The sequence below is a fragment of the Loxodonta africana genome, chromosome 15, assembly GCF_030014295.1.
Source record: "Loxodonta africana isolate mLoxAfr1 chromosome 15, mLoxAfr1.hap2, whole genome shotgun sequence".
Classification (NCBI taxonomy): Eukaryota; Metazoa; Chordata; class Mammalia; order Proboscidea; family Elephantidae; genus Loxodonta; species Loxodonta africana.
In genome coordinates this window covers 86,743,796-86,887,974 of record NC_087356.1, presented here as the reverse complement: position 1 = coordinate 86,887,974, position 144,179 = coordinate 86,743,796, and positions in this window count along the sequence as shown.

Here is a 144,179-nt window from a genome sequence, read left to right as displayed (position 1 = left end):
GGCAGTTCTCCGGGGGAAAACGGCCCTTCGCGAAGGGCAGATCTGCCGAGCTCACTGCGGGAAAGCGAAAGCAAAGGACGCTTTTCTCCCTCTAACCGCTTTCGTCAGAGGAACGAGGGAAGTCACAGTGTTCTTTCTCTCACTGAGATACACACAATCTGACGTTGCCTGTGAGCTCCGTTGCTGGCAAAGAACTGAAACTGACATACATTCCTGTGGGGAAACACAGGGCTTTGCTAGGATTTCTCTAGGCAGTCTGTTTTCCCTGGGCCTCGCTGTAGCAACACTATCTCGCCAGGGCAACACTGCATGGGATTTCCTCTGCCAGGAGAGAGCTGCTGCTTTGTAGTTTGTGCTGGGAAACCTTGCTTTGGCAAGGGCCAATTGACCGCATTCAGGCAGAAAGAAAAGAGAATCGCAAGAGGCCTTTTCTCCCCGGCTGCTCTGCCAAGCCCTTCCAGCTAAAACTATGCCGTTGCTCCTCTGGAAGGATCCCTGCACCGCGACGTAGTTTTTCAGAAGAAGCCTTGCGTTTGCAAGAGCAAAGGAGGAATTCGTTGCAGGAAAGAGGAAGGAAAGAAAGTTTCTCTCCCTCTGCCTGCTTTGCTCAGAGGACTGGATGAAGTCAGGGAGTTCTCCCTTTCACTGAGAAACGTGCGGGCTGCTGTTGCCTGTGCGCTCTCTTCTTTGCAAAAGAGTCTGCTGTTCCACGCTTTGAACCGTGGAAAGGCGCCGGGCTCTGCTAAGATTTCCCCCGGCGCTTCGTTTGCCCTGGGCCAAAGCGAGCCTTCACAATAGCTGAACGCTAACACTGCATACTCGTTCCACTTCCAGAACAGGGCTACCGCGAGGCAGTTCTACGGGGGAAAACGGCCCTTCGCGAAGGGCAGATCTGCCGAGCTCACTGCGGGAAAGCGAAAGCAAAGGACGCTTTTCTCCCTCTAACCGCTTTCGTCAGAGGAACGAGGGAAGTCACAGTGTTCTTTCTCTCACTGAGATACACACAATCTGACGTTGCCTGTGAGCTCCGTTGCTGGCAAAGAACTGAAACTGACATACATTCCTGTGGGGAAACACAGGGCTTTGCTAGGATTTCTCTAGGCAGTCTGTTTTCCCTGGGCCTCGCTGTAGCAACACTATCTCGCCAGGGCAACACTGCATGGGATTTCCTCTGCCAGGAGAGAGCTGCTGCTTTGTAGTTTGTGCTGGGAAACCTTGCTTTGGCAAGGGCCAATTGACCGCATTCAGGCAGAAAGAAAAGAGAATCGCAAGAGGCCTTTTCTACCCGGCTGCTCTGCCAAGCCCTTCCAGCTAAAACTATGCCGTTGCTCCTCTGGAAGGATCCCTGCACCGCGACGTAGTTTTTCAGAAGAAGCCTTGCGTTTGCAAGAGCAAAGGAGGAATTCGTTGCAGGAAAGAGGAAGGAAAGAAAGTTTCTCTCCCTCTGCCTGCTTTGCTCAGAGGACTGGATGAAGTCAGGGAGTTCTCGCTTTCACTGAGAAACGTGCGGGCTGCTGTTGCCTGTGCGCTCTCTTCTTTGCAAAAGAGTCTGCTGTTCCACGCTTTGAACCGTGGAAAGGCGCCGGGCTCTGCTAAGATTTCCCCCGGCGCTTCGTTTGCCCTGGGCCAAAGCGAGCCTTCACAATAGCTGAACGCTAACACTGCATACTCGTTCCACTTCCAGAACAGGGCTACCGCGAGGCAGTTCTCCGGGGGAAAACGGCCCTTCGCGAAGGGCAGATCTGCCGAGCTCACTGCGGGAAAGAGAAAGCAAAGGACGCTTTTCTCCCTCTAACCGCTTTCGTCAGAGGAACGGGGGAAGTCACAGTGTTCTTTCTCTCACTGAGATACACACAATCTGATGTTGCCTCTGAGCTCCGTTGCTGGCAAAGAACTGAAACTGACATACATTCCTGTGGGGAAACACAGGGCTTTGCTAGGATTTCTCTAGGCAGTCTGTTTTCCCTGGGCCTCGCTGTAGCAACACTATCTCGCCAGGGCAACACTGCATGGGATTTCCTCTGCCAGGAGAGAGCTGCTGCTTTGTAGTTTGTGCTGGGAAACCTTGCTTTGGCAAGGGCCAATTGACCGCAGTGAGGCAGAAAGAAAAGAGAATAGCAAGAGGGCTTTTCTCCCCGGCTCCTCAGCCAAGCCCTTCCAGCTAAAACTATGTCGTTGCTCCTCTGGAAGGATCCCTGCACCGTGACGTAGTTTTTCAGAAGAAGCCTTGCGTTTGCAAGAGCAAATGAGGAATTCGTTGCAGGAAAGAGGAAGGAAAGAAAGTTTCTCTCCCTCTGCCTGCTTTGCTCAGAGGACTGGATGAAGTCAGGGAGTTCTCCCTTTCACTGAGAAACCTGCGGACTGCTGTTGCCTGTGCGCTCTCTTCTTTGCAAAAGAGTCTGCAGTTCCACGCTTTGAACCGTGGAAAGGCGCCGGGCTCTGCTAAGACTTCCCCCGGCGCTACGTTTGCCCTTGGCCAAAGCGAGCCTTCACAATAGCTGAACGCCAACACTGCATACTCGTTCCACTTCCAGAACAGGGCTACCGCGAGGCAGTTCTCCGGGGGAAAACGGCCCTTCGCGAAGGGCAGATCTGCCGAGCTCGTTGCGGGAAAGCGAAAGCAAAGGACGCTTTTCTCCCTCTAACCGCTTTCGTCAGAGGAACGGGGGAAGTCACAGTGTTCTTTCTCTCACTGAGATACACACAATCTGACGTTGACTCTTTGCTCCGTTGCTGGCAAAGAACTGAAACGGACATACATTCCTGTGGGGAAACACAGGGCTTTGCTAGGATTTCTCTAGGCAGTGTGTTTTCCCTGGGTCTCACTGTAGCAACACTATCTCGCAAGGGCAGCACTGCGTGGGATTTCCTCTGCCAGGAGAGAGCTGCTGCTTTGTAGTTTGTGCTGGGAAACCTTGCCTTGGCAAGTGCCAATTGACCGCATTCGGGCAGAAAGAAAAGAGAATAGCAAGAGGCCTTTTCTCCCCGGCTGCTCAGCCAAGCCCTTCCAGCTAAAACTATGTCGTTGCTCCTCTGGAAGGATCCCTGCACCGTGACGTAGTTTTGCAGAAGAAGCCTTGCGTTTGCAAGAGCAAATGAGGAATTCGTTGCAGGAAAGAGGAAGGAAAGAAAGTTTCTCTCCCTCTGCCTGCTTTGCTCAGAGGACTGGATGAAGTCAGGGAGTTCTCCCTTTCACTGAGAAAGGTGCGGGCTGCTGTTGCCTGTGCGCTCTCTTCTTTGCAAAAGAGTCTGCAGTTCCACGCTTTGAACCCTGGAAAGGCGCCGGGCTCTGCTAAGACTTCCCCCGGCGATACGTTTGCCTTTGGCCAAAGCGAGCCTTCACAATAGCTGAACGCTAACACTGCATACTCGTTCCACTTGCAGAACAGGGCTACCGCGAGGCAGTTCTCCGGGGGAAAACGGCCCTTCGCGAAGGGCAGATCTGTGGAGCTCATTGCGAGAAAGCGAAAGCAAAGGACGCTTTTCTCCCTCCAACTGCATTCGTCAGAGGAACGGGGGAAGTCACAGTGTTCTTTCTCTCCCTGAGATACACACAATCTGACGTTGCCTCTTTGCTCCGTTGCTGGCGAAGAACTGAAACGGACATACATTCCTGTGGGGAAACACAGGGCTTTGCTAGGATTTCTCTAGGCAGTGTGTTTTCCCTGGGTCTCACTGTAGCAACACTATCTCGCAAGGGCAGCACTGCATGGGATTTCCTCTGCCAGGAGAGAGCTGCTGCTTTGTAGTTTGTGCTGGGAAACCTTGCTTTGGCAAGTGCGAATTGACCGCATTCAGGCAGAAAGAAAAGAGAATAGCAAGAGGCCTTTTCTCCCCGGCTGCTTTCCCAAGCCCTTCCGGCTAAAACTATGTCGTTGCTCCTCTGGAAGGATCCCTGCACCGCGAAGTAGGTTTTCACAAGAAGCCCTGCGTTTGCAAGAGCAAATGAGGAATTCGTTGCAGGAAAGAGGAAGGAAAGAAAGTTTCTCTCCCTCTGCCTGCTTTGCTCAGAGGACTGGATGAAGTCAGGGAGTTCTCCCTTTCACTGAGAAAGGTGTGGGCTGCTGTTGACTGTGCGCTCTCTTCTTTGCAAAAGAGTCTGCAGTTCCACGCTTTGAACCGTGGAAAGGCGCCGGGCTCTGCTAAGATTTCCCCCAGCGCTTCGTTTGCCCTGGGCCAAAGCGAGCCTTCACATTAGCTGAACGCTAACACTGCATACTCGTTCCACTTCCAGAACAGGGCTACCGCGAGGCAGTTCTCCGGGGGAAAACGGCCCTTCGCGAAGGGCAGATCTGTGGAGCTCATTGCGGGAAAGCTTAAGCAAAGGACGCTTTTCTCCCTCTAACTGCTTTCATCAGAGGAACGGGGGAAGTCACAGTGTTCTTTCTCTCACTGAGATACACACAATCTGACGTTGCCTCTGAGCTCCGTTGTAGGCAAAGAACTGAAACGGACATACATTTCTGTGGGGAAACACAGGGCTTTGCTAGGATTTCTCTAGGCAGTCTGTTTTCCCTGGGCCTCTCTGTAGCAACACTATCTCGCCAGGGCAACACTGCATGGGATTTAGTCTGCGAGGAGAGAGCTGCTGCTTTGTAGTTTGTGCTGGGAAACCTTGCTTTGGCAAGTGCGAATTGACCGCATTCGGGCAGAAAGAAAAGAGAATAGCAAGAGGCCTTTTCTCCCCGGCTGCTCAGCCAAGCCCTTCCAGCTAAAACTATGTCGTTGCTCCTCTGGAAGGATCCCTGCACCGTGACGTAGTTTTTCAGAAGAAGCCTTGCGTTTGCAAGAGCAAATGAGAAATTCGTTGCAGGAAAGAGGAAGGAAAGAAAGTTTCTCTCCCTCTGCCTGCTTTGCTCAGAGGACTGGATGAAGTCAGGGAGTTCTCCCTTTCACTGAGAAAGGTGCGGGCTGCTGTTGCCTGTGCGCTCTCTTCTTTGCAAAAGAGTCTGCAGTTCCACGCTTTGAACCCTGGAAAGGCGCCGGGCTCTGCTAAGACTTCCCCCGGCGCTACGTTTGCCGTTGGCCAAAGCGAGCCTTCACAATAGCTGAACGCTAACACTGCATACTCGTTCCACTTGCAGAACAGGGCTACCGCGAGGCAGTTCTCCGGGGGAAAACGGCCCTTCGCGAAGGGCAGATCTGTGGAGCTCATTGCGAGAAAGCGAAAGCAAAGGACGCTTTTCTCCCTCCAACTGCATTCGTCAGAGGAACGGGGGAAGTCACAGTGTTCTTTCTCTCCCTGAGATACACACAATCTGACGTTGCCTCTTTGCTCCGTTGCTGGCGAAGAACTGAAACGGACATACATTCCTGTGGGGAAACACAGGGCTTTGCTAGGATTTCTCTAGGCAGTGTGTTTTCCCTGGGTCTCACTGTAGCAACACTATCTCGCAAGGGCAGCACTGCATGGGATTTCCTCTGCCAGGAGAGAGCTGCTGCTTTGTAGTTTGTGCTGGGAAACCTTGCTTTGGCAAGTGCCAATTGACCGCATTCGGGGAGAAAGAAAAGAGAACAGCAAGAGGCCTTTTCTCCCCGGCTGCTCTGCCAAGCCCTTCCACCTAAAACTATGTCGTTGCTCCTCTGGATGGATCCCTGCACCGTGACGTAGTTTTTTAGAAGAAGCCTTGCGATTGCAAGAGCAAAGGAGGAATTCGTTGCAGGAAAGAGGAAGGAAAGAACGTTTCTCTCCTTCTGCCTGCTTTGCTCAGAGGACTGGATGAAGTCAGGGAGTTCTCCCTTTCACTGAGAAAGGTGCGGGCTGCTGTTGCCTGTGCGCTCTCTTCTTTGCAAAAGAGTCTGCAGTTCCACGCTTTGAACCGTGGAAAGGCGCCGGACTCTGCTAAGATTTCCCCCGGCGTTTCGTTTGCCCTGGGCCAAAGCGAGCCTTCACATTAGCTGAACGCTAACACTGCATACTCGTTCCACTTCCAGAACAGGGCTACCTCGAGGCAGTTCTCCGGGGGAAAACGGCCCTTCGCGAAGGGCAGATCTGTGGAGCTCATTGCGGGAAAGCGAAAGCAAAGGACGCTTTTCTCCCTCTAACTGCTTTCGTCAGAGGAACGGGGGAAGTCACAGTGTTCTTTCTCTCCCTGAGATACACACAATCTGACGTTGCCTCTGAGCTCCGTTGCTGGCAAAGAACTGAAACGGACATACATTCCTGTGGGGAAACACAGGGCTTTGCTAGGATTTCTCTAGGCAGTGTGTTTTCCCTGGGCCTCACTGTAGCAACACTATCTCGCAAGGGCAACACTGCATGGGATTTCCTCTGCCAGGAGAGAGCTGCTGCTTTGTAGTTTGTGCTGGGAAACCTTGCTTTGGCAAGTGCCAATTGACCGCATTCGGGCAGAAAGAAAAGAGAACAGCAAGAGGCCTTTTCTCCCCGGCTGCTCTGCCAAGCCCTTCCAGCTAAAACTATGTCGTTGCTCCTCTGGAAGGATCCCTGCACCGTGACGTAGTTTTTTATAAGAAGCCTTGCGATTGCAAGAGCAAATGAGGAATTCGTTGCAGGAAAGAGGAAGGAAAGAAAGTTTCTCTCCCTCTGCCTGCTTTGCTCAGAGGACTGGATGAAGTCAGGGAGTTCTCCCTTTCACTGAGAAAGGTGCGGGCTGCTGTTGCCTGTGCGCTCTCTTCTTTGCAAAAGAGTCTGCAGTTCCACGCTTTGAACCGTGGAAAGGCGCCGGGCTCTGCTAAGATTTCCCCCGGCGCTTCGTTTGCCCTGGGCCAAAGCGAGCCTTCACAATAGCTGAACGCTAACACTGCATACTCGTTCCACTTCCAGAACAGGGCTACCGCGAGGCAGTTCTCCGGGGGAAAACGGCCCTTCGCGAAGGGCAGATCTGTGGAGCTCATTGCGGGAAAGCGAAAGCAAAGGACGCTTTTCTCCCTCTAACCGCTTTCGTCAGAGGAACGGGGGAAGTCACAGTGTTCTTTCTCTCACTGAGATACACACAATCTGACGTTGCCTCTTTGCTCCGTTGCTGGCAAAGAACTGAAACTGACATACACTCCTGTGGGGAAACACAAGGCTTTGCTAGGATTTCTCTAGGCAGTCTGTTTTCCCTGGGTCTCACTGTAGCAACACTATCTCGCAAGGGCAGCACTGCATGGGATTTCCTCTGCCAGGAGAGAGCTGCTGCTTTGTAGTTTGTGCTGGGAAACCTTGCCTTGGCAAGTGCCAATTGACCGCATTCGGGCAGAAAGAAAAGAAAATAGCAAGAGGCCTTTTCTCCCCGGCTGCTCTGCCAATCACTTCCAGCTAAAACTATTTCGTTGCTCCTCTGGAAGAATCCCTGCACCGTGACGTAGTTTTTTAGAAGAAGCCTTGCGATTACAAGAGCAAATGAGGAATTCGTTGCAGGAAAGAGGAAGGAAAGAAAGTTTCTCTCCTTCTGCCTGCTTTGCTCAGAGGACTGGATGAAGTCAGGGAGTTCTCCGTTTCACTGAGAATGGTGCGGGCTGCTGTTGAATGTGCGCTCTCTTCTTTGCAAAAGAGTCTGCTGTTCCACGCTTTGAACCGTGGAAAGGCGCCAGGCTCTGCTAAGATTTCCCCCGGCGTTTCGTTTGCCCTGGGCCAAAGCGAGCCTTCGCAATAGCTGAACGCCTACACTGCATACTCGTTCCACTTCCAGAACAGGGCTACCGCGAGGCAGTTCTCCGGGGGAAAACGGCCCTTCGCGAAGGGCAGATCTGTCGAGCTCATTGCAGGAAAGCGAAAGCAAAGGACGCTTTTCTCCCTCTAACTGCTTTCGTCAGAGGAACGGGGGAAGTCACAGTGTTCTTTCTCTCACTGAGATACACACAATCTGACGTTGCCTCTGAGCTCCGTTGCTGGCAAAGAACTGAAACGGACATACATTCCTGTGGGGAAACACAGGGCTTTGCTAGGATTTCTCTAGGCAGTGTGTTTTCCCTGGGCCTCACTGTAGCAACACTATCTCGCCAGGGTAGCACTGCATGGGATTTCCTCTGCCAGGAGAGAGCTGCTGCTTTGTAGTTTGTGCTGGGAAACCTTGCTTTGGCAAGTGCCAATTGACCGCATTCGGGCAGAAAGAAAAGAGAACAGCAAGAGGCCTTTTCTCCCCGGCTGCTCTGCCAAGCCCTTCCAGCTAAAACTATGTCTTTGCTCCTCTGGATGGATCCCTGCACCGTGACGTAGTTTTTCAGAAGAAGCCTTGCGATTGCAAGAGCAAATGAGGAATTCGTTGCAGGAAAGAGGAAGGAAAGAACGTTTCTCTCCTTCTGCCTGCTTTGCTCAGAGGACTGGATGAAGTCAGGGAGTTCTCCCTTTCACTGAGAAAGGTGCGGGCTGCTGTTGCCTGTGCGCTCTCTTCTTTGCAAAAGAGTCTGCAGTTCCACGCTTTGAACCGTGGAAAGGCGCCGGACTCTGCTAAGATTTCCCCCGGCGTTTCGTTTGCCCTGGGCCAAAGCGAGCCTTCACATTAGCTGAACGCTAACACTGCATACTCGTTCCACTTCCAGAGTAGGGCTACCTCGAGGCAGTTCTCCGGGGGAAAACGGCCCTTCGCGAAGGGCAGATCTGTGGAGCTCATTGCGGGAAAGCGAAAGCAAAGGACGCTTTTCTCCCTCTAACTGCTTTCGTCAGAGGAACGGGGGAAGTCACAGTGTTCTTTCTCTCACTGAGATACACACAATCTGACGTTGCCTCTGAGCTCCGTTGCTGGCAAAGAACTGAAACGGACATACATTCCTGTGGGGAAACACAGGGCTTTGCTAGGATTTCTCTAGGCAGTGTGTTTTCCCTGGGCCTCACTGTAGCAACACTATCTCGCAAGGGCAACACTGAATGGGATTTCCTCTTCATGAGAGAGCTGCTGCTTTGTAGTTTGTGCTGGGAAACCTTGCCTTGGCAGGTGCCAATTGACCGCATTCGGGCAGAAAAAAAAGAAAATAGCAAGAGGCCTTTTCTCCCCGGCTGCTCTGCCAATCACTTGCAGCTAAAACTATTTCGTTGCTCCTCTGGATGGATCCCTGCACCGTGACGTAGTTTTTTAGAAGAAGCCTTGCGATTGCAAGAGCAAATGAGGAATTCGTTGCAGGAAAGAGGAAGGAAAGAAAGTTTCTCTCCTTCTACCTGCTTAGCTCAGAGGACTGGATGAAGTCAGGGAGTTCTCCCTTTCACTGAGAAAGGTGCGGGCTGCTGTTGCCTGTGCGCTCTCTTCTTTGCAAAAGAGTCTGCAGTTCCACGCTTTGAACCGTGGAAAGGCGCCGGGCTCTGCTAAGATTTCCCCCGGCGTTTCGTTTGCCCTGGGCCAAAGCGAGCCTTCACAATAGCTGAACGCCTACACTGCATACTCGTTCCACTTCCAGAACAGGGCTACCGCGAGGCAGTTCTCCGGGGGAAAACGGCCCTTCGCGAAGGGCAGATCTGTCGAGCTCTTTGCAGGAAAGCGAAAGCAAAGGACGCTTTTCTCCCTCTAACTGCTTTCGTCAGAGGAACGGGGGAAGTCACAGTGTTCTTTCTGTCCCTGAGATACACACAATCTGACGTTGCCTCTGAGCTCCGTTGCTGGCAAAGAACTGAAACGGACATACATTCCTGTGGGGAAACACAGGGCTTTGCTAGGATTTCTCTAGGCAGTGTGTTTTCCCTGGGCCTCACTGTAGCAACACTATCTCGCCAGGGCAGCACTGCATGGGATTTCCTCTGCCAGGAGAGAGCTGCTGCTTTGTAGTTTGTGCTGGGAAACCTTGCTTTGGCAAGTGCCAATTGACCGCATTCGGGCAGAAAGAAAAGAGAACAGCAAGAGGCCTTTTCTCCCCGGCTGCTCTGCCAAGCCCTTCCAGCTAAAACTATGTATTTGCTCCTCTGGATGGATCCCTGCACCGTGACGTAGTTTTTTAGAAGAAGCCTTGCGATTGCAAGAGCAAATGAGGAATTCGTTGCAGGAAAGAGGAAGGAAAGAACGTTTCTCTCCTTCTGCCTGCTTTGCTCAGAGGACTGGATGAAGTCAGGGAGTTCTCCCTTTCACTGAGAAAGGTGCGGGCTGCTGTTGCCTGTGCGCTCTCTTCTTTGCAAAAGAGTCTGCAGTTCCACGCTTTGAACCGTGGAAAGGCGCCGGGCTCTGCTAAGTTTTCCCCCGGCGCTTCGTTTGCCCTGGGCCAAAGCGAGCCTTCACATTAGCTGAACGCTAACACTGCATACTCGTTCCACTTCCAGAACAGGGCTACCTCGAGGCAGTTATCCGGGGGAAAACGGCCCTTCGCGAAGGGCAGATCTGTGGAGCTCATTGCGGGAAAGCGAAAGCAAAGGACGCTTTTCTCCCTCTAACTGCTTTCGTCAGAGGAACGGGGGAAGTCACAGTGTTCTTTCTCTCACTGAGATACACACAATCTGACGTTGCCTCTGAGCTCCGTTGCTGGCAAAGAACTGAAACGGACATACATTCCTGTGGGGAAACACAGGGCTTTGCTAGGATTTCTCTAGGCAGTGTGTTTTCCCTGGGCCTCACTGTAGCAACACTATCTCGCCAGGGCAGCACTGCATGGGATTTCCTCTGCCAGGAGAGAGCTGCTGCTTTGTAGTTTGTGCTGGGAAACCTTGCTTTGGCAAGTGCCAATTGACCGCATTCGGGCAGAAAGAAAAGAGAACAGCAAGAGGCCTTTTCTCCCCGGCTGCTCTGCCAAGCCCTTCCAGCTAAAACTATGTCTTTGCTCCTCTGGATGGATCCCTGCACCGTGACGTAGTTTTTTAGAAGAAGCCTTGCGATTGCAAGAGCAAATGAGGAATTCGTTGCAGGAAAGAGGAAGGAAAGAACGTTTCTCTCCTTCTGCCTGCTTTGCTCAGAGGACTGGATGAAGTCAGGGAGTTCTCCCTTTCACTGAGAAAGGTGCGGGCTGCTGTTGCCTGTGCGCTCTCTTCTTTGCAAAAGAGTCTGCAGTTCCACGCTTTGAACCGTGGAAAGGCGCCGGGCTCTGCTAAGATTTCCCCCGGCGCTTCGTTTGCCCTGGGCCAAAGCGAGCCTTCACATTAGCTGAACGCTAACACTGCATACTCGTTCCACTTCCAGAACAGGGCTACCTCGAGGCAGTTATCCGGGGGAAAACGGCCCTTCGCGAAGGGCAGATCTGTGGAGCTCATTGCGGGAAAGCGAAAGCAAAGGACGCTTTTCTCCCTCTAACTGCTTTCGTCAGAGGAACGGGGGAAGTCACAGTGTTCTTTCTCTCACTGAGATACACACAATCTGACGTTGCCTCTGAGCTCCGTTGCTGGCAAAGAACTGAAACGGACATACATTCCTGTGGGGAAACACAGGGCTTTGCTAGGATTTCTCTAGGCAGTGTGTTTTCCCTGGGCCTCACTGTAGCAACACTATCTCGCCAGGGCAGCACTGCATGGGATTTCCTCTGCCAGGAGAGAGCTGCTGCTTTGTAGTTTGTGCTGGGAAACCTTGCTTTGGCAAGTGCCAATTGACCGCATTCGGGCAGAAAGAAAAGAGAACAGCAAGAGGCCTTTTCTCCCCGTCTGCTCTGCCAAGCCCTTCCAGCTAAAACTATGTCTTTGCTCCTCTGGATGGATCCCTGCACCGTGACGTAGTTTTTTAGAAGAAGACTTGCGATTGCAAGAGCAAATGAGGAATTCGTTGCAGGAAAGAGGAAGGAAAGAACGTTTCTCTCCTTCTGCCTGCTTTGCTCAGAGGACTGGATGAAGTCAGGGAGTTCTCCCTTTCACTGAGAAAGGTGCGGGCTGCTGTTGCCTGTGCGCTCTCTTCTTTGCAAAAGAGTCTGCAGTTCCACGCTTTGAACCGTGGAAAGGCGCCGGGCTCTGCTAAGATTTCCCCCGGCGCTTCGTTTGCCCTGGGCCAAAGCGAGCCTTCACATTAGCTGAACGCTAACACTGCATACTCGTTCCACTTCCAGAACAGGGCTACCTCGAGGCAGTTATCCGGGGGAAAACGGCCCTTCGCGAAGGGCAGATCTGTGGAGCTCATTGCGGGAAAGCGAAAGCAAAGGACGCTTTTCTCCCTCTAACTGCTTTCGTCAGAGGAACGGGGGAAGTCACAGTGTTCTTTCTCTCACTGAGATACACACAATCTGACGTTGCCTCTGAGCTCCGTTGCTGGCAAAGAACTGAAACGGACATACATTCCTGTGGGGAAACACAGGGCTTTTCTAGGATTTCTCTAGGCAGTGTGTTTTCCCTGGGTCTCACTGTAGCAACACTATCTCGCAAGGGCAGCACTGCATGGGATTTCCTCTGCCAGGAGAGAGCTGCTGCTTTGTAGTTTGTGCTGGGAAACCTTGCTTTGGCAAGTGCCAATTGACCGCATTCGGGCAGAAAGAAAAGAGAACAGCAAGAGGCCTTTTCTCCCCGGCTGCTCTGCCAAGCCCTTCCAGCTAAAACTATGTCGTTGCTCCTCTGGAAGAATCCCTGCATCGTGACGTAGTTTTTCAGAAGAAGCCTTGCGTTTGCAAGGGCAAATGAGGAATTCGTTGCAGAAAAGAGGAAGGAAAGAACGTTTCTCTCCTTCTGCCTGCTTTGCTCAGAGGACTGGATGAAGTCAGGGAGTTCTCCCTTTCACTGAGAAAGGTGCGGGCTGCTGTTGCCTGTGCGCTCTCTTCTTTGCAAAAGAGTCTGCAGTTCCACGCTTTGAACCGTGGAAAGGCGCCGGGCTCTGCTAAGATTTCCCCCGGCGCTTCGTTTGCCCTGGGCCAAAGCGAGCCTTCACATTAGCTGAACGCTAACACTGCATACTCGTTCCACTTCCAGAACAGGGCTACCGCGAGGCAGTTCTCCGGGGGAAAACGGCCCTTCGCGAAGGGCAGATCTGTGGAGCTCATTGCGGGAAAGCGAAAGCAAAGGACGCTTTTCTCCCTCTAACTGCTTTCGTCAGAGGAACGGGGGAAGTCACAGTGTTCTTTCTCTCCCTGAGATACACACAATCTGACATTGCCTCTGAGCTCCGTTGCTGGCAAAGAACTGAAACGGACATACATTCCTGTGGGGAAACACAGGGCTTTGCTAGGATTTCTCTAGGCAGTGTGTTTTCCCTGGGCCTCACTGTAGCAACACTATCTCGCAAGGGCAACACTGAATGGGATTTCCTCTTCATGAGAGAGCTGCTGCTTTGTAGTTTGTGCTGGGAAACCTTGCCTTGGCAGGTGCCAATTGACAGCATTAGGGCAGAAAGAAAAGAAAATAGCAAGAGGCCTTTTCTCCCCGGCTGCTCTGCCAATCACTTGCAGCTAAAACTATTTCGTTGCTCCTCTGGATGGATCCCTGCACCGTGACGTAGTTTTTTAGAAGAAGCCTTGCGATTGCAAGAGCAAATGAGGAATTCGTTGCAGGAAAGAGGAAGGAAAGAAAGTTTCTCTCCTTCTGCCTGCTTTGCTCAGAGGACTGGATGAAGTCAGGGAGTTCTCCCTTTCACTGAGAAAGGTGCGGGCTGCTGTTGCCTGTGCGCTCTCTTCTTTGCAAAAGAGTCTGCAGTTCCACGCTTTGAACCGTGGAAAGGCGCCGGGCTCTGCTAAGATTTCCCCCGGCGCTTCGATTGCCCTGGGCCAAAGCGAGCCTTCACAATAGCTGAACGCTAACACTGCATACTCGTTCCACTTCCAGAACAGGGCTACCGCGAGGCAGTTCTCCGGGGGAAAACGGCCCTTCGCGAAGGGAAGATCTGTGGAGCTCATTGCGGGAAAGCGAAAGCAAAGGACGCTTTTCTCCCTCTAACTGCTTTCGTCAGAGGAACGGGGGAAGTCACAGTGTTCTTTCTCTCCCTGAGATACACACAATCTGACGTTGCCTCTGAGCTCCGTTGCTGGCAAAGAACTGAAACGGACATACATTCCTGTGGGGAAACACAGGGCTTTGCTAGGATTTCTCTAGGCAGTGTGTTTTCCCTGGGCCTCACTGTAGCAACACTATCTCGCCAGGGCAGCACTGCATGGGATTTCCTCTGCCAGGAGAGAGCTGCTGCTTTGTAGTTTGTGCTGGGAAACCTTGCCTTGGCAAGTGCCAATTGACCGCATTCGGGCAGAAAGAAAAGAAAATAGCAAGAGGCCTTTTCTCCCCGGCTGCTCTGCCAATCACTTCCAGCTAAAACTATTTCGTTGCTCCTCTGGATGGATCCCTGCACCGTGACGTAGTTTTTTAGAAGAAGCCTTGCGATTGCAAGAGCAAATGAGGAATTCGTTGCAGGAAAGAGGAAGGAAAGAAAGTTTCTCTCCTTCTGCCTGCTTTGCTCAGAGGACTGGATGAAGTCAGGGAGTTCTCCGTTTCACTGAGAAAGGTGCGGGCTGCTGTTGAATGTGCGCTCTCTTCTTTGCAAAAGAGTCTGCAGTTCCACGCTTTGAACCGTGGAAAGGCGCCGGGCTCTGCTAAGATTTCCCCCGGCGTTTCGTTTGCCCTGGGCCAAAGCGAGCCTTCACAATAGCTGAACGCCTACACTGCATACTCGTTCCACTTCCAGAACAGGGCTACCGCGAGGCAGTTCTCCGGGGGAAAACGGCCCTTCGCGAAGGGCAGATCTGTCGAGCTCATTGCAGGAAAGCGAAAGCAAAGGACGCTTTTCTCCCTCTAACTGCTTTCGTCAGAGGAACGGGGGAAGTCACAGTGTTCTTTCTGTCCCTGAGATACACACAATCTGACGTTGCCTCTGAGCTCCGTTGCTGGCAAAGAACTGAAACGGACATACATTCCTGTGGGGAAACACAGGGCTTTGCTAGGATTTCTCTAGGCAGTGTGTTTTCCCTGGGCCTCACTGTAGCAACACTATCTCGCCAGGGCAGCACTGCATGGGATTTCCTCTGCCAGGAGAGAGCTGCTGCTTTGTAGTTTGTGCTGGGAAACCTTGCTTTGGCAAGTGCCAATTGACCGCATTCGGGCAGAAAGAAAAGAGAACAGCAAGAGGCCTTTTCTCCCCGGCTGCTCTGCCAAGCCCTTCCAGCTAAAACTATGTCTTTGCTCCTCTGGATGGATCCCTGCACCGTCACGTAGTTTTTTAGAAGAAGACTTGCGATTGCAAGAGCAAATGAGGAATTCGTTGCAGGAAAGAGGAAGGAAAGAACGTTTCTCTCCTTCTGCCTGCTTTGCTCAGAGGACTGGATGAAGTCAGGGAGTTCTCCCTTTCACTGAGAAAGGTGCGGGCTGCTGTTGCCTGTGCGCTCTCTTCTTTGCAAAAGAGTCTGCAGTTCCACGCTTTGAACCGTGGAAAGGCGCCGGGCTCTGCTAAGATTTCCCCCGGCGCTTCGTTTGCCCTGGGCCAAAGCGAGCCTTCACATTAGCTGAACGCTAACACTGCATACTCGTTCCACTTCCAGAACAGGGCTACCTCGAGGCAGTTATCCGGGGGAAAACGGCCCTTCGCGAAGGGCAGATCTGTGGAGCTCATTGCGGGAAAGCGAAAGCAAAGGACGCTTTTCTCCCTCTAACTGCTTTCGTCAGAGGAACGGGGGAAGTCACAGTGTTCTTTCTCTCACTGAGATACACACAATCTGACGTTGCCTCTGAGCTCCGTTGCTGGCAAAGAACTGAAACGGACATACATTCCTGTGGGGAAACACAGGGCTTTTCTAGGATTTCTCTAGGCAGTGTGTTTTCCCTGGGTCTCACTGTAGCAACACTATCTCGCAAGGGCAGCACTGCATGGGATTTCCTCTGCCAGGAGAGAGCTGCTGCTTTGTAGTTTGTGCTGGGAAACCTTGCTTTGGCAAGTGCCAATTGACCGCATTCGGGCAGAAAGAAAAGAGAACAGCAAGAGGCCTTTTCTCCCCGGCTGCTCTGCCAAGCCCTTCCAGCTAAAACTATGTCGTTGCTCCTCTGGAAGAATCCCTGCATCGTGACGTAGTTTTTCAGAAGAAGCCTTGCGTTTGCAAGGGCAAATGAGGAATTCGTTGCAGAAAAGAGGAAGGAAAGAACGTTTCTCTCCTTCTGCCTGCTTTGCTCAGAGGACTGGATGAAGTCAGGGAGTTCTCCCTTTCACTGAGAAAGGTGCGGGCTGCTGTTGCCTGTGCGCTCTCTTCTTTGCAAAAGAGTCTGCAGTTCCACGCTTTGAACCGTGGAAAGGCGCCGGGCTCTGCTAAGATTTCCCCCGGCGCTTCGTTTGCCCTGGGCCAAAGCGAGCCTTCACATTAGCTGAACGCTAACACTGCATACTCGTTCCACTTCCAGAACAGGGCTACCGCGAGGCAGTTCTCCGGGGGAAAACGGCCCTTCGCGAAGGGCAGATCTGTGGAGCTCATTGCGGGAAAGCGAAAGCAAAGGACGCTTTTCTCCCTCTAACTGCTTTCGTCAGAGGAACGGGGGAAGTCACAGTGTTCTTTCTCTCCCTGAGATACACACAATCTGACATTGCCTCTGAGCTCCGTTGCTGGCAAAGAACTGAAACGGACATACATTCCTGTGGGGAAACACAGGGCTTTGCTAGGATTTCTCTAGGCAGTGTGTTTTCCCTGGGCCTCACTGTAGCAACACTATCTCGCAAGGGCAACACTGAATGGGATTTCCTCTTCATGAGAGAGCTGCTGCTTTGTAGTTTGTGCTGGGAAACCTTGCCTTGGCAGGTGCCAATTGACAGCATTAGGGCAGAAAGAAAAGAAAATAGCAAGAGGCCTTTTCTCCCCGGCTGCTCTGCCAATCACTTGCAGCTAAAACTATTTCGTTGCTCCTCTGGATGGATCCCTGCACCGTGACGTAGTTTTTTAGAAGAAGCCTTGCGATTGCAAGAGCAAATGAGGAATTCGTTGCAGGAAAGAGGAAGGAAAGAAAGTTTCTCTCCTTCTGCCTGCTTTGCTCAGAGGACTGGATGAAGTCAGGGAGTTCTCCCTTTCACTGAGAAAGGTGCGGGCTGCTGTTGCCTGTGCGCTCTCTTCTTTGCAAAAGAGTCTGCAGTTCCACGCTTTGAACCGTGGAAAGGCGCCGGGCTCTGCTAAGATTTCCCCCGGCGCTTCGATTGCCCTGGGCCAAAGCGAGCCTTCACAATAGCTGAACGCTAACACTGCATACTCGTTCCACTTCCAGAACAGGGCTACCGCGAGGCAGTTCTCCGGGGGAAAACGGCCCTTCGCGAAGGGAAGATCTGTGGAGCTCATTGCGGGAAAGCGAAAGCAAAGGACGCTTTTCTCCCTCTAACTGCTTTCGTCAGAGGAACGGGGGAAGTCACAGTGTTCTTTCTCTCCCTGAGATACACACAATCTGACGTTGCCTCTGAGCTCCGTTGCTGGCAAAGAACTGAAACGGACATACATTCCTGTGGGGAAACACAGGGCTTTGCTAGGATTTCTCTAGGCAGTGTGTTTTCCCTGGGCCTCACTGTAGCAACACTATCTCGCCAGGGCAGCACTGCATGGGATTTCCTCTGCCAGGAGAGAGCTGCTGCTTTGTAGTTTGTGCTGGGAAACCTTGCTTTGGCAAGTGCCAATTGACCGCATTCGGGCAGAAAGAAAAGAGAACAGCAAGAGGCCTTTTCTCCCCGGCTGCTCAGCCAAGCCCTTCCAGCTAAAACTATGTCGTTGCTCCTCTGGAAGAATCCCTGCACAGTGACGTAGTTTTTCAGAAGAAGCCCTGCGTTTGCAAGAGCAAATGAGGAATTCGTTGCAGGAAAGAGGAAGGAAAGAAAGTTTCTCTCCTTCTGCCTGCTTTGCTCAGAGGATTGGATGAATTCAGGTAGTTCTCCCTTTCACTGAGAAACGTGCGGGCTGCTGTTGCCTGTGCGCTCTCTTCTTTGCAAAAGAGTCTGCAGTTCCACGCTTTGAACCGTGGAAAGGCGCCGGGCTCTGCTAAGATTTCCCCCGGCGCTTCGTTTGCCCTGGGCCAAAGCGAGCCTTCACATTAGCTGAACGCTAACACTGCATACTCGTTCCACTTCCAGAACAGGGCTACCGCGAGACAGTTCTCCGGGGGAAATCGGCCCTTCGCGAAGGGCAGATCTGTGGAGCTCATTGCGGGAAAGCGAAAGCAAAGGACGCTTTTCTCCCTCTAACCGCTTTCGTCAGAGGAACGGGGGAAGTGACAGTGTTCTTTCTCTCACTGAGATACACACAATCTGACGTTGCCTCTGAGCTCCGTTGCTGGCAAAGAACTGAAACGGACATACATTCCTGTGGGGAAACTCAGGGCTTTGCTACGATTTCTCTAGGCAGTGTGTTTTCCCTGGGTCTCACTGTATCAACACTATCTCGCAAGGGCAGCACTGCATGGGATTTCCTCTGCCAGGAGAGAGCTGCTGCTTTCCAGTTTGTGCTGGGAAACCTTGCTTTGGCAAGTGCGAATTGACTGCATTCAGGCAGAAAGAAAAGAGAATAGCAAGAGGCCTTTTCTCCCCGGCTGCTTTCCCAAGCCCTTCCAGCTAAAACTATGTCGTTGCTCCTCTGGAAGGATCCCTGCACCGCGATGTAGGTTTTCAGAAGAAGCCTTGCGTTTGCAAGAGCAAATGAGGAATTCGTTGCAGGAAAGAGGAAGGAAAGAAAGTTTCTCTCCCTCTGCCTGCTTTGCTCAGAGGACTGGATGAAGTCAGGGAGTTCTCCCTTTTACTGAGAAACGTGCGGGCTGCTGTTGCCTGTGCGCTCTCCTCTTTGCACAAGAGTGTGCAGTTCCACGCTTTGAACCGTGGAAAGGCACCGGGCTCTCCTAAGACTTCCACCGGCGCTTCGTTTGCCCTGGGCCAAAGCGAGCCTTCACATTAGCTGAACGCTAACACTGCATACTCGTTCCACTTCCAGAACAGGGCTACCGCGAGGCAGTTCTCCGGGGGAAAACGGCCCTTCGCGAAGGGCAGATGTGCCGAGCTCATTTCGGGAAAGCGAAAGCAAAGGACGCTTTTCTCCCTCTAACCGCTTTCGTCAGAGGAACGGGGGAAGTCACAGTGTTCTTTCTCTCACTGAGATACACACAATCTGACGTTGCCTGTGAGCTCCGTTGCTGGCAAAGAACTGAAACGGACATACATTCCTGTGGGGAAACACAGGGCTTTGCTAGGATTTCTCTAGGCAGTGTGTTTTCACTGGGCCTCACTGTAGCAACACTATCTCGCCAGGGCAACACTGCGTGGGATTTCCTCTGCCAGGAGAGAGCTGCTGCTTTGTAGTTTGTGCTGGGAAACCTTGCTTTGGCAAGTGCCATTTGACCGCATTCAGGCAGAAAGAAAAGAGAATAGCAAGAAGCCTTTCCTTCCCGGCTGCTTTCCCAAGCCCTTCCAGCTAAAACTATGTCGTTGCTCCTCTGGAAGGATCCCTGCACCGCGACGTAGGTTTTCAGAAGAAGCCCTGCGTTTGCAAGAGCAAATGAGGAATTCGTTGCAGGAAAGAGGAAGGAAAGAAAGTTTCTCTCCTTCTGCCTGCTTTGCTCAGAGGACTGGATGAAGTGAGGGAGTTCTCCCTTTCACTGAGAAATTGCCGGCTGCTGTTGCCTGTGGGCTCTCTTCTTTGAAAAAGAGTCTGCAGTTCCACGCTTTGAACCGTGGAAAGGCGCCGGGATCTGCTAAGATTTCCCCCGGCGCTTCGTTTGCCCTGGGCCAAAGCGAGCCTTCACATTAGCTGAACACTAACACTGCATACTGGTTGCACTTCCAGAACAGGGCTACCGCGAGGCAGTTCTCCGGGGGATAACGGCCCTTCGCGAAGGGCAGATCTGTGGAGCTCATTGCGGGAAAGCGAAAGCAAAGGACGCTTTTCTCCCTCTAACTGCTTTCGTCAGAGGAACGGGGGAAGGCACAGTGTTCTTTCTCTCACTGAGATACACACAATCTGACGTTGCCTCTTTGCTCCGTTGCTGGCGAAAAACTGAAACGGACATACATTCCTGTGGGGAAACACAGGGCTTTGCTAGGATTTCTCTAGGCAGTGTGTTTTCCCTGGGCCTCACTGTACCAACACTATGTCGCCAGGGCAACACTGAATGGGATTTCCTCTGCCAGGAGAGAGCTGCTGCTTTGTAGTTTGTGCTGGGAAACCTTGCTTTGGCAAGTGCCAATTGACCGCATTCAGGCAGAAAGAAAAGAGAATAGCAAGAGGCCTTTTCTCCCCGGCTGCTTTCCCAAGCCCCTCCAGCTAAAACTATGTCGTTGCTCCTCTGGAGGGATCCCTGCACCGCGACGTAGTTTCTCAGAAGAAGCCCTGCGTTTGCAAGAGCAAATGAGGAATTCGTTGCAGGAAAGAGGAAGGAAAGAAAGTTTCTCTCCCTCTGCCTGCTTTGCTCAGAGGACTGGATGAAGTCAGGGAGTTCTCCCTTTCACTGAGAAACGTGCGGGCTGCTGTTGCCTGTGCGCTCTCTTCTTTGCAAAAGAGTCTGCAGTTCCACGCTTTGAACCGTGGAAAGGCGCCGGGCTCTGCTAAGATTTCCCCCGGCGCTTCGTTTGCCCTGGGCCAAAGCGAGCCTTCACATTAGCTGAACGCTAACACTGCATACTCGTTCCACTTCCAGAACAGGGCTACCGCGAGACAGTTCTCCGGGGGAAATCGGCCCTTCGTGAAGGGCAGATCTGTGGAGCTCATTGCGGGAAAGCGAAAGCAAAGGACGCTTTTCTCCCTCTAACCGCTTTCGTCAGAGGAACGGGGGAAGTGACAGTGTTCTTTCTCTCACTGAGATACACACAATCTGACGTTGCCTCTGAGCTCCGTTGCTGGCAAAGAACTGAAACGGACATACATTCCTGTGGGGAAACTCAGGGCTTTGCTACGATTTCTCTAGGCAGTGTGTTTTCCCTGGGTCTCACTGTATCAACACTATCTCGCAAGGGCAGCACTGCATGGGATTTCCTCTGCCAGGAGAGAGCTGCTGCTTTCCAGTTTGTGCTGGGAAACCTTGCTTTGGCAAGTGCGAATTGACTGCATTCAGGCAGAAAGAAAAGAGAATAGCAAGAGGCCTTTTCTCCCCGGCTGCTTTCCCAAGCCCTTCCAGCTAAAACTATGTCGTTGCTCCTCTGGAAGGATCCCTGCACCGCGACGTAGGTTTTCAGAAGAAGCCTTGCGTTTGCAAGAGCAAATGAGGAATTCGTTGCAGGAAAGAGGAAGGAAAGAAAGTTTCTCTCCTTCTGCCTGCTTTGCTCAGAGGACTGGATGAAGTCAGGGAGTTCTCCCTTTCACTGAGAAACGTGCGGGCTGCTGTTGCCTGTGCGCTCTCCTCTTTGCACAAGAGTCTGCAGGTCCACGCTTTGAACCGTGGAAAGGCACCGGGCTCTCCTAAGACTTCCACCGGCGCTTCGTTTGCCCTGGGCCAAAGCGAGCCTTCACATTAGCTGAACGCTAACACTGCATACTCGTTCCACTTCCAGAACAGGGCTACCGCGAGGCAGTTCTCCGGGGGAAAACGGCCCTTCGCGAAGGGCAGATGTGCCGAGCTCATTTCGGGAAAGCGAAAGCAAAGGACGCTTTTCTCCCTCTAACCGCTTTCGTCAGAGGAACGGGGGAAGTCACAGTGTTCTTTCTCTCACTGAGATACACACAATCTGACGTTGCCTCTGAGCTCCGTTGCTGGCAAAGAACTGAAACGGACATACATTCCTGTGGGGAAACACAGGGCTTTGCTAGGATTTCTCTAGGCAGTGTGTTTTCACTGGGCCTCACTGTAGCAACACTATCTCGCCAGGGCAACACTGCGTGGGATTTCCTCTGCCAGGAGAGAGCTGCTGCTTTGTAGTTTGTGCTGGGAAACCTTGCTTTGGCAAGTGCCATTTGACCGCATTCAGGCAGAAAGAAAAGAGAATAGCAAGAAGCCTTTCCTTCCCGGCTGCTTTCCCAAGCCCTTCCAGCTAAAACTATGTCGTTGCTCCTCTGGAAGGATCCCTGCACCGCGACGTAGGTTTTCAGAAGAAGCCCTGCGTTTGCAAGAGCAAATGAGGAATTCGTTGCAGGAAAGAGGAAGGAAAGAAAGTTTCTCTCCTTCTGCCTGCTTTGCTCAGAGGACTGGATGAAGTGAGGGAGTTCTCCCTTTCACTGAGAAATTGCCGGCTGCTGTTGCCTGTGGGCTCTCTTCTTTGAAAAAGAGTCTGCAGTTCCACGCTTTGAACCGTGGAAAGGCGCCGGGATCTGCTAAGATTTCCCCCGGCGCTTCGTTTGCCCTGGGCCAAAGCGAGCCTTCACATTAGCTGAACACTAACACTGCATACTGGTTGCACTTCCAGAACAGGGCTACCGCGAGGCAGTTCTCCGGGGGATAACGGCCCTTCGCGAAGGGCAGATCTGTGGAGCTCATTGCGGGAAAGCGAAAGCAAAGGACGCTTTTCTCCCTCTAACCGCTTTCGTCAGAGGAACGGGGGAAGGCACAGTGTTCTTTCTCTCACTGAGATACACACAATCTGACGTTGCCTCTTTGCTCCGTTGCTGGCGAAAAACTGAAACGGACATACATTCCTGTGGGGAAACACAGGGCTTTGCTAGGATTTCTCTAGGCAGTGTGTTTTCCCTGGGCCTCACTGTACCAACACTATGTCGCCAGGGCAACACTGAATGGGATTTCCTCTGCCAGGAGAGAGCTGCTGCTTTGTAGTTTCTGCTGGGAAACCTTGCTTTGGCAAGTGCCAATTGACCGCATTCAGGCAGAAAGAAAAGAGAATAGCAAGAGGCCTTTTCTCCCCGGCTGCTTTCCCAAGCCCCTCCAGCTAAAACTATGTCGTTGCTCCTCTGGAGGGATCCCTGCACCGCGACGTAGTTTCTCAGAAGAAGCCCTGCGTTTGCAAGAGCAAATGAGGAATTCGTTGCAGGAAAGAGGAAGGAAAGAAAGTTTCTCTCCCTCTGCCTGCTTTGCTCAGAGGACTGGATGAAGTCAGGGAGTTCTCCCTTTCACTGAGAAACGTGCGGGCTGCTGTTGCCTGTGCGCTCTCTTCTTTGCAAAAGAGTCTGCAGTTCCACGCTTTGAACCGTGGAAAGGCGCCGGGCTCAGCTAAGATTTCCCCCGGCGCTTCGTTTGCCCTGGGCCAAAGCGAGCCTTCACATTAGCTGAACGCTAACACTGCATACTCGTTCCACTTCCAGAACAGGGCTACCGCGAGGCAGTTCTCCGGGGGAAAATGGCCCTTCGCGAAGGGCAGATGTTCCGAGCTCATTTCGGGAAAGCGAAAGCAAAGGACGCTTTTCTCCCTCTAACCGCTTTCGTCAGAGGAACGGGGGAAGTCACAGTGTTCTTTCTCTCACTGAGATACACACAATCTGACGTTGCCTCTGAGCTCCGTTGCTGGCAAAGAACTGAAACGGACATACATTCCTGTGGGGAAACTCAGGGCTTTGCTACGATTTCTCTAGGCAGTGTGTTTTCCCTCGGTCTCACTGTATCAACACTATCTCGCAAGGGCAACACTGCATGGGATTTCCTCTGCCAGGAGAGAGCTGCTGCTTTCCAGTTTGTGCTGGGAAACCTTGCTTTGGCAAGTGCGAATTGACTGCATTCAGGCAGAAAGAAAAGAGAATAGCAAGAGGCCTTTTCTCCCCGGCTGCTTTCCCAAGCCCTTCCAGCTAAAACTATGTCGTTGCTCCTCTGGAAGGATCCCTGCACCGCGACGTAGTTTTTCAGAAGAAGCCTTGCGTTTGCAAGAGCAAATGAGGAATTCGTTGCAGGAAAGAGGAAGGAAAGAAAGTTTCTCTCCCTCTGCCTGCTTTGCTCAGAGGACTGGATGAAGTCAGGGAGTTCTCCCTTTCACTGAGAAACGTGCGGGCTGCTGTTGCCTGTGCGCTCTCTTCTTTGCACAAGAGTCTGCAGTTCCACGCTTTGAACCGTGGAAAGGCGCCGGGCTCTGCTAAGATTTCACCGGGCGCTTCGTTTGCCCTGGGCCAAAGCGAGCCTTCACATTAGCTGAACACTAACACTGCATACTGGTTCCACTTCCAGAACAGGGCTACCGCGAGGCAGTTCTCCGGGGGAAAACGGCCCTTCGCGAAGGGCAGATCTGTGGAGCTCATTGCGGGAAAGCGAAAGCAAAGGACGCTTTTCTCCCTCTAACCGCTTTCGTCAGAGGAACGGGGGAAGTCACAGTGTTCTTTCTCTCACTGAGATACACACAATCTGACGTTGCCTCTGAGTTCCCTTGCTGGCAAAGAACTGAAACTGACATACATTCCCGGGGAGAATCAAAGGGCTTTGCTAGGATTTCTCTAGGCAGTGTGTTTTCACTGGGCCTCACTGTAGCAACACTATCTCGCCAGGGCAACACTGCGTGGGATTTCCTCTGCCAGGAGAGAGCTGCTGCTTTGTAGTTTGTGCTGGGAAACCTTGCTTTGGCAAGTGCCATTTGACCGCATTCAGGCAGAAAGAAAAGAGAATAGCAAGAGGCCTTTTCTCCCCGGCTGCTTTCCCAAGCCCTTCCAGCTAAAACTATGTCGTTGCTCCTCTGGAGGGATCCCTGCACCGCGACGTAGTTTCTCAGAAGAAGCCCTGCGTTTGCAAGAGCAAATGAGGAATTCGTTGCAGGAAAGAGGAAGGAAAGAAAGTTTCTCTCCTTCTGCCTGCTTTGCTCAGAGGACTGGATGAAGTGAGGGAGTTCTCCCTTTCACTGAGAAACGTGCAGGCTGCTGTTGCCTGTGCGCTCTCTTCTTTGCAAAAGAGTCTGCAGTTCCACGCTTTGAACCGTGGAAAGGCGCCGGGCTGTGCTAAGATTTCCCCCGGCGCTTCGTTTGCCCTGGGCCAAAGCGAGCCTTCACATTAGCTGAACGCTAACACTGCATACTCGTTCCACTTCCAGAACAGGGCTACCGCGAGGCAGTTCTCCGGGGGAAAACGGCCCTTCGCGAAGGGCAGATTTGTGGAGCTCACTGCGGGAAAGCGAAAGCAAAGGACGCTTTTCTCCCTCTAACCGCTTTTGTCAGAGGAACGGGGGAAGTCACAGTGTTCTTTCTCTCACTGAGATACACACAATCTGACGTTGCCTCTGAGCTCCGTTGCTGGCAAAGAACTGAAACGGACATACATTCCTGTGGGGAAACTCAGGGCTTTGCTACGATTTCTCTAGGCAGTGTGTTTTCCCTGGGTCTCACTGTATCAACACTATCTCGCAAGGGCAGCACTGCATGGGATTTCCTCTGCCAGGAGAGAGCTGCTGCTTTCCAGTTTGTGCTGGGAAACCTTGCTTTGGCAAGTGCGAATTGACTGCATTCAGGCAGAAAGAAAAGAGAATAGCAAGAGGCCTTTTCTCCCCGGCTGCTTTCCCAAGCCCTTCCAGCTAAAACTATGTCGTTGCTCCTCTGGAAGGATCCCTGCACCGCGACGTAGTTTTTCAGAAGAAGCCTTGCGTTTGCAAGAGCAAATGAGGAATTCGTTGCAGGAAAGAGGAAGGAAAGAAAGTTTCTCTCCCTCTGCCTGCTTTGCTCAGAGGACTGGATGAAGTCAGGGAGTTCTCCCTTTCACTGAGAAACGTGCGGGCTGCTGTTGCCTGTGCGCTCTCCTCTTTGCACTAGAGTCTGCAGTTCCACACTTTGAACCGTGGAAAGGCACCGGGCTCTGCTAAGACTTCCCCCGGCGCTTCGTTTGCCCTGGGCCAAAGCGAGCCTTCACATTAGCTGAACGCTAACACTGCATACTCGTTCCACTTCCAGAACAGGGCTACCGCGAGGCAGTTCTCCGGGGGAAAACGGCCCTTCGCGAAGGGCAGATCTGTGGAGCTCACTGCGGGAAAGCGAAAGCAAAGGACGCTTTTCTCCCTCTAACCGCTTTCGTCAGAGGAACGGGGGAAGTGACAGTGTTCTTTCTCTCACTGAGATACACACAATCTGACGTTGCCTCTGAGCTCCGTTGCTGGCAAAGAACTGAAACGGACATACATTCCTGTGGGGAAACTCAGGGCTTTGCTACGATTTCTCTAGGCAGTGTGTTTTCCCTGGGTCTCACTGTATCAACACTATCTCGCAAGGGCAGCACTGCATGGGATTTCCTCTGCCAGGAGAGAGCTGCTGCTTTCCAGTTTGTGCTGGGAAACCTTGCTTTGGCAAGTGCGAATTGACTGCATTCAGGCAGAAAGAAAAGAGAATAGCAAGAGGCCTTTTCTCCCCGGCTGCTTTCCCAAGCCCTTCCAGCTAAAACTATGTCGTTGCTCCTCTGGAAGGATCCCTGCACCGCGACGTAGGTTTTCAGAAGAAGCCTTGCGTTTGCAAGAGCAAATGAGGAATTCGTTGCAGGAAAGAGGAAGGAAAGAAAGTTTCTCTCCCTCTGCCTGCTTTGCTCAGAGGACTGGATGAAGTCAGGGAGTTCTCCCTTTCACTGAGAAACGTGCGGGCTGCTGTTGCCTGTGCGCTCTCCTCTTTGCACAAGAGTCTGCAGTTCCACGCTTTGAACCGTGGAAAGGCACCGGGCTCTGCTAAGACTTCCCCCGGCGCTTCGTTTGCCCTGGGCCAAAGCGAGCCTTCACATTAGCTGAACGCGAACACTGCATACTCGTTCCACTTCCAGAACAGGGCTACCGCGAGGCAGTTCTCCGGGGGAAAACGGCCCTTCGCGAAGGGCAGATCTGCCGAGCTCATTGCGGGAAAGCGAAAGCAAAGGACGCTTTTCTCCCTCTAACCGCTTTCGTCAGAGGAACGGGGGAAGTGACAGTGTTCTTTCTCTCACTGAGATACACACAATCTGACGTTGCCTCTGAGCTCCGTTGCTGGCAAAGAACTGAAACGGACATACATTCCTGTGGGGAAACACAGGGCTTTGCTAGGATTTCTCTAGGCAGTGTGTTTTCACTGGGCCTCACTGTAGCAACACTATCTCGCCAGGGCAACACTGCGTGGGATTTCCTCTGCCAGGAGAGAGCTGCTGCTTTGTAGTTTGTGCTGGGAAACCTTGCTTTGGCAAGTGCCATTTGACCGCATTCAGGCAGAAAGAAAAGAGAATAGCAAGAAGCCTTTCCTTCCCGGCTGCTTTCCCAAGCCCTTCCAGCTAAAACTATGTCGTTGCTCCTCTGGAAGGATCCCTGCACCGCGACGTAGGTTTTCAGAAGAAGCCCTGCGTTTGCAAGAGCAAATGAGGAATTCGTTGCAGGAAAGAGGAAGGAAAGAAAGTTTCTCTCCTTCTGCCTGCTTTGCTCAGAGGACTGGATGAAGTGAGGGAGTTCTCCCTTTCACTGAGAAATTGCCGGCTGCTGTTGCCTGTGGGCTCTCTTCTTTGAAAAAGAGTCTGCAGTTCCACGCTTTGAACCGTGGAAAGGCGCCGGGATCTGCTAAGATTTCCCCCGGCGCTTCGTTTGCCCTGGGCCAAAGCGAGCCTTCACATTAGCTGAACACTAACACTGCATACTGGTTGCACTTCCAGAACAGGGCTACCGCGAGGCAGTTCTCCGGGGGATAACGGCCCTTCGCGAAGGGCAGATCTGTGGAGCTCATTGCGGGAAAGCGAAAGCAAAGGACGCTTTTCTCCCTCTAACCGCTTTCGTCAGAGGAACGGGGGAAGGCACAGTGTTCTTTCTCTCACTGAGATACACACAATCTGACGTTGCCTCTTTGCTCCGTTGCTGGCGAAAAACTGAAACGGACATACATTCCTGTGGGGAAACACAGGGCTTTGCTAGGATTTCTCTAGGCAGTGTGTTTTCCCTGGGCCTCACTGTACCAACACTATGTCGCCAGGGCAACACTGAATGGGATTTCCTCTGCCAGGAGAGAGCTGCTGCTTTGTAGTTTCTGCTGGGAAACCTTGCTTTGGCAAGTGCCAATTGACCGCATTCAGGCAGAAAGAAAAGAGAATAGCAAGAGGCCTTTTCTCCCCGGCTGCTTTCCCAAGCCCCTCCAGCTAAAACTATGTCGTTGCTCCTCTGGAGGGATCCCTGCACCGCGACGTAGTTTCTCAGAAGAAGCCCTGCGTTTGCAAGAGCAAATGAGGAATTCGTTGCAGGAAAGAGGAAGGAAAGAAAGTTTCTCTCCCTCTGCCTGCTTTGCTCAGAGGACTGGATGAAGTCAGGGAGTTCTCCCTTTCACTGAGAAACGTGCGGGCTGCTGTTGCCTGTGCGCTCTCTTCTTTGCAAAAGAGTCTGCTGTTCCACGCTTTGAACCGTGGAAAGGCGCCGGGCTCAGCTAAGATTTCCCCCGGCGCTTCGTTTGCCCTGGGCCAAAGCGAGCCTTCACATTAGCTGAACGCTAACACTGCATACTCGTTCCACTTCCAGAACAGGGCTACCGCGAGGCAGTTCTCCGGGGGAAAACGGCCCTTCGCGAAGGGCAGATCTGTGGAGCTCATTGCGGGAAAGCGAAAGCAAAGGACGCTTTTCTCCCTCTAACCGCTTTCGTCAGAGGAACGGGGGAAGTCACAGTGTTCTTTCTCTCACTGAGATACACACAATCTGACGTTGCCTCTGAGCTCCGTTGCTGGCAAAGAACTGAAACTGACATACATTCCTGTGGGGAAACTCAGGGCTTTGCTAGGATTTCTCTAGGCAGTGTGTTTTCCCTGGGTCTCACTGTATCAACACTATCTCGCAAGGGCAGCACTGCATGGGATTTCCTCTGCCAGGAGAGAGCTGCTGCTTTCCAGTTTGTGCTGGGAAACCTTGCTTTGGCAAGTGCAAATTGACTGCATTCAGGCAGAAAGAAAAGAGAATAGCAAGAGGCCTTTTCTCCCCGGCTGCTTTCCCAAGCCCTTCCAGCTAAAACTATGTCGTTGCTCCTCTGGAGGGATCCCTGCACCGCGACGTAGTTTCTCAGAAGAAGCCCTGCGTTTGCAAGAGCAAATGAGGAATTCGTTGCAGGAAAGAGGAAGGAAAGAAAGTTTCTCTCCTTCTGCCTGCTTTTCTCAGAGGACTGGATGAAGTCAGGGAGTTCTCCCTTTCACTGAGAAACGTGCGGGCTGCTGTTGCCTGTGCGCTCTCTTCTTTGCAAAAGAGTCTGCAGTTCCACGCTTTGAACCGTGGAAAGGCGCCGGGCTCTGCTAAGATTTCCCCCGGCGCTTCGTTTGCCCTGGGCCAAAGCGAGCCTTCACATTAGCTGAACGCTAACACTGCATACTCGTTCCACTTCCAGAACAGGGCTACCGCGAGGCAGTTCTCCGGGGGAAAACGGCCCTTCGCGAAGGGCAGATCTGTGGAGCTCACTGCGGGAAAGCGAAAGCAAAGGACGCGTTTCTCCCTCTAACCGCTTTCGTCAGAGGAACGGGGGAAGTCACAGTGTTCTTTCTCTCACTGAGATACACACAATCTGACGTTGCCTCTGAGCTCCGTTGCTGGCAAAGAACTGAAACGGACATACATTCCTGTGGGGAAACTCAGGGCTTTGCTAGGATTTCTCTAGGCAGTGTGTTTTCCCTGGGTCTCACTGTATCAACACTATCTCGCAAGGGCAACACTGCATGGGATTTCCTCTGCCAGGAGAGAGCTGCTGCTTTCCAGTTTGTGCTGGGAAACCTTGCTTTGGCAAGTGCGAATTGACTGCATTCAGGCAGAAAGAAAAGAGAATAGCAAGAGGCCTTTTCTCCCCGGCTGCTTTCCCAAGCCCTTCCAGCTAAAACTATGTCGTTGCTCCTCTGGAAGGATCCCTGCACCGCGACTTAGGTTTTCAGAAGAAGCCTTGCGTTTGCAAGAGCAAATGAGGAATTCGTTGCAGGAAAGAGGAAGGAAAGAAACTTTCTCTCCCTCTGCCTGCTTTGCTCAGAGGACTGGATGAAGTCAGGGAGTTCTCCCTTTCACTGAGAAACGTGCGGGCTGCTGTTGCCTGTGCGCTCTCTTCTTTGCACAAGAGTCTGCAGTTCCACGCTTTGAACCGTGGAAAGGCGCCGGGCTCTGCTAAGATTTCACCGGGCGCTTCGTTTGCCCTGGGCCAAAGCGAGCCTTCACATTAGCTGAACACTAACACTGCATACTGGTTCCACTTCCAGAACAGGGCTACCGCGAGGCAGTTCTCCGGGGGAAAACGGCCCTTCGCGAAGGGCAGATCTGTGGAGCTCATTGCGGGAAAGCGAAAGCAAAGGACGCTTTTCTCCCTCTAACCGCTTTCGTCAGAGGAACGGGGGAAGGCACAGTGTTCTTTCTCTCACTGAGATACACACAATCTGACGTTGCCTCTTTGCTCCATTGCTGGCGAAAAACTGAAACGGACATACATTCCTGTGGGGAAACTCAGGGCTTTGCTAGGATTTCTCTAGGCAGTGTGTTTTCCCTGGGCCTCACTGTACCAACACTATCTCGCCGGGGCAACACTGAATGGGATTTCCTCTGCCAGGAGAGAGCTGCTGCTTTCCAGTTTGTGCTGGGAAACCTTGCTTTGGCAAGTGCAAATTGACTGCATTCAGGCAGAAAAAAAAAAGAATAGCAAGAGGCCTTTTCTCCCCGGCTGCTTTCCCAAGCCCCTCCAGCTAAAACTATGTCGTTGCTCCTCTGGAAGGATCCCTGCACCGCGACATAGGTTTTCAGAAGAAGCCTTGCGTTTGCAAGAGCAAATGAGGAATTCGTTGCAGGAAAGAGTAAGGAAAGAAAGTTTCTCTCCCTCTGCCTGCTTTGCTCAGAGGACTGGATGAAGTCAGGGAGTTCTCCCTTTCACTGAGAAACGTGCGGGCTGCTGTTGCCTGTGCGCTCTCCTCTTTGCACAAGAGTCTGCAGTTCCACGCTTTGAACCGTGGAAAGGCGCCGGGCTCTGCTAAGACTTCCCCCGGCGCTTCGTTTGCCCTGGGCCAAAGCGAGCCTTCACATTAGCTGAACGCTAACACTGCATACTCGTTCCACTTCCAGAACAGGGCTACCGCGAGGCAGTTCTCCGGGGGAAAACGGTCCTTCGCGAAGGTAAGATCTGCAGAGCTCATTGCGGGAAAGCGAAAGCAAAGGACGCTTTTCTCCCTCTAACCGCTTTCGTCAGAGGAACGGGGGAAGTCACAGTGTTCTTTCTCTCACTGAGATACACACAATCTGACGTTGCCTCTGAGTTCCCTTGCTGGCAAAGAACTGAAACTGACATACATTCCCGGGGAGAATCAAAGGGCTTTGCTAGGATTTCTCTAGGCAGTGTGTTTTCACTGGGCCTCACTGTAGCAACACTATCTCGCCAGGGCAACACTGCGTGGGATTTCCTCTGCCAGGAGAGAGCTGCTGCTTTGTAGTTTGTGCTGGGAAACCTTGCTTTGGCAAGTGCCATTTGACCGCATTCAGGCAGAAAGAAAAGAGAATAGCAAGAGGCCTTTTCTCCCCGGCTGCTTTCCCAAGCCCTTCCAGCTAAAACTATGTCGTTGCTCCTGTGGAGGGATCCCTGCACCGCGACGTAGTTTCTCAGAAGAAGCCCTGCGTTTGCAAGAGCAAATGAGGAATTCGTTGCAGGAAAGAGGAAGGAAAGAAAGTTTCTCTCCTTCTGCCTGCTTTGCTCAGAGGACTGGATGAAGTGAGGGAGTTCTCCCTTTCACTGAGAAACGTGCGGGCTGCTGTTGCCTGTGCGCTCTCTTCTTTGCAAAAGAGTCTGCAGTTCCACGCTTTGAACCGTGGAAAGGCGCCGGGCTCTGCTAAGATTTCCCCCGGCGCTTCGTTTGCCCTGGGCCAAAGCGAGCCTTCACATTAGCTGAACGCTAACACTGCATACTCGTTCCACTTCCAGAACAGGGCTACCGCGAGGCAGTTCTCCGGGGGAAAACGGCCCTTCGCGAAGGGCAGATTTGTGGAGCTCACTGCGGGAAAGCGAAAGCAAAGGACGCTTTTCTCCCTCTAACCGCTTTTGTCAGAGGAACGGGGGAAGTCACAGTGTTCTTTCTCTCACTGAGATACACACAATCTGACGTTGCCTCTGAGCTCCGTTGCTGGCAAAGAACTGAAACGGACATACATTCCTGTGGGGAAACTCAGGGCTTTGCTAGGATTTCTCTAGGCAGTGTGTTTTCCCTGGGTCTCACTGTATCAACACTATCTCGCAAGGGCAGCACTGCATGGGATTTCCTCTGCCATGAGAGAGCTGCTGCTTTCCAGTTTGTGCTGGGAAACCTTGCTTTGGCAAGTGCGAATTGACTGCATTCAGGCAGAAAGAAAAGAGAATAGCAAGAGGCCTTTTCTCCCCGGCTGCTTTCCCAAGCCCTTCCAGCTAAAACTATGTCGTTGCTCCTCTGGAAGGATCCCTGCACCGCGACGTAGTTTTTCAGAAGAAGCCTTGCGTTTGCAAGAGCAAATGAGGAATTCGTTGCAGGAAAGAGGAAGGAAAGAAAGTTTCTCTCCCTCTGCCTGCTTTGCTCAGAGGACTGGATGAAGTCAGGGAGTTCTCCCTTTCACTGAGAAACGTGCGGGCTGCTGTTGCCTGTGCGCTCTCCTCTTTGCAAAAGAGTCTGCAGTTCCACGCTTTGAACCGTGGAAAGGCACCGGGCTCTGCTAAGACTTCCCCCGGCGCTTCGTTTGCCCTGGGCCAAAGCGAGCCTTCACATTAGCTGAACGCTAACACTGCATACTCGTTCCACTTCCAGAACAGGGCTACCGCGAGGCAGTTCTCCGGGGGAAAACGGCCCTTCGCGAAGGGCAGATCTGTGGAGCTCACTGCGGGAAAGCGAAAGCAAAGGACGCTTTTCTCCCTCTAACCGCTTTCGTCAGAGGAACGGGGGAAGTGACAGTGTTCTTTCTCTCACTGAGATACACACAATCTGACGTTGCCTCTGAGCTCCGTTGCTGGCAAAGAACTGAAACGGACATACATTCCTGTGTGGAAACTCAGGGCTTTGCTACGATTTCTCTAGGCAGTGTGTTTTCCCTGGGTCTCACTGTATCAACACTATCTCGCAAGGGCAGCACTGCATGGGATTTCCTCTGCCAGGAGAGAGCTGCTGCTTTCCAGTTTGTGCTGGGAAACCTTGCTTTGGCAAGTGCGAATTGACTGCATTCAGGCAGAAAGAAAAGAGAATAGCAAGAGGCCTTTTCTCCCCGGCTGCTTTCCCAAGCCCTTCCAGCTAAAACTATGTCGTTGCTCCTCTGGAAGGATCCCTGCACCGCGACGTAGGTTTTCAGAAGAAGCCTTGCGTTTGCAAGAGCAAATGAGGAATTCGTTGCAGGAAAGAGGAAGGAAAGAAAGTTTCTCTCCCTCTGCCTGCTTTGCTCAGAGGACTGGATGAAGTGAGGGAGTTCTCCCTTTCACTGAGAAACGTGCGGGCTGCTGTTGCCTGTGCGCTCTCCTCTTTGCACAAGAGTCTGCAGTTCCACGCTTTGAACCGTGGAAAGGCACCGGGCTCTGCTAAGACTTCCCCCGGCGCTTCGTTTGCCCTGGGCCAAAGCGAGCCTTCACATTAGCTGAACGCGAACACTGCATACTCGTTCCACTTCCAGAACAGGGCTACCGCGAGGCAGTTCTCCGGGGGAAAACGGCCCTTCGCGAAGGGCAGATCTGTGGAGCTCATTGCGGGAAAGCGAAAGCAAAGGACGCTTTTCTCCCTCTAACCGCTTTCGTCAGAGGAACGGGGGAAGGCACAGTGTTCTTTCTCTCACTGAGATACACACAATCTGACGTTGCCTCTTTGCTCCATTGCTGGCGAAAAACTGAAACGGACATACATTCCTGTGGGGAAACTCAGGGCTTTGCTAGGATTTCTGTAGGCAGTGTGTTTTCCCTGGGCCTCACTGTACCAACACTATCTCGCCAGGGCAACACTGCGTGGGATTTCCTCTGCCAGGAGAGAGCTGCTGCTTTGTAGTTTGTGCTGGGAAACCTTGCTTTGGCAAGTGCCATTTGACCGCATTCAGGCAGAAAGAAAAGAGAATAGCAAGAGGCCTTTTCTCCCCGGCTGCTTTCCCAAGCCCTTCCAGCTAAAACTATGTCGTTGCTCCTCTGGAGGGATCCCTGCACCGCGACGTAGTTTCTCAGAAGAAGCCCTGCGTTTGCAAGAGCAAATGAGGAATTCGTTGCAGGAAAGAGGAAGGAAAGAAAGTTTCTCTCCTTCTGCCTGCTTTGCTCAGAGGACTGGATGAAGTGAGGGAGTTCTCCCTTTCACTGAGAAACGTGCGGGCTGCTGTTGCCTGTGCGCTCTCTTCTTTGCAAAAGAGTCTGCAGTTCCACGCTTTGAACCGTGGAAAGGCGCCGGGCTCTGCTAAGATTTCCCCCGGCGCTTCGTTTGCCCTGGGCCAAAGCGAGCCTTCACATTAGCTGAACGCTAACACTGCATACTCGTTCCACTTCCAGAACAGGGCTACCGCGAGGCAGTTCTCCGGGGGAAAACGGCCCTTCGCGAAGGGCAGATTTGTGGAGCTCACTGCGGGAAAGCGAAAGCAAAGGACGCTTTTCTCCCTCTAACCGCTTTTGTCAGAGGAACGGGGGAAGTCACAGTGTTCTTTCTCTCACTGAGATACACACAATCTGACGTTTCCTCTGAGCTCCGTTGCTGGCAAAGAACTGAAACGGACATACATTCCTGTGGGGAAACTCAGGGCTTTGCTACGATTTCTCTAGGCAGTGTGTTTTCCCTGGGTCTCACTGTATCAACACTATCTCGCAAGGGCAGCACTGCATGGGATTTTCTCTGCCAGGAGAGAGCTGCTGCTTTCCAGTTTGTGCTGGGAAACCTTGCTTTGGCAAGTGCGAATTGACTGCATTCAGGCAGAAAGAAAAGAGAATAGCAAGAGGCCTTTTCTCCCCGGCTGCTTTCCCAAGCCCTTCCAGCTAAAACTATGTCGTTGCTCCTCTGGAAGGATCCCTGCACCGCGACGTAGGTTTTCAGAAGAAGCCTTGCGTTTGCAAGAGCAAATGAGGAATTCGTTGCAGGAAAGAGGAAGGAAAGAAAGTTTCTCTCCCTCTGCCTGCTTTGCTCAGAGGACTGGATGAAGTCAGGGAGTTCTCCCTTTCACTGAGAAACGTGCGGGCTGCTGTTGCCTGTGCGCTCTCCTCTTTGCACAAGAGTCTGCAGTTCCACGCTTTGAACCGTGGAAAGGCACCGGGCTCTGCTAAGACTTCCCCCGGCGCTTCGTTTGCCCTGGGCCAAAGCGAGCCTTCACATTAGCTGAACGCTAACACTGCATACTCGTTCCACTTCCAGAACAGGGCTACCGCGAGGCAGTTCTCCGGGGGAAAACGGCCCTTCGCGAAGGGTAGATGTGCCGAGCTCATTGCGGGAAAGCGAAAGCAAAGGACGCTTTTCTCCCTCTAACCGCTTTCGTCAGAGGAACGGGGGAAGTCACAGTGTTCTTTCTCTCACTGAGATACACACAATCTGACGTTGCCTCTGAGTTCCCTTGCTGGCAAAGAACTGAAACTGACATACATTCCCGGGGAGAAACACAGGGCTTTGCTAGGATTTCTCTAGGCAGTGTGTTTTCACTGGGCCTCACTGTAGCAACACTATCTCGCCAGGGCAACACTGCGTGGGATTTCCTCTGCCAGGAGAGAGCTGCTGCTTTGTAGTTTGTGCTGGGAAACCTTGCTTTGGCAAGTGCCATTTGACCGCATTCAGGCAGAAAGAAAAGAGAATAGCAAGAAGCCTTTCCTTCCCGGCTGCTTTCCCAAGCCCTTCCAGCTAAAACTATGTCCTTGCTCCTCTGGAAGGATCCCTGCACCGCGACGTAGGTTTTCAGAAGAAGCCCTGCGTTTGCAAGAGCAAATGAGGAATTCGTTGCAGGAAAGAGGAAGGAAAGAAAGTTTCTCTCCTTCTGCCTGCTTTGCTCAGAGGACTGGATGAAGTGAGGGAGTTCTCCCTTTCACTGAGACATTGCCGGCTGCTGTTGCCTGTGGGCTCTCTTCTTTGAAAAAGAGTCTGCAGTTCCACGCTTTGAACCGTGGAAAGGCGCCGGGATCTGCTAAGATTTCCCCCGGCGCTTCGTTTGCCCTGGGCCAAAGCGAGCCTTCACATTAGCTGAACAGTAACACTGCCTACTGGTTGCACTTCCAGAACAGGGCTACCGCGAGGCAGTTCTCCGGGGGATAACGGCCCTTCGCGAAGGGCAGATCTGTGGAGCTCATTGCGGGAAAGCGAAAGCAAAGGACGCTTTTCTCCCTCTAACTGCTTTCGTCAGAGGAACGGGGGAAGGCACAGTGTTCTTTCTCTCACTGAGATACACACAATCTGACGTTGCCTCTTTGCTCCGTTGCTGGCGAAAAACTGAAACGGACATACATTCCTGTGGGGAAACACAGGGCTTTGCTAGGATTTCTCTAGGCAGTGTGTTTTCCCTGGGCCTCACTGTACCAACACTATGTCGCCAGGGCAACACTGAATGGGATTTCCTCTGCCAGGAGAGAGCTGCTGCTTTGTAGTTTGTGCTGGGAAACCTTGCTTTGGCAAGTGCCAATTGACCGCATTCAGGCAGAAAGAAAAGAGAATAGCAAGAGGCCTTTTCTCCCCGGCTGCTTTCCCAAGCCCCTCCAGCTAAAACTATGTCGTTGCTCCTCTGGAGGGATCCCTGCACCGCGACGTAGTTTCTCAGAAGAAGCCCTGCGTTTGCAAGAGCAAATGAGGAATTCGTTGCAGGAAAGAGGAAGGAAAGAAAGTTTCTCTCCCTCTGCCTGCTTTGCTCAGAGGACTGGATGAAGTCAGGGAGTTCTCCCTTTCACTGAGAAACGTGCGGGCTGCTGTTGCCTGGGCGCTCTCTTCTTTGCAAAAGAGTCTGCAGTTCCACGCTTTGAACCGTGGAAAGGCGCCGGGCTCTGCTAAGATTTCCCCCGGCGCTTCGTTTGCCCTGGGCCAAAGCGAGCCTTCACATTAGCTGAACGCTAACACTGCATACTCGTTCCACTTCCAGAACAGGGCTACCGCGAGGCAGTTCTCCGGGGGAAAACGGCCCTTCGCGAAGGGCAGATCTGTGGAGCTCACTGCGGGAAAGCGAAAGCAAAGGACGCTTTTCTCCCTCTAACCGCTTTCGTCAGAGGAACGGGGGAAGTCACAGTGTTCTTTCTCTCACTGAGATACACACAATCTGACGTTGCCTCTGAGCTCCGTTGCTGGCAAAGAACTGAAACGGACATACATTCCTGTGGGGAAACTCAGGGCTTTGCTAGGATTTCTCTAGGCAGTGTGTTTTCCCTGGGTCTCACTGTATCAACACTATCTCGCAAGGGCAGCACTGCATGGGATTTCCTCTGCCAGGAGAGAGCTGCTGCTTTCCAGTTTGTGCTGGGAAACCTTGCTTTGGCAAGTGCGAATTGACTGCATTCAGGCAGAAAGAAAAGAGAATAGCAAGAGGCCTTTTCTCCCCGGCTGCTTTCCGAAGCCCTTCCAGCTAAAACTATGTCGTTGCTCCTCTGGAGGGATCCCTGCACCGCGACGTAGTTTCTCAGAAGAAGCCCTGCGTTTGCAAGAGCAAATGAGGAATTCGTTGCAGGAAAGAGGAAGGAAAGAAAGTTTCTCTCCCTCTGCCTGCTTTGCTCAGAGGACTGGATGAAGTCAGGGAGTTCTCCCTTTCACTGAGAAACGTGCGGGCTGCTGTTGCCTGTGCGCTCTCCTCTTTGCACAAGAGTCTGCAGTTCCACGCTTTGAACCGTGGAAAGGCGCCGGGCTCTGCTAAGATTTCCCCCGGCGCTTCGTTTGCCCTGGGCCAAAGCGAGCCTTCACATTAGCTGAACGCTAACACTGCATACTCGTTCCACTTCCAGAACAGGGCTACCGCGAGGCAGTTCTCCGGGGGAAAACGGCCCTTCGCGAAGGGCCGATCTGCCGAGCTCATTGCGGGAAAGCGAAAGCAAAGGACGCTTTTCTCCCTCTAACCGCTTTAGTCAGAGGAACGGGGGAAGTCACAGTGTTCTTTTTCTCACTGACATACACCCAATCTGACGTTGCCTCTGAGCTCCGTTGCTGGCAAAGAACTGAAACGGACATACATTCCTGTGGGGAAACACAGGGCTTTGTTAGGATTTCTCTAGGCAGTGTGTTTTCCCTGGGCCTCACTGTACCAACACTATCTCGCCGGGGCAACACTGCATGGGATTTCCTCTGCCAGGAGAGAGCTGCTGCTTTCCAGTTTGTGCTGGGAAACCTTGCTTTGGGAAGTGCAAATTGACTGCATTCAGGCAGAAAGAAAAGAGAATAGCAAGAGGCCTTTTCTCCCCGGCTGCTTTCCCGAGGCCTTCCAGCTAAAACTATGTCGTTGCTCCTCTGGAAGGATCCCTGCACCGCGACGTAGGTTTTCAGAAGAAGCCTTGCGTTTGCAAGAGCAAATGAGGAATTCGTTGCAGGAAAGAGGAAGGAAAGAAAGTTTCTCTCCCTCTGCCTGCTTTGCTCAGAGGACTGGATGAAGTCAGGGAGTTCTCCCTTTCACTGAGAAACGTGCGGGCTGCTGTTGCCTGTGCGCTCTCCTCTTTGCACAAGAGTCTGCAGTTCCACGCTTTGAACCGTGGAAAGGCGCCGGGCTCTGCTAAGATTTCCCCCGGCGCTTCGTTTGCCCTGGGCCAAAGCGAGCCTTCACATTAGCTGAACGCGAACACTGCATACTCGTTCCACTTCCAGAACAGGGCTACCGCGAGGCAGTTCTCCGGGGGAAAACGGCCCTTCGCGAAGGGCAGATGTGCCGAGCTCATTGCGGGAAAGCGAAAGCAAAGGACGCTTTTCTCCCTCTAACCGCTTTCGTCAGAGGAACGGGGCAAGTGACAGTGTTCTTTCTCTCACTGAGATACACACAATCTGACGTTGCCTCTGAGCTCCGTTGCTGGCAAAGAACTGAAACGGACATACATTCCTGTGGGGAAACTCAGGGCTTTGCTAGGATTTCTCTAGGCAGTGTGTTTTCCCTGGGTCTCACTGTAGCAACACTATCTCGCCAGGGCAACACTGCGTGGGATTTCCTCTGCCAGGAGAGAGCTGCTGCTTTGTAGTTTGTGCTGGGAAACCTTGCTTTGGCAAGTGCCATTTGACCGCATTCAGGCAGAAAGAAAAGAGAATAGCAAGAAGCCTTTCCTTCCCGGCTGCTTTCCCAAGCCCTTCCAGCTAAAACTATGTCGTTGCTCCTCTGGAAGGATCCCTGCACCGCGACGTAGGTTTTCAGAAGAAGCCCTGCGTTTGCAAGAGCAAATGAGGAATTCGTTGCAGGAAAGAGGAAGGAAAGAAAGTTTCTCTCCTTCTGCCTGCTTTGCTCAGAGGACTGGATGAAGTGAGGGAGTTCTCCCTTTCACTGAGAAATTGCCGGCTGCTGTTGCCTGTGGGCTCTCTTCTTTGAAAAAGAGTCTGCAGTTCCACGCTTTGAACCGTGGAAAGGCGCCGGGATCTGCTAAGATTTCCCCCGGCGCTTCGTTTGCCCTGGGCCAAAGCGAGCCTTCACATTAGCTGAACACTAACACTGCATACTGGTTGCACTTCCAGAACAGGGCTACCGCGAGGCAGTTCTCCGGGGGAAAACGGCCCTTCGCGAAGGGCAGATCTGTGGAGCTCATTGCGGGAAAGCGAAAGCAAAGGACGCTTTTCTCCCTCTAACTGCTTTCGTCAGAGGAACGGGGGAAGGCACAGTGTTCTTTCTCTCACTGAGATACACACAATCTGACGTTGCCTCTTTGCTCCGTTGCTGGCGAAAAACTGAAACGGACATACATTCCTGTGGGGAAACACAGGGCTTTGCTAGGATTTCTCTAGGCAGTGTGTTTTCCCTGGGCCTCACTGTACCAACACTATGTCGCCAGGGCAACACTGAATGGGATTTCCTCTGCCAGGAGAGAGCTGCTGCTTTGTAGTTTCTGCTAGGAAACCTTGCTTTGGCAAGTGCCAATTGACCGCATTCAGGCAGAAAGAAAAGAGAATAGCAAGAGGCCTTTTCTCCCCGGCTGCTTTCCCAAGCCCCTCCAGCTAAAACTATGTCGTTGCTCCTCTGGAGGGATCCCTGCACCGCGACGTAGTTTCTCAGAAGAAGCCCTGCGTTTGCAAGAGCAAATGAGGAATTCGTTGCAGGAAAGAGGAAGGAAAGAAAGTTTCTCTCCCTCTGCCTGCTTTGCTCAGAGGACTGGATGAAGTCAGGGAGTTCTCTCTTTCACTGAGAAACGTGCGGGCTGCTGTTGCCTGTGCGCTCTCTTCTTTGCACAAGAGTCTGCAGTTCCACGCTTTGAACCGTGGAAAGGCGACGGGCTCTGCTAAGACTTCCGCGGGCGCTTCGTTTGCCCTGGGCCAAAGCGAGCCTTCACAATAGCTGAACGCTAACACTGCATACTCGTTCAACTTCCAGAACAGGGCTACCGCGAGGCAGTTCTCCGGGGGAAAACGGCCCTTCGCGAAGGGCAGATCTGCCGAGCTCATTGCGGGAAAGCGAAAGCAAAGGACGCTTTTCTCCCTCTAACCGCTTTCGTCAGAGGAACGGGGGAAGTCACAGTGTTCTTTCTCTCACTGAGATACACACAATCTGACGTTGCCTGTGAGCTCCGTTGCTGGCAAAGAACTGAAACTGACATGCATTCCTGTGGGGAAACACAGGGCTTTGCTAGGATTTCTCTAGGCAGTGTGTTTTCCCTGGGCCTCACTGTAGCAACACTACCTCGCAAGGGCAACACTGCGTGGGATTTCCTCTGCCAGGAGAGAGCTTCTGCTTTGTAGTTTGTGCTGGGAAACCTTGCTTTGGCAAGTGCCAATTGACCGCAGTGAGGCAGAAAGAAAAGAGAATAGCAAGAGGCCTTTTCTCCCCGGCTGCTTTCCCAAGCCCTTCCAGCTAAAACTATGTCGTTGCTCCTCTGGAAGGATCCCTGCACCGTGACATAGTTTTTCAGAAGAAGTCTTGCGTTTGTAAGAGCAAATGAGGAATTCGTTGCAGGAAAGAGGAAGGAAAGAAAGTTTCTCTCCCTCTGCCTGCTTTGCTCAGAGGACTGGATAAAGTCAGGGAGTTCTCCCTTTCAGTGAGAAACGTGCGGGCTGCTGTTGCCTGTGCGCTCTCTTCTTTGCAAAAGAGTCTGCAGTTCCACGCTTTGAACCGTGGAAAGGCGACGGGCTCTGCTAAGACTTCCCAGGGCGCTTCGTTTGCCCTGGGCCAAAGCGAGCCTTCACAATAGCTGAACGCTAACACTGCATACTCGTTCCACTTCCAGAACAGGGCTACCGCGAGACAGTTCTCCGGGGGAAAACGGCCCTTCGCGAAGGGCAGATCTGTGGAGCTCATTGCGGGAAAGCGAAAGCAAAGGACGCTTTTCTCCCTCTAACCGCTTTCGTCAGAGGAACGGGGGAAGTCACAGTGTTCTTTCTCTCACTGAGATACACACAATCTGACGTTGCCTCTGAGCTCCGTTGCTGGCAAAGAACTGAAACGGACATACATTCCTGTGGGGAAACTCAGGGCTTTGCTAGGATTTCTCTAGGCAGTGTGTTTTCCCTGGGCCTCACTGTAGCAACACTATCTCGCAAGGGCAACACTGAATGGGATTTCCTCTTCATGAGAGAGCTGCTGCTTTGTAGTTTGTGCTGGGAAACCTTGCCTTGGCAGGTGCCAATTGACCGCATTCGGGCAGAAAGATAAGAAAATAGCAAGAGGCCTTTTCTCCCCGGCTGCTTTCCCAAGCCCTTCCAGCTAAAACTATGTCGTTGCTCCTCTGGAAGGATCCCAGCACCGCAATGTAGGTTTTCAGAAGAAGCCCTGCGTTTGCAAGAGCAAATGAGGAATTCGTTGCAGGAAAGAGGAAGGAAAGAAAGTTTCTCTCCCTCTGCCTGCCTTGCTCAGAGGACTGGAAGAAGTCAGGGAGTTCTCCCTTTCACTGAGAAACGTGCAGGCTGCTGTTGCCTGTGCGCTCTCTTCTTTGCAAAAGAGTCTGCAGTTCCACGCTTTGATCCGTGGAAAGGCGCCGGTTTCTGCTAAGACTTCCCAGGGCGCTTCGTTTGCCGTGGGCCAAAGCTAGCCTTCACAATAGCTGAACGCCAACACTGCATACTCGTTCCACTTCCAGAACAGGGCTACCGCGAGGCAGTTTTCCGGGGGATAACGGCCCTTCGCGAAGGGCCTATCTGCCGAGCTCATTGCGGGAAAGCAAAAGCAACGGACGCTTTTCTCCCTCTAACCGCTTTCGTCAGAGGAACGGGGGAAGTCACAGTGTTCTTTCTCTCAATGAGATACACACAATCTGACGTTGCCTCTGAGCTCCGTTGCTGGCAAAGAACTGAAACTGACATACATTCCAAGGGAGAAACACAGGGCTTTGCTAGGATTTCTCTAGGCAGTGTGTTTTCCCTGGGCCTCACTGTAGCAACACTATCTCGCCAGGGCAACACTGCGTGGGATTTCCTCTGCCAGGAGAGAGCTGCTGCTTTGTAGCTTGTGCTGGGAAACCTTGCTTTGGCAAGTGCGAATTGACTGCATTCAGGCAGAAAGAAAAGAGAATAGCAAGAGGCCTTTTCTCCCTGGCTGCTTTCCCAAGGCCTTCCAGCTAAAACTATGTCGTTGCTCCTCTGGAAGGATCCCTGCACCGTGACGTAGTTTTTCAGAAGAAGCCTTGCGTTTGCAAGAGCAAATGAGGAATTCGTTGCAGGAAAGATTAAGGAAAGAAAGTTTCTCTACTTCTGACTGTTTGCTCAGAGGACTGGATGAATTCAGGTAGTTCTCCCTTTCACTGAGAAACGTGCGGTCTGCTGTTGCCTGTGCGCTCTCCTCTTTGCACAAGAGTCTGCAGTTCCACGCTTTGAACGGTGGAAAGGCGCCGGGCTCTGCTAAGACTTCCCCCGGCGCTTCGTTTGCCCTGGGCCAAAGCGAGCCTTCACATTAGCTGAACGCGAACACTGCATACTCGTTCCACTTCCAGAACAGGGCTACCGCGAGGCAGTTCTCCGGGGGAAAACGGCCCTTCGCGAAGCGCCGATCTGCCGAGCTCATTGCGGGAAAGCGAAAGCAAAGGACGCTTTTCTCCCTCTAACCGCTTTCGTCAGAGGAACGGGGGAAGTGACAGTGTTCTTTCTCTCACTGAGATACACACAATCTGACGTTGCCTCTGAGCTCCGTTGCTGGCAAAGAACTGAAACGGACATACATTCCTGTGGGGAAACTCAGGGCTTTGCTAGGATTTCTCTAGGCAGTGTGTTTTCCCTGGGTCTCACTGTATCAACACTATCTCGCAAGGGCAGCACTGCATGGGATTTCCTCTGCCTGGAGAGAGCTGCTGCTTTGTAGTTTGTGCTGGGAAACCTTGCTTTGGCAAGTGCGAATTGACTACATTCAGGCAGAAAGAAAAGAGAATAGCAAGAGGCCTTTTCTCCCCGGCTGCTTTCCCAAGCCCTTCCAGCTAAAACTATGTCGTTGCTCCTCTGGAAGGATCCCTGCACCGCGACGTAGGTTTTCAGAAGAAGCCCTGCGTTTGCAAGAGCAAATGAGGAATTCGTTGCAGGAAAGAGGAAGGAAAGAAAGTTTCTCTCCCTCTGCCTGCTTTGCTCAGAGGACTGGATGAAGTGAGGGAGTTCTCCCTTTCACTGAGAAACGTGCAGGCTGCTGTTGCCTGTGCGCTCTCTTCTTTGAAAAAGAGTCTGCAGTTCCACGCTTTGAACCGTGGAAAGGCGCCGGGCTCTGCTAAGACTTCCCCCGGCGCTTCGTTTGCCCTGGGCCAAAGCGAGCCTTCACATTAGCTGAACGCTAACACTGCATACTCGTTCCACTTCCAGAACAGGGCTACCGCGAGGCAGTTCTCCGGGGGAAAACGGCCCTTCGCGAAGGGCAGATGTGCGGAGCTCATTGCGGGAAAGCGAAAGCAAAGGACGCTTTTCTCCCTCTAACCGCTTTCGTCAGAGGAACGGGGGAAGTCACAGTGTTCTTTCTCTCACTGAGATACACACAATCTGACGTTGCCTCTGAGTTCCCTTGCTGGCAAAGAACTGAAACTGACATACATTCCCGGGGAGAAACACAGGGCTTTGCTAGGATTTCTCTAGGCAGTGTGTTTTCACTGGGCCTCACTGTAGCAACACTATCTCGCCAGGGCAACACTGCGTGGGATTTCCTCTGCCAGGAGAGAGCTGCTGCTTTGTAGTTTGTGCTGGGAAACCTTGCTTTGGCAAGTGCCATTTGACCGCATTCAGGCAGAAAGAAAAGAGAATAGCAAGAAGCCTTTCCTTCCCGGCTGCTTTCCCAAGCCCTTCCAGCTAAAACTATGTCGTTGCTCCTCTGGAAGGATCCCTGCACCGCGACGTAGGTTTTCAGAAGAAGCCCTGCGTTTGCAAGAGCAAATGAGGAATTCGTTGCAGGAAAGAGGAAGGAAAGAAAGTTTCTCTCCTTCTGCCTGCTTTGCTCAGAGGACTGGATGAAGTGAGGGAGTTCTCCCTTTCACTGAGAAATTGCCGGCTGCTGTTGCCTGTGGGCTCTCTTCTTTGAAAAAGAGTCTGCAGTTCCACGCTTTGAACCGTGGAAAGGCGCCGGGATCTGCTAAGATTTCCCCCGGCGCTTCGTTTGCCCTGGGCCAAAGCGAGCCTTCACATTAGCTGAACACTAACACTGCATACTGGTTGCACTTCCAGAACAGGGCTACCGCGAGGCAGTTCTCCGGGGGAAAACGGCCCTTCGCGAAGGGCAGATCTGTGGAGCTCATTGCGGGAAAGCGAAAGCAAAGGACGCTTTTCTCCCTCTAACTGCTTTCGTCAGAGGAACGGGGGAAGGCACAGTGTTCTTTCTCTCACTGAGATTCACACAATCTGACGTTGCCTCTTTGCTCCGTTGCTGGCGAAAAACTGAAACGGACATACATTCCTGTGGGGAAACACAGGGCTTTGCTAGGATTTCTCTAGGCAGTGTGTTTTCCCTGGGCCTCACTGTACCAACACTATCTCGCCAGGGCAACACTGCGTGGGATTTCCTCTGCCAGGAGAGAGCTGCTGCTTTGTAGTTTCTGCTGGGAAACCTTGCTTTGGCAAGTGCCATTTGACCGCATTCAGGCAGAAAGAAAAGAGAATAGCAAGAGGCCTTTTCTCCCCGGCTGCTTTCCCAAGCCCTTCCATCTAAAACTATGTCGTTGCTCCTCTGGAGGGATCCCTGCACCGCGACGTAGTTTCTCAGAAGAAGCCCTGCGTTTGCAAGAGCAAATGAGGAATTCGTTGCAGGAAAGAGGAAGGAAAGAAAGTTTCTCTCCCTCTGCCTGCTTTGCTCAGAGGACTGGATGAAGTCAGGGAGTTCTCCCTTTCACTGAGAAACGTGCGGGCTGCTGTTGCCTGTGCGCTCTCCTCTTTGCACAAGAGTCTGCAGTTCCACGCTTTGAACCGTGGAAAGGCGCCGGGCTCTGCTAAGACTTCCCCCGGCGCTTCGTTTGCCCTGGGCCAAAGCGAGCCTTCACATTAGCTGAACGCTAACACTGCATACTGGTTCCACTTCCAGAACAGGGCTACCGCGAGGCAGTTCTCCGGGGGAAAACGGCCTTTCGCGAAGGGCCGATCTGCCGAGCTCATTGCGGGAAAGCGAAAGCAAAGGACGCTTTTCTCCTTCTAACCGCTTTCGTCAGAGGAACGGGGGAAGTCACAGTGTTCTTTTTCTCACTGACATACACCCAATCTGACGTTGCCTCTGAGCTCCGTTGCTGGCAAAGATCTGAAACGGACATAAATTCCTGTGGGGAAACACAGGGCTTTGTTAGGATTTCTCTAGGCAGTGTGTTTTCCCTGGGCCTCACTGTACCAACACTATCTCGCCGGGGCAACACTGCATGGGATTTCCTCTGCCAGGAGAGAGCTGCTGCTTTGTAGTTTGTGCTGGGAAACCTTGCTTTGGCAAGTGCCAATTGACCGCATTCAGGCAGAAAGAAAAGAGAATAGCAAGAGGCCTTTTCTCCCCGGCTGCTCTGTCAAGCCCTTCCAGGTAAAACTATGTCGTTGCTCCTCTGGAAGGATCCCTGCACAGTGACGTAGTTTTTCAGAAGAAGCCCTGCGTTTGCAAGAGCAAATGAGGAATTCGTTGCAGGAAAGAGGAAGGAAAGAAAGTTTCTCTCCTTCTGCCTGCTTTGCTCAGAGGACTGGATCAAGTCAGGGAGTTCTCCCTTTCACTGAGAAACGTGCGGGCTGCTGTTGCCTGTGCGCTCTCTTCTTTGCAAAAGAGTCTGGAGTTCCACGCTTTGAACCGTGGAAAGGCGCCGGGCTCTGCTAAGATTTCCCCCGGCGCTTCGTTTGCCCTGGGCCAAAGCGAGCCTTCACATTAGCTGAACGCTAACACTGCATACTCGTTCCACTTCCAGAACAGGGCTACCGCGAGGCAGTTCTCCGGGGGAAAACGGCCCTTCGCGAAGGGCAGATCTGCCGAGCTCACTGCGGGAAAGCGAAAGCAAAGGACGCTTTTCTCCCTCTAACCGCTTTCGTCAGAGGACCGGGGGAAGTGACAGTGTTCTTTCTCTCACTGAGATACACACAATCTGACGTTGCCTCTGAGCTCCGTTGCTGGCAAAGAACTGAAACGGACATACATTCCTGTGGGGAAACTCAGGGCTTTGCTAGGATTTCTCTAGGCAGTGTGTTTTCCCTGGGTCTCACTGTATCAACACTATCTCGCAAGGGCAGCACTGCATGGGATTTCCTCTGCCTGGAGAGAGCTGCTGCTTTGTAGTTTGTGCTGGGAAACCTTGCTTTGGCAAGTGCGAATTGACTACATTCAGGCAGAAAGAAAAGAGAATAGCAAGAGGCCTTTTCTCCCCGGCTGCTTTCCCAAGCCCTTCCAGCTAAAACTATGTCGTTGCTCCTCTGGAAGGATCCCTGCACCGCGACGTAGGTTTTCAGAAGAAGCCCTGCGTTTGCAAGAGCAAATGAGGAATTCGTTGCAGGAAAGAGGAAGGAAAGAAAGTTTCTCTCCCTCTGCCTGCTTTGCTCAGAGGACTGGATGAAGTCAGGGAGTTCTCCCTTTCACTGAGAAACGTGCAGGCTGCTGTTGCCTGTGCGCTCTCTTCTTTGAAAAAGAGTCTGCAGTTCCACGCTTTGAACCGTGGAAAGGCGCCGGGCTCTGCTAAGACTTCCCCCGGCGCTTCGTTTGCCCTGGGCCAAAGCGAGCCTTCACATTAGCTGAACGCTAACACTGCATACTCGTTCCACTTCCAGAACAGGGCTACCGCGAGGCAGTTCTCCGGGGGAAAACGGCCCTTCGCGAAGGGCAGATGTGCGGAGCTCATTGCGGGAAAGCGAAAGCAAAGGACGCTTTTCTCCCTCTAACCGCTTTCGTCAGAGGAACGGGGGAAGTCACAGTGTTCTTTCTCTCACTGAGATACACACAATCTGACGTTGCCTCTGAGTTCCCTTGCTGGCAAAGAACTGAAACTGACATACATTCCCGGGGAGAAACACAGGGCTTTGCTAGGATTTCTCTAGGCAGTGTGTTTTCACTGGGCCTCACTGTAGCAACACTATCTCGCCAGGGCAACACTGCGTGGGATTTCCTCTGCCAGGAGAGAGCTGCTGCTTTGTAGTTTGTGCTGGGAAACCTTGCTTTGGCAAGTGCCATTTGACCGCATTCAGGCAGAAAGAAAAGAGAATAGCAAGAAGCCTTTCCTTCCCGGCTGCTTTCCCAAGGCCTTCCAGCTAAAACTATGTCGTTGCTCCTCTGGAAGGATCCCTGCACCGCGACGTAGGTTTTCAGAAGAAGCCCTGCGTTTGCAAGAGCAAATGAGGAATTCGTTGCAGGAAAGAGGAAGGAAAGAAAGTTTCTCTCCTTCTGCCTGCTTTGCTCAGAGGACTGGATGAAGTGAGGGAGTTCTCCCTTTCACTGAGAAATTGCCGGCTGCTGTTGCCTGTGGGCTCTCTTCTTTGAAAAAGAGTCTGCAGTTCCACGCTTTGAACCGTGGAAAGGCGCCGGGATCTGCTAAGATTTCCCCCGGCGCTTCGTTTGCCCTGGGCCAAAGCGAGCCTTCACATTAGCTGAACACTAACACTGCATACTGGTTGCACTTCCAGAACAGGGCTACCGCGAGGCAGTTCTCCGGGGGAAAACGGCCCTTCGCGAAGGGCAGATCTGTGGAGCTCATTGCGGGAAAGCGAAAGCAAAGGACGCTTTTCTCCCTCTAACTGCTTTCGTCAGAGGAACGGGGGAAGGCACAGTGTTCTTTCTCTCACTGAGATTCACACAATCTGACGTTGCCTCTTTGCTCCGTTGCTGGCGAAAAACTGAAACGGACATACATTCCTGTGGGGAAACACAGGGCTTTGCTAGGATTTCTCTAGGCAGTGTGTTTTCCCTGGGCCTCACTGTACCAACACTATCTCGCCAGGGCAACACTGCGTGGGATTTCCTCTGCCAGGAGAGAGCTGCTGCTTTGTAGTTTCTGCTGGGAAACCTTGCTTTGGCAAGTGCCATTTGACCGCATTCAGGCAGAAAGAAAAGAGAATAGCAAGAGGCCTTTTCTCCCCGGCTGCTTTCCCAAGCCCTTCCATCTAAAACTATGTCGTTGCTCCTCTGGAGGGATCCCTGCACCGCGACGTAGTTTCTCAGAAGAAGCCCTGCGTTTGCAAGAGCAAATGAGGAATTCGTTGCAGGAAAGAGGAAGGAAAGAAAGTTTCTCTCCCTCTGCCTGCTTTGCTCAGAGGACTGGATGAAGTCAGGGAGTTCTCCCTTTCACTGAGAAACGTGCGGGCTGCTGTTGCCTGTGCGCTCTCCTCTTTGCACAAGAGTCTGCAGTTCCACGCTTTGAACCGTGGAAAGGCGCCGGGCTCTGCTAAGACTTCCCCCGGCGCTTCGTTTGCCCTGGGCCAAAGCGAGCCTTCACATTAGCTGAACGCTAACACTGCATACTGGTTCCACTTCCAGAACAGGGCTACCGCGAGGCAGTTCTCCGGGGGAAAACGGCCTTTCGCGAAGGGCCGATCTGCCGAGCTCATTGCGGGAAAGCGAAAGCAAAGGACGCTTTTCTCCTTCTAACCGCTTTCGTCAGAGGAACGGGGGAAGTCACAGTGTTCTTTTTCTCACTGACATACACCCAATCTGACGTTGCCTCTGAGCTCCGTTGCTGGCAAAGATCTGAAACGGACATAAATTCCTGTGGGGAAACACAGGGCTTTGTTAGGATTTCTCTAGGCAGTGTGTTTTCCCTGGGCCTCACTGTACCAACACTATCTCGCCGGGGCAACACTGCATGGGATTTCCTCTGCCAGGAGAGAGCTGCTGCTTTGTAGTTTGTGCTGGGAAACCTTGCTTTGGCAAGTGCCAATTGACCGCATTCAGGCAGAAAGAAAAGAGAATAGCAAGAGGCCTTTTCTCCCCGGCTGCTCTGTCAAGCCCTTCCAGGTAAAACTATGTCGTTGCTCCTCTGGAAGGATCCCTGCACAGTGACGTAGTTTTTCAGAAGAAGCCCTGCGTTTGCAAGAGCAAATGAGGAATTCGTTGCAGGAAAGAGGAAGGAAAGAAAGTTTCTCTCCTTCTGCCTGCTTTGCTCAGAGGACTGGATCAAGTCAGGGAGTTCTCCCTTTCACTGAGAAACGTGCGGGCTGCTGTTGCCTGTGCGCTCTCTTCTTTGCAAAAGAGTCTGGAGTTCCACGCTTTGAACCGTGGAAAGGCGCCGGGCTCTGCTAAGATTTCCCCCGGCGCTTCGTTTGCCCTGGGCCAAAGCGAGCCTTCACATTAGCTGAACGCTAACACTGCATACTCGTTCCACTTCCAGAACAGGGCTACCGCGAGGCAGTTCTCCGGGGGAAAACGGCCCTTCGCGAAGGGCAGATCTGTGGAGCTCACTGCGGGAAAGCGAAAGCAAAGGACGCTTTTCTCCCTCTAACCGCTTTCGTCAGAGGACCGGGGGAAGTGACAGTGTTCTTTCTCTCACTGAGATACACAGAATCTGACGTTGCCTCTGAGCTCCGTTGCTGGCAAAGAACTGAAACGGACATACATTCCTGTGGGGAAACTCAGGGCTTTGCTACGATTTCTCTAGGCAGTGTGTTTTCCATGGGTCTCACTGTATCAACACTATCTCGCAAGGGCAGCACTGCATGGGATTTCCTCTGCCAGGAGAGAGCTGCTGCTTTGTAGTTTGTGCTGGGAAACCTTGCTTTGGCAAGTGCGAATTGACTGCATTCAGGCAGAAAGAAAAGAGAATAGCAAGAGGCCTTTTCTCCCCGGCTGCTTTCCCAAGCCCTTCCAGCTAAAACTATGTCGTTGCTCCTCTGGAAGGATCCCTGCACCGCGACGTAGGTTTTCAGAAGAAGCCTTGCGTTTGCAAGAGCAAATGAGGAATTCGTTGCAGGAAAGAGGAAGGAAAGAAAGTTTCTCTCCCTCTGCCTGCTTTGCTCAGAGGACTGGATGAAGTCAGGGAGTTCTCCCTTTCACTGAGAAACGTGCGGGCTGCTGTTGCCTGTGCGCTCTCCTCTTTGCACAAGAGTCTGCAGTTCCACGCTTTGAACCGTGGAAAGGCAACGGGCTCTGCTAAGAATTCCCCCGGCGCTTCGTTTGCCCTGGGCCAAAGCGAGCCTTCACATTAGCTGAACGCTAACACTGCATACTCGTTCCACTTCCAGAACAGGGCTACCGCGAGGCAGTTCTCCGGGGGAAAACGGCCCTTCGCGAAGTGTAGATGTGCCGAGCTCATTGCGGGAAAGCGAAAGCAAAGGACGCTTTTCTCCCTCTAACCGCTTTCGTCAGAGGAACGGGGGAAGTCACAGTGTTCTTTCTCTCACTGAGATACACACAATCTGACGTTTCCTCTGAGTTCCCTTGCTGGCAAAGAACTGAAACCGACATACATTCCCGGGGAGAAACACAGGGCTTTGCTAGGATTTCTCTAGGCAGTGTGTTTTCACTGGGCCTCACTGTAGCAACACTATCTCGCCAGGGCAACACTGCGTGGGATTTCCTCTGCCAGGAGAGAGCTGCTGCTTTCCAGTTTGTGCTGGGAAACCTTGCTTTGGCAAGTGCCATTTGACCGCATTCAGGCAGAAAGAAAAGAGAACAGCAAGAGGCCTTTTCTCCCCGGCTGCTCAGCCAAGCCCTTCCAGCTAAAACTATGTCGTTGCTCCTCTGGAAGGATCCCTGCACCGTGACGTAGTTTTTCAGAAGAAGCCTTGCTTTTGGAAGAGCAAATGAGGAATTCGTTGCAGGAAAGAGGAAGGAAAGAAAGTTTCTCTCCTTCTGCCTGCTTTGCTCAGAGGACTGGATGAAGTGAGGGAGTTCTCCCTTTCACTGAGAAATTGCCGGCTGCTGTTGCCTGTGGGCTCTCTTCTTTGAAAAAGAGTCTGCAGTTCCACGCTTTGAACCGTGGAAAGGCGCCGGGATCTGCTAAGATTTCCCCCGGCGCTTCGTTTGCCCTGGGCCAAAGCGAGCCTTCACATTAGCTGAACACTAACACTGCATACTGGTTCCACTTCCAGAACAGGGCTACCGCGAGGCAGTTCTCCGGGGGAAAACGGCCCTTCGCGAAGGGCAGATCTGTGGAGCTCATTGCGGGAAAGCGAAAGCAAAGGACGCTTTTCTCCCTCTAACCGCTTTCGTCAGAGGAACGGGGGAAGTCACAGTGTTCTTTCTCTCACTGAGATACACCCATTCTGACGTTGCCTCTGAGCTCCGTTGCTGGGAAAGAACTGAAACGGACATACATTCCTGTGGGGAAACACAGGGCTTTGTTAGGATTTCTCTAGGCAGTGTGTTTTCCCTGGGCCTCACTGTACCAAGACTATCTCGCCGGGGCAACACTGCATGGGATTTCCTCTGCCAGGAGAGAGCTGCTGCTTTGTAGTTTGTGCTGGGAAACCTTGCTTTGGCAAGTGCCAATTGACCGCATTCAGGCAGAAAGAAAAGAGAACAGCAAGAGGCCTTTTCTCCCCGGCTGCTCTGTCAAGCCCTTCCAGGTAAAACTATGTCGTTGCTCCTCTGGAAGGATCCCTGCACAGTGACGTAGTTTTTCAGAAGAAGCCCTGCGTTTGCAAGAGCAAATGAGGAATTCGTTGCAGGAAAGAGGAAGGAAAGAAAGTTTCTCTCCTTCTGCCTGCTTTGCTCAGAGGATTGGATGAATTCAGGTAGTTCTCCCTTTCACTGAGAAACGTGCGGGCTGCTGTTGCCTGTGCGCTCTCTTCTTTGCAAAAGAGTCTGGAGTTCCACGCTTTGAACCGTGGAAAGGCGCCGGGCTCTGCTAAGATTTCCCCCGGCGCTTCGTTTGCCCTGGGCCAAAGCGAGCCTTCACATTAGCTGAACGCTAACACTGCATACTCGTTCCACTTCCAGAACAGGGCTACCGCGAGGCAGTTCTCCGGGGGAAAACGGCCCTTCGCGAAGGGCAGATGTGCCGAGCTCATTTCGGGAAAGCGAAAGCAAAGGACGCTTTTCTCCCTCTAACCGCTTTCGTCAGAGGAACGGGGGAAGTCACAGTGTTCTTTCTCTCACTGAGATACACACAATCTGACGTTGCCTCTGAGCTCCGTTGCTGGCAAAGAACTGAAACGGACATACATTCCTGTGGGGAAACACAGGGCTTTGGTAGGATTTCTCTAGGCAGTGTGTTTTCACTGGGCCTCACTGTAGCAACACTATCTCGCCAGGGCAACACTGCGTGGGATTTCCTCTGCCAGGAGAAAGCTGCTGCTTTGTAGTTTGTGCTGGGAAACCTTGCTTTGGCAAGTGCCATTTGACCGCATTCAGGCAGAAAGAAAAGAGAATAGCAAGAAGCCTTTCCTTCCCGGCTGCTTTCCCAAGCCCTTCCAGCTAAAACTATGTCGTTGCTCCTCTGGAAGGATCCCTGCACCGCGACGTAGGTTTTCAGAAGAAGCCCTGCGTTTGCAAGAGCAAATGAGGAATTCGTTGCAGGAAAGAGGAAGGAAAGAAAGTTTCTCTCCTTCTGCCTGCTTTGCTCAGAGGACTGGATGAAGTGAGGGAGTTCTCCCTTTCACTGAGAAATTGCCGGCTGCTGTTGCCTGTGGGCTCTCTTCTTTGAAAAAGAGTCTGCAGTTCCACGCTTTGAACCGTGGAAAGGCGCCGGGATCTGCTAAGATTTCCCCCGGCGCTTCGTTTGCCCTGGGCCAAAGCGAGCCTTCACATTAGCTGAACACTAACACTGCATACTGGTTGCACTTCCAGAACAGGGCTACCGCGAGGCAGTTCTCCGGGGGAAAACGGCCCTTCGCGAAGGGCAGATCTGTGGAGCTCATTGCGGGAAAGCGAAAGCAAAGGACGCTTTTCTCCCTCTAACCGCTTTCGTCAGAGGAACGGGGGAAGTCACAGTGTTCTTTCTCTCACTGAGATACACCCATTCTGACGTTGCCTCTGAGCTCCGTTGCTGGGAAAGAACTGAAACGGACATACATTCCTGTGGGGAAACACAGGGCTTTGTTAGGATTTCTCTAGGCAGTGTGTTTTCCCTGGGCCTCACTGTACCAAGACTATCTCGCCGGGGCAACACTGCATGGGATTTCCTCTGCCAGGAGAGAGCTGCTGCTTTGTAGTTTGTGCTGGGAAACCTTGCTTTGGCAAGTGCCAATTGACCGCATTCAGGCAGAAAGAAAAGAGAACAGCAAGAGGCCTTTTCTCCCCGGCTGCTCTGTCAAGCCCTTCCAGGTAAAACTATGTCGTTGCTCCTCTGGAAGGATCCCTGCACAGTGACGTAGTTTTTCAGAAGAAGCCCTGCGTTTGCAAGAGCAAATGAGGAATTCGTTGCAGGAAAGAGGAAGGAAAGAAAGTTTCTCTCCTTCTGCCTGCTTTGCTCAGAGGATTGGATGAATTCAGGTAGTTCTCCCTTTCACTGAGAAACGTGCGGGCTGCTGTTGCCTGTGCGCTCTCTTCTTTGCAAAAGAGTCTGGAGTTCCACGCTTTGAACCGTGGAAAGGCGCCGGGCTCTGCTAAGATTTCCCCCGGCGCTTCGTTTGCCCTGGGCCAAAGCGAGCCTTCACATTAGCTGAACGCTAACACTGCATACTCGTTCCACTTCCAGAACAGGGCTACCGCGAGGCAGTTCTCCGGGGGAAAACGGCCCTTCGCGAAGGGCAGATGTGCCGAGCTCATTTCGGGAAAGCGAAAGCAAAGGACGCTTTTCTCCCTCTAACCGCTTTCGTCAGAGGAACGGGGGAAGTCACAGTGTTCTTTCTCTCACTGAGATACACACAATCTGACGTTGCCTCTGAGCTCCGTTGCTGGCAAAGAACTGAAACGGACATACATTCCTGTGGGGAAACACAGGGCTTTGCTAGGATTTCTCTAGGCAGTGTGTTTTCCCTGGGCCTCACTGTAGCAACACTATCTCGCCAGGGCAACACTGCGTGGGATTTCCTCTGCCAGGAGAGAGCTGCTGCTTTGTAGTTTGTGCTGGGAAACCTTGCTTTGGCAAGTGCCATTTGACCGCATTCAGGCAGAAAGAAAAGAGAATAGCAAGAAGCCTTTCCTTCCCGGCTGCTTTCCCAAGCCCTTCCAGCTAAAACTATGTCGTTGCTCCTCTGGAAGGATCCCTGCACCGCGACGTAGGTTTTCAGAAGAAGCCCTGCGTTTGCAAGAGCAAATGAGGAATTCGTTGCAGGAAAGAGGAAGGAAAGAAAGTTTCTCTCCTTCTGCCTGCTTTGCTCAGAGGACTGGATGAAGTGAGGGAGTTCTCCCTTTCACTGAGAAATTGCCGGCTGCTGTTGCCTGTGGGCTCTCTTCTTTGAAAAAGAGTCTGCAGTTCCACGCTTTGAACCGTGGAAAGGCGCCGGGCTCTGCTAAGATTTCCCCCGGCGCTTCGTTTGCCCTGGGCCAAAGCGAGCCTTCACATTAGCTGAACACTAACACTGCATACTGGTTGCACTTCCAGAACAGGGCTACCGCGAGGCAGTTCTCCGGGGGATAACGGCCCTTCGCGAAGGGCAGATCTGTGGAGCTCATTGCGGGAAAGCGAAAGCAAAGGACGCTTTTCTCCCTCTAACTGCTTTCGTCAGAGGAACGGGGGAAGGCACAGTGTTCTTTCTCTCAATGAGATACACACAATCTGACGTTGCCTCTTTGCTCCGTTGCTGGCGAAAAACTGAAACGGACATACATTCCTGTGGGGAAACACAGGGCTTTGCTAGGATTTCTCTAGGCAGTGTGTTTTCCCTGGGCCTCACTGTACCAACACTATGTCGCCAGGGCAACACTGAATGGGATTTCCTCTGCCAGGAGAGAGCTGCTGCTTTGTAGTTTCTGCTGGGAAACCTTGCTTTGGCAAGTGCCAATTGATCGCATTCAGGCAGAAAGAAAAGAGAATAGCAAGAGGCCTTTTCTCCCCGGCTGCTTTCCCAAGCCCCTCCAGCTAAAACTATGTCGTTGCTCCTCTGGAGGGATCCCTGCACCGCGACGTAGTTTCTCAGAAGAAGCCCTGCGTTTGCAAGAGCAAATGAGGAATTCGTTGCAGGAAAGAGGAAGGAAAGAAAGTTTCTCTCCCTCTGCCTGCTTTGCTCAGAGGACTGGATGAAGTCAGGGAGTTCTCCCTTTCACTGAGAAACGTGCGGGCTGCTGTTGCCTGTGCGCTCTCTTCTTTGCAAAAGAGTCTGCAGTTCCACGCTTTGAACCGTGGAAAGGCGCCGGGCTCAGCTAAGATTTCCCCCGGCGCTTCGTTTGCCCTGGGCCAAAGCGAGCCTTCACATTAGCTGAACGCTAACACTGCATACTCGTTCCACTTCCAGAACAGGGCTACCGCGAGACAGTTCTCCGGGGGAAAACGGCCCTTCGCGAAGGGCAGATCTGTGGAGCTCATTGCGGGAAAGCGAAAGCAAAGGACGCTTTTCTCCCTCTAACCGCTTTCGTCAGAGGAACGGGGGAAGTCACAGTGTTCTTTCTCTCACTGAGATACACACAATCTGACGTTGCCTCTGAGCTCCGTTGCTGGCAAAGAACTGAAACTGACATACATTCCTGTGGGGAAACTCAGGGCTTTGCTAGGATTTCTCTAGGCAGTGTGTTTTCCCTGGGTCTCACTGTATCAACACTATCTCGCAAGGGCAGCACTGCATGGGATTTCCTCTGCCAGGAGAGAGCTGCTGCTTTCCAGTTTGTGCTGGGAAACCTTGCTTTGGCAAGTGCCAATTGACCGCAGTGAGGCAGAAAGAAAAGAGAATAGCAAGAGGCCTTTTCTCCCCGGCTACTCAGCCAAGCCCTTCCAGCTAAAACTATGTCGTTGCTCCTCTGGAAGGATCCCTGCACCGTGACATAGTTTTTCAGAAGAAGCCTTGCGTTTGTAAGAGCAAATGAGGAATTCGTTGCAGGAAAGAGGAAGGAAAGAAAGTTTCTCTCCCTCTGCCTGCTTTGCTCAGAGGACTGGATGAAGTCAGGGAGTTCTCCCTTTCAGTGAGAAACGTGCGGGCTGCTGTTGCCGGTGCGCTCTCTTCTTTGCAAAAGAGTCTGCAGTTCCACGCTTTGAACCGTGGAAAGGCGACGGGCTCTGCTAAGACTTCCCAGGGCGCTTCGTTTGCCCTGGGCCAAAGCGAGCCTTCACAATAGCTGAACGCTAACACTGCATACTCGTTCCACTTCCAGAACAGGGCTACCGCGAGGCAGTTCTCCGGGGGAAAACGGCCCTTCGCGAAGGGCAGATCTGCCGAGCTCATTGCGGGAAAGCGAAAGCAAAGGACGCTTTTCTCCCTCTAACCGCTTTCGTCAGAGGAACGGGGGAAGTCACAGTGTTCTTTCTCTCACTGAGATACACACAATCTGACGTTGCCTATGAGCTCCGTTGCTGGCAAAGAACTGAAACGGACATACATTCCTGTGGGGAAACTCAGGGCTTTGCTAGGATTTCTCTAGGCAGTGTGTTTTCCCTGGGCCTCACTGTAGCAACACTATCTCGCAAGGGCAACACTGAATGGGATTTCCTCTTCATGAGAGAGCTGCTGCTTTGTAGTTTGTGCTGGGAAACCTTGCCTTGGCAGGTGCCAATTGACCGCATTCGGGCAGAAAGAAAAGAAAATAGCAAGAGGCCTTTTCTCCCCGGCTGCTTTCCCAAGCCCTTCCAGCTAAAACTATGTCGTTGCTCCTCTGGAAGGATCCCTGCACCGCGATGTAGGTTTTCAGAAGAAGCCCTGCGTTTGCAAGAGCAAATGAGGAATTCGTTGCAGGAAAGAGGAAGGAAAGAAAGTTTCTCTCCCTCTGCCTGCCTTGCTCAGAGGACTGGAAGAAGTCAGGGAGTTCTCCCTTTCACTGAGAAACGTGCAGGCTGCTGTTGCCTGTGCGCTCTCTTCTTTGCAAAAGAGTCTGCAGTTCCACGCTTTGATCCGTGGAAAGGCGCCGGTTTCTGCTAAGACTTCCCAGGGCGCTTCGTTTGCCGTGGGCCAAAGCTAGCCTTCACAATAGCTGAACGCCAACACTGCATACTCGTTCCACTTCCAGAACAGGGCTACCGCGAGGCAGTTTTCCGGGGGATAACGGCCCTTCGCGAAGGGCCTATCTGCCGAGCTCATTGCGGGAAAGCAAAAGCAAAGGACGCTTTTCTCCCTCTAACCGCTTTCGTCAGAGGAACGGGGGAAGTCACAGTGTTCTTTCTCTCAATGAGATACACACAATCTGACGTTGCCTCTGAGCTCCGTTGCTGGCAAAGAACTGAAACTGACATACATTCCCAGGGAGAAACACAGGGCTTTGCTAGGATTTCTCTAGGCAGTGTGTTTTCCCTGGGCCTCACTGTAGCAACACTATCTCGCCAGGGCAACACTGCGTGGGATTTCCTCTGCCAGGAGAGAGCTGCTGCTTTGTAGCTTGTGCTGGGAAACCTTGCTTTGGCAAGTGCGAATTGACTGCATTCAGGCAGAAAGAACAGAGAATAGCAAGAGGCCTTCTCTCCCTGGCTGCTTTCCCAAGGCCTTCCAGCTAAAACTATGTCGTTGCTCCTCTGGAAGGATCCCTGCACCGCGACGTAGGTTTTCAGAAGAAGCCCTGCGTTTGCAAGAGCAAAGGAGCAATTCGTTGCAGGAAAGAGGAAGGAAAGAAAGTTTCTCTCCCTCTGCCTGCTTTGCTCAGAGGACTGGATGAAGTCAGGGAGTTCTCCCTTTCACTGAGAAACGTGCGGGCTGCTGTTGCCTGTGCGCTCTCTTCTTTGCAAAAGAGTCTGCAGTTCCACGCTTTGAACCGTGGAAAGGCGCCGGGATCTGCTAAGATTTCCCCCGGCGCTTCGTTTGCCCTGGGCCAAAGCGAGCCTTCACATTAGCTGAACACTAACACTGCCTACTGGTTGCACTTCCAGAACAGGGCTACCGCGAGGCAGTTCTCCGGGGGATAACGGCCCTTCGCGAAGGGCAGATCTGTGGAGCTCATTGCGGGAAAGCGAAAGCAAAGGACGCTTTTCTCCCTCTAACCGCTTTCGTCAGAGGAACGGGGGAAGTCACAGTGTTCTTTTTCTCACTGACATACACCCAATCTGACGTTGCCTCTGAGCTCCGTTGCTGGCAAAGAACTGAAACGGACATACATTCCTGTGGGGAAACACAGGGCTTTGTTAGGATTTCTCTAGGCAGTGTGTTTTCCCTGGGCCTCACTGTACCAACACTATCTCGCCGGGGCAACACTGCATGGGATTTCCTCTGCCAGGAGAGAGCTGCTGCTTTGTAGTTTGTGCTGGGAAACCTTGCTTTGGCAAGTGCCAATTGACCGCATTCAGGCAGAAAGAAAAGAGAATGGCAAGAGGCCTTTTCTCCCCGGCTGCTCTGTCAAGCCCTTCCAGGTAAAACTATGTCGTTGCTCCTCTGGAAGGATCCCTGCACAGTGACGTAGTTTTTCAGAAGAAGCCCTGCGTTTGCAAGAGCAAATGAGGAATTCGTTGCAGGAAAGAGGAAGGAAAGAAAGTTTCTCTCCTTCTGCCTGCTTTGCTCAGAGGACTGGATCAAGTCAGGGAGTTCTCCCTTTCACTGAGAAACGTGCGGGCTGCTGTTGCCTGTGCGCTCTCTTCTTTGCAAAAGAGTCTGGAGTTCCACGCTTTGAACCGTGGAAAGGCGCCGGGCTCTGCTAAGATTTCCCCCGGCGCTTCGTTTGCCCTGGGCCAAAGCGAGCCTTCACATTAGCTGAACGCTAACACTGCATACACGTTCCACTTCCAGAACAGGGCTACCGCGAGGCAGTTCTCCGGGGGAAAACGGCCCTTCGCGAAGGGCAGATCTGTGGAGGTCACTGCGGGAAAGCGAAAGCAAAGGACGCTTTTCTCCCTCTAACCGCTTTCGTCAGAGGAACGGGGGAAGTGACAGTGTTCTTTCTCTCACTGAGATACACACAATCTGACGTTGCCTCTGAGCTCCGTTGCTGGCAAAGAACTGAAACGGACATACATTCCTGTGGGGAAACTCAGGGCTTTGCTACGATTTCTCTAGGCAGTGTGTTTTCCCTGGGTCTCACTGTATCAACGCTATCTCGCAAGGGCAGCACTGCATGGGATTTCCTCTGCCAGGAGAGAGCTGCTGCTTTCCAGTTTGTGCTGGGAAACCTTGCTTTGGCAAGTGCGAATTGACTGCATTCAGGCAGAAAGAAAAGAGAATAGCAAGAGGCCTTTTCTCCCCGGCTGCTTTCCCAAGCCCTTCCAGCTAAAACTATGTCGTTGCTCCTCTGGAAGGATCCCTGCACCGCGACGTAGGTTTTCAGAAGAAGCCTTGCGTTTGCAAGAGCAAATGAGGAATTCGTTGCAGGAAAGAGGAAGGAAAGAAAGTTTCTCTCCCTCTGCCTGCTTTGCTCAGAGGACTGGATGAAGTCAGGGAGTTCTCCCTTTCACTGAGAAACGTGCGGGCTGCTGTTGCCTGTGCGCTCTCCTCTTTGCACAAGAGTCTGCAGTTCCACGCTTTGAACCGTGGAAAGGCACCGGGCTCTGCTAAGAATTCCCCCGGCGCTTCGTTTGCCCTGGGCCAAAGCGAGCCTTCACATTAGCTGAACCCTAACACTGCATACTCGTTCCACTTCCAGAACAGGGCTACCGCGAGGCAGTTCTCCGGGGGAAAACGCCCCTTCGCGAAGTGTAGATGTGCCGAGCTCATTGCGGGAAAGCGAAAGCAAAGGACGCTTTTCTCCCTCTAACCGCTTTCGTCAGAGGAACGGGGGAAGTCACAGTGTTCTTTCTCTCACTGAGATACACACAATCTGACGTTTCCTCTGAGTTCCCTTGCTGGCAAGGAACTGAAACCGACATACATTCCCGGGGAGAAACACAGGGCTTTGCTAGGATTTCTCTAGGCAGTGTGTTTTCACTGGGCCTCACTGTCGCAACACTATCTCGCCAGGGCAACACTGCGTGGGATTTCCTCTGCCAGGAGAGAGCTGCTGCTTTGTAGTTTGTGCTGGGAAACCTTGCTTTGGCAAGTGCCATTTGACCGCATTCAGGCAGAAAGAAAAGAGAATAGCAAGAAGCCTTTCCTTCCCGGCTGCTTTCCCAAGCCCTTCCAGCTAAAACTATGTCGTTGCTCCTCTGGAAGGATCCCTGCACCGCGACGTAGGTTTTCAGAAGAAGCCCTGCGTTTGCAAGAGCAAATGAGGAATTCGTTGCAGGAAAGAGGAAGGAAAGAAAGTTTCTCTCCTTCTGCCTGCTTTGCTCAGAGGACTGGATGAAGTGAGGGAGTTCTCCCCTTCACTGAGAAATTGCCGGCTGCTGTTGCCTGTGGGCTCTCTTCTTTGAAAAAGAGTCTGCAGTTCCACGCTTTGAACCGTGGAAAAGCGCCGGGATCTGCTAAGATTTCCCCCGGCGCTTCGTTTGCCCTGGGCCAAAGCGAGCCTTCACATTAGCTGAACACTAACACTGCATACTCGTTCCACTTCCAGAACAGGGCTACCGCGAGGCAGTTCTCCGGGGGAAAACGGCCCTTCGCGAAGGGCAGATCTGTGGAGCTCATTGCGGGAAAGCGAAAGCAAAGGACGCTTTTCTCCCTCTAACCGCTTTCGTCAGAGGAACGGGGGAAGTCACAGTGTTCTTTCTCTCACTGAGATACACCCAATCTGACGTTGCCTCTGAGCTCCGTTGCTGGGAAAGAACTGAAACGGACATACATTCCTGTGGGGAAACACAGGGCTTTGTTAGGATTTCTCTAGGCAGTGTGTTTTCCCTGGGCCTCACTGTACCAAGACTATCTCGCCGGGGCAACACTGCATGGGATTTCCTCTGCCAGGAGAGAGCTGCTGCTTTGTAGTTTGTGCTGGGAAACCTTGCTTTGGCAAGTGCCAATTGACCGCATTCAGGCAGAAAGAAAAGAGAACAGCAAGAGGCCTTTTCTCCCCGGCTGCTCTGTCAAGCCCTTCCAGGTAAAACTATGTCGTTGCTCCTCTGGAAGGATCCCTGCACAGTGACGTAGTTTTTCAGAAGAAGCCCTGCGTTTGCAAGAGCAAATGAGGAATTCGTTGCAGGAAAGAGGAAGGAAAGAAAGTTTCTCTCCTTCTGCCTGCTTTGCTCAGAGGATTGGATGAATTCAGGTAGTTCTCCCTTTCAGTGAGAAACGTGCGGGCTGCTGTTGCCTGTGCGCTCTCTTCTTTGCAAAAGAGTCTGCAGTTCCACGCTTTGAACCCTGGAAAGGCGCCGGGCTCTGCTAAGATTTCCCCCGGCGCTTCGTTTGCCCTGGGCCAAAGCGAGCCTTCACATTAGCTGAACGCTAACACTGCATACTCGTTCCACTTCCAGAACAGGGCTACCGCGAGACAGTTCTCCGGGGGAAAACGGCCCTTCGCGAAGGGCAGATCTGTGGAGCTCATTGCGGGAAAGCGAAAGCAAAGGACGCTTTTCTCCCTCTAACCGCTTTCGTCAGAGGAACGGGGGAAGTGACAGTGTTCTTTCTCTCACTGAGATACACACAATCTGACGTTGCCTCTGAGCTCCGTTGCTGGCAAAGAACTGAAACGGACATACATTCCTGTGGGGAAACTCAGGGCTTTGCTACGATTTCTCTAGGCAGTGTGTTTTCTCTGGGTCTCACTGTATCAACACTATCTCGCAAGGGCAGCACTGCATGGGATTTCCTCTGCCAGGAGAGAGCTGCTGCTTTCCAGTTTGTGCTGGGAAACCTTGCTTTGGCAAGTGCGAATTGACTGCATTCAGGCAGAAAGAAAAGAGAATAGCAAGAGGCCTTTTCTCCCCGGCTGCTTTCCCAAGCCCTTCCAGCTAAAACTATGTCGTTGCTCCTCTGGAAGGATCCCTGCACCGCGACGTAGGTTTTCAGAAGAAGCCTTGCGTTTGCAAGAGCAAATGAGGAATTCGTTGCAGGAAAGAGGAAGGAAAGAAAGTTTCTCTCCCTCTGCCTGCTTTGCTCAGAGGACTGGATGAAGTCAGGGAGTTCTCTCTTTCACTGAGAAACGTGCGGGCTGCTGTTGCCTGTGCGCTCTCCTCTTTGCACAAGAGTCTGCAGTTCCACGCTTTGAACCGTGGAAAGGCACCGGGCTCTGCTAAGACTTCCACCGGCGCTTCGTTTGCCCTGGGCCAAAGCGAGCCTTCACATTAGCTGAACGCTAACACTGCATACTCGTTCCACTTCCAGAACAGGGCTACCGCGAGGCAGTTCTCCGGGGGATAACGGCCCTTCGCGAAGGGCAGATCTGCCGAGCTCATTTCGGGAAAGCGAAAGCAAAGGACGCTTTTCTCCCTCTAACCGCTTCCGTCAGAGGAACGGGGGAAGTCACAGTGTTCTTTCTCTCACTGAGATACACACAATCTGACGTTGCCTCTGAGCTCCGTTGCTGGCAAAGAACTGAAACGGACATACATTCCTGTGGGGAAACACAGGGCTTTGCTAGGATTTCTCTAGGCAGTGTGTTTTCACTGGGCCTCACTGTAGCAACACTATCTCGCCAGGGCAACACTGCGTGGGATTTCCTCTGCCAGGAGAGAGCTGCTGCTTTGTAGTTTGTGCTGGGAAACCTTGCTTTGGCAAGTGCCATTTGACCGCATTCAGGCAGAAAGAAAAGAGAATAGCAAGAAGCCTTTCCTTCCCGGCTGCTTTCCCAAGCCCTTCCAGCTAAAACTATGTCGTTGCTCCTCTGGAAGGATCCCTGCACCGCGACGTAGGTTTTCAGAAGAAGCCCTGCGTTTGCAAGAGCAAATGAGGAATTCGTTGCAGGAAAGAGGAAGGAAAGAAAGTTTCTCTCCTTCTGCCTGCTTTGCTCAGAGGACTGGATGAAGTCAGGGAGTTCTCCCTTTCACTGAGAAACGTGCGGGCTGCTGTTGCCTGTGCGCTCTCTTCTTTGCAAAAGAGTCTGCTGTTCCACGCTTTGAACCGTGGAAAGGCGCCGGGATCTGCTAAGATTTCCCCCGGCGCTTCGTTTGCCCTGGGCCAAAGCGAGCCTTCACATTAGCTGAACACTAACACTGCATACTGGTTGCACTTCCAGAACAGGGCTACCGCGAGGCAGTTCTCCGGGGGATAACGGCCCTTCGCGAAGGGCAGATCTGTGGAGCTCATTGCGGGAAAGCGAAAGCAAAGGACGCTTTTCTCCCTCTAACTGCTTTCGTCAGAGGAACGGGGGAAGGCACAGTGTTCTTTCTCTCACTGAGATACACACAATCTGACGTTGCCTCTTTGCTCCGTTGCTGGCGAAAAACTGAAACGGACATACATTCCTGTGGGGAAACACAGGGCTTTGCTAGGATTTCTCTAGGCAGTGTGTTTTCCCTGGGCCTCACTGTACCAACACTATGTCGCCAGGGCAACACTGCGTGGGATTTCCTCTGCCAGGAGAGAGCTGCTGCTTTGTAGTTTCTGCTGGGAAACCTTGCTTTGGCAAGTGCCAATTGACCGCATTCAGGCAGAAAGAAAAGAGAATAGCAAGAGGCCTTTTCTCCCCGGCTGCTTTCCCAAGCCCCTCCAGCTAAAACTATGTCGTTGCTCCTCTGGAGGGATCCCTGCACCGCGACGTAGTTTCTCAGAAGAAGCCCTGCGTTTGCAAGAGCAAATGAGGAATTCGTTGCAGGAAAGAGGAAGGAAAGAAAGTTTCTCTCCCTCTGCCTGCTTTGCTCAGAGGACTGGATGAAGTCAGGGAGTTCTCCCTTTCACTGAGAAACGTGCGGGCTGCTGTTGCCTGTGCGCTCTCTTCTTTGCAAAAGAGTCTGCAGTTCCACGCTTTGAACCGTGGAAAGGCGCCGGGCTCAGCTAAGATTTCCCCCGGCGCTTCGTTTGCCCTGGGCCAAAGCGAGCCTTCACATTAGCTGAACGCTAACACTGCATACTCGTTCCACTTCCAGAACAGGGCTACCACGAGGCAGTTCTCCGGGGGAAAACGGCCCTTCGCGAAGGGCAGATGTGCCGAGCTCATTGCGGGAAAGCGAAAGCAAAGGACGCTTTTCTCCCTCTAACCGCTTTCGTCAGAGGAACGGGGGAAGTCACAGTGTTCTTTCTCTCACTGAGATACACACAATCTGACGTTGCCTCTGAGCTCCGTTGCTGGCAAAGAACTGAAACTGACATGCATTCCTGTGGGGAAACACAGGGCTTTGCTAGGATTTCTCTAGGCAGTGTGTTTTCCCTGGGCCTCACTGTAGCAACACTATCTCGCAAGGGCAACACTGCGTGGGATTTCCTCTGCCAGGAGAGACCTTCTGCTTTGTAGTTTGTGCTGGGAAACCTTGCTTTGGCAAGTGCCAATTGACCGCAGTGAGGCAGAAAGAAAAGAGAATAGCAAGAGGCCTTTTCTCCCCGGCTGCTCAGCCAAGCCCTTCCAGCTAAAACTATGTCGTTGCTCCTCTGGAAGGATCCCTGCACCGCGATGTAGGTTTTCAGAAGAAGCCCTGCGTTTGCAAGAGCAAATGAGGAATTCGTTGCAGGAAAGAGGAAGGAAAGAAAGTTTCTCTCCCTCTGCCTGCCTTGCTCAGAGGACTGGAAGAAGTCAGGGAGTTCTCCCTTTCACTGAGAAACGTGCAGGCTGCTGTTGCCTGTGCGCTCTCTTCTTTGCAAACGAGTCTGCAGTTCCACGCTTTGATCCGTGGAAAGGCGCCGGTTTCTGCTAAGACTTCCCAGGGCGCTTCGTTTGCCGTGGGCCAAAGCTAGCCTTCACAATAGCTGAACGCCAACACTGCATACTCGTTCCACTTCCAGAACAGGGCTACCGCGAGGCTGTTCTCCGGGGGAAAACGGCCCTTCGCGAAGGGTAGATGTGCCGAGCTCATTGCGGGAAAGCGAAAGCAAAGGACGCTTTTCTCCCTCTAACCGCTTTTGTCAGAGGAACGGGGGAAGTCACAGTGTTCTTTCTCTCACTGAGATACACACAATCTGACGTTGCCTCTGAGTTCCCTTGCTGGCAAAGAACTGAAACGGACATACATTCCCGGGGAGAAACACAGGGCTTTGCTAGGATTTCTCTAGGCAGTGTGTTTTCACTGGGCCTCACTGTAGCAACACTATCTCGCCAGGGCAACATTGCGTGGGATTTCCTCTGCCAGGAGAGAGCTGCTGCTTTGTAGTTTGTGCTGGGAAACCTTGCTTTGGCAAGTGCCATTTGACCGCATTCAGGCAGAAAGAAAAGAGAATAGCAAGAAGCCTTTCCTTCCCGGCTGCTTTCCCAAGGCCTTCCAGCTAAAACTATGTCGTTGCTCCTCTGGAAGGATCCCTGCACCGCGACGTAGGTTTTCAGAAGAAGCCCTGCGTTTGCAAGAGCAAATGAGGAATTCGTTGCAGGAAAGAGGAAGGAAAGAAAGTTTCTCTCCCTCTGCCTGCTTTGCTCAGAGGACTGGATGAAGTCAGGGAGTTCTCCCTTTCACTGAGAAACGTGCGGGCTGCTGTTGCCTGTGCGCTCTCCTCTTTGCACAAGAGTCTGCAGTTCCACGCTTTGAACCGTGGAAAGGCACTGGGCTCTGCTAAGACTTCCCCCGGCGCTTCGTTTGCCCTGGGCCAAAGCGAGCCTTCACATTAGCTGAACGCTAACACTGCATACTCGTTCCACTTCCAGAACAGGGCTACCGCGAGGCAGTTCTCCGGGGGAAAACGGCCCTTCGCGAAGGGCAGATGTGCCGAGCTCATTGCGGGAAAGCGAAAGCAAAGGACGCTTTTCTCCCTCTAACCGCTTTCGTCAGAGGAACGGGGGAAGTCACAGTGTTCTTTCTCTCACTGAGATACACACAATCTGACGTTGCCTCTGAGCTCCGTTGCTGGCAAAGAACTGAAACTGACATACATTCCCAGGGAGAAACACAGGGCTTTGCTAGGATTTCTCTAGGCAGTGTGTTTTCCCTGGGTCTCACTGTATCAACACTATCTCGCAAGGGCAGCACTGCATGGGATTTCCTCTGCCAGGAGAGAGCTGCTCCTTTCTAGTTTGTGCTGGGAAACCTTGCTTTGGCAAGTGCGAATTGACTGCATTCAGGCAGAAAGAAAAAAGAATTGCAAGAGGCCTTTTCTCTCCAGCTGCTTTCCCAAGCCCTTCCAGCTAAAACTATGTCGTTGCTCCTCTGGAAGGATCCCTGCACCGCGACGTAGGTTTTCAGAAGAAGCCCTGCGTTTGCAAGAGCAAATGAGGAATTCGTTGCAGGAAAGAGGAAGGAAAGAAAGTTTCTCTCCTTCTGCCTGCTTTGCTCAGAGGACTGGATGAAGTGAGGGAGTTCTCCCTTTCAGTGAGAAATTGCCGGCTGCTGTTGCCTGTGGGCTCTCTTCTTTGAAAAAGAGTCTGCAGTTCCACGCTTTGAACCGTGGAAAGGCGCCGGGATCTGCTAAGATTTCCCCCGGCGCTTCGTTTGCCCTGGGCCAAAGCGAGCCTTCACAATAGCTGAACGCTAACACTGCATACAAGTTCCACTTCCAGAACAGGGCTACCGCGAGGCAGTTCTCCGGGGGAAAACGGCCCTTCGCAAAGAGCAGATCTGTGGAGCTCATTGCGGGAAAGCGAAAGCAAAGGACGCTTTTCTCCCTCTAACTGCTTTCGTCAGAGGAACGGGGGAAGGCACAGTGTTCTTTCTCTCACTGAGATACACACAATCTGACGTTGCCTCTTTGCTCCGTTGCTGGCCAAAAACTGAAACGGACATACATTCCTGTGGGGAAACACAGGGCTTTGCTAGGATTTCTCTAGGCAGTGTGTTTTCCCTGGGCCTCACTGTACCAACACTATCTCGCCAGGGCAACACTGAATGGGATTTCCTCTGCCAGGAGAGAGCTGCTGCTTTGTAGTTTGTGCTGGGAAACCTTGCTTTGGCAAGTGCCAATTGACCGCATTCAGGCAGAAAGAAAAGAGAATAGCAAGAGGCCTTTTCTCCCCGGCTGCTTTCCCAAGCCCTTCCAGCTAAAACTATGTCGTTGCTACTCTGGAGGGATCCCTGCACCGCGACGTAGTTTCTCAGAAGAAGCCTTGCGTTTGCAAGAGCAAATGAGGAATTCGTTGCAGGAAAGAGGAAGGAAAGAAAGTTTCTCTCCCTCTGCCTGCTTTGCTCAGAGGACTGGATGAAGTCAGGGAGTTCTCCCTTTCACTGAGAAACGTGCAGGCTGCTGTTGCCTGTGCGCTCTCTTCTTTGCAAAAGAGTCTGCAGTTCCACGCTTTGAACCGTGGAAAGGCGCCGGTTTCTGCTAAGACTTCCCCGGGCGCTTCGTTTGCCGTGGGCCAAAGCTAGCCTTCACAATAGCTGAACGCCAACACTGCATACTCGTTCCACTTCCAGAACAGGGCTACCGCGAGGCAGTTCTCCGGGGGATAACGGCCCTTTGCGAAGGGTCGATCTCCCGAGCTCATTGCGGGAAAGCGACAGCAAAGGACGCTTTTCTCCCTCTAACCGCTTTTGTCAGAGGAACGGGGGAAGTCACAGTGTTCTTTCTCTCACTGAGATACACACAATCTGACGTTGCCTCTTTGCTCCGTTGCTGGCGAAGAACTGAAACGGACATAAATTCCTGTGGGGAAACACAGGGCTTTGCTAGGATTTCTCTAGGCAGTGTGTTTTCCCTGGGCCTCACTGTACCACCACTATCTCGCCAGGGCAACACTGCATGGGATTTCCTCTGCCAGGAGAGAGCTGCTGCTTTGTAGTTTGTGCTGGGAAACCTTGCTTTGGCAAGTGCCAATTGACCGCATTCGGGCAGAAAGAAAAGAGAACAGCAAGCGGCCTTTTCTCTCCGGCAGCTCTGCCAAGCCCTTCCAGCTAAAACTATGTCGTTGCTCCTCTGGAAGGATCCCTTCACCGTGACGTAGTTTTTCTGAAGAAGCCTTGCGTTTGCAAGAGCAAATGAGAAATTCGTTGCAGGAAAGAGGAAGGAAAGAAAGTTTCTCTCCTTCTGCCTGCTTTGCTCAGAGGACTGGATGAAGTCAGGGAGTTCTCCCTTTCACTGAGAAACGTGCGGGCTGCTGTTGCCTGTGCGCTCTCTTCTTTGCAAAAGGGTCTGCAGTTCCACGCTTTGAACCGTGGAAAGGCCCCGGGCTCAGCTAAGATTTCCCCCGGCGCTTCGTTTGCCCTGGGCCAAAGCGAGCCTTCACATTAGCTGAACGCTAACACTGCATACTCGTTCCACTTCCAGAACAGGGCTACCGCGAGGCAGTTCTCCGGGGGAAAACGGCCCTTCGCGAAGGGCAGATCTGTGGAGCTCATTGCGGGAAAGCGAAAGCAAAGGACGCTTTTCTCCCTCTAACCGCTTTCGTCAGAGGAACGGGGGAAGTCACAGTGTTCTTTCTCTCACTGAGATACACACAATCTGACGTTGCCTCTGAGCTCCGATGCTGGCAAAGAACTGAAACTGACATACATTTCTGTGGGGAAACACAGGGCTTTGCTATGATTTCTCTAGGCAGTGTGTTTTCCCTGGGTCTTACTGTATCAACACTATCTCGCAAGGGCAGCACTGCATGGGATTTCCTCTGCCAGGAGAGCTGCTGCTTTGTAGCTTGTGCTGGGAAACCTTGCTTTGGCAAGTGCGAATTGACTGCATTCAGGCAGAAAGAAAAGAGAATAGCAAGAGTCCTTTTCTCCCCGGCTGCTTTCCAAAGCCCTTCCAGCTAAAACTATGTCGTTGCTCCTCTGGAAGGATCCCTGCACCGCGACGTAGGTTTTCAGAAGAAGCCCTGCGTTTGCAAGAGCAAATGAGGAATTCGTTGCAGGAAAGAGGAAGGAAAGAAAGTTTCTCTCCCTCTGCCTGCTTTGCTCAGAGGACTGGATGAAGTCAGGGAGTTCTCCCTTTCACTGAGAAACGTGCGGGCTGCTGTTGCCTGTGCGCTCTCTTCTTTGCACAAGAGTCTGCAGTTCCATGCTTTGAACCGTGGAAAGGCGCCGGGCTCTCCTAAGACTTCCCCGGGCGCTTCGTTTGCCCTGGGCCAAAGCGAGCCTTCACATTAGCTGAACGCTAACACTGCATACTGGTTCCACTTCCAGAACAGGGCTACTGCCAGGCAGTTCTCCGGGGGAAAACGGCCCTTCGCGAAGGGCAGATCTGTGGAGCTCATTGCGGGAAAGCGAAAGCAAAGGACACTTTTCTCCCTCTAACTGCTTTCGTCAGAGGAACGGGGGAAGTCACAGTGTTCTTTCTCTCACTGAGATACACAGAATCTGACGTTGCCTCTTTGCTCCGTTGCTGGCGAAAAACTGAAACGGACATACATTCCTGTGGGGAAACACAGGGCTTTGCTAGGATTTCTCTAGGCAGTGTGTTTTAAACCCCTAACAACAAACAACACTAACCCTCTAACAACAACCAACACTAACCTCCTGAAAAAAAACGACACTAACCCCCTAACAACAACAAACACTAACCCCCTAACAACAAACAACACGAAAACCCTAACAACAAACACCACTAAACCCCATGAAACAACTCTAAACCCCTAAAAACAAAGAATACTGAACACCTAACAACAAACAACACTAACACCCTAACCACAACCAACCCTAACACCATAACAACAAACAACACTAGCACCCTAAGAAAAAACAACACTAACCGGCAACAAAAAACAACAGTAACCCCCTTAGAACAAGAACCCTAACCCCCTAACAACAAACAACCCTAAACCACTAATAACAAACAAAACTAACCCCCGAACAACAAACAACACTAACCCCCTGACAACAAACAACACTAAGCCCTTAACAACAAACAACCCTAACCCCGAACAAGAAACATTCCTCACCCCCTAACAACAAACAACATAACCAAACAGAAAACAACACTAACCCACTAACAACAAACACTAACCCCGTAACAACAAACTACCCTAACCCCGTAACAACAAACAACGCTAACCCCCTAACAGCAAACAACCCTAACCCCCTAACAACCAATAACCCTAAATCCCTAACAACAAACAACACTAACCACTAACAACAAAAAACCCTTACACACTAACAACAAACAACCCTAACACGCTAAAAACCAACAACACTAACCCCCTAACCACAAACAGCACCAACCCAATCAAAACAAAAAACACTAACCCCCTAACAACAACCAACACTTTCCCCGTAACAACAAACAACACTAACCCCCTAGCAAGAACCAACACTAACCCCATAACAAGAAAGAACCCTAATCCCCTAACAACAAACCACCCTAAGCCCCTAACAACAAACAAGACTAAACCCCTAACAACAAACAACACTAACCCCCTAACATCCAACTAACCTAACCCCCTAACAACAAACAACGCTAAGCCACTAAAAACAAACAACACTAACCCCCTAACAGGAAACTACCCTAACCTCGTAACCAAAAATACCCTAACCCCGTAACAACAAACACCCCTCAGCCCCTAACAACAAACAACACTAACACACTAACCAACAACCCTAAACCTCTAAAACCAAACAAAACTAAACCCCTAACAACTACCAACACTAACACTGTAGCAACAAACACTAACCCCCTAACAACAAACAACCCTAACTCCCTAACAACCAACTACACTAACCACCTAACCACAAACAGCAATAACCCAGTAACAACAAAGAACACTAACCCCCTAACAGCAACCAACACTTACCCCCTAAAAACAAACACTAACCCCCTAACAAGAAACAACCCTAATCCCCTAACAACAAACAACCCTAAGCCCCTAAGAACAAAAAACTCTAAACACCGAAGAACAATCAACACTAAACCCCTAACCACAAACAACACTAACCCCCTAACAACCAACAACACTAACCCCCTAACCCCAAACAGCACTAACCCACTAAGAACAGAAAACACTAACCTACTAACAACAACCAACACTAACGCCCTAAGAACAAACAACACTAACCCCCTAACAACAAACAACCCTAACCCCCTAACAACAAACAACCGTAACCAAACAACAAAGAACCCTAACCCACTAACAACAAACAACACTAACTCTATAACGAGAAACTACACTAACCCCGTAACAACAAAAAATCCTATCCCCGTCATAACAAAAAACACTAACCCCGTAACAACAAACAACCCTAACCCCCTAACAGCAAACAACCCTAACCCCCTAACAACCAATAACCCTAACCGCCTAACAACAACCAACACTTTCCCCCTGAAAACAAACAACACTAACTCCCTAACAACAAACAACCCTAACCCCCTAAACAACCAGCAACACTAACCCCCTAACCACCTACACCACTAAGCCAGTAAAAACAAAAAAACTAACCCCCTAGCAACAACCAACACTTATCCCCTAAAAACAAACAACACTAACCTCCAACAAGAAAGAACCCAAATCCTCTAACAGCAAAGAACTCTAACCCCCTAACAGCAAAAAACTCTGAACCCCTAACAACAAACAACACTAACCCACTAACAACAAACAACCCTAACCCCCTAACAACAAAGAACCCTAACCCCCTAACAACCAGCAACACTAACCCCCTAACCACAAACACTAACACCCTAAGAACAAAAACCACAAAACCCCAACAAGAAACAACCCTAAACAGCTAACAATAAACAACACTAACCTCCTAACAACAACCATCACTAACACCCTAACAACAACCATCCCTAAACCCCCAACAGCAAACACCACTATCCCCCAACAAGAAACAACCCTAAACCCCTAAAAAGAAACAACATTAACCCCGTAACAACAAACAACACTAACGCTCTAACCACAAAAAACACTAACCCCCTAAGAACAAACAACACCAACCTCCTAACAACAAACAACACTAACAACCTAACAACAACAAACCCAAAACCCCTAATAACAAACGCTGACCCCTAACAAGAAACATTTACCCCCAACAAAAAAAAGCACTAACCCCCTAACAACAACACTAATCTCCTAACAACAAACAACCCTAACCCACTAACAACAAACAACCTTAACCCCCAAACAACAAACAACCCTAACCCCCTAAAAACCAACAACACTAACCCCCTAACAACAAACAACACTTACCCCCTAACAACAAACAATCCTAACACCCTAAAAACAAACAATGCAAACCCCCTAAAACCAAACAACCCTAAAACCCTAAAAACAAACAACACTGAACCCCTAAAAACAAACAACACTAAGCCACTAACAACACACAGCACTAACACACTAACAACAAAAAACACTAACGCCCTAATGACAAGCAACACTAACACCTAACAACAAACAACACTAAACACCTAACAACCATCGACCCTAATCTCCTAACAAGAAACAACCCTAACGCCCTGACAACAAACAACACTCACCCCCTAACAACAAACAACACTGAACCACTAACAAAAAACCAAATTAACCCCTAATAACAAACAACCCTAACCCCTAACACCAAACAACCCTAACACCCTAACAACAAGCAACACTCAACCCCTAACAACAAACAACACTAACCCCCAAAAACAAACAACAATAACCCCCTAAAAACACACAATCCTAACCCCCTAACAACAAAAAACACTAATACCCTAAAAACAAACAACTCTAAACAGCTAAAAACAAACAACACTGAACCCCTGACAACAAACAACACTAACCCCCTAACAACAAACAACCCTAACCCACTAAAAACAAACAAAATTGATCCCCTAACAAACAACACTAACCTCCAACAACAAACAACACTAACTCCCTAACATAAAACAATCCTAAGACCCGAAAAACAAAAAACTCTAAGACACTAACAAACAATCCTAACAGCCTAACAAAAAGCAACACTAACCCCCTAAGAACAACAAACCTAAACCCCTAACAACAAACAACACTAACACCCTAACAACAAACAGCCCTAACCCCGTAACAACAAACAAACCTAAACACCTAACAACAAACAACCCTAACAAAATCACAACAAACTACCCTAACCCCCAAAAAACAAACAACCCTAACCCCCAACCACAAACACCACTAACACCCTAACCAGAAACAACACTAACACCCTAACCACAAACAACACTAACCCCGTAAGAACAAACAACACTAACCCCCTAACAACAAACAACACTAACATCCTAACAACAAAAACTACTAAACCCCAACAAGAAACAACCCTAAACCCCTAACAACAAACACTAACCCCCTAACAACAAACAACACTAAACCCCTAACAAGAAACTAACCTAACCCCGTAACAACAAACAACCCTAACCTCCTAACAACAAACAACCTTAAACCCCTAACAACAAACAACACTAAACCCCTAACAACACTAACACCCGAACAACAAAAACCACTGAACCCCAACAAGAAACAACACTAAACCCCTAACAACAAACACTAAACCCTAACAACAAACAACACTAAACCCCTAACAAGAAACTAACCTAACCCTGTAACAACAAACAAGCCTAACCTCCTAACAACAAACAACCTTAACCCCCTAACAACAAACAACCCTAAGCCCCTAACAACAAACAATCCTAACCCCCTAACAACCAACAACGCTCACCCCCTAACCACAAACAACACTAACCCCGTAAGAACAAACAACACTAACCCCCTAACAACATACAACACTAACACCCTAACAACAAAAACCACTAAAGCCCAACAAGAAACAACCCTAAACCCCTAAATACAAACAACATTAACCCCCTAACCACAAACAACACTAACACCCTAACAACAAAAACCACTAAACCTCAACAAGAAACAACTCGAAACCCCTAAATAGAAACAACACTAACCACCTAACAACAACCCTAACCCCCTAACAACAAACAACCCTAACCCCCAACAACAAGCTACTCTAACCCACTAACAACAAACAACCCTAAGCCCCTAACAACAAAGAACCCTAACTCTCTAACAAGAAACAACACTAACCCCCTAACAACAAAAAAAAAAAACCCCTAACAACAAACACCACTTACCCCCTAATAACAATCCTAACAACCTGACAACAAACAACACTAACCACCTAAACATAAACTACTCTAAAGCCTCAACAACAAACAACCCTAAACCCCTAACAACAAACAATCCTAACCCCCTAACAACAAACAACGCTCACCCCCTAACCACAAACAGCACTAACACCCTAACCACAAACAACACTAACCCCATAAGAACAAACAACACTAACCCCCTAACAACAAACAACACTAACACCCTAACAACAAAAACTACTAAACCCCAACAAGAAACAACCCTAAACCCCTAACAACAAACACTAACCCCTTAACAACAAACAACACTAAACCCCTAACAAGAAACTAACCTAACCCCGTAACAACAAACAACCCTAACCTCCTAACAACAAACAACCTTAAACCCCTAACAGCAAACAACCCTAAACCCCTAACAAAAAAACAACACTAACACCCTAACAAAAAAAACCACTAAACCCCAACAAGAAACAGCACTGAACCCCTAACAACAAACACTAACCCCCTAACAACAAACAACACTAAACGCCTAACAAGAAACTAACCTAACCCTGTAACAACAAACAACCCTAACCTCCTAACAACAAACAACCCTAACCCCCTAACAACAAACAACCCTAACCCCCCAACAAACAACAACACTAACCCCCTAACCACAAACAACACTAACACCCTAACAACAAAAACTACTAAACCCCAACAAGAAACAACCCTATACCCCTAACAACAAACACTAACCCCCTAACAACAAACAACACTAAACCCCTAACAAGAAACTAATCTAACCCCGTAACAACAAACAACCCTAACCTCCTAACAACAAACAACCTTAAACCCCTAACAACAAACAACCCTAAACCCCTAACAACAAACAACACTAACACCCTAACAACAAAAACCACTAAACCCCAACAAGAAACAACACTAAACCCCTAACAACAAACACTAACCCCCTAACAACAAACAACACTAAACCCCTAACAAGAAACTAGCCTAACCCTGTAACAACAAACAACCCTAAACTCTTAACAACAAACAATCTTAAACCCTAACAACAAACAACCCTAAACCCCTAACAAACAATCCTAACCCCCTAACAACCAACAACGCTCACCCCCTAACTACAAACAGCACTAACACCCTAACCACAAACAACACTAACCCCGTAAGAACAAACAACACTAACCCCCTGACAACAAAGAACACTAACACCCTAAAAACAAAAACTACTAAACCCCAACAAGAAACAACCCTAAAACCCTAACAACAAACACTAACCCTCTAACAACAAACAACACTAAACCCCTAACAAGAAACTAACCTAACCCCGTAACAACAAACAACCCTAACCTCCTTACAACAAACAACCTTAAACCCCTAACAACAAACAACCCTAAACCCCTAACAACAATCAACACTAACACCCTGACAACAAAAACCACTAAACCCCAACAAGAAACAACACTAAATCCCTAACAACAAACACTAACCCCCTAACAACCAACAATACTAAACCCCTAACAAGAAACTAACCTAACCTTGTAACAACAAACAACCCTAACCTCCTAACAACAACCTTAAACCCCTAACAACAAACAACCCTAAACCCCTAACAACAAACAATCCTAACCCCCTAACAACCAACAACGCTCACCCCCTAACCACAAACAACACTAACACCCTAACCACAAACAACACTAACCCCGTAAGAACAAACAACACTAACCCCCTAACAACAAACAACACTAACACCCTAACAACAAAAACCACTAAAGCCCAACAAGAAACAACCCTAAACCCCTAAATACAAACAACACTAACCCCCTAACCACAAACAACACTAACACCCTAACAACAAAAACCACTAAACCTCCAAAAGAAAGAACCCGTAACCCCTAAATATAAACAACACAAACCACCTAACAACGTCCCTAACCCCCTCACAACAAACAACCCTAACCCCCAACAACAAACTACTCTAACCCACTAACAACAAACAACCCTAAGCCCCTAACAATGAAGAACCCTAACTCTCTAACAAGAAACAACACTAACCCCCTAACAACAAAAAACACTAACCCCCTAACAACAAACACCACTAACCCCCTAACAACAATCCTAACAACCTAACAACAAACAACACTAACCCCCTAAAAATAAACTACTCTAAACCCCTAACAACAAACAACCCTAACCCCCTAACAACAAACAACCCTAAACCCCTAACAACAAACAACCCTAACCTTCTAACAACAAACAACCCTAACCCCCTAACAAACAACAACACTAACCGCCTAACCACAAACAACACTAACACCCTAACAACAAACAACACCAACACCCTAACAACAAAAACTACTAAATCCCAACAAGAAACAACCCTAAACCCCTAACAACAAACACTAACCCCCTAACAACAAACAACACTAAACCCCTAACAAGAAACTAACCTAACCCCGTAACAACAAACAACCCTAACCTCCTAACAACAAACAACCTTAAACCCCTAACAACAACCCTAAACCCCTAACAACAAACAACACTAACACCCTAACAACGAAAAACACTAAACCCCAACAAGAAACAACACTAAACCGCTAACAACAAACACTAAAACCCTAAAAACAAACAACACTAAACCCCTAACAAGAAACTAACCTAACCCTGTAAGAACAAACAACCCTAACCTCCTAACAACAAACAACCCTAACCCCCTAACAAACAACAACACTAACCCCCTAACCACAAACAACACTAACACCCTAACAACAAAAACTACTAAACCCCAACAAGAAACAACCCTAAACCCCTAACAACAAACACTAACCCCCTAACAACAAACAACACTAAACCCCTAACAAGAAACTAACCTAACCCCGTAACAACAAACAACCCTAACCTCCTAACAACAAACAACCTTAAACCCCTAACAACAAACAACCCTAAACCCCTAACAAAAAACAACACTAACACCCTAAAAACAAAAACCACTAAACCCCAGCAAGAAACAACACTAAACCCCTAACAACAAACACTAACCCCCGAACAACAAACAACACTAAACCCCTAACAAGAAACTAACCTAACCCTGTAACAACAAACAACCCTAAACTCCTAACATCAAACAACCTTAACCCCCTAACAACAAACAACCATAACACCCTAATAACAAAAACCACTAAATCCCAAGAAGAAACAACCCTAAACCCCTAACAACAAACACTAACCCCCTAACAACAAACAACACTAAACCCCTAACAAGAAACTAACCTAACCCCGTAACAACAAACAACCCTAACCTCCTAACAACAAACAACCTTAAACCCCTAACAGCAAACAACCCTAAATCCCTAACAAGAAACAATCCTAACCCCCTAACAACCAACAACGCTCACTCCCTAACCACAAACAGCACTAACACCCTAACCACAAACAACACTAACCCCCTAACAACAAACAACACTAAACCCCTAACAAGAAACTAACCTAACCCTGTAACAACAAAGAACCCTATCCTCCTAACCACAAACAACCCTAAACCCCTAACAACAATCAACACTAACACCCTAACAACAAAAACCACTAAACCCCAACAAGAAACAACACTAAACACCTAACAACAAACACTAACCTCCTAACAACAAACAACACTAAACCCCTAACAAGAAACTAACCTAACCCTGTAACTACAAACAACCCTAACCTCCTAACAACAAACAACCTTAAACCCCTAACAACAAACAACCTTACACTCCTAACAACAAACAATCCTAACCCCCTAACAACCAACTACGCTCACTACCTAACCACAAACAACGCTAACACCCTAACCACAAACAACACTAACCCCGTAAGAACAAAGAACACTAACACCCTAACCACAAACAACACTAACACCCTAACAACAAAAACTACTAAACCCCAACAAGAAACAACCCTAAACCCCTAACAACAAACACTAACCCCCTAACAACAAACAACACTAAACCCCTAACAAGAAACTAACCTAACCCCGTAACAACAAACAACCCTAACCGCCTAACAACAAAGAACCTTAAACCCCTAACAACAAACAACCCTAAATCCCTAACAACAAACAACACTAACACCCTAACAACAAAAACCACTAAAACCCAAAAAGAAACAACACTAAACCCTAACAACAAACACTAACCCCCTAACAACAAACAACACTAAACCCCTAACAAGAAACTAACCTAACCCTGTAACAACAAACAACCCTAACCTTCTAACAACAAACAACCTTAAACCCCTAACAACAAACAACCCTAAACCCCTAACAACAAACAACCCTAAACCCCTAACAACAAACAACACTAACACCCTAACAACAAAAAACACTAAACCCCAACAAGAAACAACCCTAAACCCCTATCAACGAACAATCCTAACCCCCTAACAACCAACAACGCTCACCCCCTAACCACAAACAACACTAACACCCTAACCACAAACAACACTAACCCCATAAGAACCAACAACACTAACCCCCTACCAACAAACAACACTAACACCCTAACAAGAAACTAACCTAACTCCGTAACAACAAACAACCCTAACCTCCTAACAACAAATACTAACCCCCTAACAACAAACAACACTAAACGCCTAACAAGAAAATAACCTAACCCTGTAACAACAAACAACCCTAACCTCCTAACAACAAACAATCCTAACCGCCTAACAAACAACAACACTAACCCCCTAACAACAAACAACACTAACACCCTAACAACAAAAACCACTAAAGCCCAACAAGAAACAACCCTAGACCCCTAAATACAAACAACACTAACCCCCTAACAACAAACAACACCAACACCCTAACAGCAAAATCTACTAAACCCCAACAAGAAACAACCCTAAACCCCTAACAACAAACACTAACCCCCTAACAACAAACAACACTAAACCCCTAACAAGAAACTAACCTAACCCCGTAACAACAAACAACCCTAACCTCCTAACAACAAACAACCTTAAACCCCTAACAACAACCCTAAACCCCTAACAACAAACAACACTAACACCCTAACAACGAAAAACACTAAACCCCAACAAGAAACAACACTAAACCGCTAACAACAAACAGTAAAACCCTAAAAACAAACAACACTAAACCCCTAACAAGAAACTAACCTAACCCTGTAAGAACAAACAACCCTAACCTCCTAACAACAAACAACCCTAACCCCCTAACAAACAACAACACTAACCCCCTAACCACAAACAACACTAACACCCTAACAACAAAAACTACTAAACCCCAACAAGAAACAACCCTAAACCCCTAACAACAAACACTAACCCCCTAACAACAAACAACACTAAACCCCTAACAAGAAACTAACCTAACCCCGTAACAACAAACAACCCTAACCTCCTAACAACAAACAACCTTAAACCCCTAACAACAAACAACCCTAAACCCCTAACAAAAAACAACACTAACACCCTAAAAACAAAAACCACTAAACCCCAGCAAGAAACAACACTAAACCCCTAACAACAAACACTAACCCCCGAACAACAAACAACACTAAACCCCTAACAAGAAACTAACCTAACCCTGTAACAACAAACAACCCTAAACTCCTAACATCAAACAACCTTAACCCCCTAACAACAAACAACAATAACACCCTAATAACAAAAACCACTAAATCCCAAGAAGAAACAACCCTAAACCCCTAACAACAAACACTAACCCCCTAACAAAAAACAACACTAAACCCCTAACAAGAAACTAACCTAACCCCGTAACAACAAACAACCCTAACCTCCTAACAACAAACAACCTTAAACCCCTGACAGCAAACAACCCTAAACCCCTAACAACAAACAACACTAACACCCTAACAACAAAAACCACTAAACCCCAACAAGAAACAACACTAAACCCCTAACAACAAACACTAACCCCCTAACAACAAACAACACTAAACCCCTAACAAGAAACTAACCTAACCCTGTAACAACAAACAACCCTAACCTCCTAACAACAACCTTAAACCCCTAACAACAAACAACCCTAAACCCCTAACAACAAACAATCCTAACCCCCTAACAACCAACAACGCTCAATCCCTAACCACAAACAACACTAACACCCTAACCACAAACAACACTAACCCCGTAAGAACAAAGAACACTAACCCCCTAACAACAAACAACACTAACACCCTAACAACAAAAACCACTAAAGCCCAACAAGAAACAACCCTAAACCCCTAAATACAAACAACACTAACCCCCTAACCACAAACAACACTAACACCCTAACAACAAAAACCACTAAACCTCCAAAAGAAAGAACCCGTAACCCCTAAATATAAACAACACAAACCACCTAACAACATCCCTAACCCCCTAACAACAAACAACCCTAACCCCCAACAACAAACTACTCTAACCCACTAACAACAAACAACCCTAAGCCCCTAACAACAAAGAACCCTAACTCTCTAACAAGAAACAACACTAACCCCCTAACAACAAAAAACACTAACCCCCTAACAACAAACACCACTAACCCCCTAACAACAATCCTGACAACCTAACAACAAACAACACTAACCCCCTAAAAATAAACTACTCTAAACCCCTAACAACAAACAACCCTAACCCCCTAACAACAAACAACCCTAAACCCCTAACAACAAACAACCCTAAACCCCTAGCAACAAACAACCCTAACCTTCTAACAACAAACAACCCTAACCCCCTAACAAACAACAACACTAACCGCCTAACCACAAACAACACTAACACCCTAACAACAAAAACTACTAAACCCCAACAAGAAACAACCCTAAACCCCTAACATCAAACACTAAGCCCCTAACAACAAACAACACTAAACCCCGAACAAGAAACTAACCTAACCCCGTAACAACAAACAACCCCAACCTCCTAACAACAAACAACCTTAAACCCCTAACAACAAACAACCCTAATCCCCTAACAACAAACAACACTAACACCCTATCAACAAACAACCCTAACCCCCTAAACAACCAACAACACTAACCCCCTAACTACCAACAGCACTAATCCAGTAAAAACAAAAAAAACTAACCCCCTAACAACAACCAACACTTATCCCCTAGAAACAAACATCAGTAACCCCGGACAAGAAAGAACCCAAATCCTCTAAGAACAAACAACTCTAACCCCCTAACAACAAAATCTCGGAACCCCTAACAACAAGCAACACTAACTCACTAACAACAAACAACCCTAAACCCCTAACAACAAACAACCCTTACCCCCTAACAACCAACAGCACTAACCCCCTAAGGAAAAACACTAACACCCTAACAACAAAACCCACTAAACCCCAACAAGAAACAACCCTAAACACCTAACAACAAACAACACTAACCCCCTAACAACAAACAACACTAATACCCTAACAACAAAGATCCCTAACCCCCTAAAAACAAACAACACTAAGCCCCAACAACAAACAACACTAACCCTCTAACAACAACCCTAATCCCCTAACTACAAACAACACTAACCCACTAACAACAAACAAAACTAACCCCCTAAAAAACAACACAAACCCCAAACAACAAACAACTCTCACACCCTAACAACAAACAACACTAACCCCCTAACAACAACAACACTAACCCCGAAAAACGGACAACACTAACACCCTAACAACAAACACTACTAAACCCCAACTAGGAACAACACTAACCCCCTAACAAGAAACAACCCTAACGCCCTAACAACAAACAACACTAACCCCTGAACAGCAAAAACCCTAAACCCTAAAAACCAGAAACACTAAGCCACTAACAACAAACAACCCTAACCCACTAAGAACAAACTACCCTAACACCCTAACAACAAACAACCTTAAACCCCTGACAGCAAACAACCCTAAACCCCTAACAACAAACACTCCTAACCCCCTAACAACCAACAACACTCACCCCCTAACCACAAACAACACTAACACCCTAACCACAAACACTAACCCCCTAACAACAAACAACACTAACCCCCTAACAAGAAACTAACCTAACCCTGTAACAACAAACAACCCTAACCTTCTAACAACAAACAACCTTAAACCCCTAACAACAAACAACCCTAAACCCCTAACAACAAACAACACTAACACCCTAACAACAAAAAACACTAAAGCCCAACAAGAAACAACACTAAACCCCTAACAACAAACACTAACCACCTAACAACAAACAACACTAAACCCCTAACAAGAAACTAACCTAACCCTGTAACAACAAACAACCCTAACCTCCTAACAACAAACAACCTTAACCCCCTAACAACAAACAACCCTAAACCCCTATCAACGAACAATCCTAACCCCCTAACAACCAACAACGCTCACCCCCTAAACACAAACAACACTAACACCCTAACCACAAACAACACTAACCCCATAAGAACAAACAACACTAACCCCCTAACAACAAACAACACTAACACCCTAACAACAAAAACTACTAAACCCCAACAAGAAACAACCCTAAACCCCTAACAACATACACTAACCCCCTAACAACAAACAACACTAAACCCCTAACAAGAAACTAACCTAACCCCGTAACAACAAACAACCCTAACCTCCTAACAACAAACACGAACCCCCTAACAACAAACAACACTAAACGCCTAACAAGAAACTAACCTAACCCTGTAACAACAAACAACCGTAACCTCCTAACAACAAACAATCCTAACCGCCTAACAAACAACAACACTAACCCCCAACAACAAACAACACTAACACCCTAACAACAAAAACCACTAAAGCCCAAGAAGAAACAACCCTAGACCCCTAAATACAAACAACACTAACCCCCTAACAACAAACAACACCAACACCCTAACAGCAAAATCTACTAAACCCCAACAAGAAACAACCCTAAACCCCTAACAACAAACCCTAACCCCCTAACAAAAAACAACACTAAACCCCTAACAAGAAACTAACCTAACCCCGTAACAACAAACAACCCTAACCTCCTAACAACAAACAACCTTAAACCCCTGACAGCAAACAACCCTACACCCCTAACAACAAACAACACTAACACCCTAACAACAAAAACCACTAAACCCCAACAAGAAACAACACTAAACCCCTAAGAACAAACACTAACCCCCTAACAACAAACAACCCTAAACCCCTATCAACGAACAATCCTAACCCCCTAACAACCAACAACGCTCAATCCCTAACCACAAACAACACTAACACCCTAACCACAAACAACACTAACCCGTAAGAACAAAGAACACTAACCCCCTAACAACAAACAACACTAACACCCTAACAACAAAAACCACTAAAGCCCAACAAGAAACAACCCTAAACCCCTAAATACAAACAACACTAACCCCCTAACCACAAACAACACTAACACCCTAACAACAAAAACCACTAAACCTCCAAAAGAAAGAACCCGTAACCCCTAAATATAAACAACACAAACCACCTAACAACATCCCTAACCCCCTAACAACAAACAACCCTAACCCCCAACAACAAACTACTCTAACCCACTAACAACAAACAACCCTAAGCCCCTAACAACAAAGAACCCTAACTCTCTAACAAGAAACAACACTAACCCCCAACAACAAAAAACACTAACCCCCTAACAACAAACACCACTAACCCCCTAACAACAATCCTAACAACCTAACAACAAACAATACTAACCCCCTAATAATAAACTACTCTAAACCCCTAACAACAAACAACCCTAACCCCCTAACAACAAACAACCCTAAACCCCTAACAACAAACAACCCTAACCTTCTAACAACAAACAACCCTAACCCCCTAACAAACAACAACACTAACCGCCTAACCACAAACAACACTAACACCCTAACAACAAACAACACCAACACCCTAACAACAAAAACTACTAAATCCCAACAAGAAACAACCCTAAACCCCTAACAAAAAACACTAACCCCCTAACAACAAACAACACTAAACCCCTAACAAGAAACTAACCTAACCCCGTAACAACAAACAACCCTAACCTCCTAACAACAAACAACCTTAAACCCCTAACAACAACCCTAAACCCCTAACAACAAACAACACTAACACCCTAACAACGAAAAACACTAAACCCCAACAAGAAACAACACTAAACCGCTAACAACAAACACTAAAACCCTAAAAACAAACAACACTAAACCCCTAACAAGAAACTAACCTAACCCTGTAAGAACAAACAACCCTAACCTCCTAACAACAAACAACCCTAACCCCCTAACAAACAACAACACTAACCCCCTAACCACAAACAACACTAACACCCTAACAACAAAAACTACTAAACCCCAACAAGAAACAACCCTAAACCCCTAACAACAAACACTAACCCCCTAACAACAAACAACACTAAACCCCTAACAAGAAACTAACCTAACCCCGTAACAACAAACAACCCTAACCTCCTAACAACAAACAAAATTAAACCCCTAACAAAAACAACCCTAAACCCCTAACAAAAAGCAACACTAACACCCTAAAAACAAAAACCACTAAACCCCAGCAAGAAACAACACTAAACCCCTAACAACAAACACTAACCCCCGAACAACAAACAACACTAAACCCCTAACAAGAAACTAACCTAACCCTGTAACAACAAACAACCCTAAACTCCTAACATCAAACAACCTTAACCCCCTAACAACAAACAACAATAACACCCTAATAACAAAAACCACTAAACCCCAAGAAGAAACAACCCTAAACCCCTAACAACAAACACTAACCCCCTAACAACAAACAACACTAAACCCCTAACAAGAAACTAACCTAACCCCGTAACAACAAACAACCCTAACCTCCTAACAACAAACAACCTTAAACCCCTAACAGCAAACAACCCTAAATCCCTAACAAGAAACAATTCTAACCCCCTAACAACCAACAACGCTCACTCCCTAACCACAAACAGCACTAACACCCTAACCACAAACAACACTAACCCCCTAACAACAAACAACACTAAACCCCTAACAAGAAACTAACCTAACCCTGTAACAACAAAGAATCCTAACCTCCTAACAACAAACAACCCTAAACCCCTAACAACAATCAACACTAACACCCTAACAACAAAAACCACTAAACCCCAACAAGAAACAACACTAAACCCCTAACAACAAACACTAACCTCCTAACAACAAACAACACTAAACCCCTAACAAGAAACTAACCTAACCCTGTAACTACAAACAACCCTAACCTCCTAACAAGAAACAACCTTAAACCCCTAACAACAAACAACCTTAAACCCCTAACAACAAACAATCCGAACCCCCTAACAACCAAGTACGCTCTCTACCTAACCACAAACAACGCTAACACCCTAACCACAAACAACACTAACCCCGTAAGAACAAAGAACACTAACACCCTAACCACAAACAACACTAACACCCTAACAACAAAAACTACTAAACCCCAACAAGAAACAACCCTAAACCCCTAACAACAAACACTAACCCCCTAACAACAAACAACACTAAACCCCTAACAAGAAACTAACCTACCCCGTAACAACAAACAACCCTAACCGCCTAACAACAAAGAACCTTAAACCCCTAACAACAAACAACCCTAAACCCCTAACAACAAACAACACTAACACCCTAACAACAAAAACCACTAAAACCCAAAAAGAAACAACACTAAACCCTAACAACAAACACTAACCCCCTAACAACAAACAACACTAAACCCCTAACAAGAAACTAACCTAACCCTGTAACAACAAACAACCCTAACCTTCTAACAACAAACAACCTTAAACCCCTAACAACAAACAACCCTAAACCCCTAACAACAAACAACACTAACACCCTAACAACAAAAAACACTAAAGCCCAACAAGAAACAACACTAAACCCCTAACAACAAACACTAACCCCCTAACAACAAACAACACTAAACCCCTAACAAGAAACTAACCTAACACTGTAACAACAAACAACCCTAACCTCCTAACAACAAACAACCTTAACCCCCTAACAACAAACAACCCTAAACCCCTATCAACGAACAATCCTAACCCCCTAACAACCAACAACGCTCACCCCCTAACCACAAACAACACTAACACCCTAACCACAAACAACACTAACCCCATAAGAACAAACAACACTAACCCCCTAAGAACAAACAACACTAACACCCTAACAACAAAAACCACTAAACCCCAACAAGAAACAACCCTAAACCCCTAACAACAAACACTAACCCCCTAACAACAAACAACACTAAACCCCTAACAAGAAACTAACCTAACCCCGTAACAACAAACAACCCTAACCTCCTAACAACAAACAACCTTAAACCCCTAACAGCAAACAACCCTAAATCCCTAACAAGAAACAATTCTAACCCCCTAACAACCAACAAAGCTCACTCCCTAACCACAAACAGCACTAACACCCTAACCACAAACAACACTAACCCCCTAACAACAAACAACACTAAACCCCTAACAAGAAACTAACCTAACCCTGTAACAACAAAGAATCCTAACCTCCTAACAACAAACAACCCTAAACCCCTAACAACAATCAACACTAACACCCTAACAACAAAAACCACTAAACCCCAACAAGAAACAACACTAAACCCCTAACAACAAACACTAACCTCCTAACAACAAACAACACTAAACCCCTAACAAGAAACTAACCTAACCCTGTAACTACAAACAACCCTAACCTCCTAACAAGAAACAACCTTAAACCCCTAACAACAAACAACCTTAAACCCCTAACAACAAACAATCCGAACCCCCTAACAACCAAGTACGCTCTCTACCTAACCACAAACAACGCTAACACCCTAACCACAAACAACACTAACCCCGTAAGAACAAAGAACACTAACACCCTAACCACAAACAACACCAACACCCTAACAGCAAAATCTACGAAACCCCAACAAGAAACAACCCTAAACCCCTAACAACAAACACTAACCCCCTAACAACAAACAACACTAAACCCCTAACAAGAAACTAACCTAACCCCGTAACAAGAAACAATCCTAACCGCCTAACAAACAACAACACTAACCCCCTAACAACAAACAACACTAACACCCTAACAACAAAAACCACTAAAGCCTAACAAGAAACAACCCTAGACCCCTAAATACAAACAACACTAACCCCCTAACAACAAACAACACCAACACCCTAACGCAAAATCTACTAAACCCCAACAAGAAACAACCCTAAACCCCTAACAACAAACACTAACCCCCTAACAACAAACAACACTAAACCCCTAACAAGAAACTAACCTAACCCCGTAACAACAAACAACCCTAACCTCCTAACAACAAACAACCTTAAACCCCTGACAGCAAACAACCCTAAACCCCTAACAACAAACAACACTAACACCCTAACAACAAAAACCACTAAACCCCAACAAGAAACAACACTAAACCCCTAACAACAAACACTAACCCCCTAACAACAAACAACACTAAACCCCTAACAAGAAACTAACCTAACCCTGTAACAACAAACAACCCTAACCTCCTAACAACAACCTTAAACCCCTAACAACAAACAACCCTAAACCCCTAACAACAAACAATCCTAACCCCCTAACAACCAACAACGCTCAATCCCTAACCACAAACAACACTAACACCCTAACCACAAACAACACTAACCCCGTAAGAACAAAGAACACTAACCCCCTAACAACAAACAACACTAACACCCTAACAACAAAAACCACTAAAGCCCAACAAGAAACAACCCTAAACCCCTAAATACAAACAACACTAACCCCCTAACCACAAACAACACTAACACCCTAACAACAAAAACCACTAAACCTCCAAAAGAAAGAACCCGTAACCCCTAAATATAAACAACACAAACCACCTAACAACATCCCTAACCCCCTAACAACAAACAACCCTAACCCCCAACAACAAACTACTCTAACCCACTAACAACAAACAACCCTAAGCCCCTAACAACAAAGAACCCTAACTCTCTAACAAGAAACAACACTAACCCCCTAACAACAAAAAACACTAACTCCCTAACAACAAACACCACTAACCCCCTAACAACAATCCTAATAACCTAACAACAAACAACACTAACCCCCTAAAAATAAACTACTCTAAACCCCTAACAACAAACAACCCTAACCCCCTAACAACAAACAACCCTAAACCCCTAAAAACAAACAACCCTAACCTTCTAACAACAAACAACCCTAACCCCCTAACAAACAACAACACTAACCGCCTAACCACAAACAACACTAACACCCTAACAACAAACAACACCAACACCCTAACAACAAAAACTACTAAATCCCAACAAGAAACAACCCTAAACCCCTAACAACAAACACTAACCCCCTAACAGCAAACAACAATAAACCCCTAACAAGAAACTAACCTAACCCCGTAACAACAAACAACCCTAACCTCCTAACAACAAACAACCTTAAACCCCTAACAACAACCCTAAACCCCTAACAACAAACAACACTAACACCCTAACAACGAAAAACACTAAACCCCAACAAGAAACAACACTAAACCGCTAACAACAAACACTAAAACCCTAAAATCAAACAACACTAAACCCCTAACAAGAAACTAACCTAACCCTGTAAGAACAAAGAACCCTAACCTCCTAACAACAAACAACCCTAACCCCCTAACAAACAACAACACTAACCCCCTAACCACAAACAACACTAACACCCTAACAACAAAAACTACTAAACCCCAACAAGAAACAACCCTAAACCCCTAACAACAAACACTAACCCCCTAACAACAAACAACACTAAACCCCTAACAAGAAACTAACCTAACCCCGTAACAACAAACAACCCTAACCTCCTAACAACAAACAACCTTAAACCCCTAACAACAAACAACCCTAAACCCCTAACAAAAAACAACACTAACACCCTAAAAACAAAAACCACTAAACCCCAGCAAGAAACAACACTAAACCCCTAACAAAAACACTAACCCCCTAACAACAAACAACACTAAACCCCTAACAAGAAACTAACCTAACCCTGTAACAACAAACAACCCTAAACTCCTAACATCAAACAACCTTAACCCCCTAACAACAAACAACTATAACACCCTAATAACAAAAACCACTAAACCCCAAGAAAAAACAACCCTAAACCCCTAACAACAAACACTAACCCCCTAACAACAAACAACACTAAACCCCTAACAAGAAACTAACCTAACCCCGTAACAACAAACAACCCTAACCTCCTAACAACAAACAACCTTAAACCCCTAACAGCAAACAACCCTAAATCCCTAACAAGAAACAATCCTAACCCCCTAACAACCAACAACGCTCACCCCCTAACCACAAACAGCACTAACACCCTAACCACAAACAACACTAACCCCATAAAAACAAACAACACTAACCCCCTAACAACAAACAACACTAAACCCCTAACAAGAAACTTACCTAACCCCGTAACAACAAACAACCCTAACCTCCTAACAACAAACAACCTTAAACCCCTAACAGCAAACAACCCTAAACCCCTAACAAAAAAACAACACTAACACCCTAACAAAAAAAACCACTAAACCCCAACAAGAAACAGCTCTGAACCCCTAACAACAAACACTAACCCCCTAACAACAAACAACACTAAACGCCTAACAAGAAACTAACCTAACCCTGTAACAACAAACAACCCTAACCTCCTAACAACAAACAACCCTAACCCCCTAACAACAAACAACAATAACCCCCTAACAAACAACAACACTAACCGCCTAACCACAAACAACACTAACACCCTAACAACAAAAACTACTAAACCCCAACAAGAAACAACCCTAAACCCCTAACAACAAACACTAACCCCCTAACAACAAACAACACTAAACCCCTAACAAGAAACTAACCTAACCCCGTAACAACAAACAACCCTAACCTCCTAACAACAAACAACCTTAAACCCCTAACAACAAACAACCCTAAACCCCTAACAACAAACAACACTAACACCCTAACAACAAAAACCACTAAACCCCAGCAAGAAACAACACTAAACCCCTAACAACAAACACTAACCCCCTAACAACAAACAACACTAAACCCCTAACAAGAAACTAACCTAACCCTGTAACAACAAACAACCCTAAACTCTTAACAACAAACAATCTTAAACCCTAACAACAAACAACCCTAAACCCCTAACAACAAACAATCCTAACCCCCGAACAACCAACAACGCTCACCCCCTAACTACAAACAGCACTAACACCCTAACCACAAACAACACTAACCCCGTAAGAACAAACAACACTAACCCCCTAACCACAAACAACACTAACACCCTAACAACAAAAACTACTAAACCCCAACAAGAAACAACCCTAAACCCCTAACAACAAACACTAACCCCCTAACAACAAACAACACTAAACCCCTAACAAGAAACTAACCTAACCCCGTAACAACAAACAACCCTAACCTCCTAACAACAACCTTAAACCCCTAACAACAAACAACCCTAAACCCCTAACAACAAACAATCCTAACCCCCTAACAACCAACAACGCTCACCCCCTAACCACAAACAACACTAACACCCTAACCACAAACAACACTAACCCCGTAAGAACAAACAACACTAACCCCCTAACAACAAACAACACTAACACCCTAACAACAAAAACCACTAAAGCCCAACAAGAAACAACCCTAAACCCCTAAATACAAACAACACTAACCCCCTAACCACAAACAACACTAACACCCTAACAACAAAAACCACTAAACCTCCAAAAGAAAGAACCCGTAACCCCTAAATATAAACAACACAAACCACCTAACAACATCCCTAACCCCTTAACAACAAACAACCCTAACCCCCAACAACAAACTACTCTAACCCACTAACAACAAACAACCCTAAGCCCCTAACAACAAAGAACCCTAACTCTCTAAGAAGAAAAAACACTAACCCCCTAACAACAAAAAACACTAACCCCCTAACAACAAACACCACTAACCCCCTAACAACAATCCTAACAACCTAACAACAAACAACACTAACCCCCTAAAAATAAACTACTCTAAACCCCTAACAACAAACAACCCTAACCCCCTAACAACAAACAACCCTAAACCCCTAACAACAAACAACCCTAAACCCCTAACAACAAACAACCCTAACCTTCTAACAACAAACAACCCTAACCCCCTAACAAACAACAACACTAACCGCCTAACCACAAACAACACTAACACCCTAACAACAAAAACTACTAAACCCCAACAAGAAACAACCCTAAACCCCTAACATCAAACACTAAGCCCCTAACAACAAACAACACTAAACCCCGAACAAGAAACTAACCTAACCCCGTAACAACAAACAACCCCAACCTCCTAACAACAAACAACCTTAAACCCCTAACAACAAACAACCCTAATCCCCTAACAACAAACAACACTAACACCCTATCAACAAACAACCCTAACCCCCTAAACAACCAACAACACTAACCCCCTAACTACCAACAGCACTAATCCAGTAAAAACAAAAAAAACTAACCCCCTAACAACAACCAACACTTATCCCCTAGAAACAAACATCAGTAACCCCGGACAAGAAAGAACCCAAATCCTCTAAGAACAAACAACTCTAACCCCCTAACAACAAAATCTCGGAACCCCTAACAACAAGCAACACTAACTCACTAACAACAAACAACCCTAAACCCCTAACAACAAACAACCCTTACCCCCTAACAACCAACAGCACTAACCCCCTAAGGAAAAACACTAACACCCTAACAACAAAACCCACTAAACCCCAACAAGAAACAACCCTAAACACCTAACAACAAACAACACTAACCCCCTAACAACAAACAACACTAACACCCTAACAACAAAGATCCCTAACCCCTAAAAACAAACAACACTAAGCCCCAACAACAAACAACACTAACCCTCTAACAACAACCCTAATCCCCTAACTACAAACAACACTAACCCACTAACAACAAACAAAACTAACCCCCTAAAAAACAACACAAACCCCAAACAACAAACAACTCTCACACCCTAACAACAAACAACACTAACCCCCTAACAACAACAACACTAACCCCGAAAAACGGACAACACTAACACCCTAACAACAAACACTACTAAACCCCAACTAGGAACAACACTAACCCCCTAACAACAAACAACACTAACCCCCTAACAACAAACAACCCTAAACCCCTAACATCAAAGAACACTAACACCCTAACAAGAAACAACCCTAACGCCCTAACAACAAACAACACTAACCCCTGAACAGCAAAAACCCTAAACCCTAAAAACCAGAAACACTAACCCACTAACAACAAACAACCCTAACCCACTAAGAACAAACTACACTAACACCCTAACAACAAACAACCTTAAACCCCTGACAGCAAACAACCCTAAACCCCTAACAACAAACACTCCTAACCCCCTAACAACCAACAACACTCACCCCCTAACCACAAACAACACTAACACCCTAACCGCAAACAACACTAACCGCGTAAGAACAAACAACACTAACCCCCTAACAACAAACAACACTAACACCCTAACAACAAAAACTACTAAACCCCAACAAGAAACAACCCTAAACCCCTAACAACAAACACTAACCCCCTAACAACAAAAAACACTAAACCCCTAACAAGAAACTAACCTAACCCCGTAACAACAAACAACCCTAACCTCCTAACAACAAACACTAACCCCCTAACAACAAACAACACTAAACGCCTAACAAGAAACTAACCTAACCCTGTAACAACAAACAACCCTAACCTCCTAACAACAAACAATCCTAACCGCCTAACAAACAACAACACTAACCCCCTAACAACAAACAACACTAACACCCTAACAACAAAAACCACTAAAGCCCAACAAGAAACAACCCTAGACCCCTAAATACAAACAACACTAACCCCCTAACAACAAACAACACCAACACCCTAACAGCAAAATCTACTAAACCCCAACAAGAAACAACCCTAAACCCCTAACAACAAACACTAACCCCCTAACAACAAACAACACTAAACCCCTAACAAGAAACTAACCTAACCCCGTAACAACAAACAACCCTAACCTCCTAACAACAAACAACCTTAAACCCCTGACAGCAAACAACCCTAAACCCCTAACAACAAACAACACTAACACCCTAACAACAAAAACCACTAAACCCCAACAAGAAACAACACTAAACCCCTAACAACAAACACTAACCCCCTAACAACAAACAACACTAAACCCCTAACAAGAAACTAACCTAACCCTGTAACAACAAACAACCCTAACCTCCTAACAACAACCTTAAACCCCTAACAACAAACAACCCTAAACCCCTATCAACAAACAATCCTAACCCCCTAACAACCAACAACGCTCAATCCCTAACCACAAACAACACTAACACCCTAACCACAAACAACACTAACCCGTAAGAACAAAGAACACTAACCCCCTAACAACAAACAACACTAACACCCTAACAACAAAAACCACTAAAGCCCAACAAGAAACAACCCTAAACCCCTAAATACAAACAACACTAACCCCCTAACCACAAACAACACTAACACCCTAACAACAAAAACCACTAAACCTCCAAAAGAAAGAACCCGTAACCCCTAAATATAAACAACACAAACCACCTAACAACATCCCTAACCCCCTAACAACAAACAACCCTAACCCCCAACAACAAACTACTCTAACCCACTAACAACAAACAACCCTAAGCCCCTAACAACAAAGAACCCTAACTCTCTAACAAGAAACAACACTAACCCCCTAACAACAAAAAACACTAACCCCCTAACAACAAACACCACTAACCCCCTAACAACAACCCTAACAACCTAACAACAAACAATACTAACCCCCTAATAATAAACTACTCTAAACCCCTAACAACAAACAACCCTAACCCCCTAACAACAAACAACCCTAAACCCCTAACAACAAACAACCCTAACCTTCTAACAACAAACAACCCTAACCCCCTAACAAACAACAACACTAACCGCCTAACCACAAACAACACTAACACCCTAACAACAAACAACACCAACACCCTAACAACAAAAACTACTAACTCCCAACAAGAAACAACCCTAAACCCCTAACAACAAACACTAACCCCCTAACAACAAACAACACTAAACCCCTAACAAGAAACTAACCTAACCCCGTAACAACAAACAACCCTAACCTCCTAACAACAAACAACCTTAAACCCCTAAAAACAACCCTAAACCCCTAACAACAAACAACACTAACACCCTAACAACGAAAAACACTAAACCCCAACAAGAAACAACACTAAACCGCTAACAACAAACACTAAAACCCTAAAAACAAACAACACTAAACCCCTAACAAGAAACTAACCTAACCCTGTAAGAACAAACAACCCTAACCTCCTAACAACAAACAACCCTAACCCCCTAACAAACAACAACACTAACCCCCTAACCACAAACAACACTAACACCCTAACAACAAAAACTACTAAACCCCAACAAGAAACAACCCTAAACCCCTAACAACAAACACTAACCCCCTAACAACAAACAACACTAAACCCCTAACAAGAAACTAACCTAACCCCGTAACAACAAACAACCCTAACCTCCTAACAACAAACAACCTTAAACCCCTAACAACAAACAACAATAAACCCCTAACAAAAAACAACACTAACACCCTAAAAACAAAAACCACTAAACCCCAGCAAGAAACAACACTAAACCCCTAACAACAAACACTAACCCCCTAACAACAAACAACACTAAACCCCTAACAAGAAACTAACCTAACCCCGTAACAACAAACAACCCTAACCTCCTAACAAAAAACAACCTTAAACCCCTAACAGCAAACAACCCTAAATCCCTAACAAGAAACAATTCTAACCCCCTAACAACCAACAACGCTCACTCCCTAACCACAAACAGCACTAACACCCTAACCACAAACAACACTAACCCCCTAACAACAAACAACACTAAACCCCTAACAAGAAACTAACCTAACCCTGTAACAACAAAGAACCCTAACCTCCTAACAACAAACAACCCTAAACCCCTAACAACAATCAACACTAACACCCTAACAACAAAAACCACTAAACCCCAACAAGAAACAACACTAAACCCCTAACAACAAACACTAACCTCCTAACAACAAACAACACTAAACCCCTAACAAGAAACTAACCTAACCCCGTAACAACAAACAACCCTAACCGCCTAACAACAAAGAACCTTAAACCCCTAACAACAAACAACCCTAAACCCCTAACAAACAACACTAACACCCTAACAACAAAAACCACTAAACCCCAACAAGAAACAACACTAAACCCTAACAACAAACACTAACCCCCTAACAACAAACAACACTAAACCCCTAACAAGAAACTAACCTAACCCTGTAACAACAAACAACCCTAACCTTCTAACAACAAACAACCTTAAACACCTAACAACAAACAACCCTAAACCCCTATCAACAAACAATCCTAATCCCCTAACAACCAACAACGCTCACCCCCTAACCACAAACAGCACTAACACCCTAACCACAAACAACACTAACCCCATAAAAACAAACAACACTAACCCCCTAACAACAAACAACACTAAACCCCTAACAAGAAACTAACCTAACCCCGTAACAACAAACAACCCTAACCTCCTAACAACAAACAACCTTAAACCCCTAACAGCAAACAACCCTAAACCCCTAACAAAAAAACAACACTAACACCCTAACAAAAAAAACCACTAAACCCCAACAAGAAACAGCACTGAACCCCTAACAACAAACACTAACCCCCTAACAACAAACAACACTAAACGCCTAACAAGAAACTAACCTAACCCTGTAACAACAAACAACCCTAACCTCCTAACAACAAACAACCCTAACCCCCTAACAACAAACAACAATAACCCCCTAACAAACAACAACACTAACCGCCTAACCACAAACAACACTAACACCCTAACAACAAAAACTACTAAAACCCAACAAGAAACAACCCTAAACCCCTAACAACAAACACTAACCCCCTAACAACAAACAACACTAAACCCCTAACAAGAAACTAACCTAACCCCGTAACAACAAACAACCCTAACCTCCTAACAACAAACAACCTTAAACCCCTAACAACGAACAACCCTAAACCCCTAACAACAAACAACACTAACACCCTAACAACAAAAACCACTAAACCCCAGCAAGAAACAACACTAAACCCCTAACAACAAACACTAACCCCCTAACAACAAACAACACTAAACCCCTAACAAGAAACTAACCTAACCCTGTAACAACAAACAACCCTAAACTCTTAACAACAAAAAATCTTAAACCCTAACAACAAACAACCCTAAACCCCTAACAACAAACAATCCTAACCCCCTAACAACCAACAACGCTCACCCCCTAACTACAAACAGCACTAACACCCTAACCACAAACAACACTAACCCCGTAAGAACAAACAACACTAACCCCCTAACCACAAACAACACTAACACCCTAACAACAAAAACTACTAAACCCCAACAAGAAACAACCCTAAACCCCTAACAACAAACACTAACCCCCTAACAACAAACAACACTAAACCCCTAACAAGAAACTAACCTAACCCCGTAACAACAAACAACCCTAACCTCCTAACAACAACCTTAAACCCCTAACAACAAACAACCCTAAACCCCTAACAACAAACAATCCTAACCCCCTAACAACCAACAACGCTCACCCCCTAACCACAAACAACACTAACACCCTAACCACAAACAACACTAACCCCGTAAGAACAAACAACACTAACCCCCTAACAACAAACAACACTAACACCCTAACAACAAAAACCACTAAAGCCCAACAAGAAACAACCCTAAACCCCTAAATACAAACAACACTAACCCCCTAACCACAAACAACACTAACACCCTAACAACAAAAACCACTAAACCTCCAAAAGAAAGAATCCGTAACCCCTAAATATAAACAACACAAACCACCTAACAACATCCCTAACCCCCTAACAACAAACAACCCTAACCCCCAACAACAAACTACTCTAACCCACTAACAACAAACAACCCTAAGCCCCTAACAACAAAGAACCCTAACTCTCTAAGAAGAAAAAACACTAACCCCCTAACAACAAAAAACACTAACCCCCTAACAACAAACACCACTAACCCCCTAACAACAATCCTAACAACCTAACAACAAACAACACTAACCCCCTAAAAATAAACTACTCTAAACCCCTAACAACAAACAACCCTAACCCCCTAACAACAAACAACCCTAAACCCCTAACAACGAACAACCCTAAACCCCTAACAACAAACAACCCTAACCTTCTAACAACAAACAACCCTAACCCCCTAACAAACAACAACACTAACCGCCTAACCACAAACAACACTAACACCCTAACAACAAAAACTACTAAACCCCAACAAGAAACAACCCTAAACCCCTAACATCAAACACTAAGCCCCTAACAACAAACAACACTAAACCCCGAACAAGAAACTAACCTAACCCCGTAACAACAAACAACCCCAACCTCCTAACAACAAACAACCTTAAACCCCTAACAACAAACAACCCTAATCCCCTAACAACAAACAACACTAACACCCTATCAACAAACAACCCTAACCCCCTAAACAACCAACAACACTAACCCCCTAACTACCAACAGCACTAATCCAGTAAAAACAAAAAAAACTAACCCCCTAACAACAACCAACACTTATCCCCTAGAAACAAACATCAGTAACCCCGGACAAGAAAGAACCCAAATCCTCTAAGAACAAACAACTCTAACCCCCTAACAACAAAATCTCGGAACCCCTAACAACAAGCAACACTAACTCACTAACAACAAACAACCCTAAACCCCTAACAACAAACAACCCTTACCCCCTAACAACCAACAGCACTAACCCCCTAAGGAAAAACACTAACACCCTAACAACAAAACCCACTAAACCCCAACAAGAAACAACCCTAAACACCTAACAACAAACAACACTAACCCCCTAACAACAAACAACACTAACACCCTAACAACAAAGACCCCTAACCCCTAAAAACAAACAACACTAAGCCCCAACAACAAACAACACTAACCCTCTAACAACAACCCTAATCCCTTAACTACAAACAACACTAACCCACTAACAACAAACAAAACTAACCCCCTAAAAAACAACACAAACCCCAAACAACAAACAACTCTCACACCCTAACAACAAACAACACTAACCCCCTAACAACAACAACACTAACCCCGAAAAACGGACAACACTAACACCCTAACAACAAACACTACTAAACCCCAACTAGGAACAACACTAACCCCCTAACAACAAACAACACTAACCCCCTAACAACAAACAACCCTAAACCCCTAACATCAAAGAACACTAACACCCTAACAAGAAACAACCCTAACGCCCTAACAACAAACAACACTAACCCCTGCACAGCAAAAACCCTAAACCCTAAAAACCAGAAACACTAACCCACTAACAACAAACAACCCTAACCCACTAAGAACAAACTACACTAACACCCTAACAACAAACAACCTTAAACCCCTGACAGCATACAACCCTAAACCCCTAACAACAAACACTCCTAACCCCCTAACAACCAACAACACTCACCCCCTAACCACAAACAACACTAACACCCTAACCGCAAACAACACTAACTGCGTAAGAACAAACAACACTAAACCCCTAACAACAAACAACACTAACACCCTAACAACAAAAACTACTAAACCCCAACAAGAAACAACCCTAAACCCCTAACAACAAACACTAACCCCCTAACAACAAACAACACTAAACCCCTAACAAGAAACTAACCTAACCCCGTAACAACAAACAACCCTAACCTCCTAACAACAAACACTAACCCCCTAACAACAAACAACACTAAACGCCTAACAAGAAACTAACCTAACCCTGTAACAACAAACAACCCTAACCTCCTAACAACAAACAATCCTAACCGCCTAACAAACAACAACACTAACCCCCTAACAACAAACAACACTAACACCCTAACAACAAAAACCACTAAAGCCCAACAAGAAAAAACCCTAGACCCCTAAATACAAACAACACTAACCCCCTAACAACAAACAACACCAACACCCTAACAGCAAAATCTACTAAACCCCAACAAGAAACAACCCTAAACCCCTAACAACAAACACTAACCCCCTAACAACAAACAACACTAAACCCCTAACAAGAAACTAACCTAACCCCGTAACAACAAACAACCCTAACCTCCTAACAACAAACAACCTTAAACCCCTGACAGCAAACAACCCTAAACCCCTAACAACAAACAACACTAACACCCTAACAACAAAAACCACTAAACCCCAACAAGAAACAACACTAAACCCCTAACAACAAACACGAACCCCATAACAACAAACAACACTAAACCCCTAACAAGAAACTAACCTAACCCTGTAACAACAAACAACCCTAACCTCCTAACAACAACCTTAAACCCCTAACAACAAACAACCCTAAACCCCTATCAACAAACAATCCTAACCCCCTAACAACCAACAACGCTCAATCCCTAACCACAAACAACACTAACACCCTAACCACAAACAACACTAACCCGTAAGAACAAAGAACACTAACCCCCTAACAACAAACAACACTAACACCCTAACAACAAAAACCACTAAAGCCCAACAAGAAACAACCCTAAACCCCTAAATACAAACAACACTAACCCCCTAACCACAAACAACACTAACACCCTAACAACAAAAACCACTAAACCTCCAAAAGAAAGAACCCGTAACCCCTAAATATAAACAACACAAACCACCTAACAACATCCCTAACCCCCTAACAACAAACAACCCTAACCCCCAACAACAAACTACTCTAACCCACTAACAACAAACAACCCTAAGCCCCTAACAACAAAGAACCCTAACTCTCTAACAAGAAACAACACTAACCCCCTAACAACAAAAAACACTAACCCCCTAACAACAAACACCACTAACGCCCTAACAACAACCCTAACAACCTAACAACAAACAATACTAACCCCCTAATAATAAACTACTCTAAACCCCTAACAACAAACAACACTAACCCACTAACAACAAACAACCCTAAACCCCTAACAACAAACAACCCTAACCTTCTAACAACAAACAACCCTAACCCCCTAACAAACAACAACACTAACCGCCTAACCACAAACAACACTAACACCCTAACAACAAACAACACCAACACCCTAACAACAAAAACTACTAACTCCCAACAAGAAACAACCCTAAACCCCTAACAACAAACACTAACCCCCTAACAACAAACAACACTAAACCCCTAACAAGAAACTAACCTAACCCCGTAACAACAAACAACCCTAACCTCCTAACAACAAACAACCTTAAACCCCTAAAAACAACCCTAAACCCCTAACAACAAACAACACTAACACCCTAACAACGAAAAACACTAAACCCCAACAAGAAACAACACTAAACCGCTAACAACAAACACTAAAACCCTAAAAACAAACAACACTAAACCCCTAACAAGAAACTAACCTAACCCTGTAAGAACAAACAACCCTAACCTCCTAACAACAAACAACCCTAACCCCCTAACAAACAACAACACTAACCCCCTAACCACAAACAACACTAACACCCTAACAACAAAAACTACTAAACCCCAACAAGAAACAACCCTAAACCCCTAACAACAAACACTAACCCCCTAACAACAAACAACACTAAACCCCTAACAAGAAACTAACCTAACCCCGTAACAACAAACAACCCTAACCTCCTAACAACAAACAACCTTAAACCCCTAACAACAAACAACCCTAAACCCCTAACAAAAAACAACACTAACACCCTAAAAACAAAAACCACTAAACCCCAGCAAGAAACAACACTAAACCCCTAACAACAAACACTAACCCCCGAACAACAAACAACACTAAACCCCTAACAAGAAACTAACCTAACCCTGTAACAACAAACAACCCTAAACTCCTAACATCAAACAACCTTAAACCCCTAACAACAAACAACAATAACACCCTAATAACAAAAACCACTAAAAGCCAAGAAGAAACAACCCTAAACCCCTAACAACAAACACTAACCCCCTAACAACAAACAACACTAAACCCCTAACAAGAAACTAACCTAACCCCGTAACAACAAAGAACCCTAACCTCCTAACAACAAACAACCTTAAACCCCTAACAGCAAACAACCCTAAATCCCTAACAAGAAACAATTCTAACCCCCTAACAACCAACAACGCTCACTCCCTAACCACAAACAGCACTAACACCCTAACCACAAACAACACTAACCCCCTAACAACAAACAACACTAAACCCCTAACAAGAAACTAACCTAACCCTATAACAACAAAGAACCCTAACCTCCTAACAACAAACAACCCTAAACCCCTAACAACAATCAACACTAACACCCTAACAACAAAAACCACTAAACCCCAGCAAGAAACAACACTAAACCCCTAACAACAAACACTAACCTCCTAACAACAAACAACACTAAACCCCTAACAAGAAACTAACCTAACCCTGTAACTACAAACAACCCTAACCTCCTAACAAGAAACAACCTTAAACCCCTAACAACAAACAACCTTAAACCCCTAACAACTAACAATCCTAACCCCCTAACAACCAACTACGCTCTCTACCTAACCACAAACAACGCTAACACCCTAACCACAAACAACACTAACCCCGTAAGAACAAAGAACAGTAACACCCTAACCACAAACAACACTAACACCCTAACAACAAAAACTACTAAACCCCAACAAGAAACAACCCTAAACCCCTAACAAAAAACACTAACCCCCTAACAACAAACAACACTAAACCCCTAACAAGAAACTAACCTAACCCCGTAACAACAAACAACCCGAACCTCCTAACAACAAACAACCTTAAACCCCTAACAACAAACAACCCTAACCCCCTAACAACAAACAATCCTAACCCCCTAACAACCAACAACGCTCACCCCCTAACCACAAACAACACTAACACCCTAACAACAAAAACTACTAAACCCCAACAAGAAACAACCCTAAACCCCTAACAACAAACACTAAGCCCCTAAAAACAAACAACACTAAACCCCTAACAAGAAACTAACCTAACCCCGTAACAACAAACAACCCTAACCGCCTAACAACAAAGAACCTTAAACCCCTAACAACAAACAACCCTAAACCCCTAACAAACAACACTAACACCCTAACAACAAAAACCACTAAACCCCAACAAGAAACAACACTAAACCCTAACAACAAACACTAACCCCCTAACAACAAACAACACTAAACCCCTAACAAGAAACTAGCCTAACCCTGTAACAACAAACAACCCTAACCTTCTAACAACAAACAACCTTAAACACCTAACAACAAACAACCCTAAACCCCTATCAACAAACAATCCTAATCCCCTAACAACCAACAACGCTCACCCCCTAACCACAAACAACACTAACACCCTAACAACAAATCTACTAAACCCCAACAAGAAACAACCCTAAACCCCTAACAACAAACACTAACCCCTAACAACAAACAACACTAAACCCCTAACAAGAAACTAACCTAACCCTGTAACAACAAACAACGCTAAACTCGTAACAACAAACAACCTTAAACCCCTAACAACAAACAACAGTAACACCCTAATAACAAAAACCACTAAATCCCAAGAAGAAACAACCCTAAACCCCTAACAACAAACACTAACCCCATAACAACAAACAACACTAAACCCCTAACAAGAAACTAACCTAACCCCGTAACAACAAACAACCATAACCTCCTAACAACAAACAACCTTAAACCCCTAACAACAAAGAACCCTAAACCCCTAACAACAAACAACACTAACACCCTAACAACAAAAACCACTAAACCCCAACAAGAAACAACACTAAACCCCTAACAACAAACACTAACCCCCTAACAACAAACAACACTAAACCCCTAACAAGAAACTAACCTAACCCTGTAACAACAAACAAGCCTAACCTCCTAACAACAAACAACCTTAACCCCCTAACAGCAAACAACCCTAAATCCCTAACAGGAAACAATCCTAACCCCCTAACAACCAACAACGCTCACTCCCTAACCACAAACAGCACTAACACCCTAACCACAAACAACCCTAAACCCCTAACAAGAAACTAACCTAACCCTGTAACAACAAAGAACCCTAACCTCCTAACAACAAACAACCCTAAACCCCTAACAACAAACAACACTAACACCCTAACAACAAAAACCACTAAACCCCAACAAGAAACAACACTAAACCCCTAACAACAAACACAAACCCCCTAACAACAAACAACCCTAATCCCCTAACAACAAACAACACTAACACCCTATCAACAAACAACCCTAACCCCCTAAACAACCAACAACACTAACCCCCTAACCACCAACAGCACTAATCCAGTAAAAACAAAAAAAACTAACCCCCTAACAACAACCAACACTTATCCCCTAGAAACAAACATCAGTAACCCCGGACAAGAAAGAACCCAAATCCTCTAAGAACAAACAACTCTAACCCCCTAACAACAAAATCTCGGAACCCCTAACAACAAGCAACACTAACTCACTAACAACAAACAACCCTAAACCCCTAACAACAAACAACCCTTACCCCCTAACAACCAACAGCACTAACCCCCTAAGGAAAAACACTAACACCCTAACAACAAAACCCACTAAACCCCAACAAGAAACAACCCTAAACACCTAACAACAAACAACACTAACCCCCTAACAACAAACAACACTAACACCCTAACAACAAAGATCCCTAACCCCCTAAAAACAAACAACACTAAGCCCCAACAACAAACAACACTAACCCTCTAACAACAACCCTAATCCCCTAACTACAAACAACACTAACCCACTAACAACAAATAAAACTAACCCCCTAAAAAACAACACAAACCCCAAACAACAAACAACTCTCACACCCTAACAACAAACAACACTAACCCCCTAACAACAACAACACTAACCCCGAAAAACGGACAACACTAACACCCTAACAACAAACACTACTAAACCCCAACTAGGAACAACCCTAACCCCCTAACAACAAACAACACTAACCCCCTAACAACAAACAACCCTAAACCCCTAACATCAAAGAACACTAACACCCTAACAAGAAACAACCCTAACGCCCTAACAACAAACAACACTAACCCCTGAACAGCAAAAATCCTAAACCCTAAAAACCAGAAACACTAACCCACTAACAACAAACAACCCTAACCCACGAAGAACAAACTACCCTAACACCCTAACAACAAACAACCTTAAACCCCTAACAGCAAACAACCCTAAACCCCTAACAACAAACAATCCTAACCCCCTAACAACCAATAACACTCACCCCCTAACCACAAACAACACTAACACCCTAACCACAAACAACACTAACCACGTAAGAACAAACAACACTAACCCCCTAACAGCAAACAACACTAACACCCGAACAATAAAAACTACTAAACCCCAACAAGAAACAACCCTAAACCTCTAACAACAAACACTAACCCCCTAACAACAAACAACACTAAACCCCTAACAAGAAACTAACCTAACCCCGTAACAACAAACAACCCTAACCTCCTAACAACAAACACTAACCCCCTAACAACAAACAACACTAAACGCCTAACAAGAAACTAACCTAACCCTGTAACAACAAACAACCCTAACCTCCTAACAACAAACAATCCTAACCGCCTAACAAACAACAACACTAACCCCCTAACAACAAACAACACTAACACCCTAACAACAAAAACTACTAAAGCCTAACAAGAAACAACCCTAGACCCCTAAATACAAACAACACTAACCCCCTAACAACAAACAACACCAACACCCTAACAGCAAAATCTACTAAACCCCAACAAGAAACAACCCTAAACCCCTAACAACAAACACTAAACCCCTAACAACAAACAACACTAAACCCCTAACAAGAAACTAACCTAACCCCGTAACAACAAACATCCCTAACCTCCTAACAACAAACAACCTTAAACCCCTGACAGCAAACAACCCTAAACCCCTAACAACAAACAACACTAACACCCTAACAACAAAAACCACTAAACCCCAACAAGAAACAACACTAAACCCCTAACAACAAACACTAACCCCCTAACAACAAACAACACTAAACCCCTAACAAGAAACTAACCTAACCCTGTAACAACAAACAACCCTAACCTCCTAACAACAACCTTAAACCCCTAACAACAAACAACCCTAAACCCCTAACAGCAAACAATCCTAACCCCCTAACAACCAACAACGCTCACCCCCTAACCACAAACAACACTAACACCCTAACCACAAACAACACTAACCCCGTAAGAACAAAGAACACTAACCCCCTAACAACAAACAACACTAACACCCTAACAACAAAAACCACTAAAGCCCAACAAGAAACAACCCTAAACCCCTAAATACAAACAACACTAACCCCCTAACCACAAACAACACTAACACCCTAACAACAAAAACCACTAAACCTCCAAAAGAAAGAACCCGTAACCCCTAAATATAAACAACACAAACCACCTAACAACATCCCTAACCCCCTCACAACAAACAACCCTAACCCCCAACAACAAACTACTCTAACCCACTAACAACAAACAACCCTAAGCCCCTAACAACAAAGAACCCTAACTCTCTAACAAGAAACAACACTAACCCCCTAACAACAAAAAACACTAACTCCCTAACAACAAACACCACTAACCCCCTAACAACAATCCTAACAACCTAACAACAAACAACACTAACCCCCTAAAAATAAACTACTCTAAACCCCTAACAATAAACAACCCTAACCCCCTAACAACAAACAACCCTAAACCCCTAAAAACAAACAACCCTAACCTTCTAACAACAAACAACCCTAACCCCCTAACAAACAACAACACTAACCGCCTAACCACAAACAACACTAACACCCTAACAACAAACAACACCAACACCCTAACAACAAAAACTACTAAATCCCAACAAGAAACAACCCTAAACCCCTAACAACAAACACTAACCCCCTAACAACAAACAACACTAAACCCCTAACAAGAAACTAACCGAACCCCGTAACAACAAACAACCCTAACCTCGTAAAAACAAACAACCTTAAACCCCTAACAACAACCCTAAACCCCTAACAAAAAACAACACTAACACCCTAACAACGAAAAACACTAAACCCCAACAAGAAACAACACTAAACCGCTAACAACAAACACTAAAACCCTAAAATCAAACAACACTAAACCCCTAACAAGAAACTAACCTAACCCTGTAAGAACAAAGAACCCTAACCTCCTAACAACAAACAACCCTAACCCCCTAACAAACAACAACACTAACCCCCTAACCACAAACAACACTAACACCCTAACAACAAAAACTACTAATCCCCAACAAGAAACAACCCTAAACCCCTAACAACAAACACTAACCCCCTAACAACAAACAACACTAAACCCCTAACAAGAAACTAACCTAACCCCGTAACAACAAACAACCCTAACCTCCTAACAACAAACAACCTTAAACCCCTAACAACAAACAACCCTAAACCCCTAACAAAAAACAACACTAACACCCTAAAAACAAAAACCACTAAACCCCAGCAAGAAACAACACTAAACCCCTAACAAAAACAGTAACCCCCTAACAACAAACAACACTAAACCCCTAACAAGAAACTAACCTAACCCTGTAACAACAAACAACCCTAAACTCCTAACATCAAACAACCTTAACCCCCTAACAACAAACAACAATAACACCCTAATAACAAAAACCACTAAACCCCAAGAAGAAACAACCCTAAACCCCTAACAACAAACACTAACCCCCTAACAACAAACAACACTAAACCCCTAACAAGAAACTAACCTAACCCCGTAACAACAAACAACCCTAACCTCCTAACAACAAACAACCTTAAACCCCTAACAGCAAACAACCCTAAATCCCTAACAAGAAACAATCCTAACCCCCTAACAACCAACAACGCTCACCCCCTAACCACAAACAGCACTAACACCCTAACCACAAACAACACTAACACCCTAACAACAAAAACTACTAAACCCCAACAAGAAACAACCCTAAACCCCTAACAACAAACAACCCTAACCTTCTAACAACAAACAACCCTAACCCCCTAACAAACAACAACACTAACCGCCTAACCACAAACAACACTAACACCCTAACAACAAAAACTACTAAACTCCAACAAGAAACAACCCTAAACCCCTAACAACAAACACTAAGCCCCTAACAACAAACAACACTAAACCCCGAACAAGAAACTAACCTAACCCCGTAACAACAAACAACCCCAACCTCCTAACAACAAACAACCTTAAACCCCTAACAACAAACAACACTAACACCCTATCAACAAACAACCCTAACCTCCTAAACAACCAACAACACTAACCCCCTAACTACCAACAGCACTAATCCAGTAAAAACAAAAAAAACTAACCCCCTAACAACAACCAACACTTATCCCCTAGAAACAAACATCAGTAACCCCGGACAAGAAAGAACCCAAATCCTCTAAGAACAAACAACTCTAACCCCCTAACAACAAAATCTCGGAACCCCTAACAACAAGCAACACTAACTCACTAACAACAAACAACCCTAAACCCCTAACAACAAACAACCCTTACCCCCTAACAACCAACAGCACTAACCCCCTAAGGAAAAACACTAACACCCTAACAACAAAACCCACTAAACCCCAACAAGAAACAACCCTAAACACCTAACAACAAACAACACTAACCCCCTAACAACAAACAACACTAACACCCTAACAACAAAGATCCCTAACCCCCTAAAAACAAACAACACTAAGCCCCAACAACAAACAACACTAACCCTCTAACAACAACCCTAATCCCCTAACTACAAACAACACTAACCCACTAACAACAAACAAAACTAACCCCCTAAAAAACAACACAAGCCCCAAACAACAAACAACTCTCACACCCTAACAACAAACAACACTAACCCCCTAACAACAACAACACTAACCCCGAAAAACGGACAACACTAACACCCTAACAACAAACACTACTAAACCCCAACTAGGAACAACACTAACCCCCTAACAACAAACAACACTAACCCCCTAACAACAAACAACCCTAAACCCCTAACATCAAAGAACACTAACACCCTAACAAGAAACAACCCTAACGCCCTAACAACAAACAACACTAACCCCTGAACAGCAAAAACCCTAAACCCTAAAAACCAGAAACACTAACCCACTAACAACAAACAACCCTAACCCACTAACAACAAACTACCCTAACACCCTAACAACAAACAACCTTAAACCCCTGACAGCAAACAACCCTAAAAACCTAACAACAAACACTCCTAAAACCCTAACAACCAACAACACTCAGCCCCTAACCACAAACAACACTAACACCCTAACCACAAACAACACTAACCGCGTAAGAACAAACAACACTAACCCCCTAACAACAAACAACACTAACACCCTAACAACAAAAACTACTAAACCCCAACAAGAAACAACCCTAAACCCCTAACAACAAACACTAACCCCCTAACAACAAACAACACTAAACCCCTAACAAGAAACTAACCTAACCCCGTAACAACAAACAACCCTAACCTCCTAACAACAAACACTAACCCCCTAACAACAAACAACACTAAACGCCTAACAAGAAACTAACCTAACCCTGTAACAACAAACAACCCTAACCTCCTAACAACAAACAATCCTAACCGCCTAACAAACAACAACACTAACCCCCTAACAACAAACAACACTAACACCCTAACAACAAAAACCACTAAAGCCCAACAAGAAACAACCCTAGACCCCTAAATACAAACAACACTAACCCCCTAACAACAAACAACACCAACACCCTAACAGCAAAATCTACTAAACCCCAACAACAAACAACCCTAAACCCCTAACAACAAACACTAACCCCCTAACAACAAACAACACTAAACCCCTAACAAGAAACTAACCTAACCCCGTAACAACAAACAACCCTAACCTCCTAACAACAAACAACCTTAAACCCCTGACAGCAAACAACCCTAAACCCCTAACAACAAACAACACTAACACCCTAACAACAAAAACCACTAAACCCCAACAAGAAACAACACTAAACCCCTAACAACAAACACTAACCCCCTAACAACAAACAACACTAAACCCCTAACAAGAAACTAAGCTAACCCTGTAAGAACAAACAACCCTAACCTCCTAACAACAACCTTAAACCCCTAACAACAAACAACCCTAAACCCCTAACAACAAACAATCCTAACCCCCTAACAACCAACAACGCTCAATCCCTAACCACAAACAACACTAACACCCTAACCACAAACAACACTAACCCCGTAAGAACAAAGAACACTAACCCCCTAACAACAAACAATACTAACACCCTAACAACAAAAACCACTAAAGCCCAACAAGAAACAACCCTAAACCCCTAAATACAAACAACACTAACCCCCTAACCACAAACAACACTAACACCCTAACAACAAAAACCACTAAACCTCCAAAAGAAAGAACCCGTAACCCCTAAATATAAACAACACAAACCACCTAACAACATCCCTAACCCCCTAACAACAAACAACCCTAACCCCCAACAACAAACTACTCTAACCCACTAACAACAAACAACCCTAAGCCCCTAACAACAAAGAACCCTAACTCTCTAACAAGAAACAACACTAACCCCCTAACAACAAAAAACACTAACCCCCTAACAACAAACACCACTAACCCCCTAACAACAATCCTAACAACCTAACAACAAACAACACTAACCCCCTAAAAATAAACTACTCTAAACCCCTAACAACAAACAACCCTAACCCCCTAACAACAAACAACCCTAAACCCCTAACAACAAACAACCCTAACCTTCTAACAACAAACAACCCTAACCCCCTAACAAACAACAACACTAACAGCCTAACCACAAACAACACTAACACCCTAACAACAAACAACACCACACCCTAACAACAAAAACTACTAAACCCCAACAAGAAACAACCCTAAACCCCTAACAACAAACACTAACCCCCTAACAACAAACAACACTAAACCCCTAACAAGAAACTAACCTAAACCCGTAACAACAAACAACCCTAACTTCCTAACAACAAACAACCTTAAACCCCTAACAACAACCCTAAACCCCTAACAACAAACAACACTAACACCCTAACAACGAAAAACACTAAACCACAACAAGAAACAACACTAAACCGCTAACAACAAACACTAAAACCCTAAAAACAAACAACACTAAATCCCTAACAAGAAACTAACCTAACCCTGTAAGAACAAACAACCCTAACCTCCTAACAACAAACAACCCTAACCCCCTAACAAACAACAACACTAACCCCCTAACCACAAACAACACTAACACCCTAACAACAAAAACTACTAAACCCCAACAAGAAACAACCCTAAACCCCTAACAAGAAACACTAACCCCCTAACAACAAACAACACTAAACCCCTAACAAGAAACTAACCTAACCCCGTAACAACAAACAACCCTAACCTCCTAACAACAAACAACCTTAAACCCCTAACAACAAACAACCCTAAACCCCTAACAAAAAACAACACTAACACCCTAAAAACAAAAACCACTAAACCCCAGCAAGAAACAACACTAAACCCCTAACAACAAACACTAACCCCCGAACAACAAACAACACTAAACCCCTAACAAGAAACTAACCTAACCCTGTAACAACAAACAACCCTAAACTCCTAACATCAAACAACCTTAACCCCCTAAAAACAAACAACAATAACACCCTAATAACAAAAACCACTAAACCCCAAGAAGAAACAACCCTAAACCCCTAACAACAAACACTAACCCCCAACAACAAACAACACTAAACCCCTAACAAGAAACTAACCTAACCCCGTAACAACAAACAACCCTAACCTCCTAACAACAAACAACCTTAAACCCCTAACAGCAAACAACCCTAAATCGCTAACAAGAAACAATCCTAACCCCCTAACAACCAACAACACTCACTCCCTAACCACAAACAGCACTAACACCCTAACCACAAACAACACTAACCCCCTAACAACAAACAACACTAAACCCCTAACAAGAAACTAACCTAACCCTGTAACAACAAAGAACCCTAACCTCCTAACAACAAACAACCCTAAACCCCTAACAACAATCAACACTAACACCCTAACAACAAAAACCACTAAACCCCAACAAGAAACAACACTAAACCCCTAACAACAAACACTAACCTCCTAACAAACAACACTAAACCCCTAACAAGAAACTAACCTAACCGTGTAACTACAAACAACCCTCACCTCCTAACAAGAAACAACCTTAAACCCCTAACAACAAACAACCTTACACCCCTAACAACAAACAATCCTAACCCCGTAACAACCAACTACGCTCACTACCTAACCACAAACAACGCTAGCACCCTAACCACAAACAACACTAACCCCGTAAGAACAAAGAACACTAACACCCTAACCACAAACAACACTAACACCCTAACAACAAAAACTACTAAACCCCAACAAGAAACAACCCTAAACCCCTAACAACAAACACTAACCCCCTAACAACAAACAACACTAAACCCCTAACAAGAAACTAACCTAACCCCGTAACAACAAACAACCCTAACCGCCTAACAACAAAGAACCTTAAACCCCTAACAACAAACAACCCTAAACCCCTAACAACAAACAACACTAACACCCTAACAACAAAAACCACTAAAACCCAAAAAGAAACAACACTAAACCCTAACAACAAACACTAACCCCCTAACAACAAACAACACTAAACCCCTAACAAGAAACTAACCTAACCCTGTAACAACAAACAACCCTAACCTTCTAACAACAAACAACCTTAAACCCCTAACAACAAACAACCCTAAACCCCTAACAACAAACAACACTAACACCCTAACAACAAAAAACACTAAACCCCAACAAGAAACAACACTAAACCCCTAACAACAAACACTAACCCCCTAACAACAAACAACACTAAACCCCTAACAAGAAACTAACCTAACCCTGTAACAACAAACAACCCTAACCTCCTAACAACAAACAACCTTAACCCCCTAACAAGAAACAACCCTAAACCCCTATCAACGAACAATCCTAACCCCCTAATAACCAACAACGCTCACCCCCTAACCACAAACAACACTAACACCCTAACCACAAACAACACTAACCCCATAAGAACCAACAACACTAACCCCCTAACAACAAACAACACTAACACCCTAACAAGAAACTAACCTAACCCTGTAACAACAAACAACCCTAACCTCCTAACAACAAATACTAACCCCCTAACAACAAACAACACTAAACGCCTAACAAGAAACTAACCTAACCCTGTAACAACAAACAACCCTAACCTCCTAACAACAAACAATCCTAACCGCCTAACAAACAACAACACTAACCCCCTAACAACAAACAACACTAACACCCTAACAACAAAAACCACTAAAGCCCAACAAGAAACAACCCTGGACCCCTAAATACAAACAACACTAACCCCCTAACAACAAACAACACCAACACCCTAACAGCAAAATCTACTAAACCCCAACAAGAAACAACCCTAAACCCCTAACAACAAACACTAACCCCCTAACAACAAACAACACTAAACCCCTAACAAGAAACTAACCTAACCCCGTAACAACAAACAACCCTAACCTCCTAACAACAAACAACCTTAAACCCCTGACAGCAAACAACCCTAAACCCCTAACAACAAACAACACTAACACCCTAACAACAAAAACCACTAAACCCCAACAAGAAACAACACTAAACCCCTAACAACAAACACTAACCCCCTAACAACAAACAACACTAAACCCCTAACAAGAAACTAACCTAACCCCGTAACAACAAACAACCCTAAACTCCTAACAACAACCTTAAACCCCTAACAACAAACAACCCTAAACCCCTAACAACAAACAATCCTAACCCCCTAACAACCAACAACGCTCAATCCCTAACCACAAACAACACTAACACCCTAACCACAAACAACACTAACCCCGTAAGAACAAAGAACACTAACCCCCTAACAACAAACAACACTAACACCCTAACAACAAAAACCACTAAAGCCCAACAAGAAACAACCCTAAACCCCTAAATACAAACAACACTAACCCCCTAACCACAAACAACACTAACACCCTAACAACAAAAACCACTAAACCTCCAAAAGAAAGAACCCGTAACCCCTAAATATAAACAACACAAACCACCTAACAACATCCCTAACCCCCTAACAACAAACAACCCTAACCCCCAACAACAAACTACTCTAACCCACTAACAACAAACAACCCTAAGCCCCTAACAACAAAGAACCCTAACTCTCTAACAAGAAACAACACTAACCCCCTAACAACAAAAAACACTAACCCCCTAACAACAAACACCACTAACCCCCTAACAACAACCCTAACAACCTAACAACAAACAACACTAACCCCCTAATAATAAACTACTCTAAACCCCTAACAACAAACAACCCTAACCCCCTAACAACAAACAACCCTAAACCCCTAAAAACAAACAACCCTAACCTTCTAACAACAAACAACCCTAACCCCCTAACAAACAACAACACTAACCGCCTAACCACAAACAACACTAACACCCTAACAACAAACAACACCAACACCCTAACAACAAAAACTACTAAATCCCAACAAGAAACAACCCTAAACCCCTAATAACAAACACTAACCCCCTAACAACAAACAACACTAAACCCCTAACAAGAAACTAACCGAACCCCGTAACAACAAACAACCCTAACCTCCTAACAACAAACAACCTTAAACCCCTAACAACAACCCTAAACCCCTAACAACAAACAACACTAACACCCTAACAACGAAAAACACTAAACCCCAACAAGAAACAACACTAAACCGCTAACAACAAACACTAAAACCCTAAAAACAAACAACACTAAACCCCTAACAAGAAACTAACCTAACCCTGTAAGAACAAAGAACCCTAACCTCCTAACAACAAACAACCCTAACCCCCTAACAAACAACAACACTAACCCCCTAACCACAAACAACACTAACACCCTAACAACAAAAACTACTAAACCCCAACAGGAAACAACCCTAAACCCCTAGCAACAAACACTAACCCCCTAACAACAAACAACACTAAACCCCTAACAAGAAACTAACCTAACCCCGTAACAACAAACAACCCTAACCTCCTAACAACAAACAACCTTAAACCCCTAACAACAAACAACCCTAAACCCCTAACAAAAAACAACACTAACACCCTAAAAACAAAAACCACTAAACCCCAGCAAGAAACAACACTAAACCCCTACCAAAAACACTAACCCCCTAACAACAAACAACACTAAACCCCTAACAAGAAACTAACCTAACCCCCCGTAACAACAAACAACCCTAACCTCCTAACAACAAACAACCTTAAACCCCTAACAGCAAACAACCCTAAATCCCTAACAAGAAACAATCCTAACCCCCTAACAACCAACAACGCTCACCCCCTAAGCACAAACAGCACTAACACCCTAACCACAAACAACACTAACCCCATAAGAACAAACAACACTAACCCCCTAACAACAAACAACACTAACACCCTAACAACAAAAACTACTAAACCCCAACAAGAAACAACCCTAAACCCCTAACAACAAACACTAACCCCCTAACAACAAACAACACTAAACCCCTAACAAGAAACTAACCTAACCCCGTAACAACAAACAACCCTAACCTCCTAACAACAAACAACCTTAAACCCCTAACAGCAAACAACCCTAAACCCCTAACAAAAAAACAACACAAACACCCTAACAAAAAAAACCACTAAACCCCAACAAGAAACAGCACTGAACCCCTAACAACAAACACTAACCCCCTAACAACAAACAACACTAAACGCCTAACAAGAAACTAACCTAACCCTGTAACAACAAACAACACTAACCTCCTAACAACAAACAACCCTAACCCCCTAACAACAAACAACAATAACCTCCTAACAAACAACAACACTAACTCCCTAACCACAAACAACACTAACACCCTAACAACAAAAACTACTAAACCCCAACAAGAAACCACCCTAAATCCCTAACAACAAACACTAACCTCCTAACAACAAACAACACTAAACCCCTAACAAGAAACTAATCTAACCCCGTAACAACAAACAACCCTAACCTCCTAACAACAAACAACCTTAAACCCCTAACAACAAACAACCCTAAACCCCTAACAACAAACAACACTAACACCCTAACAACAAAAACCACTAAACCCCAACAAGAAACAACACTAAACCCCTAACAACAAACACTAACCCCCTAACCACAAACAACACTAACACCCTAACAACAAAAACCACTAAACCTCCAAAAGAAAGAACCCGTAACCCCTAAATATAAACAACACAAACCACCTAACAACATCCCTAACCCCCTAACAACAAACAACCCTAACCCCCAACAACAAACTACTCTAACCCACTAACAACAAACAACCCTAAGCCCCTAACAACAAAGAACCCTAACTCTCTAAGAAGAAAAAACACTAACCCCCTAACAACAAAAAACACTAACCCCCTAACAACAAACACCACTAACCCCCTAACAACAATCCTAACAACCTAACAACAAACAACACTAACCCCCTAAAAATAAACTACTCTAAACCCCTAACAACAAACAACCCAACCCCCCTAACAACAAACAACCCTAAACCCCTAACAACAAACAACCCTAAACCCCTAACAACAAACAACCCTAACCTTCTAACAACAAACAACCCTAACCCCCTAACAAACAACAACACTAACCGCCTAACCACAAACAACACTAACACCCTAACAACAAAAACTACTAAACCCCAACAAGAAACAACCCTAAACCCCTAACATCAAACACTAAGCCCCTAACAACAAACAACACTAAACCCCGAACAAGAAACTAACCTAACCCCGTAACAACAAACAACCCCAACCTCCTAACAACAAACAACCTTAAACCCCTAACAACAAACAACCCTAATCCCCTAACAACAAACAACACTAACACCCTATCAACAAACAACCCTAACCCCCTAAACAACCAACAACACTAACCCCCTAACTACCAACAGCACTAATCCAGTAAAAACAAAAAAAACTAACCCCCTAACAACAACCAACACTTATCCCCTAGAAACAAACATCAGTAACCCCGGACAAGAAAGAACCCAAATCCTCTAAGAACAAACAACTCTAACCCCCTAACAACAAAATCTCGGAACCCCTAACAACAAGCAACACTAACTCACTAACAACAAACAACCCTAAACCCCTAACAACAAACAACCCTTACCCCCTAACAACCAACAGCACTAACCCCCTAAGGAAAAACACTAACACCCTAACAACAAAACCCACTAAACCCCAACAAGAAACAACCCTAAACACCTAACAACAAACAACACTAACCCCCTAACAACAAACAACACTAACACCCTAACAACAAAGATCCCTAACCCCCTAAAAACTAACAACACTAAGCCCCAACAACAAACAACAGTAACCCTCTAACAACAACCCTAATCCCCTAACTACAAACAACACTAACCCACTAACAACAAACAAAACTAACCCCCTAAAAAACAACACAAACCCCAAACAACAAACAACTCTCACACCCTAACAACAAACAACACTAACCCCCTAACAACAACAACACTAACCCCGAAAAACGGACAACACTAACACCCTAACAACAAACACTACTAAACCCCAACTAGGAACAACACTAACCCCCTAACAACAAACAACACTAACCCCCTAACAACAAACAACCCTAAACCCCTAACATCAAAGAACACTAACACCCTAACAAGAAACAACCCTAACGCCCTAACAACAAACAACACTAACCCCTGAACAGCAAAAACCCTAAACCCTAAAAACCAGAAACACTAACCCACTAACAACAAACAACCCTAACCCACTAAGAACAAACTACCCTAACACCCTAACAACAAACAACCTTAAACCCCTGACAGCAAACAACCCTAAAAACCTAACAACAAACACTCCTAAACCCCTAACAACCAACAACACCCACCCCCTAACCACAAACAACACTAACCCCCTAACCACAAACAACACTAACACCCTAACAACAAAAACTACTAAACCCCAACAAGAAACAACCCTAAACCCCTAACAACAAACACTAACCCCCTAACAACAAACAACACTAAACCCCTAACAAGAAACTAACCTAACCCCGTAACAACAAACAACCCTAACCTCCTAACAACAAACACTAACCCCCTAACAACAAACAACACTAAACGCCTAACAAGAAACTAACCTAACCCTGTAACAACAAACAACCCTAACCTCCTAACAACAAAGAACCTTAAACCCCTAACAGCAAACAACCCTAAACCCCTAACAACAAACAACACTAACACCCTAACAACAAAAACCACTAAAACCCAAAAAGAAACAACACTAAACCCTAACAACAAACACTAACCCCCTAACAACAAACAACACTAAACCCCTAACAAGAAACTAACCTAACCCTGTAACAACAAACAACCCTAACCTTCTAACAACAAACAACCTTAAACCCCTAACAACAAACAACCCTAAACCCCTAACAACAAACAACACTAACACCCTAACAACAAAAAACACTAAACCTCAACAAGAAACAACACTAAACCCCTAACAACAAACACTAACCCCCTAACAACAAACAACACTAAACCCCTAACAAGAAACTAACCTAACCCTGTAACAACAAACAACCCTAACCTCCTAACAACAAACAACCTTAACCCCCTAACAAGAAACAACCCTAAACCCCTATCAACGAACAATCCTAACCCCCTAACAACCAACAACGCTCACCCCCTAACCACAAACAACACTAACACCCTAACCACAAACAACACTAACCCCATAAGAACCAACAACACTAACCCCCTAACAACAAACAACACTAACACCCTAACAAGAAACTAACCTAACCCTGTAACAACAAACAACCCTAACCTCCTAACAACAAATACTAACCCCCTAACAACAAACAACACTAAACGCCTAACAAGAAACTAACCTAACCCTGTAACAACAAACAACCCTAACCTCCTAACAACAAACAATCCTAACCGCCTAACAAACAACAACACTAACCCCCTAACAACAAACAACACTAACACCCTAACAACAAAAACCACTAAAGCCCAACAAGAAACAACCCTAGACCCCTAAATACAAACAACACTAACCCCCTAACAACAAACAACACCAACACCCTAACAGCAAAATCTACTAAACCCCAACAAGAAACAACCCTAAACCCCTAACAACAAACACTAACCCCCTAACAACAAACAACACTAAACCCCTAACAAGAAACTAACCTAACCCCGTAACAACAAACAACCCTAACCTCCTAACAACAAACAACCTTAAACCCCTGACAGCAAACAACCCTAAACCCCTAACAACAAACAACACTAACACCCTAACAACAAAAACCACTAAACCCCAACAAGAAACAACACTAAACCCCTAACAACAAACACTAACCCCCTAACAACAAACAACACTAAACCCCTAACAAGAAACTAACCTAACCCTGTAACAACAAACAACCCTAACCTCCTAACAACAACCTTAAACCCCTAACAACAAACAACCCTAAACCCCTAACAACAAACAATCCTAACCCCCTAACAACCAACAACGCTCAATCCCTAACCACAAACAACACTAACACCCTAACCACAAACAACACTAACCCCGTAAGAACAAAGAACACTAACCCCCTAACAACAAACAACACTAACACCCTAACAACAAAACCACTAAAGCCCAACAAGAAACAACCCTAAACCCCTAAATACAAACAACACTAACCCCCTAACCACAAACAACACTAACACCCTAACAACAAAAACCACTAAACCTCCAAAAGAAAGAACCCGTAACCCCTAAATATAAACAACACAAACCACCTAACAACATCCCTAACCCCCTAACAACAAACAACCCTAACCCCCAACAACAAACTACTCTAACCCACTAACAACAAACAACCCTAAGCCCCTAACAACAAAGAACCCTAACTCTCTAACAAGAAACAACACTAACCCCCTAACAACAAAAAACACTAACTCCCTAACAACAAACACCACTAACCCCCTAACAACAATCCTAACAACCTAACAACAAACAACACTAACCCCCTAAAAATAAACTACTCTAAACCCCTAACAACAAACAACCCTAACCCCCTAACAACAAACAACCCTAAACCCCTAAAAACAAACAACCCTAACCTTCTAACAACAAACAACCCTAACCCCCTAACAAACAACAACACTAAAAGCCTAACCACAAACAACACTAACACCCTAACAACAAACAACACCAACACCCTAACAACAAAAACTACTAAATCCCAACAAGAAACAACCCTAAGCCCCTAACAACAAACACTAACCCCCTAACAACAAACAACACTAAACCCCTAACAAGAAACTAACCTAACCCCGTAACAACAAACAACCCTAACCTCCTAACAACAAACAACCTTAAACCCCTAACAACAACCCTAAACCCCTAACAACAAACAACACTAACACCCTAACAACGAAAAACACTAAACCCCAACAAGAAACAACACTAAACCGCTAACAACAAACACTAAAACCCTAAAAACAAACAACACTAAACCCCTAACAAGAAACTAACCTAACCCTGTAAGAACAAACAACCCTATCCTCCTAACAACAAACAACCCTAACCCCCTAACAAACAACAACACTAACCCCCTAACCACAAACAACACTAACACCCTAACAACAAAAACTACTAAACCCCAACAAGAAACAACCCTAAACCCCTAACAACAAACACTAACCCCCTAACAACAAACAACACTAAACCCCTAACAAGAAACTAACCTAACCCCGTAACAACAAACAACCCTAACCTCCTAACAACAAACAACCTTAAACCCCTAACAACAAACAACCCTAAACCCCTAACAAAAAACAACACTAACACCCTAAAAACAAAAACCACTAAACCCCAGCAAGAAACAACACTAAACCCCTAACAACAAACACTAACCCCCGAACAACAAACAACACTAAACCCCTAACAAGAAACTAACCTAACCCTGTAACAACAAACAACCCTAAACTCCTAACATCAAACAACCTTAACCCCCTAACAACAAACAACAATAACACCCTAATAACAAAAACCACTAAACCCCAAGAAGAAACAACCCTAAACCCCTAACAACAAACACTAACCCCCTAACAACAAACAACACTAAACCCCTAACAAGAAACTAACCTAACCCCGTAACAACAAACAACCCTAACCGCCTAACAACAAACAACCTTAAACCCCTAACAGCAAACAACAATAAATCCCTAACAAGAAACAATCCTAACCCCCTAACAACCAACAACGCTCACCCCCTAACCACAAACAGCACTAACACCCTAACCACAAACAACACTAACCCCATAAGAACAAACAACACTAACCCCCTAACAACAAACAACACTAACACCCTAACAACAAAAACTACTAAACCCCAACAAGAAACAACCCTAAACCCCTAACAACAAACACTAACCCCCTAACAACAAACAACACTAAACCCCTAACAAGAAACTAACCTAACCCCGTAACAACAAACAACCCTAACCTCCTAACAACAAACAACCTTAAACCCCTAACAGCAAACAACCCTAAACCGCTAACAAAAAAACAACACCAACACCCTAACAAAAAAAACCACTAAACCCCAACAAGAAACAGCACTGAACCCCTAACAACAAACACTAACTCCCTAACAACAAACAACACTAAACGCCTAACAAGAAACTAACCTAACCCTGTAACAACAAACAACCCTAACCTCCTAACAACAAACAACCCTAACCCCCTAACAACAAACAACAATAACCCCCTAACAAACAACAACACTAACCCCCTAACCACAAACAACACTAACACCCTAACAACAAAAACTACTAAACCCCAACAAGAAACAACCCTAAACCCCTAACAACAAACACTAACCCCCTAACAACAAACAACACTAAACGCCTAACAAGAAACTAACCTAACCCTGTAACAACAAACAACCCTAACCTCCTAACAACAAACAATCCTAACCGCCTAACAAACAACAACACTAACCCCCTAGCAACAAACAACACTAACACCCTAACAACAAAAACCACTAAAGCCCAACAAGAAACAACCCTAGACCCCTAAATACAAACAACACTAACCCCCTAACAACAAACAACACCAACACCCTAACAGCAAAATCTACTAAACCCCAACAAGAAACAACCCTAAACCCCTAACAACAAACACTAACCCCCTAACAACAAACAACACTAAACCCCTAACAAGAAACTAACCTAACCCCGTAACAACAAACAACCCTAACCTCCTAACAACAAACAACCTTAAACCCCTGACAGCAAACAACCCTAAACCCCTAACAACAAACAACACTAACACCCTAACAACAAAAACCACTAAACCCCAACAAGAAACAACACTAAACCCCTAACAACAAACACTAACCCCCTAACAACAAACAACACTAAACCCCTAACAAGAAACTAACCTAACCCTGTAACAACAAACAACCCTAACCTCCTAACAACAACCTTAAACCCCTAACAACAAACAACCCTAAACCCCTAACAACAAACAATCCTAACCCCCTAACAACCAACAACGCTCAATCCCTAACCACAAACAACACTAACACCCTAACCACAAACAACACTAACCCCATAAGAACAAAGAACACTAACCCCCTAACAACAAACAACATTAACACCCTAACAACAAAAACCACTAAAGCCCAACAAGAAACAACCCTAAACCCCTAAATACAAACAACACTAACCCCCTAACCACAAACAACACTAACACCCTAACAACAAAAACCACTAAACCTCCAAAAGAAAGAACCCGTAACCCCTAAATATAAACAACACAAACCACCTAACAACATCCCTAACCCCCTAACAACAAACAACCCTAACCCCCAACAACAAACTACTCTAACCCACTAACAACAAACAACCCTAAGCCCCTAACAACAAAGAACCCTAACTCTCTAAGAAGAAAAAACACTAACCCAATAACAACAAAAAACACTAACCCCCTAACAACAAACACCACTAACCCCCTAACAACAATCCTAACAACCTAACAACAAACAACACTAACCCCCTAAAAATAAACTACTCTAAACCCCTAACAACAAACAACCCTAACCCCCTAACAACAAACAACCCTAAACCCCTAACAACAAACAACCCTAACCTTCTAACAACAAACAACCCTAACCCCCTAACAAACAACAACACTAACAGCCTAACCACAAACAACACTAACACCCTAACAACAAACAACACCAACACCCTAACAACAAAAACTACTAAACCCCAACAAGAAACAACCCTAAACCCCTAACAAGAAACACTAACCACCTAACAACAAACAACACTAAACCCCTAACAAGAAACTAACCTAACCCCGTAACAACAAACAACCCTAACTTCCTAACAACAAACAACCTTAAACCCCTAACAACAACCCTAAACCCCTAACAACAAACAACACTAACACCCTAACAACGAAAAACACTAAACCACAACAAGAAACAACACTAAACCGCTAACAACAAACACTAAAACCCTAAAAACAAACAACACTAAACCCCTAACCAGAAACTAACCTAACCCTGTAAGAACAAACAACCCTAACCTCCTAACAACAAACAACCCTAACCCCCTAACAAACAACAACACTAACCCCCTAACCACAAACAACACTAACACCCTAACAACAAAAACTACTAAACCCCAACAAGAAACAACCCTAAACCCCTAACAAGAAACACTAACCCCCTAACAACAAACAACACTAAACCCCTAACAAGAAACTAACCTAACCCCGTAACAACAAACAACCCTAACCTCCTAACAACAAACAACCTTAAACCCCTAACAACAAACAACCCTAAACCCCTAACAAAAAACAACACTAACACCCTAAAAACAAAAACCACTAAACCCCAGCAAGAAACAACACTAAACCCCTAACAACAAACACTAACCCCCTAACAACAAACAACACTAAACCCCTAACAAGAAACTAACCTAACCCTGTAACAACAAACAACCCTAAACTCCTAACATCAAACAACCTTAACCCCCTAACAACAAACAACAATAACACCCAAATAACAAAAACCACTAAACCCCAAGAAGAAACAACCCTAAACCCCTAACAACAAACACTAACCCCCTAACAACAAACAACACTAAACCCCTAACAAGAAACTAACCTAACCCGGTAACAACAAACAACCCTAACCTCCTAACAACAAACAACCTTAAACCCCTAACAGCAAACAACCCTAAATCCCTAACAAGAAACAATCCTAACCCCCTAACAACCAACAACACTCACTCCCTAACCACAAACAGCACTAACACCCTAACCACAAACAACACTAACCCCCTAACAACAAACAACACTAAACCCCTAACAAGAAACTAACCTAACCCTGTAACAACAAAGAACCCTAACCTCCTAACAACAAACAACCCTAAACCCCTAACAACAATCAACACTAACACCCTAACAACAAAAACCACTAAACCCCAACAAGAAACAACACTAAACCCCTAACAACAAACACTAACCTCCTAACAACAAACAACACTAAACCCCTAACAAGAAACTAACCTAACCCTGTAACTACAAACAACCCTAACCTCCTAACAAGAAACAACCTTAAACCCCTAACAACAAACAACCTTACACCCCTAACAACAAACAATCCTAACCCCCTAACAACCAACTACGCTCACTACCTAACCACAAACAACGCTAACACCCTAACCACAAACAACACTAACCCCGTAAGAACAAAGAACACTAACACCCTAACCACAAACAACACTAACACCCTAACAACAAAAACTACTAAACCCCAACAAGAAACAACCCTAAACCCCTAACAACAAACACTAACCCCCTAACAACAAACAACACTAAACCCCTAACAAGAAACTAACCTAACCCCGTAACAACAAACAACCCTAACCGCCTAACAACAAAGAACCTTAAACCCCTAACAACAAACAACCCTAAACCCCTAACAACAAACAACACTAACACCCTAACAACAAAAACCACTAAAACCCAAAAAGAAACAACACTAAACCCTAACAACAAACACTAACCCCCTAACAACAAACAACACTAAACCCCTAACAAGAAACTAACCTAACCCTGTAACAACAAACAACCCTAACCTTCTAACAACAAACAACCTTAAACCCCTAACAACAAACAACCCTAAACCCCTAACAACAAACAACACTAACACCCTAACAACAAAAAACACTAAACCTCAACAAGAAACAACACTAAACCCCTAACAACAAACACTAACCCCCTAACAACAAACAACACTAAACCCCTAACAAGAAACTAACCTAACCCTGTAACAACAAACAACCCTAACCTCCTAACAACAAACAACCTTAACCCCCTAACAAGAAACAACCCTAAACCCCTATCAACGAACAATCCTAACCCCCTAACAACCAACAACGCTCACCGCCTAACCACAAACAACACTAACACCCTAACCACAAACAACACTAACCCCATAAGAACCAACAACACTAACCCCCTAACAACAAACAACACTAACACCCTAACAAGAAACTAACCTAACCCTGTAACAACAAACAACCCTAACCTCCTAACAACAAATACTAACCCCCTAACAACAAACAACACTAAACGCCTAACAAGAAACTAACCTAACCCTGTAACAACAAACAACCCTAACCTCCTAACAACAAACAATCCTAACCGCCTAACAAACAACAACACTAACCCCCTAACAACAAACAACACTAACACCCTAACAACAAAAACCACTAAAGCCCAACAAGAAACAACCCTAGACCCCTAAATACAAACAACACTAACCCCCTAACAACAAACAACACCAACACCCTAACAGCAAAATCTACTAAACCCCAACAAGAAACAACCCTAAACCCCTAACAACAAACACTAACCCCCTAACAACAAACAACACTAAACCCCTAACAAGAAACTAACCTAACCCCGTAACAACAAACAACCCTAACCTCCTAACAACAAACAACCTTAAACCCCTGACAGCAAACAACCCTAAACCCCTAACAACAAACAACACTAACACCCTAACAACAAAAACCACTAAACCCCAACAAGAAACAACACTAAACCCCTAACAACAAACACTAACCCCCTAACAACAAACAACACTAAACCCCTAACAAGAAACTAACCTAACCCTGTAACAACAAACAACCCTAACCTCCTAACAACAACCTTAAACCCCTAACAACAAACAACCCTAAACCCCTAACAACAAACAATCCTAACCCCCTAACAACCAACAACGCTCAATCCCTAACCACAAACAACACTAACACCCTAACCACAAACAACACTAACCCCGTAAGAACAAAGAACACTAACCCCCTAACAACAAACAACACTAACACCCTAACAACAAAAACCACTAAAGCCCAACAAGAAACAACCCTAAACCCCTAAATACAAACAACACTAACCCCCTAACCACAAACAACACTAACACCCTAACAACAAAAACCACTAAACCTCCAAAAGAAAGAACCCGTAACCCCTAAATATAAACAACACAAACCACCTAACAACATCCCTAACCCCCTAACAACAAACAACCCTAACCCCCAACAACAAACTACTCTAACCCACTAACAACAAACAACCCTAAGCCCCTAACAACAAAGAACCCTAACTCTCTAACAAGAAACAACACTAACCCCCTAACAACAAAAAACACTAACCCCCTAACAACAAACACCACTAACCCCCTAACAACAATCCTAACAACCTAACAACAAACAACACTAACCCCCTAAAAATAAACTACTCTAAACCCCTAACAACAAACAACCCTAACCCCCTAACAACAAACAACCCTAAACCCCTAACAACAAACAACCCTAAACCCCTAACAACAAACAACCCTAACCTTCTAACAACAAACAACCCTAACCCCCTAACAAACAACAACACTAACCGCCTAACCACAAACAACACTAACACCCTAACAACAAAAACTACTAAACCCCAACAAGAAACAACCCTAAACCCCTAACATCAAACACTAAGCCCCTAACAACAAACAACACTAAACCCCGAACAAGAAACTAACCTAACCCCGTAACAACAAACAACCCCAACCTCCTAACAACAAACAACCTTAAACCCCTAACAAGAAACAACCCTAAACCCCTAACAAGAAACTAACCTAACCCTGTAACTACAAACAACCCTAACCTCCTAACAAGAAACAACCTTAAACCCCTAACAACAAACAACCTTACACCCCTAACAACAAACAATCCTAACCGCCTAACAACCAACTACGCTCACTACCTAACCACAAACAACGCTAACACCCTAACCACAAACAACACTAACCCCGTAAGAACAAAGAACACTAACACCCTAACCACAAACAACACTAACACCCTAACAACAAAAACTACTAAACCCCAACAAGAAACAACCCTAAACCCCTAACAACAAACACTAACCCCCTAACAACAAACAACACTAAACCCCTAACAAGAAACTAACCTAACCCCGTAACAACAAACAACCCTAAACGCCTAACAACAAAGAACCTTAAACCCCTAACAACAAACAACCCTAAACCCCTAACAACAAACAACACTAACACCCTAACAACAAAAACCACTAAAACCCAAAAAGAAACAACACTAAACCCTAACAACAAACACTAACCCCCTAACAACAAACAACACTAAACCCCTAACAAGAAACTAACCTAACCCTGTAACAACAAACAACCCTAACCTTCTAACAACAAACAACCTTAAACCCCTAACAACAAACAACCCTAAACCCCTAACAACAAACAACACTAACACCCTAACAACAAAAAACACTAAACCTCAACAAGAAACAACACTAAACCCCTAACAACAAACACTAACCCCCTAACAACAAACAACACTAAACCCCTAACAAGAAACTAACCTAACCCTGTAACAACAAACAACCCTAACCTCCTAACAACAAACAACCTTAACCCCCTAACAAGAAACAACCCTAAACCCCTATCAACGAACAATCCTAACCCCCTAACAACCAACAACGCTCACCCCCTAACCACAAACAACACTAACACCCTAACCACAAACAACACTAACCCCATAAGAACCAACAACACTAACCCCCTACCAACAAACAACACTAACACCCTAACAAGAAACTAACCTAACCCTGTAACAACAAACAACCCTCACCTCCTAACAACAAATACTAACCCCCTAACAACAAACAACACTAAACGCCTAACAAGAAACTAACCTAACCCTGTAACAACAAACAACCCTAACCTCCTAACAACAAACAATCCTAACCGCCTAACAAACAACAACACTAACCCCCTAACAACAAACAACACTAACACCCTAACAACAAAAACCACTAAAGCCCAACAAGAAACAACCCTAGACCCCTAAATACAAACAACACTAACCCCCTAACAACAAACAACACCAACACCCTAACAGCAAAATCTACTAAACCCCAACAAGAAACAACCCTAAACCCCTAACAACAAACACTAACCCCCTAACAACAAACAACACTAAACCCCTAACAAGAAACTAACCTAACCCCGTAACAACAAACAACCCTAACCTCCTAACAACAAACAACCTTAAACCCCTGACAGCAAACAACCCTAAACCCCTAACAACAAACAACACTAACACCCTAACAACAAAAACCACTAAACCCCAACAAGAAACAACACTAAACCCCTAACAACAAACACTAACCCCCTAACAACAAACAACACTAAACCCCTAACAAGAAACTAAGCTAACCCTGTAACAACAAACAACCCTAACCTCCTAACAACAACCTTAAACCCCTAACAACAAACAACCCTAAACCCCTAACAACAAACAATCCTAACCCCCTAACAACCAACAACGCTCAATCCCTAACCACAAACAACACTAACACCCTAACCACAAACAACACTAACCCCGTAAGAACAAAGAACACTAACCCCCTAACAACAAACAACACTAACACCCTAACAACAAAAACCACTAAAGCCCAACAAGAAACAACCCTAAACCCCTAAATACAAACAACACTAACCCCCTAACCACAAACAACACTAACACCCTAACAACAAAAACCACTAAACCTCCAAAAGAAAGAACCCGTAACCCCTAAATATAAACAACACAAACCACCTAACAACATCCCTAACCCCCTAACAACAAACAACCCTAACCCCCAACAACAAACTACTCTAACCCACTAACAACAAACAACCCTAAGCCCCTAACAACAAAGAACCCTAACTCTCTAACAAGAAACAACACTAACCCCCTAACAACAAAAAACACTAACCCCCTAACAACAAACACCACTAACCCCCTAACAACAATCCTAACAACCTAACAACAAACAACACTAACCCCCTAAAAATAAACTACTCTAAACCCCTAACAACAAACAACCCTAACCCCCTAACAACAAACAACCCTAAACCCCTAACAACAAACAACCCTAACCTTCTAACAACAAACAACCCTAACCCCCTAACAAACAACAACACTAACAGCCTAACCACAAACAACACTAACACCCTAACAACAAACAACACCAACACCCTAACAACAAAAACTACTAAACCCCAACAAGAAACAACCCTAAACCCCTAACAACAAACACTAACCCCCTAACAACAAACAACACTAAACCCCTAACAAGAAACTAACCTAACCCCGTAACAACAAACAACCCTAACTTACTAACAACAAACAACCTTAAACCCCTAACAACAACCCTAAACCCCTAACAACAAACAACACTAACACCCTAACAACGAAAAACACTAAACCACAACAAGAAACAACACTAAACCGCTAACAACAAACACTAAAACCCTAAAAACAAACAACACTAAACCCCTAACCAGAAACTAACCTAACCCTGTAAGAACAAACAACCCTAACCACCTAACAACAAACAACCCTAACCCCCTAACAAACAACAACACTAACCCCCTAACCACAAACAACACTAACACCCTAACAACAAAAACTACTAAACCCCAACAAGAAACAACCCTAAACCCCGAACAAGAAACACTAACCCCCTAACAACAAACAACACTAAACCCCTAACAAGAAACTAACCTAACCCCGTAACAACAAACAACTCTAACCTCCTAACAACAAACAACCTTAAACCCCTAACAACAAACAACCCTAAACCCCTAACAAAAAACAACACTAACACCCTAAAAACAAAAACCACTAAACCCCAGCAAGAAACAACACTAAACCCCTAACAACAAACACTAACCCCCGAACAACAAACAACACTAAACCCCTAACAAGAAACTAACCTAACCCTGTAACAACAAACAACCCTAAACTCCTAACATCAAACAACCTTAACCCCCTAACAACAAACAACAATAACACCCAAATAACAAAAACCACTAAACCCAAAGAAGAAACAACCCTAAACCCCTAACAACAAACACTAACCCCCTAACAACAAACAACACTAAACCCCTAACAAGAAACTAACCTAAAACCGTAACAACAAACAACCCTAACCTCCTAACAACAAACAACCTTAAACCCCTAACAGCAAACAACCCTAAATCCCTAACAAGAAACAATCCTAACCCCCTAACAACCAACAACACTCACTCCCTAACCACAAACAGCACTAACACCCTAACCACAAACAACACTAACCCCCTAACAACAAACAACACTAAACCCCTAACAAGAAACTAACCTAACCCTGTAACAACAAAGAACCCTAACCTCCTAACAACAAACAACCCTAAACCCCTAACAACAATCAACACTAACACCCTAACAACAAAAACCACTAAACCCCAACAAGAAACAACACTAAACCCCTAACAACAAACACTAACCTCCTAACAACAAACAACACTAAACCCCTAACAAGAAACTAACCTAACCCTGTAACTACAAACAACCCTAACCTCCTAACAAGAAACAACCTTAAACCCCTAACAACAAACAACCTTACACCCCTAACAACAAACAATTCTAACCCCCTAACAACCAACTACGCTCACTACCTAACCACAAACAACGCTAACACCCTAACCACAAACAACACTAACCCCGTAAGAACAAAAAACACTAACACCCTAACCACAAACAACACTAACACCCTAACAACAAAAACTACTAAACCCCAACAAGAAACAACCCTAAACCCCTAACAACAAACACTAACCCCCTAACAACAAACAACACTAAACCCCTAACAAGAAACTAACCTAACCCCGTAACAACAAACAACCCTAACCGCCTAACAAAAAAGAACTTTAAACCCCTAACAACAAACAACCCTAAACCCCTAACAACAAACAACACTAACACCCTAACAACAAAAACCACTAAAACCCAAAAAGAAACAACACTAAACCCTAACAACAAACACTAACCCCCTAACAACAAACAACACTAAACCCCTAACAAGAAACTAACCTAACCCTGTAACAACAAACAACCCTAACCTTCTAACAACAAACAACCTTAAACCCCTAACAACAAACAACCCTAAACCCCTAACAACAAACAACACTAACACCCTAACAACAAAAAACACTAAACCTCAACAAGAAACAACACTAAAGCCCTAACAACAAACACTAACCCCCTAACAACAAACAACACTAAACCCCTAACAAGAAACTAACCTAACCCTGTAACAACAAACAACCCTAACCTCCTAACAACAAACAACCTTAACCCCCTAACAAGAAACAACCCTAAACCCCTATCAACGAACAATCCTAACCCCCTAACAACCAACAACGCTCACCCCCTAACCACAAACAACACTAACACCCTAACCACAAACAACACTAACCCCATAAGAACCAACAACACTAACCCCCTAACAACAAACAACACTAACACCCTAACAAGAAACTAACCTAACCCTGTAACAACAAACAACCCTAACCTCCTAACAACAAATACTAACCCCCTAACAACAAACAACACTAAACGCCTAACAAGAAACTAACCTAACCCTGTAACAACAAACAACCCTAACCTCCTAACAACAAACAATCCTAACCGCCTAACAAACAACAACACTAACCCCCTAACAACAAACAACACTAACACCCTAACAACAAAAACCACTAAAGCCCAACAAGAAACAACCCTAGACCCCTAAATACAAACAACACTAACCCCCTAACAACAAACAACACCAACACCCTAACAGCAAAATCTACTAAACCCCAACAAGAAACAACCCTAAACCCCTAACAACAAACACTAACCCCCTAACAACAAACAACACTAAACCCCTAACAAGAAACTAACCTAACCCCGTAACAACAAACAACCCTAACCTCCTAACAACAAACAACCTTAAACCCCTGACAGCAAACAACCCTAAACCCCTAACAACAAACAACACTAACACCCTAACAACAAAAACCACTAAACCCCAACAAGAAACAACACTAAACCCCTAACAACAAACACTAACCCCCTAACAACAAACAACACTAAACCCCTAACAAGAAACTAAGCTAACCCTGTAAGAACAAACAACCCTAACCTCCTAACAACAACCTTAAACCCCTAACAACAAACAACCCTAAACCCCTAACAACAAACAATCCTAACCCCCTAACAACCAACAACGCTCAATCCCTAACCACAAACAACACTAACCCCGTAAGAACAAAGAACACTAACCCCCTAACAACAAACAACACTAACACCCTAACAACAAAAACCACTAAAGCCCAACAAGAAACAACCCTAAACCCCTAAATACAAACAACACTAACCCCCTAACCACAAACAACACTAACACCCTAACAACAAAAACCACTAAACCTCCAAAAGAAAGAACCCGTAACCCCTAAATATAAACAACACAAACCACCTAACAACATCCCTAACCCCCTAACAACAAACAACCCTAACCCCCAACAACAAACTACTCTAACCCACTAACAACAAACAACCCTAAGCCCCTAACAACAAAGAACCCTAACTCTCTAACAAGAAACAACACTAACCCCCTAACAACAAAAAACACTAACTCCCTAACAACAAACACCACTAACCCCCTAACAACAATCCTAACAACCTAACAACAAACAACACTAACCCCCTAAAAATAAACTACTCTAAACCCCTAACAACAAACAACCCTAACCCCCTAACAACAAACAACCCTAAACCCCTAAAAACAAACAACCCTAACCTTCTAACAACAAACAACCCTAACCCCCTTACAAACAACAACACTAAAAGCCTAACCACAAACAACACTAACACCCTAACAACAAACAACACCAACACCCTAACAACAAAAACTACTAAATCCCAACAAGAAACAACCCTAAACCCCTAACAACAAACACTAACCCCCTAACAACAAACAACACTAAACCCCTAACAAGAAACTAACCTAACCCCGTAACAACAAACAACCCTAACCTCCTAACAACAAACAACCTTAAACCCCTAACAACAAACAACCCTAAACCCCTAACAAAAAACAACACTAACACCCTAAAAACAAAAACCACTAAACCCCAGCAAGAAACAACACTAAACCCCTAACAACAAACACTAACCCCCGAACAACAAACAACACTAAACCCCTAACAAGAAACTAACCTAACCCTGTAACAACAAACAACCCTAAACTCCTAACATCAAACAACCTTAACCCCCTAACAACAAACAACAATAACACCCTAATAACAAAAACCACTAAACCCCAAGAAGAAACAACCCTAAACCCCTAACAACAAACACTAACCCCCTAACAACAAACAACACTAAACCCCTAACAAGAAACTAACCTAACCCCGTAACAACAAACAACCCTAACCGCCTAACAACAAACAACCTTAAACCCCTAACAGCAAACAACAATAAATCCCTAACAAGAAACAATCCTAACCCCCTAACAACCAACAACGCTCACCCCCTAACCACAAACAGCACTAACACCCTAACCACAAACAACACTAACCCCATAAGAACAAACAACACTAACCCCCTAACAACAAACAACACTAACACCCTAACAACAAAAACTACTAAACCCCAACAAGAAACAACCCTAAACCCCTAACAACAAACACTAACCCCCTAACAACAAACAACACTAAACCCCTAACAAGAAACTAACCTAACCCCGTAACAACAAACAACCCTAACCTCCTAACAACAAACAACCTTAAACCCCTAACAGCAAACAACCCTAAACCGCTAACAAAAAAACAACACCAACACCCTAACAAAAAAAACCACTAAACCCCAACAAGAAACAGCACTGAACCCCTAACAACAAACACTAACTCCCTAACAACAAACAACACTAAACGCCTAACAAGAAACTAACCTAACCCTGTAACAACAAACAACCCTAACCTCCTAACAACAAACAACCCTAACCCCCTAACAACAAACAACAATAACCCCCTAACAAACAACAACACTAACCCCCTAACCACAAACAACACTAACACCCTAACAACAAAAACTACTAAACCCCAACAAGAAACAACCCTAAACCCCTAACAACAAACACTAACCCCCTAACAACAAACAACACTAAACACCTAACAAGAAACTAACCTAACCCTGTAACAACAAACAACCCTAACCTCCTAACAACAAACAATCCTAACCGCCTAACAAACAACAACACTAACCCCCTAGCAACAAACAACACTAACACCCTAACAACAAAAACCACTAAAGCCCAACAAGAAACAACCCTAGACCCCTAAATACAAACAACACTAACCCCCTAACAACAAACAACACCAACACCCTAACAGCAAAATCTACTAAACCCCAACAAGAAACAACCCTAAACCCCTAACAACAAACACTAACCCCCTAACAACAAACAACACTAAACCCCTAACAAGAAACTAACCTAACCCCGTAACAACAAACAACCCTAACCTCCTAACAACAAACAACCTTAAACCCCTGACAGCAAACAACCCTAAACCCCTAACAACAAACAACACTAACACCCTAACAACAAAAACCACTAAACCCCAACAAGAAACAACACTAAACCCCTAACAACAAACACTAACCCCCTAACAACAAACAACACTAAACCCCTAACAAGAAACTAACCTAACCCTGTAACAACAAACAACCCTAACCTCCTAACAACAACCTTAAACCCCTAACAACAAACAACCCTAAACCCCTAACAACAAACAATCCTAACCCCCTAACAACCAACAACGCTCAATCCCTAACCACAAACAACACTAACACCCTAACCACAAACAACACTAACCCCATAAGAACAAAGAACACTAACCCCCTAACAACAAACAACATTAACACCCTAACAACAAAAACCACTAAAGCCCAACAAGAAACAACCCTAAACCCCTAAATACAAACAACACTAACCCCCTAACCACAAACAACACTAACACCCTAACAACAAAAACCACTAAACCTCCAAAAGAAAGAACCCGTAACCCCTAAATATAAACAACACAAACCACCTAACAACATCCCTAACCCCCTAACAACAAACAACCCTAACCCCCAACAACAAACTACTCTAACCCACTAACAACAAACAACCCTAAGCCCCTAACAACAAAGAACCCTAACTCTCTAAGAAGAAAAAACACTAACCCAATAACAACAAAAAACACTAACCCCCTAACAACAAACACCACTAACCCCCTAACAACAATCCTAACAACCTAACAACAAACAACACTAACCCCCTAAAAATAAACTACTCTAAACCCCTAACAACAAACAACCCTAACCCCCTAACAACAAACAACCCTAAACCCCTAACAACAAACAACCCTAACCTTCTAACAACAAACAACCCTAACCCCCTAACAAACAACAACACTAACAGCCTAACCACAAACAACACTAACACCCTAACAACAAACAACACCAACACCCTAACAACAAAAACTACTAAACCCCAACAAGAAACAACCCTAAACCCCTAACAACAAACACTAACCACCTAACAACAAACAACACTAAACCCCTAACAAGAAACTAACCTAACCCCGTAACAACAAACAACCCTAACTTCCTAACAACAAACAACCTTAAACCCCTAACAACAACCCTAAACCCCTAACAACAAACAACACTAACACCCTAACAACGAAAAACACTAAACCACAACAAGAAACAACACTAAACCGCTAACAACAAACACTAAAACCCTAAAAACAAACAACACTAAACCCCTAACCAGAAACTAACCTAACCCTGTAAGAACAAACAACCCTAACCTCCTAACAACAAACAACCCTAACCCCCTAACAAACAACAACACTAACCCCCTAACCACAAACAACACTAACACCCTAACAACAAAAACTACTAAACCCCAACAAGAAACAACCCTAAACCCCTAACAAGAAACACTAACCCCCTAACAACAAACAACACTAAACCCCTAACAAGAAACTAACCTAACCCCGTAACAACAAACAACCCTAACCTCCTAACAACAAACAACCTTAAACCCCTAACAACAAACAACCCTAAACCCCTAACAAAAAACAACACTAACACCCTAAAAACAAAAACCACTAAACCCCAGCAAGAAACAACACTAAACCCCTAACAACAAACACTAACCCCCTAACAACAAACAACACTAAACCCCTAACAAGAAACTAACCTAACCCTGTAACAACAAACAACCCTAAACTCCTAACATCAAACAACCTTAACCCCCTAACAACAAACAACAATAACACCCAAATAACAAAAACCACTAAACCCCAAGAAGAAACAACCCTAAACCCCTAACAACAAACAACACTAACACCCTAACAACAAAAACCACTAAACCCCAACAAGAAACAACACTAAACCCCTAACAACAAACACTAACCCCCTAACAACAAACAACACTAAACCCCTAACAAGAAACTAACCTAACCCTGTAACAACAAACAACCCTAACCTCCTAACAACAACCTTAAACCCCTAACAACAAACAACCCTAAACCCCTAACAACAAACAATCCTAACCCCCTAACAACCAACAACGCTCAATCCCTAACCACAAACAACACTAACACCCTAACCACAAACAACACTAACCCCGTAAGAACAAAGAACACTAACCCCCTAACAACAAACAACACTAACACCCTAACAACAAAAACCACTAAAGCCCAACAAGAAACAACCCTAAACCCCTAAATACAAACAACACTAACCCCCTAACCACAAACAACACTAACACCCTAACAACAAAAACCACTAAACCTCCAAAAGAAAGAACCCGTAACCCCTAAATATAAACAACACAAACCACCTAACAACATCCCTAACCCCCTAACAACAAACAACCCTAACCCCCAACAACAAACTACTCTAACCCACTAACAACAAACAACCCTAAGCCCCTAACAACAAAGAACCCTAACTCTCTAACAAGAAACAACACTAACCCCCTAACAACAAAAAACACTAACCCCCTAACAACAAACACCACTAACCCCCTAACAACAATCCTAACAACCTAACAACAAACAACACTAACCCCCTAAAAATAAACTACTCTAAACCCCTAACAACAAACAACCCTAACCCCCTAACAACAAACAACCCTAAACCCCTAACAACAAACAACCCTAAACCCCTAACAACAAACAACCCTAACCTTCTAACAACAAACAACCCTAACCCCCTAACAAACAACAACACTAACCGCCTAACCACAAACAACACTAACACCCTAACAACAAAAACTACTAAACCCCAACAAGAAACAACCCTAAACCCCTAACATCAAACACTAAGCCCCTAACAACAAACAACACTAAACCCCGAACAAGAAACTAACCTAACCCCGTAACAACAAACAACCCCAACCTCCTAACAACAAACAACCTTAAACCCCTAACAAGAAACAACCCTAAACCCCTAACAAGAAACTAACCTAACCCTGTAACTACAAACAACCCTAACCTCCTAACAAGAAACAACCTTAAACCCCTAACAACAAACAACCTTACACCCCTAACAACAAACAATCCTAACCGCCTAACAACCAACTACGCTCACTACCTAACCACAAACAACGCTAACACCCTAACCACAAACAACACTAACCCCGTAAGAACAAAGAACACTAACACCCTAACCACAAACAACACTAACACCCTAACAACAAAAACTACTAAACCCCAACAAGAAACAACCCTAAACCCCTAACAACAAACACTAACCCCCTAACAACAAACAACACTAAACCCCTAACAAGAAACTAACCTAACCCCGTAACAACAAACAACCCTAAACGCCTAACAACAAAGAACCTTAAACCCCTAACAACAAACAACCCTAAACCCCTAACAACAAACAACACTAACACCCTAACAACAAAAACCACTAAAACCCAAAAAGAAACAACACTAAACCCTAACAACAAACACTAACCCCCTAACAACAAACAACACTAAACCCCTAACAAGAAACTAACCTAACCCTGTAACAACAAACAACCCTAACCTTCTAACAACAAACAACCTTAAACCCCTAACAACAAACAACCCTAAACCCCTAACAACAAACAACACTAACACCCTAACAACAAAAAACACTAAACCTCAACAAGAAACAACACTAAACCCCTAACAACAAACACTAACCCCCTAACAACAAACAACACTAAACCCCTAACAAGAAACTAACCTAACCCTGTAACAACAAACAACCCTAACCTCCTAACAACAAACAACCTTAACCCCCTAACAAGAAACAACCCTAAACCCCTATCAACGAACAATCCTAACCCCCTAACAACCAACAACGCTCACCCCCTAACCACAAACAACACTAACACCCTAACCACAAACAACACTAACCCCATAAGAACCAACAACACTAACCCCCTACCAACAAACAACACTAACACCCTAACAAGAAACTAACCTAACCCTGTAACAACAAACAACCCTAACCTCCTAACAACAAATACTAACCCCCTAACAACAAACAACACTAAACGCCTAACAAGAAACTAACCTAACCCTGTAACAACAAACAACCGTAACCTCCTAACAACAAACAATCCTAACCGCCTAACAAACAACAACACTAACCCCCTAACAACAAACAACACTAACACCCTAACAACAAAAACCACTAAAGCCCAACAAGAAACAACCCTAGACCCCTAAATACAAACAACACTAACCCCCTAACAACAAACAACACCAACACCCTAACAGCAAAATCTACTAAACCCCAACAAGAAACAACCCTAAACCCCTAACAACAAACACTAACCCCCTAACAACAAACAACACTAAACCCCTAACAAGAAACTAACCTAACCCCGTAACAACAAACAACCCTAACCTCCTAACAACAAACAACCTTAAACCCCTGACAGCAAACAACCCTAAACCCCTAACAACAAACAACACTAACACCCTAACAACAAAAACCACTAAACCCCAACAAGAAACAACACTAAACCCCTAACAACAAACACTAACCCCCTAACAACAAACAACACTAAACCCCTAACAAGAAACTAAGCTAACCCTGTAACAACAAACAACCCTAACCTCCTAACAACAACCTTAAACCCCTAACAACAAACAACCCTAAACCCCTAACAACAAACAATCCTAACCCCCTAACAACCAACAACGCTCAATCCCTAACCACAAACAACACTAACACCCTAACCACAAACAACACTAACCCCGTAAGAACAAAGAACACTAACCCCCTAACAACAAACAACACTAACACCCTAACAACAAAAACCACTAAAGCCCAACAAGAAACAACCCTAAACCCCTAAATACAAACAACACTAACCCCCTAACCACAAACAACACTAACACCCTAACAACAAAAACCACTAAACCTCCAAAAGAAAGAACCCGTAACCCCTAAATATAAACAACACAAACCACCTAACAACATCCCTAACCCCCTAACAACAAACAACCCTAACCCCCAACAACAAACTACTCTAACCCACTAACAACAAACAACCCTAAGCCCCTAACAACAAAGAACCCTAACTCTCTAACAAGAAACAACACTAACCCCCTAACAACAAAAAACACTAACCCCCTAACAACAAACACCACTAACCCCCTAACAACAATCCTAACAACCTAACAACAAACAACACTAACCCCCTAAAAATAAACTACTCTAAACCCCTAACAACAAACAACCCAACCCCCCTAACAACAAACAACCCTAAACCCCTAACAACAAACAACCCTAAACCCCTAACAAAAAACAACACTAACACCCTAAAAACAAAAACCACTAAACCCCAGCAAGAAACAACACTAAACCCCTAACAACAAACACTAACCCCCGAACAACAAACAACACTAAACCCCTAACAAGAAACTAACCTAACCCTGTAACAACAAACAACCCTAAACTCCTAACATCAAACAACCTTAACCCCCTAACAACAAACAACAATAACACCCTAATAACAAAAACCACTAAACCCCAAGAAGAAACAACCCTAAACCCCTAACAACAAACACTAACCCCCTAACAACAAACAACACTAAACCCCTAACAAGAAACTAACCTAACCCCGTAACAACAAACAACCCTAACCTCCTAACAACAAACAACCTTAAACCCCTAACAACAAACAACCCTAAACCCCTAACAAAAAACAACACTAACACCCTAAAAACAAAAACCACTAAACCCCAGCAAGAAACAACACTAAACCCCTAACAACAAACACTAACCCCCGAACAACAAACAACACTAAACCCCTAACAAGAAACTAACCTAACCCTGTAACAACAAACAACCCTAAACTCCTAACATCAAACAACCTTAACCCCCTAACAACAAACAACAATAACACCCTAATAACAAAAACCACTAAACCCCAAGAAGAAACAACCGTAAACCCCTAACAACAAACACTAACCCCCTAACAACAAACAACACTAAACCCCTAACAAGAAACTAACCTAACCCCGTAACAACAAACAACCCTAACCTCCTAACAACAAACAACCTTAAACCCCTAACAGCAAACAACAATAAATCCCTAACAAGAAACAATCCTAACCCCCTAACAACCAACAACGCTCACCCCCTAACCACAAACAGCACTAACACCCTAACCACAAACAACACTAACCCCATAAGAACAAACAACACTAACCCCCTAACAACAAACAACACTAACACCCTAACAACAAAAACTACTAAACCCCAACAAGAAACAACCCTAAACCCCTAACAACAAACACTAACCCCCTAACAACAAACAACACTAAACCCCTAACAAGAAACTAACCTAACCCCGTAACAACAAACAACCCTAACCTCCTAACAACAAACAACCTTAAACCCCTAACAGCAAACAACCCTAAACCCCTAACAAAAAAACAACACTAACACCCTAACAAAAAAAACCACTAAACCCCAACAAGAAACAGCACTGAACCCCTAACAACAAACACTAACTCCCTAACAACAAACAACACTAAACGCCTAACAAGAAACTAACCTAACCCTGTAACAACAAACAACCCTAACCTCCTAACAACAAACAACCCTAACCCACTAACAACAAACAACAATAACCCCCTAACAAACAACAACACTAACCCCCTAACCACAAACAACACTAACACCCTAACAACAAAAACTACTAAACCCCAACAAGAAACAACCCTAAACCCCTAACAACAAACACTAACCCCCTAACAACAAACAACACTAAACGCCTAACAAGAAACTAACCTAACCCTGTAACAACAAACAACCCTAACCTCCTAACAACAAACAATCCTAACCGCCTAACAAACAACAACACTAACCCCCTAGCAACAAACAACACTAACACCCTAACAACAAAAACCACTAAAGCCCAACAAGAAACAACCCTAGACCCCTAAATACAAACAACACTAACCCCCTAACAACAAACAACACCAACACCCTAACAGCAAAATCTACTAAACCCCAACAAGAAACAACCCTAAACCCCTAACAACAAACACTAACCCCCTAACAACAAACAACACTAAACCCCTAACAAGAAACTAACCTAACCCCGTAACAACAAACAACCCTAACCTCCTAACAACAAACAACCTTAAACCCCTGACAGCAAACAGCCCTAAACCCCTAACAACAAACAACACTAACACCCTAACAACAAAAACCACTAAACCCCAACAAGAAACAACACTAAACCCCTAACAACAAACACTAACCCCCTAACAACAAACAACACTAAACCCCTAACAAGAAACTAAGCTAACCCTGTAAGAACAAACAACCCTAACCTCCTAACAACAACCTTAAACCCCTAACAACAAACAACCCTAAACCCCTAACAGCAAACAATCCTAACCCCCTAACAACCAACAACGCTCAATCCCTAACCACAAACAACACTAACACCCTAACCACAAACAACACTAACCCCGTAAGAACAAAGAACACTAACCCCCTAACAACAAACAACACTAACACCCTAACAACAAAAACCACTAAAGCCCAACAAGAAACAACCCTAAACCCCTAAATACAAACAACACTAACCCCCTAACCACAAACAACACTAACACCCTAACAACAAAAACCACTAAACCTCCAAAAGAAAGAACCCGTAACCCCTAAATATAAACAACACAAACCACCTAACAACATCCCTAACCCCCTAACAACAAACAACCCTAACCCCCAACAACAAACTACTCTAACCCACTAACAACAAACAACCCTAAGCCCCTAACAACAAAGAACCCTAACTCTCTAACAAGAAACAACACTAACCCCCTAACAACAAAAAACACTAACCCCCTAACAACAAACACCACTAACCCCCTAACAACAATCCTAACAACCTAACAACAAACAACACTAACCCCCTAAAAATAAACTACTCTAAACCCCTAACAACAAACAACCCTAACCCCCTAACAACAAACAACCCTAAACCCCTAACAACAAACAACCCTAACCTTCTAACAACAAACAACCCTAACCCCCTAACAAACAACAACACTAACAGCCTAACCACAAACAACACTAACACCCTAACAACAAACAACACCAACACCCTAACAACAAAAACTACTAAACCCCAACAAGAAACAACCCTAAACCCCTAACAACAAACACTAACCCCCTAACAACAAACAACACTAAACCCCTAACAAGAAACTAACCTAACCCCGTAACAACAAACAACCCTTACTTCCTAACAACAAACAACCTTAAACCCCTAACAACAACCCTAAACCCCTAACAACAAACAACACTAACACCCTAACAACGAAAAACACTAAACCACAACAAGAAACAACACTAAACCGCTAACAACAAACACTAAAACCCTAAAAACAAACAACACTAAACCCCTAACCAGAAACTAACCTAACCCTGTAAGAACAAACAACCCTAACCTCCTAACAACAAACAACCTTAACCCCCTAACAAGAAACAACCCTAAACCCCTATCAACGAACAATCCTAACCCCCTAACAACCAACAACGCTCACCCCCTAACCACAAACAACACTAACACCCTAACCACAACAACACTAACCCCATAAGAACCAACAACACTAACCCCCTAACAACAAACAACACTAACACCCTAACAAGAAACTAACCTAACCCTGTAACAACAAACAACCCTCACCTCCTAACAACAAATACTAACCCCCTAACAACAAACAACACTAAACGCCTAACAAGAAACTAACCTAACCCTGTAACAACAAACAACCCTAACCTCCTAACAACAAACAATCCTAACCGCCTAACAAACAACAACACTAACCCCCTAACAACAAACAACACTAACACCCTAACAACAAAAACCACTAAAGCCCAACAAGAAACAACCCTAGACCCCTAAATACAAACAACACTAACCCCCTAACAACAAACAACACCAACACCCTAACAGCAAAATCTACTAAACCCCAACAAGAAACAACCCTAAACCCCTAACAACAAACACTAACCCCCTAACAACAAACAACACTAAACCCCTAACAAGAAACTAACCTAACCCCGTAACAACAAACAACCCTAACCTCCTAACAACAAACAACCTTAAACCCCTGACAGCAAACAACCCTAAACCCCTAACAACAAACAACACTAACACCCTAACAACAAAAACCACTAAACCCCAACAAGAAACAACACTAAACCCCTAACAACAAACACTAACCCCCTAACAACAAACAACACTAAACCCCTAACAAGAAACTAAGCTAACCCTGTAAGAACAAACAACCCTAACCTCCTAACAACAACCTTAAACCCCTAACAACAAACAACCCTAAACCCCTAACAGCAAACAATCCTAACCCCCTAACAACCAACAACGCTCAATCCCTAACCACAAACAACACTAACACCCTAACCACAAACAACACTAACCCCGTAAGAACAAAGAACACTAACCCCCTAACAACAAACAACACTAACACCCTAACAACAAAAACCACTAAAGCCCAACAAGAAACAACCCTAAACCCCTAAATACAAACAACACTAACCCCCTAACCACAAACAACACTAACACCCTAACAACAAAAACCACTAAACCTCCAAAAGAAAGAACCCGTAACCCCTAAATATAAACAACACAAACCACCTAACAACATCCCTAACCCCCTAACAACA